The sequence below is a fragment of the Panthera uncia genome (genome assembly GCF_023721935.1).
Source record: "Panthera uncia isolate 11264 chromosome C1 unlocalized genomic scaffold, Puncia_PCG_1.0 HiC_scaffold_4, whole genome shotgun sequence".
NCBI lineage: Eukaryota > Metazoa > Chordata > Mammalia > Carnivora > Felidae > Panthera > Panthera uncia.
In genome coordinates, this window is record NW_026057585.1 from 88,409,003 (window position 1) to 88,542,791 (window position 133,789).

Sequence of the window (133,789 nt, forward strand, 5' to 3'; positions counted from 1 at the left end):
GCGCTCCCTCGCTCTCCCGCACACCCGGCGGCCGGGCGCACACCCCGGCGCACACGCCGGCACACAGCGCACACGCGGGCACCCGCGCCCGCCGCCGCCGCCGCCGCCGCCCCGGGCGGGGGCCGGCCCGTCACGGCGCCGAGCCAATCAGCACCGAGGCGGGGGTGGGGGTGGGGGACACGGAGCCGCACCGCGGACACCGGCCCGCGGACCCCGCCGCCGCACGTGCGCACGCTCGCACTCACCCGCCCGCGCCCCACGTCCGCACGTGGATCCGGAGCCACCGCCGCCGAGCCACGGTCAGGGCGCCCCCGCGACACCGGGACGTGCAGACCACCGGGGGAGTCCCCGTGTCGGACACGCACACCGAGGCGAGGCGTCTTCCCGCACACTCACGCTAACACGCTTTACTCTCAGACACGCGCGCCCAAAGTGCCTCGCGCGGTGACACACTGGGATGCACACTCACTAGTTCCCGGGCGGAGGCTCGGAAGCACTTTGGGGCAAAATCTCTCCCCTCCCCTCCCCTCCCCTCCGCTCCCCTCCCCTCCCCTCCCCAATGGCCGGGCATGAAGAAGACGCCCAGAGTTTTAGGGAGCGACGGAGTGCAGCGGTCGTGGGCGCAGGCTCAGACACCACACAAGACTTTCAATCCTGGCTGTGTGGCCTTGGGCAAGTTTCTGAACCTCTCTGAGATTCAGCTTCCATAACTATAAAACAGGGATAACAGCCTCTCCGTCCTAGGGTCGTTGTGTGACTCATATTCAAGGACTCGGGTAAAGGCCCAGCATACTGCCAGGCACACGGCCAGGCGCCCAGTAATGGCAGGTGTTCTTGGACGATGGGGATTATCATTGCCTGCTCTTCCCTCCAGTGACGTTCCCCATCTCCACTTCCATTCCCAGGAGTAGGGACCTCATCCTGGGAAGGCTACAGGCTGTGTGCAGAGGGCAGGGACGGTGGGGGCTCCCTCCTGCAGCCCTGCCTGCTCTCCTCAAAGCCCCTGAGCACCTGGAGGGCCGAGCGGTCCAGGAAGCAGATAAGAAACCTGTAGCTCCTGGGGGCTGGCCCTCAAGTGTGGGTGCCTGCTGGGACAAGTCTGGACTCTGCCTCTGACTTAGCCGGCACAGACCATTGCCCGGCTCTCTCCAGCTGCACTCCCAGCCCCTGAGCTCACCGGGAAAAGTTGGTGGGACCCATGGCTGGAGGGTATACGGAACGATCGAGGCCATTTGGGGAGTGCGTGCCAGACCCTGCTTTCGGCACTTTATAAACTTGCTCTACTTAAAGCCCCACACAGCCTGCAGGCGACGTGCAGCTAAGGAAACTGAAGCCAAGAAAGACCATCGTCTTTTGCCTTAGATCACACAGCTGGTTAAATGCTAGCGAGGAGCTCAGATCCAGATCCATTGGACTCTAAAACCTACTTCGTTTCCGTGCATCTTTCTTCGTTATAGAAAGGGGGAAGATAGCTCAAGTTAGGAGCCCTTTCCTAGCACCAAATGCCTCAGACCAACTGCTCAGACCACCTGCCTCAAAGATGTAGCAAGCCCTCTGTTACCAGGAGCATTCAAGCAGACGCTAGCTAAAAGCCGTGCAGGGATGCTACGAAGAGGGGGATGTTGGGGGGTAGAGGCAGCAGATTGGACTAGACTTGGAGAGGCGAACTCAAATGCTCACATGAGACGGGCAGGCAGCCCGATGAAACCAGCTAGGGGAGTCTTTCCAGCTTCAGCCACCATTGCCGCGGGGATGGGGGCCTGATTTTCTGTGTTTTCAAGAGAGGTCTTGTAACTGGAATTTTTATGTGGTTATCTCCCAATGTACAAATCTGGCAGTGAATGCAAACCTTTTAATAACAGCACAGTGTGGGCAAACCTGTAGGTGAAGTGGCCACAGCTACCAGGGCTCTAGATCTCCCTGCGGGGCACCCCAGATGGAGGAGCTCGTGGCTGGCAACTCGCTCCTGGAGCACGGTGGGGAGTGAGCAAGGCAGGACCGGAAACTGCAGACAGAGCGCAGGATGCAGTCACAAGCACTTGTGGGCATCTCCTACCCCGGACCAGGGCTCCCAGAAATATTTGTTGATGGGAGGAGGCTGGGGTTCTGCATTTCCAGGTCGAGGTGGAGCCAGCCAAACCTGGGTTTTGCCCATATTGCAGCCTTCTGGAACTGGGGGACCCTTGAAGGACCGGGTGAGCGTGAGGGGCCATTCTCTGTCAGGCAGGGGTGTGCTCATAGTCCGAATCCTCTCTAGCAAGATTAGAAATGTATCTCACCCGCGTTCCGTGGGGGGGAAGAGCGGCTTGTGTTCGGTGGTCTCCTCGCCCTCCGGAACTCCCAGGGTGTCCCAGCCCAGGTGTGCCCTTTCCCAGGGTCTCTCCCTCCCACGCCCTCCCCTTCCACCTGTCCTAGGTTTCCAAGTGGCAACTCGCCCACCCACCAATGGGAAGGAAGAAGCCACTAGACCCTTCTTCTAGAGAAGTGGGTGTTTCAGCAGAACCTTCGGGAAGAGGGGGCCTTCCTTCCTCTCCTGAGTGGTCAGGCAGGCAGGGCAGCTGGGGAAGGGCCCTGGGTGAAGGCAGGGGCAAGGCTCCCCAGTGTCATGATCGCTGTCACCGTCACCGTCAACGCTGTCATTCATCGTGCATCTCCCAGGCTCGACTCTGCATCCCTTCTCTCACGCACTCCCTGCTTTCTCCCCATGTTCAAGGCTAGGAGAGGAAGACTCGGGAGGCCCTAAGGATGGAGTGGGAAGCTCTGTGAAGTGCACCGGCAGGACTTGGGATGCTTGTGGCTGGTTTGTCTCCCCTCCCTGACTGGATTCTGAGCCTCTTGAGGGCAGCGGCCACGGAGGGTCCTGGCTGGGTGCTCTGGGAACGTTTGCTGAGTGAGTGAATGAGTGAGCAGCCGGTCAAGGGGCCCACACCCCGCTGGCCAAGTGCTTGAGGCCACGGTTGCTGAAGGCCATGCTGGGCTGCAGGACAGCTTGCTTTCTCGATCGCTGTGCAGGTGTGCTAGCCGGGCCTGCTAAGTGGGCTGGTCCTCGACTCTCCGAGAGGCGAATCTGAACAGCGCCCAGCTTTGTGCCAGCACGTGGGCCCCTTGGGACCTTGCTCTAAGGGACCTGTAAGGCGGGGGTGGGGCTCCGCCTCTGACTCCTTCCCCCACTTCACGGCTCCTCCCCCCCACCCTTGACTTTTCCATCTAGGAGCGGGAAGGGGAGTTGCAGGGAGCCTCACACAAGCCCCATTATATTCTCCATTTCCTGGGAGAAATGCCCTCTCAGAAGTACTTCTCACTTCACCTTTCTGAGCCTCAGTTTCCCTATCTGAGGATAATGAGGATGTGTACCAACTCGAAGGGTTGCTGTGAGACTCATGTGTAGTCACAGGTGCAAACACGCGTGGGAACCTGTAACGAGATCTGAGATGGGGCGCCTGGGTGGCTCAGTCAGTCGGGTGTCTGACTTTGGCTCAGGTCATGATCTCGCGGTTCGTGAGTTCGAGCCCCACATTGGGCTCACTGTTGTCAGCGCAGAACCCGCTTCAGATCCTCTCTTCCCCCCGCCCTGCTCCTCCCCCACTCATGCTGTCTCTCTCAAAAATGAATAAACAAAATTAATAATAATAAACGTTTTAAAAAGAGATCTGAGACAGGAAGGTGCTAACCGTGTTTTAGAGGATGGGGCTGGCGCGGGGCAGTCCTACACCCAAGGGGAGAACTCCACAGGGCACCCCTTCCGGCGTAGGTAGAAGGGATGCTCTAGCAGGAGGTGGGTGGGTGTGAGTGTTGGGGTAGGGGTAGTGGATAGTGGTTAAACCCCACCCTAACCCCCCCCCCCGCCCCGGATATCCTGTTGCCCCCAGGCCGTCTCCCTCAGACTCCTGAAGAGAAGCCCACCCCACGGCCCCTTCTCACTCTCCCTGGGTTTACTCTGTGAGGGGACTGGCTGGAGGGTGGGGCCTCTGAGATCTTAGGAAGAGCCGGATTCCTAGCATGAGGCCCCTGTTGCTTCCTCGCTTGGGGCCTCAGTGTTCCCATCTGTAACGTGCCCCCTCTACCATTTTCTTCTCATGGGCATTTCTAATGGGCATGAAGGGCTCTACTGTTTCTAATGGGCACGAGGGGAACGTGCTGGTGGCCCCCTGGAGATACGGCCCTGCCCAGGAAGTGCTCACAGGCTGGAGGGGAGACAGCCACCGGGACACGCGTGAGGAAGTTCCTTCCGTTACATAGGGAAGATTCACCCGGACCGCGGGGAACGTGTTGACGCCTCGTCCTCTGCCTCTAGAGCCAGGGCAGGAATGCCTAAGACAACCCCAGCAGAGGGAAAGGTCGTGTGTGCCACCTTTTTTCGCTTTTCTTTTCTTTTTTTTTTTTTTTTAAATGTTTATTTATTTTTGAGACAGAGAGACAGAGCATGAATGGGGGAGGGTCAGAGAGAGAGGGAGACACAGAATCGGAAGCAGGCTCCAGGCTCTGAGCTGTCAGCACAGAGCCCGACGCGGGGCTCGAACTCACAGACCGTGAGATCGTGACCTGAGCCGAAGTCGGACGTTTAACCGACTGAGCCACCCAGGCGCCCCCGCTTTTCTTTTCTAGTAGCCGTATGACCAAAGTGAGAAGAGAAAGAAAAGAAAGAAAGAAAGAAAAGAAATAGGCCAAGTTAAATGTGATAATGTTTGTTGAGTGAATGTTGCCTGGTATGCGATATTAATTTACTAATCCATTCGCTAATTCAACAACTCCGTCTCGAGCCCCTCCTGGGGCGCCGTGCGCGAGGTGCTGGGATTAAGACGGTGAACCACGCAGACGTGGCCCTCCTTCTCACAGAGCGTCAGCCTAACGGGGAGGCAGATAATTAAACAGGCGATTACAACATCCCTCTCCACATAAGGGAGCATTTCAGAAACTGTAGGCACCAAAACTTAAAATAAAATTTACAATATAAAAAATTGCAAAAAATATTTAAAAAAAAAAAGAGTCCTCTTTAAGCAGAAAATACTGAATGTAATTTAGCCCTTGCTCAGTGGCTCAGAATCGTCACTGTGAACAAAGGATCATTGCGTATTGATGTGGGAAAGGGACTTTGAGATGAGTTAGTTCAAGCCGCTGGTGGTGGGACAGCGTAAGACAGAGGTGCCTTCAGGACCACGGGTGGGGGACCTGCTGGCCCTGTTCACTACATGCCCCCGGGGCTTCTCTGCTAGAGGGTTCCATGTCTTTCCTGGCTCCCCAGATGCCAGCTTCTTTCCCTCTGCCGCAGGGGCTCCTGCCCCTGACGGTTCCCACCTGTCTCCTGAGTTGCTGCTTCTAGTGTGGACTGAGAAAAAATGAGCGCTTATTAGAATTGTGTGTAAAGTAAGACTCAGTGGGCTCTAAGTGAGGGACCTCCCTGTTAGTAAAGACTGAGTTTGGTGGCCACAGCTGTGGCTGCTCAGAGGTCCCTTCGGTGTATTTCTGGCTGTTCTCAGGATATTTGTTCTCAGGTTGGAGGGTAAATGAAGTGTTGTTATAAATACCTAAGAGGCTTATTAATGGCCGGGCATGCACAGACTAATTGCTTCCTCCTGTTTCCACATAATCAATCACTTCCACCGTTTGGAGCCACAGGCAGCAGCAGAACGCGGTGGAAGGAAGACGACACCGGGATGGGCCTCCGAGCTCTGGGCTGCTAACTCCTTGTGCACAAGTCCTTCCTGTCCCGGAAAATCAAACCATGCCATCCCCTTGTCCCTCATTCCCCTGACCTGGGCTATCTCCCTCTCTCCTCCCCCTCCCAGGAAACTTCATTTTTTTTTTTTTTAAGTTTAATTATTTGGAGAGAGAGACAGAGAGACAGAGAAAACATGAGTGAGGGAGGGGCAGAGAGAAAGAGAGGGAGAGGGAGAAAATCCCAAGCAGGTGCCTCACTGTCAGCGCAGAGCCCAATGCAGGGCTTGAACTCACAAACCTTGAGATCGTAACTTGAGCTGAAATCAGGAGTCGGATGCTTCACCAACTGAGCCAGCCAGATGCCCCGCCACCCCCCCCCCCAAACCCCGGTAAACTTCTTGAAGGGATTGTGTCTTCTGTGGACTCCACTGCTTTCTCTTTCAGTCTCTCCTCATCTCGTGTCACCGCCGCCACCCCTCAAACTCCACCTGCCCCAGACTCACGCACCACGGCTCTCTGCCACGTGCCTGGCCCTCGTCCAACATCATCGTCTACCCAGCTGTACAAGTCAGGCACCTGAAGTTGGTCTTGTACCTCCTTCTCCATCGGCCGAGTATCCAGGACGTCCCAAACCCTTGGGTTTTACCACCAAAACATACGTTGAATCCACCTGCCATGGCCACCAGCCTGTGAGCCTCTGAGCCCCCATCACCTCTCACCAGGGCGACTGGTCTCCGTGCCCCTTCCCTGGGTCCCTTCAGTCACACCCCCCCACTCCTTCCCCGCCGCTGATGAGAGCCTTTCTAGAGCCTTCCCCTCTTCTCTCTGGACAAAGACCCAAATCTTTATCACGCCCTACAAGGCCCAGTTCAGGTGGTCCGGACCCTGGCACCTTTCCAACACTTCCTCTTCCCTCTCGGTGCTTTCTTGAATGTGCCGCGCCCCTTCCCACACACAGACTTCATCCTCAGTTCCGTCTTCTGGAACATTCTCCTACCTCCATTACTCCCGTTTGTCCTCAGGGAGCCACACCCGACCCCTGGCCCAGGTCAGCTCCCAGAGAACCTTGCCTATCTCCTTCAGCACCCTTGGCTCAGTCTGGAATTCTGCCTGCACGTATGTGATTCCTTGATTCAAACCACCTTCTTATGAGAGCAGGGACTCCCTCTGCCCTTGCTGGGCACCAAGCCTTTGACACCTGGCACACGGGCAGCCCTCTAGAAGGACGTTTTGCCTCATCCCTGGCTCCCTTTGTGAGGCCTGGAACTGGAGCTAGAGTCTCTTTGCCACTAACTGCCTGTGTGACTTTAGGCAAATCTCACGACCTCTCTGGGGCGCTGCTCAGCCTGGGGGAAGGTCTCTAAGGGCTCCCAACATCTAGGATGATATGTCGCAATATTCACTCTGCTTGTTAAGCTAAACAACAGCCCTTTGAAGTAAGTTCTGTTATTATCTGTACTTTATATATGAGAATAATTGGGAGCGGGCGAGGTGACATATTTGTCCAAGGGGCCACAGCCACTAAGTGGCAGGCTCAGGATTCGAACCCAGATCTGTGTTTCCAGAGCCCACGCGCTTAGTCGTGAGGCAGTGGGAGGGTGCAGAGCGGTGGCTGTTCAGATGAAGGGAAAGTTCGGAACTTGGGGTCGGTCATAGGGAGGGAGCAGATACCATGGGGGCTACTGATCTGTGGGTCACCGGCTGGGTGTGCTGACCCTTCCCCCAGACTTCTGGGAGAAGGTAAAAGGAGCTCATGGCCCCGAGGAGAGGCCACCGCTAGGCCACCACAGGGATGGGACAGGGAGGTTCTGCCAGGTCTGGCGTCTGCAAGGCCTCGGCCCCTGTCAGAAGGCTGGATTACCCAGCCAGGCCCGGGGCCAGGGCCAAAATGGGCCTGACCTCTCAGCTGGACGATGGGGTGGAGCGGGGACCCTCCCTGTGGAGCCTCAGGATAATGGGGCTCCTGGCAGCAGTTGAGGGAAGGTCTCTAAATGTGTTGGGAGGCAGCAAAGAGCTTGAGCTCTGGAGTCAGACCGGCTGGAATCCCGGGCCTGACCCTTGCTGTGTGCTCTGTGGGCTTCGAGAAGCCACTCCCCCTCTTTGAGCTTCAGGCCCCGCCCTGTCCAATGGAGACGCCACCGCCCGCCCTTATATCGTGAACGTGAACGTTGAAAGGGTGCCTGGCACCCAGGGGGCCCTCCTGCATCTCAGCCTTTTGACACCCCTCCCAGCCTCCCTCCCCCACCTCAACTGCCCCCAACCCAAGACCTCCCTCAGGGAGCAGGAGGGATCAGGCCACGGCTCATTATCAGAAAGAGGAGTATTAATATCCCTGATATTAAAAAATAACCTTATCATCATTCTGCCTTGTCGGGAGGAGATGAGCCCACATCAGCATTCTGACAGATGGGGAGCAGCTCTCTGTGTTTTCGGGTATTTGCGGGAGAGAGGGAGAGGGAGGGAGGGAGCGTGCGAGCACACAGTGTGTGAGAGAGATCCTGGGTGACAGTGACTTGTGGATGGGGAGGCCGGGGTTTATGTGGGTGTGAGTGCAGGGGTGGGTGGGTGGGTGGTGATGGCACCTCTCCAGAGCAGAGTTTTAGGAGGGTGACTTGGTAATACCCGTTATTGAAGGTATTGAAATGCTAAGCAGCTCTAAAGATCTATGTCTGATTTTCATTAAAGCTGCTGAGGCAGAGGGTGTGCTGGGAGGGGCAGTGGCTGCCTGGGCAGGTCTGATGACAGGAGCCAGAGCCGGGGTCATGACCACGGCGAGGTCCCTGCCGCCTTTCCCGGCCCACCACTATTATCGTCACTAGTCACCGCAGCCCAGGGGAAACCCTGGCCCTACACGAGGCCTTCTTGGTCACTGAGCTGGCCCCTGCTAACCGATGGCTGCCCCCCCCCCCCGCCCCCGCACTCCATGTGGGCAAATCGCCCTCCCCCACCTCTGGGGCCCACGTGCTCCTCTGTCACATGGCCAAAGAACCCCTGTCCTGTCTCCATCTCGTTCCTTCCGTGCATGTTTTCTGAGGCCGGGCAGTGTTGGGGCAGGATCCGGGGCTGCTGGGAGCGGAGGACATGTCCACTGCTCTCCGGAAACTGCTAGTCTGATGGCACAGACAGATCCAGAATAGGCCATTTTCTGGCGGTGGGTAAGAACTCCTAGAAGCTAAGGGAGGAATGCTAAACAGCAGGGTGATGGTGTGCATGTGGGAGGGAGGAGGAGAATAGTCACAGGCCCAGAGAGGGCAGCTGACTTCCCCAATGTCACACAGCCAGCAGCAAATGTGGGATCAGAACCCAATTTCCGGGGTCCAAGCCCAGTGCCCTACATGAGACCACCTCGTGAGAGCAGCCAGAACATGGAGAAAGGGCCGGGCTATGGGTTTGTTCACGCCTTGGGGCGAGGCACCGTAGGGGAGCCTGTGTCCTGCTCCCCAGGAGGGCAGGAGGAAATAATCAGCCAGAAGGGGTCGTCACTTGTGAGGCGTCCACGGTGGGCTGGACGGTTTGTAGTTCCCCTCTCCAGTAACCCCACTCCAGGGCCTCTTACATTAGGTCCCCAAAAGACTCAGAGCCGGAGAGCAAGCTGTCCAAGGTCACCCAGCCAGGAGGCAGCCAAACTGAGATGTGAACCCAAAGGTATCTGACCCTCAAACCTGGGTATGTGTCCCGCTCTCGGCCAGACAACCCCCTGGGGGCAGGTTTCTTGGGAAGGAGACAGAGCGTAACTTGGAAGCTGGAGACACTCAGTGGCTTGGGGTCACCTAGAAAGGAGCTCCCAAGGGTCTAGTTTGATTTGGAACTGTCCCCAAAGCAGATTTATTCCCTGGGATACAAGTGGAAGAGGGGCTGAGAGCCCCGGGCTGCTGGGGGCCCAGGCTGTTTGAATTCTAGCCAAGCTGTTCCCGTTCTGGCCCAAGGTCATTTGTTCGGGGAAGAAAGCTTCTCCGTCCTGCGAGCCCCGCCCTCTCTGCTCTGAGCTGGGAGCTGGGGGAGGCTGAAGGACAATGTTCCCGGTGGAAGCAGATTACCCCGCGAGTGTGAGGGGCCGGCTGGGCGGGATGGCACTGTGGTGACAGGTCCATCAGGCGCCTCGCCTCTCCGAGGGGATGTTTCCTGGGGCTCCTGGTGACAGCCTCCCGGGCTGTGGAGGGAGTGCTGATGAGGTGGAGGCAGCCTGGCCCTGGGGCTGGAGACAGTGATCCAGCCCCTGGCCTCTGGGCAGGGCCTCCTCCTGAGAAGCCCCAGAAATCACCCAGCCACCAGCCTGGTCCCAGCTCCCACCAACCTTTCATTGCATCTGGCCCCTCTTCAACGCCACCCCCTCCCCCACTCCTGCCCACAGCCTCCCTGCCTCCAGGTGCCCCACCTCCAATCCTGCTCCCGCCCACTGCCAGGGTAATCTTTCTGGAACACCACATGCCCCTGCTCACCTGCCTGCAGCGGCCCTACTGCCCCAGCAGAAGGCTTAGCTCCTTGGCCTGCAACGCAAAGCCCTTGACGGACGGGGTCTGGCTTCTGCTTCTCTCTGGGGCTCCATCTCCTACTCTTCTCTCTCTGCTCCGGACCTTTGCACATGCTACTCCTTCACCCCCATGGGGCCTAAAGTCTACTTCTCCCTCAAGTCTCAGCTTGGACTCACCTCCTCCTTGAGGTCTTCCTTGACCTGAAACCCTGCAGCCCGGGTTGGGGGGGGGGGGGCAGGTCCTCGGCACTTATCCCTTGTCATCCTGGCCAGTCACTGTGTTCATCCTGACAGCTTGCTTCAGTAGACTCCCAGGCCTGCAGGGCAAGTGCTAAGTGCCCACATTGCCTCGCTCCCTCCGGCTCCGCCCAGAGCGTGGTAAATGCCTGTGTGTCCATCTCACCCACCAAACTGGGGTGCCTTATTTGTACCCCCTTTATAAAGAAAGAAACAAAGACTTGGAGGGGGAGTGATTGCTCGAAGGCACCAGCAGGGAAGGGAAGTGGCTGAAGTGAGTCAAGAGTTCAAGGATCCTGACTGTCCACACTCGATGCCGGATCCCACCCGCCCTCGGTATCTCAGCTTCTGGGGGCTGTTGCCCAGTTCTGGCTGGAGGTCAGCCCTGTTCAGCCGGACTTTGGCAGGGACCAGCCCCCCCACCCCCAACCCCAGCAGCCGTGGGCCTCTGGGCCCTGACAGTTGTGAGCAGCTTTCCATGGCGGCTGGAGGTGGGGGTCGGCGGGGGCAGGGAGGAGCTGAGGCTCCCAGGGCAGCCAGGAATCCATAGCCTCTAGTCTCTGGCCCTCCTGGCCCCTCAGCCCCTCAGCAGACTCCTGGAGCTCCAGACCCCACCCAGTCCTGACCTCTGGGCTCCTGGACCCTGCCTGCTGCATATGCAATAATTCTGTCCTTGTCCTCGCATTTCGACCGGCCCTCAGCCCCGCCCCCCACCCCTCTCCAGCTTGCGGGCCGGGCCGTGTGGTGGCTGGGGTTGGGGGTGGGGTGGGGAGAATAAGCATTTCTGACCCTGGATCCTGCCTGAAGCCCTGCCCCCGGCCCTCAGTCTGGGCTTGGGCTTGTTCCGTCAGCCTGTCCCCTCCCACCAGAGCTTTGAACCCCAACGCGGAGCTTAGCACTCTGGCCCCACCTCCTCTCCCTACCACTGCTGAGGGGCTGGGGGGCGGGTGGGGGCTGGGGATGATGAAGTCGTCTCGGAAGGAAGAAGCTAAAGATGTAAACGAGCCCGTGAAATCCCCGATGACAGCCGTGACCGCTGTGGCTCCCGCCATTAAACACGGAGCTTTAACGGCCCCTGAAATACACCTGGGGCACTTGTCAGCAGCTCCGGCACATGCGGGCCGTGCACACGCGTGCAAACGCGTGCGTGCACACACGGTCTCGGTGAGCACCGCAGAAAGGGAGGATAGGGGACCTCGGGAAATGGTTCCAGTAGTCCCCTTGGCCGAAGGATGGGGAGACCGGGGTCCGGGTGGAGGCCCAGGCCGGCTTCCCTCGAGGCCGCCTCCTCTTCCAGACGGCACTTTGTGTTTGCACCGCGCTCACCCACCCCCCGCATCCTTCCCGGAGGCTTCGATGTGGGTCAGCTGCTGTTTAATATCCATGCCTCCTCCGGCCCCACGGCACAGCCTCTGAATGTGCAGCGCGGGGCCGGGCACACAGCAGGCACGGGAGGGAGGTGCCGACGGGGTACGTTCGGCAGCACCAACCATCAAGGAGAATTCCCGAGACCTGGCAGCTTGGTCTGAGACCCCCCCGCGGTTGAGTTGAAAGCTCTGGCTGGGGGGCCTGGGCTCTGAGCTCTGGCCTTGCCACTAACTCTCTGCGTGACCTTGGTTGGCCTCCCCGTTTGGCATCAGTTTCCTTATCTGCAGAGTCCCCGTCCCGCCCCGGTCATTGGAGCATCGAACCCGTGGCTCCTGCAGCCTGGCTGGGAATGGCGGCCCCAGGCCCCTCGGGGCTGAGGAGGCTCCGTCGGGGCTGCTTCCTCTGTGGGCAATCATTCTTCACACAGAACTTAGCACAGGCACGTGGAACAGGAGGGACGGTTGGTCTGAATGTCGCCACCAAATCCCGAAAGGGTGAATTTTCAGGAAGCATCTGGGAACCTCTTCTGTGTCAGTTCCCCACCGCGAGAGTTCTGTTCCTGGCTCTCGCTTGCCTCTCCAGGCAAGGGTCTCGCCACCCCCACTTCCTCACTCAGAGAAACAACCGCTCGGAACTTGCAGTCTCCCCCCTCTGCCGCGGCCAGCATACTCCTCTGCCCTGCCCGTTTGCCTGGTGAGCTCAGCCTCGGCCTGCCCAAACTTCTGGTCTCCAGAAAGCCCTCCCTGGTTCCCCACGTCTGGCTTGGGTGCGTCTTCGGGAAGCTCGGCCTCCCGAACTTCGGCCGTCACAGAGCTGATCACAGCAGCGCGTCCTTGCTGGCTGGGCCGTGTCTCTCCAGGCGCCTGGGGGTGTGAGAAGGCGGGCGTGGGGTCGCCCCCATGGCTGGCCCCAGCACACGTGGGCATCGACACGGCTTTGCTGAATCAATGACCCAAGAGCGGCTCAGGCTGGCAGGTCTCTGGTTCCCACCTCGTGACTGTAAAGCCCACCTGGCTCTGTAGGCACCTGAGGGCCTGCCACACGTGGCCGTTTCTGGGGCCCAGATGCCTTCCTGGGCTGCCCGTTCCTGAGAGCCCAGGGCTGCAGTCAGTCTCGGCCGGGGACCGTCCTTAAGTGCCAGGCACAGGGCCGGTGCAAAAAAAAAGCCAGCCGCTCTCTCCCGGGCACCATTTCCTTCCAGGGCCAGCCCCTCTCTCCGGCTCGCCAGGGCCTCAGGGCCCAATCTGCCGTCTGTCTCACTTACTGTCGACCTTCCCAGGGGTCACTTGTTATAGATCACAGGAAGCAGGGTGCCAAGGACTTTTATTTGAAAGTTCTTGCACAGATTGCTGCCCATCCTTGCCTGATGGTAGCTTGTGACAAGACCTAACTGCAGAGTATTATCTGCGGTGGAAAACGTCAGGCAGGTGGGGGACAGGTCATGGTGGGAAAGCAGGCAGGCCGTGTTGGAAGGTGTGATGGCTCCGGGCCAGCGGAGGGAATGGCGACAGGCCCTCGTTCGGCAAAAGCCATGTCCGCCAGAAGGGCGGACACGGGGGCGGGCAGAGGGTTGCCAGGGGAAATGTAAGTGCAGGCAGTTGGCAAGGGGCAGGCTCAGGACAGAAGTCTGGACCCCGGGGTAGGGCACGCTGTAGAGTGTGTAGAGGGCGGGGGGGGGGGGGGGGGGGAGACAGGGGGGGGGGAGGGGCTGTGAGCAAGCCACTTAACCTCTCTGGCCCCCTGTCCTCATCTGTAAAATGGGGACAATAGCAGCTTCCCCACACGGGGTCCTGAGGATGAACCGAGTTAACCATAGACACAGCTTAGAACGATGCCGGACGCGGAAGTATTTGCCGTGCCCGTGATGACCACTGCCAGCACCCGTGCGGGCTGCCGTTACCGTCACAGAGACGGTGACCACTTACTGTGTGTGCAGGTGCCACACAAGTGACCGCTCACTTCACCCTCACACCCTGTGTGTACAAACTCTCATCTGGGCTTGCAGAGCGGGCCTAGGGTGGTGGTCGCCTTCCCTGGGTCACCCAGGGAGCAGCAGAGAGACAAGGACCCCAAAGCGGGGTCTGTGGGGAGCCCACCCTCAGCCCTCCGCCCAGGCCTCCTCCCTGACCCTTAGCTCCTGGTTCCCAGCAGCTTGGGGCTCACTGGCGCCCCGTGGGCAGAGGCTGGCGGCCTGGTGGGGCTGGTGGCTGACCCAGTGAGCGTACTCTGAGGGAGCCCCTGGGGGTGACCACTGGAGGCGGGGCGTGTGGGGAGCCCACTCCCAGTCCCTGGCGTGGTGGCCCCGTCCACACCCTCTGGCCACCATCTCATTTTAACAGCAATGGCCAGCTTGCTAGGGGACTTCAAAGAGAGTATTTGAGGAATTTTAGCAGCTTCAGCAAAACTCTAATTTGAATTTCAGGCGCGGGTGTGTGATTTCCTCGGTGACAGCTCCGAGGAATGCTTGGCTCGGCTGTCATCCAGTGGGGCCTCCGCTGGCTGCCGCAGCCGCCTGCCTTCCCGAGGAGGAGAGAGACAGCAGGCTGAGAGGAGCTGGGGCCCCACTGGAGCTCAGGGAGGGGAGGCACACGCGAGTGACAGGGAGAGGGCGGGCGAGGGAGGGGACCCGAGAGCAGAGACGGGAGCACAGAGAAGCAGGAGGCTTCAGAGGAGAGAAAGGGAGTCCAAAGTGGGGGAGGTTGGGGGGCCTGGGGGGGAGGAGGGCCTCGGAGAACAACAGAGGGGGGAGGCGGGGAGATGAAACCCAGAGGGGAAGAGGCAAGAGAAAGGGGGGAGGAAGACCAACTGATGGCCAACATCCGGACTGAAGGAGCAAGAGAGACCAGACCGACAGTGGAGGAGAGGTGGAGGAGCCCGAGCACGGAGGTGGAGATGGGGACACAGGAAGACAGCAGAGGGCAGGGAAAGACAGGGAAGGGAGGAGGGAGAGGGGCAAGCTGAGAAGGATGGGGGGTGGTGAGGAGACCCTGCGAAAGATGCCCTCGGCCAACCCCCATTTGCTAGGCGAGCTCAGTGCCAGGCCCACAGGGGTTGCAGGGGCATCTAGACAGGGTGGGGGGCAGTGAGTCTGTCCCCCAGCCCCCCCCAGAAGCCCCTCCCATCCTAGCTGGTGGGGCTGTTCCAGGGGTGAGGGGCGCTCCCACTGAGGCCGCTCAGAACTGCCTTCCACCTGCACCCGGGCCCTGCAACGTGGACCTTTGGGGCCCTATCCTAAGGCTGTGGGCCGGATGGGGCTCATTTCCCACGGAGCCCTCCCCGACACGTGTGCACCGCCCACACGGACACACGTGTGCACATACACACGTGGGCACACACTCACCACCGCCCCCAACACACACATACACACACACACACACACACACACACAGCACTGGGAAGGAGAGAGGAAAGGGAGGCACAGAATGAAAGAGGGATCTGGAAGCAAGGGAAAGGTCAGTCCATCTCTCTGAACTGCAGGTTCCTCCTCTGCGGAAACCCAGGAGAGAACAGCACACGTCCCGTGGGGTCCTTGGGTGGTGAGATCAGATAATCAAGCAAAGGGTTTAGTCCAGCGCTGGCTCAGATGATTCTCAGCCGAGGGGACACCCATCCAAGCACAGGGACCCTGGGTTCCGAGGTCTACTTTCCCCGTGACGTCGCTCCTCCTGGGGGAAGAGGAAGGCAGCGCCCCTCCACCTTCTCCTTCCAAGCTTCCAGGCAGCTGCACAGGTCTCCACCAGCCTTGGAGCCCCTGCGGCTGCAGTCCAGGGTGGGGACTACGAGGGAGAGGCAGCCCACAGTCCCCGAGGGCACCAGAGTGCTCCTGGGTGTCTAGGAGGGAAAGCTCGGGCGCAGGACCAGATGGGAATTCCAGCCCGGCACTGTCCAAACCACTGTGCTAAACAGCCTCTGGCCGCGTGTGGCTATTGAGCACTTAGAATGTAGGTGGCCTGAATTGAGATCACTTATTATGAAAAAAATATAAACTATCTCATGAGTATTTTTGTATCGGTTACATGTTAAAATGAAAATAGTTTGGATGCATTGGTTAAGTAAAATATATTAGTCTCAGCTGTTTCTCTAAAAAATTTTTTTAACATTTTAAACTTATTTTTGAGAGGCAGAGAGAGACAGAGCGCCAGTGGGGGAGGGGCAGAGAGAGAGCGAGGGAGACACAGAATCCGAAGCAGGCTCCAGGCTCCCCAGCTGTCAGCACAGAGCCCGACACGGGGCTCGAACTCACAAACCATGAGATCATGACCTGAGCTGAAGTGGGATGCTTAACTGACCACCCAGGCACCCCTAACCTGTTTCTCTCTTTTAATGTGGCTATTAGAAAATTTAAAAGTCTACGTGGCTCATATTATTATCTTTCTATGGGGCTGCACTGTTCTAGAACGTCTAGACATCCAAGACTCTGAATCTCCGTTTTATTAACGGGGAGACTGAGGCCCAGAAGGAAAAGGACTTGCTCCAGGTCACACAGCCGAAAAGGGGCATCTGGAAGATTCATGCTTAGGTCTCAGGGGCAGAGCTGGGGAGACAAACACTGGTCTCCTCTGGCATCGACAGACCATCAGTTCGTCGGCATAGTTCTTGACCATTCCAACACCGGCAAGGAGGGTGAGGAGCTTGGACAGGCGCCTGCTGGGCAGTCGCAGGGTCCCTACCTGGGGTCCGGGCCCTCCCCAAGGATGGAGGCCAGAGAAGCGACGATGCCACTTTCACCACTGAAGGAGGGTCCTCGCTTAAAAAGCGGGAAAAAGGAAAAGCTGACCTATAATTATGAAGGCTGTAGTCTTTACCTGCTTAATAAAAGGCAGCAGGGGCGCCCTGAAAACATGACCCGTCCCTCGACTAACACCCTCAGGGGACCCAGCAGAGGGCTGTGTGAAGAACAAAGCCAGTGTCCCAGACCGAAGCCGGCTGGGTGACCTCGGGCCACACCATTAGCCTCTCTGGGTGCCAGCTTTCTCGTTTGTGGCCTGGTGTCTAAGAGTGCAGGCTTTGGAATCGGACAAACCTGGCCACCGGCTCTGCCATTATCCATGACCCTGAGCCAGCCACTTAACCTCTCTGGGGCCCCAATTCTTCATCTGGAAAGTGTCTGACTCCTACCTCAAAGGATCGCTGGGAGGATGCTCAGCCCCTGCCGACACACGGGAACAATGGTGGGGCACCTGCATTGTCCGGGGCCCTGGGGATCCCACAGCGAACAAGGCAGGTCCCCGCCCCTGCGGTGCTTATGATGCAGGTGAGGAGAGAGGCCAGTGGGTACTTGATCAAAGTTTCGATCGTGGTAAGTGCTGTGAAACACCAAAGGCGGGTGGAAGGTGGATGGTGGCGTGGGGCTGATCTCGGCAGCGTGGACAGGGACGGCTCTCGGGAAGGAGGCCTCCGAGCTGTTGTTCCTATCAACACGATCCGAGAATCCCGGTGTTGGAGAGGTCTACAAAGGCCGCTGACCTCACAACCCCCCACCTCCCTGGCCCCCCGCGCCATCCCCCAGGAGGGCTCTCCCAGCACAGCCAAGAGGCTGTGACAGTCCCTGCCCCACCTCCCAGCAGCTGCGTGATTCTGGGCAAGTTCCTTTACTTCTCCAAGACCCGGTTTCTTCACCTGGATAATGGGGGACACCCGCAAGGCTGCACTGGCTCCTGGCGAGGGGCCCTGAGGCTCTCATTCCACCCACTGATGCCGAGCAGGCTGGGCGACAGCCGAGGGTCCCAGGAACAGGGAAAGGAGAAGGTTCAGCCGAACCACAGAGGACAGATGGGCATTCTGACCCGGGTTCGGGGAGCAGGGAGGGACTCCTCCTTCTTGCCCCAGAGGTGGGGCTGGGCAGAGTGGGTGGCAGGGGCCATTGGCAGTTTGATAACCAGAGAGTGACAAACGAGGGAACGGTGAGTGATGGAGGCTGGGGAGGCCAGCAGAGAGGGGAGGCCGGCAGAGGCCAGGTCTCCGAGGGCCCCGCCTGGCTGACTGAGCCTCCAGGACTTTCTCTCAGGTGCTGTTGCGGGTGGAGCCAGGGCACCGCGAAGTCGGATCCCTCTGACAGTTGAAAGGTCTGTGAAGACAGCTTTAGGGCCCCTTGGGCCTTCCCTTTTCTGGCTTGGGGTCTCCAGGGCCTCCTCCGGCTGCCCCCCATCCCACCTCCTCAGTGTGGCCTCCACTTGGAGGTGGCCCCAAGGACAGTTAGAGATTGTGGCTCTTGGATGGACAGCCAGGGCCACCCACGGGAAAGCTGAGCACAGAGGACCTGTTAGGGCCCATGCATCTGCTTTCCTAAACCCACCCCTACCTGTGTCTTCTCATCCCACCCATGCCTTTCAGCCGGTGGGTTTGAACCCACCCGGCTCTTCCACTTACCACCTGTGTGACCTTGGACAAGTGACTTTGTGCTTCAGTCCCTCACCTATAAAATGGGGAGATGGGGAGGAATCTTCGTGTGTGTGTGTGTGTGTTTGTGTGTGTGTGTGAGCTCACATATCTAGAAGCCATGACCCATGGCCTCTGTGTGCCTCCCGTTTGGTGAACACTGTGTGAAGAGGAAGGGGGAAGGGACTGTGCTATCTCCCATTTTAGAGACGGGGAAGCTGAGACTGGAGGGAGGTGGTGGCCTGCCCAAGGATACTCACTCAGCACATCAGGGGCACAGCTGGGACCAGGACTCAAGTCCTGTTTGGGCACATGGTCTAGAATTCTTTCCACCATGTCAGGTGTCATCCAAAGCAATATCTCGAGTTGAGGGATGAAGCTCTAATGGGGCTTCCAAGCATCAGCCAGTAGCACAGCGTTATTCTAAGCTGAGGACATGGCAGAAAGATCTTCTCAGTCTCCCCTAAACCCATTCCGCACCCCACCTACCCAAAGGAATCACTCTACGTAGGCGTCTGCATTCTCTGCCCCTAGACAGGATCTGATGGGCTGGCCTTGCCCAGAACTGTCTTATCCACCTGCTGAAGTCCCGTTTGGCCTAGTCTCTGGAACCTTCCTGATGCTAGGGCCCTACCTCCACCCCCTGCCCCTGGCATGGCCCTTGTCATCGGGTATGACGATTGCCTATTTTCTCTGTCTGCCCCTTACTAGATTGTGGGCTTAAGGGCAGTGTCCTTTTGCTTGGTCACCTCTGTCCCCAGCACCGAACTGAGCCCTCTATTATTGTGTGGTCAAATGAGTGTGTGCTCTAAGCCCCGACCCTCCCTCCCTCCCTTAACCTGGTGTTTCTTACTCTTCTATTCAGTATTGTTCCCCAAGGAGCCTTGTAAGACATTTTCTCCCCTAATCTCCACCCCTATGGAATCAAATACTACAGATACACTGCATGCCTGTGTGTACTCTACACGTGTCTGCACTGTCTACGTAGAGAGTATGATTTTGTCACCCTCCCACAGTCAACTGCCAGCCCTCTCAAGCATGCAAGCTTTAACTCAAGTCACCTGTGAGTCCTGTGGACGGTAAGCCACCCTGGCTAGGTTGACTGGATTGCTTCAACACTTAATCACTTCCGGGTGAAACATGAAGAGGGCAAAATGAATGTCAGGGTGCATTTGCTGTTCCGATGGGTGTTCCGGGAGCAGGGAGCTCCGCCTGAGCCGTGGGGGCCCAGCTCAGAGGAGGGCAAGGGCAAGCCGTCCTCGCTGGGGTACTGGGAGGTCTGAGTTGGTGAGTCTCTTGAAGGTTGTCCGGTCCAAGCTAATTTTACCGATGGAGAGACAGACGCCAAAGAAGGAATGTGGAGGCCTGGGGGTGAGAGTTTGTAACCAGCTTGTGAGTCTGTTGAGGGGACTCCTTCTTAGGTCATCAATGGGACCAAGATGTGCAGGGCATGGTGGGTGGATGAATGGATGGACAGACTGACGGACAAAGGAAGGTCAGACTGATGCCCAGTCTCCTCCCCTCACTGAGGAGGTGAGTCCCAGCTGCAGCCCAGGCCTCTGGAAAGCTCTGGTGATGTCAGGTGCCAGGTAGGCCTCCAGAAACAAAACAGGAATGCCGGACAGAGTGACCTCTAACTCCCCTGACTGCAGACTCTTGCTTCCCCTGCCTCCTTTCCATCTCTACTTGGGCATTTCACAGACACCTCAGACCGAGCATGCCTCAAAGTCAACCCGCCGTCTTCCCTCTGGGACCTGCCTTCTCGTGGTTCTCCCCATGGCAGCACACAGAAATCTCGTGAGTCACCCTTGGGGTCTCTCTTTTCCCCTGAGACCCCACGTCCGGTCCATCAGCAGATTCCACTGGCTCTGCTGTCAGCATCTGACCCCTCTCCACCACCACCCTGGTCAGGCTGCCGTATCTCCCCTTGCCTGGCTGACAAGCCGCTCAGAAACTTACTTAGGTCCTAGCCTCATTTTCATTTTCAAGTTTCGAGCAACTCTGCTGTGATGAGATATGGCAACAGCCCCAAAGCAATCTCCCAGCACTCACCCTTCTCCCCATACTTACTCTCTACCCACAACCGCAGCACCGCACCCAAAGCCACCACCAACCAGATCCTTGACATCACCCAGAACGTCCTACATACTCCAGACCCCAATTACTTTTCTAGCTTTATCTCCCACTACTCCTCTCCCGCCCTTGCCCACCCTGCTCTAGCCACATCGCCTCCTCCATACTCCTCAGACAGGCCACGTGTACTCCTGCCTCAGGGCCCTTGCACTGGCCCTGCTGGGGGGTGGGGTGTCTCCCCCAGACACACAGCCAATCCCTCAAAGCCATCAGATCTTTCCTGAAGACACTCGCTAAGTGAGGTGGCTTTTCCTGGCCTTCCTCTCTAAAACTACATTTGCCTGATGTTGCCAACACTCTCCTTGACGCTTAGCATTATTTAGCATACTATATACTTCAATTATTGTCTGTCTCCCATACTAAAATATGAGCTCCATGAGAGCAGGGGTTTCATTCTCTTTTGCTCACTGTGGTGTCTGTAGCACTTAGAACACTGTCTAGCCCTTAGTAAGTGCTCAATTGATGCCTGTTGAAGGAAGGACGGAAGGAAGGAAGGAAGGAAGGAAGGAAGGAAGGAAGGAAGGTAGGTATTCTGGCTTAGGGATGGGAGAGCAGCGTGGAGGGGCCATGCCTGTCTCAGGAAGCCTCTGGCATGGCATGATCTTTGTTCTTTGGCCTCTTTACCTGCTCTTTTTACTCGGTCACTCAATAGAGGCCCAGGGCTCTGTGGAGGGTTAAGACACGAACACAGACCGATACTGTACAATCCATTTCTGTGAGAAACAGACTAATTCATAGACAGGAGGCGCAGAGAGGTGTCCGGGGCCTGGGAGGAGGGGGGCTGGGAGTGAAGCTAGCAGACTTGGGGCTTCTTTGGGGGGTGCTGAAAATGTCTAGCGGGTAGTCTCAGTATAAAGTGCTGAGAATGTTCTGGAAATGGATGGTGGTGGCAGTTGCGCAACAACGTGAATGTACTCAATGCCGTGGGATTTTGCCCTGAAAAATGGCTAAAATGGTAAATTCTTTTGCTGTACTTTAGCACACACACAAAAGGCAATGAAAAAAATGAACAGAGATTACCACATGCTCAGAATCGTGGGCTGCAGAAGGTATCAGATGAGTCCGGAAGGCACCGTGGCTGGTGTGACCGGGGGCAACTTTGTGGAGTGGGGGATATTTGGGATGGGCCTTGAAGGACGGGGACATGGAGGGTGGGAAGATCTGGCAGAGGACGCGGGTGGGGGTGGGGAAGAGGGCGGCCAGGAGGTAAGTCTGGCCCTGTGTACGTGTGCTTGGCTGGGGGTACACGTGGCCCCACATGGGGGACCCTGAAGCCCCGTCACCTCCCCCTGCCCCCTGGCAGCCTGGACCTGAGCTCCTGGAAAGGCTCATGGGGAGGCTTCTGGCCAGGAAATAGGGGGCAGCCCACGGTACCCAGGGAATCCTAGCTCCTCGGGCCTGCTGAGTGGGGGGGTGAGGACGCCCCCACAAACGTAGGGTTCCGGGCTTCTTCACCTGGCCAGGCTGGCCTACCCTGCAAGACTCTGGGCCTTGGGCCCAGACTCCCCCTGTTAGTGCCGGGGCCACGACGTCTGCAAGGTCAGGGCCGAACGCCTCGCATGGACGCCCTCCTCGCCATTGCCCTGTGGGCACCAGAGTCCACACGACAAAGCAGAGTCTCCTGCAACCACTGCCCTTTCCAGGCTCAGGCCCAGGGGAGCTAATCACAGCCACCTACCGAGTCCCTTCTCTGCCGGCACCGCACGGGGGTCTTCATGGGTATTACTTCATAATCCCGAGGGACGGACAAGTACTGGTACCCTCCCCATTTCGCAGGCAAGGAAAATAGGGCTCAGAGAGGCTACATGGCCTGCCCAAAGCCAGAGCACTCGGGTTGGCATGTGACCGTCTGACTCTCAGTCCCTGAGCTCTGGGCTGGCTTCAGACCAGGGCTCGAGGGATGGCTTGGCCACTGTCCCTGTGTCCCACTCTCCTCCTGGGGCAGCGCCTCTCCCCAGCTCTGGAAAGCTTCCCTCTTCCTAGGCCTAGATGGTTTTGTTGCCCGTCCCTGCCAGCTCCTGGGGGGCACGGTCTCCAAGGCCCCAGCCCTCCCTGAGGTGAGGGGAGGCAGGGCTGCCCTGGACGGAAGCTGCCACAGGAGGCTCCCACTGGTGCCACTCTCAGCACCTGTGCCAGCATTTTGGCCCAAAGAGGACAGGTTTCCCCTCCCGTTGAGGACAGGAGTTCCTCCCACGTCTGTTCCCCACGAGTGGTTATGAGGTACTTCGCTGCGTGCTTGCCCCAGGCTGGGCTCGGTGCTCACAACACTGCAGGGGCAGCACCAGCACGGATGAGGAAACCGAGGCCCAGGGAGAAGTCGCACAGGTGCAGGTTGCAGAGCGATGCCCGGAACCCGGACTGCCCCCCTACCAGAGCTGTGCAAGGAACCACAGACTGCTAGACAGGGGCCCTTAGAGGCCGTCTGGTCCAGTCGCCGGGGTGGGGCCTGCGGCTCGTGGGTGACGATGCATCCAGTTTTCCTAGGACTTCTGTTCTACATACGTGCTGACACGTTGCCACAAATCTTGTTAGCTCCAAGATAAACAAAAGTCACGTGTAAGTTTATAGTATGCTTTAAAAAACCGTTTAATTGAGGGGCACCTGGGTGGCTCAGTCAGTTAAGCGTCCAACTTCAGCTCAGGTCATGATCTTGTGGTTTCTGAATTTGAGCCCCATGGGGGGTTCTGTGCTGCCAGCTCAGAGCCTGGAACCTGCTTCAGATTCTGTGAATCCCTCTCTCTGCCCCTTCCCCAACTCACACTCTGTCTCTCTCAAAAATAAACATCAAATAAAAAAATTTTTTTAAATGTTTGAGGCAAGTACCTTCTACTACGATAGCTGACACAATGCCACCGACACAGGAAGGTGAGCCTGGCCTCCGAGAGTGTGCCTGGCCCCCACAGCTCACTCTATGTGGACATCGGCTGGTGCCCGGGGCAGCACGCTCAGTGTGACCGTGTCCTCTCAAAGATGGGGTAGGCATGGGGCGCCTGGGTGGCGCAGTCGGTTGAGCGTCCGACTTCAGCCAGGTCACGATCTCGCGGTCCGTGAGTTCGAGCCCCGCGTCAGGCTCTGGGCTGATGGCTCGGAGCCTGGAGCCTGTTTCCGATTCTGTGTCTCCCTCTCTCTCTCTCTGCCCCTCCCCCGTTCATGCTCTGTCTCTCTCTGTCCCAAAAATAAATTAAAAATGTTGAAAAAAAAATTTTAAAAAAGATGGGGTAGGCAGAGGGTTTCCTGGCTGCCCCTGTGGCAACTTCTCATTTGTTTAGCTCTGGTCTGGACCTTGTGTTTACACCAGGGTGACCCTTCTGGCAAAAGCTGGCTGACCTCAAATTCCTCCACCCTGTTGAGCTCCAATGTACCCACCTGCAAAATGGGCTAAAAGTAATGTCACTAGAGAATCAGCATCCCCGACGGGGCAGGGAGAGCCCCTGGTATCGACACTGACTCGAATGACGGCGGAGGAGGGGACAGAACGGGGATGGTGCGAGCCTTAGGCGCATACGGCGAGGGACACCCTTAGTGAACAAAAGGAGGCACTCCTGACCTCGCTGACACTGTCCACCGCTCAAGTGCCTGTCCCTCCTGGCACTGGGCACCAGTGGAAATGTCACAGGCTTTGGGGACTGACAGACTTGGGCTTGAATTTGGGTTTAGCCGCTTCCTGAATGTCTCTCACTGAGCACGACAGCCACTAGCCACATACAACTATTTAAAATGTAGGGGCGCCAGGGTGGCTCAGTCAGTTAAGCGTCAGACTCCTGATTTCAGCTCAGATCGTGATCTCACCGTTTGTTGTGAGATCGAGCCCCCCCCCCCCCCCCCCCCCCCCCCCCCCTCGCCGCGCCGCTCCTCGCTTCTCCCCTTTTCCGGGGCCCCCCCCCCCCCCCCCCCCCCGCATGGAGCCTGCTTGGGATTCTCTCTCTGCCCCTCCCCTGCTCACAGGCACGTGCTCTTTCTCCCTCTCAAAATAAATAAATATTTTTAAGAAATAAAATAGAAAAATTCGGTTTCTCGATCACACTAGCCACATCTCAGGGGGTCAAAGCCACATCTGACCAATGACTCCCACACCAGGCAGTGCAGAACAGACCGTTTCCCTCATCACAGGGAATCCTACCGGGCAGGGCTCATCTGGTGACCCGAACAGGATGCGATGTCTGCGCTGGGGACGACGTGCACACGGCCCGGCCCAAGGCAGAGGGCAACGAATGGAAGTGCTCAGCCCGCCCCGGCCGCGAGGGCTGAGCAGTGCCTTTCCCTGCAAAGTGCATGTAATGCTGGGTCGGGCTGCTCGGATTGCCGTCCTGCTGCGGACTTACTGGGTGACCAGGTGAGGTCGCCTCCCGGAGCCTCAATTTCCTCATTTGCAAAATAACAATTCATGCTCTTTTAGCCCCAGAGCACTGCTGCCAGAGCCAAGCAAGCAAATGATTCAAAATGCTCTGAAGTATGGGGGCCACGGTGACAAAAGGGACAGCAGCCCAGTGGAGCGGGAAAAGCCCACGTCTGGTGCCAGACACCTGGACGGCAACTCCACCTCTGACCAGCCGAGGACGCCGGAGCCCAGAGAGGAGGCCGCGGCTGAGCTCCTTCGCTGCAAAAGGAGTAACCACGAAGAGACTTAACCTTCCGTGTTGCTGTGAGGCCGGATAACGACCCGAGGACGACAGAGCGCCACGAAGAGTAGGGCCTTATGGGCCTGCTGTTACCCGTGCAGGGAGGCCAAACACTAGGGAGGCCACGCCGGGCCGGGCGTTTGCCACCCGGTCTCCTCGCTGCGCTCCGCCTGCCCGAGTCCCGCTCCACCGGCCGGGAGCCCTCCCGCTGCTCCAAGCCGGCACGCCCGCAGGGGACAGACCTGGAGGCACCAAACGGACCGAGACACCCTGTTCTGCTGATGCCAGAACAAGAGGCCACAGGGCCAGGACCTCGGGGTGTGCTCCGAGCTGAGAAGTCGGCCTGCGGTTGGTGGCACACCCCTGGGCTGCAGGCTGTAGCTCCAGGCGGCTCAGCGGTGCAGCAGGAAGCAGCAGCAGGAGCGTGGCTCCCGGGCATCCAGACCCCAGCTCTGCTTCTGGTTTTGCTGCTCACCTAGTCACTCAGGTGTTTCCTGAGCCCCGGCCATGCACGACTCCAGGGGAATGGGGCAGAGAGAGGCGGCTGAGGAGGCCCTGCCTTCCGGACACTCTGTCCAGCTTGCCCTCTTTTCCCTCTTCCTCCCCCACCCAGAAGCCCACCTTGCCCGAGCTTCAGAAGTACCAGTGGGGTCTCTGCATCGGGGCAGGGACCACTCCAGAGCTCTGGGGCCCCTGTTAGCATGAGTGTCATTTTTTTTTTTTAAGTTTATTTATCTTTGAGAAAGAGAGAGAGAGAGAGAAAGAAGCAGGCAGAGAGAGAGGGAGAGAAAGAATCTCAAGTAGGCTCTGCGCTGATGTGGGGCTCGAATTCATGAACCATGAGATCACAACCTGAGCTGAAATCAAGAGTCGGATGGATGTTTAACTAAGCCACCTGGGCGCCCCACGAGTGGTATTTTTTTATTGAGCACTTTCTACATGCAATAACCTATACCAAAGCGTTATATGTGTTACCTTTAATCTCCACAATTACCCTAAGAGTTTTTATTACCTCCATTTACAGACAAAAAAAAAAAAAAAAAAAGAAAGAAAGAAGAATCAAGGTAAAGAGAAGCTAATACCCAGGGTCACACATCTAACAAGGGACACAGCAGGGTATTGAATTTAGATCTGAATAGCTCGGAAGGGTGGCTCTGAACCACATTTCATATAGTGTTCTAATGAAATACTTTCCAGTAACTTTGGCTGCTGTTCTGGAAAACATTTATCTTTTAGGAGCGCAGGATTAGGGGAGAGGTGGGGAAGTCAGAGAGGCCAACATGCTTCCCGGAGCTGTGTGGGTCCAGGAACCACCCTCGCATACCTGTGCCAGGCTGTGTAGGCCTCTGCTGCTCCTGTGGGGCTCAGGCTGGTCAGGTGACTGTCCTTCCACGCTCCAGGGACTGGAGTGAGCCTGGACTGAGGTGGCAAGTATTGACTGAGGGCTGGTGAAGCCGGGGTGGGCCCTTGGCCACAGACCAGCTAGTCCCAAAGCCAAGGCAAAGGGCATGACACCACATTTCTAGCGGATAAAAGCAGACGTTTAGGCCTGACTGGCCATCTCGGAAGGGACGGGGGAAAGGGAAGGGAAAGGAGACAGCAGGCAGGGAGCCTTGCTAGGCCCTCTGACAACAGTCCGGGTACGGCAGGCCGGGCTGTCAGGGACTGGTAGTATAGCTGACTAGATATTTTCTGGCCGACTAGGTATTAAGCAAGAAATGCTTGGCAATTTCCTTTTTTTTTAAAGGTTTTATTTTGAAGTAATCTCTACACCCAACGTGGGGCTCGAACTCACAACCCTGAGGATCAAGAGTCACACGCTCTGCCGACGGAGCCAGCCAGGCGTCCCAGGCGAGAGATGCTTGGATATAGCGTCCACGTAAGAAAAAGCTCTGGAGTCAGAGCGCCTGTGTTCGAACCCCTGCTCACCAGCTCTGTCACTCATTAAGTGACTTCTCTGGTGTTGGTTTCCTCACCTGTAACACGGGATAACAGCAGTGACGTCACAGTGCCAGGGAAGTAAAATTACACAAAGCTCTGTGTCCCAAGCGCTTACATACAGTAAGCACTTAACAGGGATTATTAGGAGAATATTTCAAAAAAATATTAACCACTCCTATGTAAAAGAAAACAGAGAGAGAGAGAGAGAGAGAGAGAGAGAGAGAGAGAGAGAGAGACAAACACAGCATTTATAGGTACTTTAGGTGTGGACCGGCATGGATGCTTTTGGTCCTCGTTTCTCATAATCTTTGTTTGGGCAACATGACTATCGGTCCCTAGCACGACCCGACCTCTACAGCATCTGGCGTGGGACGGAGGCCACAACAGGACCTCAGAGAGCCCAGAACTCCAGGGAGAACAGACCTTTTGCCATCAGACACCAGAGGTGCCTGGTTAACTGTGTGCACGTGTGCGTCTCTGTGTGTTAACAGAAACGATGATGTACGGTTCTTGCCCTTGAAGGGGTCACGTTTTAGTGAGGGAGGATCTTAAGTCACCCTGTGACAACCTGATAACCCCATACTCCCAAACCCACCCTCGCTCCTGCCTGACACGTCTCAGCCCATCGCGTGCGCGTGCACAGCCGCCCTGTTCCCCGTCTTACCTACACTCCCTGGGCTCACAGGCAGCTCCAGCCCCGGCCTCTCTGCAGGTGCTGGCTTTGGTCTGGACCCTGTGTCGAGCACAGAGGTTCCGACCTTAAAAGGAATGAAAAGCTGTTCGGTCGTGCGCCAGCCCCGTGGGCCCTCTTCCCACCCCCTGCCCGTTTTTATCAGACCCTCCTGATGGCAGGTCTATGAAATCTTCCCTGGAGGGGGCTACGGGTCCCTGGACTGACCTTGTCCTGATGTGTTTGATCAGCTGTTTCTGGCCTACGCTGGGGGAACCAGTGCGAGAAGAGTGGCAGGAGTGGTGTTTGATCAGAGCAGCTGGGGAGCTCTGGGCCTGGATAGCTGCTCTGAGCCTTCTGCTAATCTCTCCTCGGAGGACAAAGGAAGGAGGATGTTCTGACAGACCAGCCCTCAGGTGGCCTGGGGAACAGCCTCGCTGGCAGGGGGGAGATGTGGGAGGGGGTTTCTCCCTGAGGGGCACGAGGGCAAGCCAGACAAGCGGCATCTACCGAGCACTTGAGTGCACCGTCTGGTGCGATAAGTGTGCAAACAGATGCAGGTGTCTTAGTGGGCACGCACTGACTGACAGGGCAGAAGATGGCACCGGGGCACAAGAATAAAGCCTAAAGAACGTTCACAAGAAGAAATAAACCTCGTTGTGGGTTTTAAAAGGTTTTATTTTTAAGTAATCTCTACACCCAACATGGGGCTCGAACGCACAACCCTGAGGTTGAGAGTCGTGTGTTCTACCGACCAAGCCAGCCAGGCACCCCCGAACCTGGTTTCTATGCCCATGTCCTAGACCCTCTGTTCTAGGTGAAGCCTTGGGTACTGGAGTATTTCTCAGTGAAGGGTGAAGCCCTTTGGTCTAGGACAAGTTCACACAGAGGCAGCCAGAAGCTACATTTCTCTTTACACCCAAACACATCCCTGAGCGTAAGTGTGGAGGGTAAGAGAAACAATGAACAGGAGCACTCCAGAGGCAGGGTGGGAAGACCAGACATCATTACAGACTCCGTGTTCCAACTCCCTGGTTCTCACTGGGTGCTGCCCCCACCTGTGCTCAGACAAGACTCCTCAGCTGTGCTGCTGAGGGGCTCCGACAGTCCCTGCTCCACTTGGGATGTCCTGTCCCCCTCTAATCCCCATTCACTTGGGTCTGGGACAGAGGCCCTGGGATTACACGGTACGGCCCAGAGAGGGGAGTCTTACCTTGGTCTTGGGCACCCCGGCACTCTACTCCAGGCCCTCTACCTTAAGGATGTGTTGGACGTACTCCTTCTTGCCCTTCTCTGCCCTCTCCCCCCAGGCTCTTTAAACGTGTTGCAAACATCATTTCCAAAGCATCTATATGCTGGTAGAAGTTTAGGAAGGCCTTGCCCAAGGTCATTCGTCTAGTTAGTCCATGCCCCTCCCACTGTGCTGCTTAGTCTCCTACAGCAGCCCCCAGGCCCAGGGCGGAGATAACTGGATTGTCAAGGGATCACTCGGCCCATTTCCCACCTCTGCACACATTCACCTTCGTGGCTGGAGCCCAGGGGTGCGTTACCATTATCCAGAGCCACCCAGCACCCTGTAAGGATTATTGCTTACAACAGAGGGCTCCAGCCTCTCTCCAAAGACCGCTTAGGCAGGGGCACTCCTTCATAAAGGCCCTGTGGGCTCTGGACAGGGATCCATTCGAGCCACTCCAGGACTGTCCCGGGAGACGTGAGCACAGAGCCACCCTGCCCGCCCGCCTTTCCCCAGCCTCAGGCTGACCTGACCTTAGAGGACCTCTGGATAGAACGCGCCTCCCCTTGCCTTTCACGCTGATTCTTCCTGCAGAAACGAGGTACATCCTGCCCGTGTGCGGCCTCTCGGTTTCCTCGTTGGCTGCCAGCAACGTGACATTTTCAGCTATTTACCACAAAAGGTTTCTGCTTATTTTATACTCATCCGCTCAGCACTTTGTGCTTTGGGGCAGTTGAGATTCAAGAGATAAATGAAAAGTGGTGGGTGTTATAAGGTTCCCCGAGGGTTCAGAGAGAGAGAGAGAGAGAGAGAGAGAGAGAGAGGCGGGGGGAGGGAGGGAGAAGAGAAACATGAAGGTGCAGGAATGGACACCCGCCTCAGTGCCAGCCATCGCAGGGACCGGCTGACCTCCACGTGAAAGACTTCGCGAACAATTACAGTCTCAACGCTAAGCCCATTAAAGTCAGACCTGGAACCTCCCTACAGTTCTGTACGGCAATATCCCCCATTATAGATGGGAGTGGGGGGGGGGGGCTGAGAGGGTGTCTCCCCCAAGGTCACACAGTCAGAAAGTGGCACAGCTCGGACATACCCAGGTGGCGCACCTACGCCCATCTCTGAAACACTGTGGCACACTTGCTCCCTGGGAAGAGGGCTTCGGAAAGAGCCTCCACGTGACAGGACAGCATCCGTCCGCCCCCCCCCCCCCCCCCCCCACCGCAGGCCAGGCTGTGCTCGTGTGGCCTGAAGGCACAAGAGCCCCGAGGACACCAGGCCTATCAGGCCGGTGCCCATCTGACAGCTGGCCAGAACCAAAGAGGAAACAGGTCTGTAACATCACAGTCCATTTGAAACTCAGGCAGCACAAGATTTTCAAAGTACGTACTTTATTTATACAGAATAGTGCAAGTTAAATGAAAATAACGGTTTGTAATCTAATTTACACAGCACCAGGTGCTGGCTAGTTGTCCTGACCGTGGTGGGAGGTGTGGCTGGCCTTGGGAAGAGAAACGACGAACATTTCCACGGTTGGGACGCAGTGTGAATTAGCCCAGGAAATAATTTTTCTCAACATGATCCCCAGAACACAGGCGGCTTCCCTCGTCCTTAGAGGCACAGCTGTATGCACAGGAAGTTTCTGAGTTCTGGCTGTGCTTTGAGCCTTTGGCCCAAGTCCTACCAGCCCCAAGGTTTTCCATGACAACAAAACAATCATCATCAACTTGCTTCCGATACCCTCTTCGACCCACAAATCTTACTGTTAATCCCATTTCTTCCCTACAACTCAAGGGACCCTGGGATACACTGGACCAAGCGGAGCAGGGCTGAGGCTGCTGTTCTTTGTTTGGGAGGAATAATTAAAACATCCCAGCAATTTCTCTGTCACTGTCCAGCTTTCCAGTCCCGATTTAATAGAAATGCTGCTTGTCCCCTACAACCGTTCTATGCGAGGTTACCAGTTTCTTCCATCCCTTAGGCAATTCATAGATCTCAGGCACATTGAGATTTAAAGGCACAGCCCTCCCATCTCATTAATATGTCATCAGCCTGTGGAGACCTCGACATCACCTGCAGTGAGAAACTCTTAGGGCCCATCTCATCTTTCTCGATTCTGAGAGTACACCTGATTTATTGAAAACCATGAGCAGAGTAGGCCACCTCCCCCACCCCCCACCCCCCCAACCCATTCGCCCTGTCGGACTGGACCTCATTTTGTCCCTCAGCACCTGACCATCAGAGCTCTTCCCTGGGGCATGTGGCCAACACCCGTGGTTGGTGGGAGAGGAGGGTCAGTGTTTCCGCACAGAAGCCCTGGATGGATCACCAGGATTCATCACGGAACCCAGGATTCACAGCACAGACAAGACCCTGGCACTCGCTGGGCTCAAAGGCTTCTAAACATAAAGCTTCTGAGACAGAAGAGACAGGCTTTTTGCCTCAGCCCCTCTGCTGCCCTGCCGGCCCCAGGTGCTGCTCAGGTACTTGGGACAGTCCCATCTTCCTCGGGCAACCCTTGCTCTTGAATCTCCTATCTGTCGTCTCACTTACCTGGGATGGCAAATCCCGTTCCATAAATGATCCCCATTATTCCCACAGAAGCAGACTCCAGCTTGGAATCTGACTGCCTTTCCACTCCTCACCGGCTGCTCCACGAGCTCTGGGAGCAGAGAAAGTCCGCGGTCCCACTGAACGCAGCCGGGAAGCCCACAGGCTCCTCCACTCCACCGCAAACGCGCCAGGGTTCAGCCTGGAGGCCAGCGGGGCGCAGCCCTGGCAACGAGGCAGACAGACACCTCTGCCATAAGAAAGCAAGTGACGGGGACCGAGGAGAGCACAATGACAATGTCCTCTGTGGCAGACATTCAGAAGGTCTCTCGGGCAGCAGTGGGAGGAAAGAACCAAAACAGCAGAGCTAGAAAAAGTCTTCCTACAATTAAAATCCACACTTAGGCATCTTTGGGGAGGGACACTGTAAAATCACCGCCACGCAGCGCCCTGCAGAGGTCCACTCGGAGCAATGACTAAACTCAGGACGCACCTTTCCTCGCTGTCGACTAGAAGCGGCACAGGGTCCGTGCCTCCTGCCGAACGGGCCACGGGGCAGGCGCGCACCTAGCACACGTCCGACCCCTCTGTTTGCTCCCAGCACAGTGAGCTGCGGGTCTGGCGATTCTGGAGGAAATGTGTGCCGTGCCACAATGTGGGGCTCCACCGGAGACCTGAGAAAGGATTTCTCGGTACTTGAAAAGATCCGGAACTTGGTTTAAAAACTTCAGCTTTCCTTCACCAGGAGACTTTTTTAAAAAGAAAAATCACTTTTCCCTACGAGCCCTTAGCAATTAAGTTTCCATTTGTTTTTCGACTAGAAGGGATTCTGACGGCGCTGCAATCCCCAGCCGCCGCCGAGGCTCGTGAGGAGCGGCACTCTTATCCGCCGGGCTGGCCCCCGTGGCGCTGTAAGCACGGGCCACTCCATTCTCTTCCGGAGGGTTTCGTCTGGTCCCAAGGGGCGATTCGGTGCCACTCTGCCAGTTGCAGATCGAGAGCTCTCCCGGTCTGACGGCCCACGGGACCGAAAAACCTTCAGAAGAGACGGCCGTGGCAGGAGCGGTGAGGGCTTCACGCGGAGGCCACGTCTTAAGGGTTTGAGCACCATCTTCTGGTCAGGTTTTGGCTTTTGAGGACTTGCCTTTGAAAACTTCATTTACTCCACAATGGGAAGATCCCTGAGCCGACAAGCTCAAGTGACTTGCATATCGAAACGAGGACACGAGTGGAGGCAGGAGCAGTTAGCTGCCTGGTGTGCACAGGCCTGCGCTGGACCTCACCGCCCGCGCGCACGGCCAGATGGCCGCAGCGAACGCGCCGGTCAGCGGCAAGGCCCCGCCTTCCGCCCTTCCAGCGGGGCGCGGAGGCGGTGAAGTCCTTACCGGGTCCCAAATCGACCCCCTGCCCCTGCTCGGACGGGGTCACGCGAGATGTGCTCGGCAAGGAGGCGTGGGCTCGCGGGGGGCCGACGCAACTGGGCACTACCTCCGCGGGGGGTCAAGCCCCTCGCCGTGGCAGGGAGCCCTGGCTGCTGTGTAAACACTGCACTAGCAGACTGCGACCTCCTGGCATCGAGGAAAGAAGACAAATGCTAGCCGTTCCCTCCAAACGGCGGGAACCTACATCCATCTAATTGCACTTCATAACGGATTCCACAAACCATTAATTATCAGATTATATTTTAGGAACCGCACATAAAAAACTTGGTGAAATTCAGACTCCAAAGGCTCACGACCCTGCGGTAACAGCGGCGGCCTGGAGAGTCGGACGACAGGCCCCTCGCAAGGCAGGGGGAGCGGGGCCGGAGGAAGAGCCAGGGGCAACCACGGGCACCACCGCACCCGGCCCGGCACTGGTTCATTGGCCGTAACGCCAGCTCCAGAGTGAGGGAGCGAGGGTTGCGGGCCACGTGGACATTTCCCGCTCTGACTGGAAATAGGGGTGAGGGGAATGTGGGAAGGCTGCGGGAACCAGCCTTCAGGTACAGAACACCACGGAAAATATCCTGGAAAGGCAGGGACTGTCTTTGCAGCGGGACGGCCCCACACTGACTGCTTCCCGCAGAAACACGGCAAGGCCTCGTTTGGGGAAGGGCTGACGGTCCTGACGAGGTGGGACTCGGCATGGAAGCGAGGCCTTCCCGCGTTAACACGCCGCTCCCCATCCACCGGGAGTGGGCTGGGCCTCCCGAGCAGACGGGAGGATGACAGGGTGAGGAAGAGGCCAGTGTGCACCAGCCTGGGGGTCTCTGGATGGTCCGTTGTGCTTTGCTCTCATTTTTAGACGGCCAGAAGGCACCGGCAGCCCCGATCTGTGGGCCACTGTCCCCCACACCCCTGCCATTCTGCACAGGGAAGGCTGCCCCCGATATGTGACCGCCGTCCCACAGGCACCTGCCATTCTGCAGGGAAGGCTGCCGGCACACAGCCCCTCTCTGGTGCCCTGGCCACCAGCTCCCATCCCACTGCTCATCACAGAGGCCACTGCAGTAGGCCCGTCCCCTCTGAAGGGCAGCGGTGTCGGTGCCGACGACTCCAGCACTGTTGGTTCTATGAGACCGAAGTGAGAGTGTTCCGGTTGGTGGAGGCTAAGATGCCCACTACTCGGGCCAGCCGGGGGCGGAGGGCAAAGGGCAAAGCTGCGGAGCGTTCTCTCTGCGGCAAACGCAGGGCCCTCCCCTGGATGGGCAGCCACTCACTTGGCCTCGCCACAGATGAGGGTCACGGTACCATCTAGCAAATCCTCCACGGTCACCGCCACAAGCTCAGAGCTGGTCTGAGACGTCTGTGAATCCGGCAAGGTCACAAACACCTGTGATCCAGCAAGCTGGGTCTCCTCCAAGGTGATCACCTGCTCTGTCGGGGCCGCCGGCTCTGGGGTTTGGATCACCTGAAAGGGAAAGACCGCGAGACCGCTCTGGGCAGTGTCCACAGTGGGCTCCCCAGAATTTACGTGGTTTTCATCTCATGCTGTAATGATGATATTTATGTTTTCACCTGAGGAGAGCAATTACATGTGCCTAATGGGAAGAGGCAAGTCTAACACAGCAGCGATGCAAAAGAGAAGGCAGGCAAACAATTTAAATAACTCCATGTGCTAAATTGCTATAATTTAGCTCAGTACGCATCTCAGGGTGCCCGGACTCTGTGATTACCCACCGGTGAACACGGGCTCAGTTTCTTACACTGGGTTTTCCTGTCTCGAGGATCACGCTGCGGAGGGGAGCGCCACTGAAAGGAATGCTACTGAAGGTGGCCGGTCTCAGGCTTGACCACGGAAACGGAAAGACTTATCGGAAGCCTTGGCTTGCCCAAGGCGGTGTCTCTGGCCCTCAGTCAGGCAAAGAGCCTTCCTTGGAGGCTGTGTGGCTACAGAACTTGGGAGCGGGGACGAGTGGAGGAAATGTGACTTCTGTCAGCTCCCTCGTTTGCCTCCCCAGGCTGGCAGCCCCCCTCTAAGGCCACACGGACTTCTTCCAAATCCGGGTCACCTGTTCCAGACGGCCTTCCCATCCCAGGGAGAGCCAGTCTGTGGCGAAACACCCATTTCCTGCCCGGACCTCCACGCTGATGCTCGTGGCCTGTGGAGCTCGGGACAGCTTGGTGCCCCCTGATACTCTGAAACCAGAGAGCCCATAGTGGGCACAGCTGCCCTGGCTCTTGAGAATCAGCCCGGAGTGAGGAGCAGAGCGCTAGACCTGAGGGGGCAGAGCAGGGGAGGCCAAGCTCAGTCACCTGTCTGTGCTGTGGGGATGAGGGGACTAATTCTGAGGTCTAATAAAAAATCACCCAGGATAGCAGTTTTCAAACTGTTTCTCCTTATTCTTCAGCAACAGAAACCTTTTTCTTCCCCCTCCTCATAAGACATCATAACTTACCAAGAATCCTAGTATATAAAATCCTAGTATATAAAATCCTAGTATATAAAAAAGAGCAAAGCAGAGCCATCGTGGGTGATACAGCAGCAGGGACTTCCCTGGAGCCTGCCCACCTGCCTTGGTCTCTGCTCGCACAGAGGCCCGTAAGAACACGGCTCACAAAGGACTCATCTGTGGGGCTGGACAGCAGGACCGTTCAAGCAGTTAATGCTTCCGTTCCAGTCCACCCACAGACGATCGACAGAACTGGGTTTCTTTTCCTCCTCTACCCACCCTCGCTGGAGAAGACAGGAAGAGCAGGAAGAGGACCAGGGACACAGACAGGGGCTGGAGCAAGCTTAGTTTTGAAACATCAGAAGAGGCGAGCTTCCCCCTGGGAAAGGTGAATGGCCCTGACACACCCAATGTGTTTCGAAGGTGTCTCTGGCCCTGAAGGTGGTTGGTCTCAGGCTTCAACGGCAGGGGTCCCGACAGAGAGCTCACCCCCTCTTCTCTGAGGCCTCCCGCAGCTCCTGCCGTACCCCAGGGTGTTTTGCAGAAGATGGGGAGTGTGTGAATGAGGAGAAACCAAGCTTGTTGTGCTTGTGGAAATTCTCATTCCAGGATCCCTCTACCCAGGGGCCATCTGCATGTGTTCGCCAGGAGACTAGAATTTTCTGTCTTGTTTGGTTAAGAGGTCCAGAGAGACTCTTCTACAAGGCCCTCTTGGTCGTGAGTATAATTACTCATGGGACCCTCTGGGAGCCGGAGAGAAAGGCCGGGTGGCATGACAGAGCTGCCTCTAGAGAAGCCTTAGGAACCTCGTGTTAGCACCCTCATATCCGAAGGCCCCAGCATCACCTGCCCCACCTGTGAGGCTGCTGCTTGAGTCTCAGAGCCCGTCACCTTTGGGTGTTCAGATTCCAAGTGGCCATCAAGCTGGGCCTGCGAGGTGAAGAGCTCCCCGCAGAGCTCACAGGGGAAGGTGCTCTCTGACTGCTTGAAGTGCTCCGTGGTCACGTGGTGTTGCAGTGCTCCCGGGAAGCGGAAAGTAGCCGCACAGTACAAGCACCTGAACGGCTGCGACCCTGGAAGAGGGGGACACAAAGGACGGGCTGTGGGTGGAACGACTGAGAGAAGGAAGAGCAGGCACAGGGGAGAGGCCGCGCGGCCGGGATCAAGGTGCAGACGCAGATATAGGTTCTGAGGGGCCTGAACCTTGTAGCTTTGGGGGATCCTCTTTAGGAAAAGGAACGCAACGTGAAAGATACAGGAACGGGCCCCATGCAGGTGAGGGGCTCTGCAGCACAGCACCAGATTCAGGCTCCAAGTGCCTCTGCTGAAGCCCATTCTTCACTCAACTGCAGGTAAGGGTGCGGACGATACTACACTTCATCAGGTCCCAGAGGCACGTTTTAACATCCCTGACACGGAGCCAACGGCATCTCACGACTGCTGCGGGCCAGGCGGCGGGTGACGTACAATTACCAACGGCTGCACAGGGACGGACGTCTAAGGTGGCGGCACCAAGCCCTGCGGAGTGTGCGTCCAGGGCTTCGAAGGAAACCCCCGAGACGGGAGCAGCGCACGTTGCTAGCTCACAGGAACCAAATGGCTGAGGAGGGACGCGGTAAGCGGTGGACGCTCAGCTACATCCCCAGAGCAGGACAAAGGGGCTAGTTTTCCCTAACGCTCAGGGGACCAACACCGACGGCCTGCGTGTGTCCGTCCCCAGTGCTGCTGATGCGGAGTAGACATCACGCACGACGACACATGCCCTGGCGGTCAAACTGAGAGCTACTCTGAGAAGCGGCTGCTCACGGTAATTTCTGTCTACCTTCCTCCCGACGTGCACACACAGGAGTGCGTACAGCCTCCGTCACATTAAGTCCCAAACGGCACTGAGAATGGCCTGCAAATTCTAAGTGACAACTAAGTATAGTTTAATTGGCAGCAGTGTTTCTTTCTTAACGGCTCATTAAAAACTAGCATTTCAGGTCTGATGAGACACGGCCCTGACTACGATAACCACAGTGGCGCCTGAGGGATGCCCACCGGGGTCGCGCCTCCCGCGTTCCCTGGGTACGAACACATTCAGTTTGCAGTTACGCCGTGAGGAAGGAGGCACTACGATTGTCCCCGTTTGATAGATGAGGAAACTGAGGCACACGTTGATTAAGGGTCCTGGACCACACACCGCACAGCCGCGGACGGTGGAGAAGAGCATCCCCGGGGCGGCGGGGCCCAGGAACATCGTGGAAGGGGCACTGACCTGAATGCTGGCACTTGATATGAACCTGCAGCAAAGCCGGTGTGGGGAAGAGCTCCTTGCACTGGTCACACTCGTGGAACTTCGTATCTGCGGGGCACACAAGGAAACAGGTGCTGGGAACAAACAAGAGGACGGCCCTCTCGGGCCGGAGAGGCACAGGGCTGGGGGTGGCAGCGACGGCGAACACTTAGCCGGCGTCTCCCCGGGGAACCTCGTGCCTACAACCTGTCAGTGCGGTCTAGTGTAAAGAGCACCAGATCAGAACGGGCCGCCCGGAGGAAAGTAGGGCTGCCGTGAGAGGGGAAGGAGAAGGCACCCACCAGAGCTCAGCGTGCGCCTCACACACAGGAGATGCTTCAAGCCCGCAGTGATTACCCCGCAGACTGACCCGCGCGGTAGGTATTAAGAACTTTCTGAAGAGAAGGAATCTGGCTCAGAAGAGAGCGGTCACCGGCCGAGGTCATGCAGCCGATCGGTGCCGGAGTCAGAAGTCCACCCAAGCCCGTCCACCACTTCCCGGGTACCATGATGAGCCACTGTCGCTCAGGGGCCCATAGGAGCTTACGGTGCTCCACGCCTCTGGGTTTGAAAACCACAGCCACTCAAGCTGCTGCTTACCGTTACCGACGGGCCAGTGCGGTGGTGTGCTGGGACAGAACGAAGGCAGTTGCCACACCACACCACACCACAGCCCCGGAAGCTGGGGTTGTGGACAGAGCTCAGGATGCTGTCATCTAGCCACTCCGCCCGTCAGCTCCCACCCCGTCTACAGGCACCCGAACTTCACCTGCATGCTCTGCTTTGATGTGCTTCTTGTGTTCAACGGTGTTGGAAAAGGTCTTGTCACAGGAGCCGCACTGGAGCGACGAAAATTTGGAAGATCGATGATTCTGAGCGGCAAACACATCAGGGTGGTGGGTCCGGTTGTGGTACCACAAACCAGACAATTGCTGCAAGGAATACGGCAAACGTTAAGTCTTGGAACGTTCCAACAAGCTGGAGAGTTCACCAGGCCCTCGTGAGACAAATGAGCTTATGGGTCTAGACCCACACTCTTACCTGTCACACTGAGAGCCCATGCGAGAGGAAAGGCCGGGGAACAAGGCACCTGTGTATTTGCCAAGAGGCTACTATGGGGCAGGGCTCAGCCTGGCCCTTCAGAAACTCTCACCCCTCACAACAAGCCTATGAGAGAGAGGCCAGAACCTTTCTAGCGAGGTGGAAGCTGAGGCACAGAGGGGCTAAATGATTTGCCCAACGTCATATGATTTAGTATAGAGCAGGGCCAGAATTCAAACCCTGGCCTTCCACCTGGAGTGTGTGGGCTGTATCTCACTGCCTCCCAGAGGCCCAGGGAAGCAGCAGAGACCCTCCTGGAGCGGGAGCATTTGTTGTCCCTGCTCCACGAGCAACTGCTACTCCTTTCCGGGCTCCAGAAGAGCCCCGAGACACCGTGCCTACAGTTCCGCTTTCCTAGAGGCCAAGCCCAGGCCTTACTCAGCTCTGTAACCCTGACGTCACGGCACCAGATCGGCACAAAGTTAGTGCTCCATTTCTGTTGAGCTGTGCTTCTCTCCGTATACCCAAATCTTACAGCTGTCACAAGAACCACCGTTTTCTCTGTAGTTTTAGAGTTGAGTTTCTCGTATGTGGTTTCTTTTTAGTTCCATATGGGGTTTCCCCTTAATCATATACCAAATTCGAAGGTGAAAAAGCAGACCCCCTTCCCTGGGAGTTACACAACAACCACCACCCAGTAATTGTGCTAGATAAGGGAGTTCCAGGCAGTGTTACGCAGCCATCGTCACTCTCACATCCCTTGACACACAGGGTCAATGGGTTCCACAGAGTGTGAACGTCCGCAGGGAAAAAGCAGCATTCAGTTCGTGACAAGGCTGAGACCTGAGAGAAGAGGTGTAGGAATTCTCGGCAATTAAAGCTCCCAACAGCATTACTCTGACCAGATCACCCTCGAGAGTCTGAGTAATTACAAGCTGCATCCTTCACGGGAAGCGGCCACATCAGCGTCTCCAGGGCTCCCGGCAGATCGGAGGGAGGGCAGCCTGGGGACAGGGGGAGGCGCTCCTGGCAGAGCCTGAGGTCACCTGGTAGGCCTTGTTGCAGATCCCGCAGCTGAAGGGCTTCCCCCCGACGTGGGTCACCATGTGCCGCTCCAGCATGGAAGGGGCGCTGAAGATCTTCCCGCACGTGGGGCAGGGGTGGTACTCCTTGGAGTGGACCTCGTGGATGTGCTTGCGATGGTCCTGCAGGGTGGGGAAGCTCATCCGGCATTTCTTGCAGTCGTAGGGATCTTCTATGTCTGGTGCCACGGGGCATCGTGAGAAGAGACGGAGGGGAAAAGAAACGACAGGCAGCAGTCAGTGAGACGCGGGCCGTGTGCAGCTCCAGGTGCCGGACTCCGTTCGGACGTCAGGCACGGCCGCAGACTCTGAGGACCAGCTGCGAGTGCGGTGGTCACCTGACTGCCCCCTACCTTCGTCCCGGGAGGAGGGACTCCCCCGAGGCCTCTGTACTAACCACCTCCGCGGCATCAAGCGGTTCATCCCGATTCCTCACGTTACACCCTACAAGTTAAATTCCGCTTAAGTACTTTGCACGGAGCAGTGCCCTTGCTCTTTCCCTGCTCGCGGTGGGCATTTCTGAGTTTTCTCGTTTTCTACAGAGATTTCCAACAAACTCCCCGGAGCGTGCTATCTCCTTTATTGTCAGCACATGACTGACAGGAAGAAGGCTTCCTCGCTCCTCGCCTTAGACTCAAGAAAGAAAACATTTTCAATGTTTAATGAGTGCCATGCGACAGGCATGTTTTAAGTGCCTTACACATATTAACTCCCTTTATCCTTCCAATAATCCTACGAGTGGGATCTATTATCATCCTATTTTAGAGATTAGGAAAAGCAAGGCTTACAGACTGCCTGCGCAGTGACACCAGTGGGAATGGCTGAACTGGGTGACAGTCCCAGCTCTCATTCCCGTGGCCCTGCTCCGAGCCACCTGCTTAACTGGACATGCCAACTCTGCAGCGAGGCCTCACAAACAAGAACTAGCACCGATGCAGGAAACGTGTGCTGTCGCTTTGGCAGGAAACTTCAGTTTATTTTTTCTGAAAGCAACGGAAAGCAGAATGTTTTCATCCTTTGCCCACGAGCCAATCCTACACGTGCACCGAGTCAGATTAATTCAAGAATCTGGACGCGCAGCAGCACTCGGTGTCATCAACTAGTTGCCCTGTGGACATGAGCTCTTGAAATCTCAGTTTACGCTGCTGTCAGGGCGCTCTGAAGCGGTTCTCCGCAAGCCATGATGCGGGCCTGCGACACAGGTAAGGAACAGTTCAGGAGAGGGGCCTGGATGCTGGCCTGCCACCGGGGACGCTTCCTAAGACCCGGAAGTCTTTGGGGTCCTCTGCGTCCTGACAATTGACCGGTCCCGCCCTCACCCCTCTCCCCGGTAATGCTACCAGGAAAAGGAGACCAGAGGAGCATGGCATTCAAAAAGGCTGAAAGGACATAAAATGATGGCACTAGATCCAAGCCAGATCTCACTCATCTGGGAGCCTCACGAGCTGGACGTGGGGACCCAGGAACACCTTGGGGGAAGGGGGCAGCCCTGTGTATACCTCCTGCATCGTCCACAGTGTCCAGCCCCGGGCTGGGCACAGAGGAGCCCCAACAATGTCCTTTGCCAGCTGGCAGATAACAGATTTGCATGGGTTGACATTAAGTACATGTTTGTGAGGCCCTGTGTTTGCTAGAAACTGGTGCGTGGGAAACAGAGGCAGGGAGGGGAGAGGAGAGGGGAGAAGGGAAACAGAGGTGGGGAGGGGAGAAGGGAGAAGGGTATGCAGGGTGCATGACGTGCTAGAGAGACCGGCTTTGACGGTGACAAATGGCATCTGGGAGGGCTGCTTCCATCACCAGTAATAACATCTGGCATTTAGTGAGCATTTCTGTGTCACGCTTTACACGGGATACCTCACTAACTCTCACAGCGACCCAAGGTGGCGGCATCCCTTTCTCTCATGTACAGAAGGGGTACGGGAGGCTTAGAAAGGTAAAGAAATCTGCTTAAGGTCTCAAGGAAGAAAACGGCAGGGTCAAGATTCAAGTCCAGGCCCGTGTGATTTCAGAGCCCAGCTCCTCCTAACTCCCGGGGACACGGTGTCGATCACACGCCTGCTGCTGGAGAAGACGCAATGTGGCCAGCCAGACACCACACTGGCCGTCTCCCGAGGCTGGAATGAGGACGGAGTTTTCCGTACCCTCCTATGTGTGTGTCGAACAGTGGCACGTCTCTGTATCAGTGCCGGTAGAAGGGGACAAAAATGGGGGCAGACCCCACTGACCAAGTGGCCAGGGGAGCCCTGGAGAGAGAACGTGGGGCAGAAGGCTTTCAGGGCGGCGTGAGCAGGGACCACGTACAACGGTGTGCATGAGCTCAGACAGCGTCCGGCCGCTCCTATGGGGAAGGCGGGTAGGGCTATGAGATGAGTGGGGGCGGGAGGGGGCGTGGAAAGAGAAGCTCGGTGGACTAATGGGAATATTCCGGTGCTCTGCAGCCTGTTATCAAGGATCTCCTTCAAGCATAATTTGCCTTTGTCAGCCAAGCAGTACCAGGTGGGCTAAAAAGGAGACAAGGAAACAGCCTGGACGTTACACGATGACACGTTAAAACGGGATTTTTCTTGGAATAGGAACAAGGGACTCGGTTTTGCAGGAGAATAGGGGAGGAGGAGGCAGCAAACGGGGCTGGCTCTGGTGGAGTGTCACTTTCTGTCATGATTGCTACGAGCCCTCTCAGAGCCAGTGCCTGACATCCACTCCACAATCTCGGTACGTACTGTGAAAGGTGTGCAGGTGGATGGACAGGCCATTGGCTTGCCGGAAGCCCTTGCCACAGTCCCTGCAGACATATGGCTTGTCCCCGGTGTGGGTCCTCACGTGGCGGGACAGCTCAATGGACTGGGCGAACACAGCATCACAATACTGGCAGGCATACATTTTCCCTGGAAACATACATGAGTTTACCCATTAGAAACAGCACCAAACATTCACGGCATTCCTAAAACAGGATCACATTGCAAGGCACGTGGTGGGGAATATGATCTGGGAGAGGACATTAAACCACAAGCAACCTGCAACACACCGGGTGAGAGGTCTGAGCCCCTCTATCAGACGGCGGCACACACACAGCTGATGGCACAGTGTGGTCTCTCTCCCCTGAGGAATGAGGACAGAGTTCTCATCACACAGACTACCCATCTGCTAACCAGGCCACCCCAAGTACGGAAGAGCTCATTCCACTCCCAGGAAACAGATACGTCCTCATGCCCAGAAATTCTCGTGCCCAGGTACATTCTCACGCCCAGATACATTCTCATGCCCAGATACATCCTCATGCCCAGGGTCTGGATCCCTTGCCACAGCCACAGTGCAGAACTGCGACTTCACATAAAGGTGACAGACGGGGACTCAGAGAATGGAAGCCTTCTCCCGCTGACTTGCTATAAAGTTATTATAAATCATTTGGCTTCTCTATTTCCTCATGCACATTATGAGAATACAATGACCAGACTGCCAAAGACTGTTAGAAAATACAGGTACAGAGCAAGGCTCGGACGCCGGCATCTGTAAGCCACTCGACCAGCTGTGCCTCCAATGTCCATTATGGGCCAACAGAGGAGTGGAGAAATCAGTGAGGCAAGGGTCCAGGTCCCCCAAACCCTAGGGACTGCTTCAACGAGAGCAATCAATGCCATGTTCATCGTTCACATGTTGGGCTTTGAAATAAGATTCGTTAGGGAAAAAAGGGTTTCTTCAATCAAGAGTGGAATTATTAAGAAGCCCAGGACTCAGCCCTCGGCCTTCCTTATTCACACTTCGTAGAGAACCTCATCCCGGAGCTCAGATGCCATCTGTACCTTGACGACGGCCACATTTTTGTCTCCGGCTCCCATCTTTCCCCAGAACTGCGGACCTGCACATCCAACCGCCCATCACCCTCCTTCTCCGCCTGGAGGTCTAACCGATACTGCAGACACAGCTCCCAATTCCCTGTCCCCAGCAACCCCAGCAACCCCGGCACCCCCCACCCCCACGCACTCCAGGTTCCTCACCACAGTGAACGGCAGCACCATCTAGTACTCAGCTGCTCAAGCCAGAAACTCCAGGCCGCCCTGAACCCCCCCTCACATCGGCACCCAGCCCAGCGTGGGTCCTGTACTTCTGTGCCAACGACGCATTCTCAAACGTGAACGTCTTACAACCGCTCCCAGCACAGCTCCAGCTGAGCGCCTCATCACCTCCACACCAGATGACTGGCCCACCTCGCCTCCCCGGGCACACTCTTGCCCTATCACAGCTGACAGGCTGGAGTCGCCAGAATTAACTCCAAAACCCCTAAGTCAGATCCTAGGGATCTTCTGCTCACAACCGTCCTATGGCTTCCTGCTGTAGAATCGTGGCCCTCAAGGACGTCCGCGTCCTAGCCCCTGAAACTTGGGGATGTGTCCCCTCACGTGACAAAGGGGGCTTTGCAGATATGATTAAGTTAAGGATCTTCAGATGACAGGATTATCCTGGATTATACCAGCAGGCCCAACATAATCACCAGGGTCCTTGGAAGAGGGAGCAAGGAGGGTCAGAGGAGGAGGCGGGATGAGGGACACAGAGGTTGCAGCGCCACGGCCACGAGCTGGGGAAGGCAGACAACCTCTAGAAGCTGGGAAAACAAGGAACGAGTTCTGCCCCGAGCCTCCAGAAGGAACACACCTGCCAAATTTTGACTCTACGCTCGTTAAAACTTCTTTTGGCCCCCTTACCTCTAAAATGGCAAGATACTACGTCTGCATTGTTTTAAGCCACTGTGTGTGGTAATTTGTTACAGCAGCAATAGAAACTAGCACTTTCTGCATAACAACCGGTCCCAACCTTGACTTACAAGACCCTTACAGGCACCTGGGTGGCTCAGTTGATTAAGCGTCCGACCCTTGGTTTTAGCGCAGGTCGTGATCTTGCGGTTCGTGAGTTCGAGCCCCACATCAGGCTCTGTGTTGACAGTGCAGAGCCTGCCCGGGGGGGGTCTCCATTTTCCCTCTCTCTTGCCCCTCCCCTACTCGTGTGTGTGCACACACGTGCTCTCTCTCTCTCTCTCAGAATAAACAAATAAACTTAAAAACAACAACTTAGAAAAAACAAAACAAGACCCTTACGAGACCTGGCCTCTGGCAACGTCTCCAGCCTTACCTCTCACCCTCTTGTCTCGTTTAGGCTGCTTTGGCCCCTTCTAGTTTCCTGTGGTCTCTCAAACAGGCAAGGCTCCTCCCCACTTGGAGAGGGGGTTCTGCGCCTGTGAGGCTTTTCTAGATCTGTCACCGGTTCCGGCTCTCACTTCACTCGGGTTTCCACACAAACCTCATTTCATCGAGGCCTTCTCTGACGACACAGAGGGCGCCCCACCCCAGCCCTGCCGCCCTCCTGCCGTTCACCCTGCTTTACTTCTCGTCAGGGCAAGTACTACCATCTGACTGTGTATTACACCTTTGTTCACGGTCTCTCTTACCCAGTGGAATGTAAACTCCACGAGAGCAGGCTGTGTATAGTGACTCTGCCCCTGCTACCTGGAGTCGTGCTCAGGAAAGTCATTCAGTCAGTAAATGTTTACTGAGTGTCTATCCACTCTTGCTAAGTACTATTCTAAGTTCCAATAATACGCAGTGGTGGGGGGAAAGACTAACAGCCCTACCCTCAGGGAGCTGGCATTCTGACAGGAGGAGACTCACTAGAAACACAGTAAACTAATGAAGCAGAGAAGATGGCTGGTGACAAGTACTGTGGAGACGAGCCACGCAGGGGAACGGGGGGGGGGGGGGGGGGGGGGGGGGGGGCGGGGGCTGCGATTTCACATGGGGCAGTCAGGAAAGGACTCACGGGAAGAAGTGTGAATAAAGAGCCGAAGGAGGTGGGGAGGGATGAAAAGCATTCCGAGCAGCGGGAAGGACAAGAATGCAGGGCCCACGGCAGGTATAGCGGAGAGAACAGGGTGTGGGCAGGGGAGAGGGCCCAGGGGACCTGGTCACACGGAGCCTGGCAGGCTATATCGTAAGGCCTTCAGATTTTCCACCAAGCGAGGCGGACAGCCTTCGCAGCAGAGAAGGGAGAGGATATGGTTTAGTTTTGAAAGGATCCCTAGGGCTGTGGACCGAGAACACAGTCCAGGGAGAAGGGGAGAGCCAGGACGCCAGTTGGGTGGCTATTCCCGCAGTCCGGGTGAGAGGACGGTGGGACCGTCACTTCCACAGAAATGTGCCGAACGATGCAGAGAATCTCCGGAGGAGCCTTCTCTGACAACACGCCTCCCCTCCGACTGGACTAGAAACCCCTCCCTCATTCCTCCATCTCCCCGGTGTTACTCCCTGTTCCAACGGCACCTGTCTCTTTCCCAGACACACCCTAGACCGTCAGCTCTGTGAGCACAGGACGTCCAGCTTCATCACTCAGCCCCTGCCGCTGCGAGCGCCACAGCAGGTGCCAAACCAAGGTTCTTCTCACGCCTGAATTCCACCTCGAAGCCCAAGGAACCCCTGGCTTCATGTAGATTCCAACTATGAAGTCACCAGCCCAGGTGAGCCAGCCTCTCTTCACACACTCTCACCGGAGCGTCTTGCACACCTGTGCACCTATGTACTCCTGGTCATCCGTGTGCCCACAGGCTGCACGGTCGCTGTTTGTAAGCTACCTGAGATCTTTATCATGCCCAGATCCACGGGTTTTTAGGCAATTCATACAGTTAAAGTCGGCGGGGAAAATGAAGAAATTCTCCACGCCTTGCCTTCCGAGTGCTTCTTCTTGGTGTGGTAGGCCAGGGCAGAGGCCTGGGTAAAGGTCATGAGGCAGTGCTTGCACATGAACGGGCGGTCCCCAGTGTGAAGGCGAAGGTGGTTCTTCAGGGTAGAATTGGCCGCAAACTTTGCCCCACACTCTTCACAGGAGAAAGGCTTCTCATCAAAGTGCTCTGTCAGTTTGTGGTACTGCATGCCTAGGGACCAGAGGGACACCAGTAAGCAGCGTGACGAAGCCAGCAGGAGGACACGAGAGCGCTGTCTGAGACCAGGCCCCGAGAGGAAGCCCAGCACGAACCACAGGACAGCAGGCCACGCTCCCTCCGACCTCACACAGCCATGCTGCTCACCCACCCGCCGCCCAGCACTCCAGAGGTCACCTCGGTCCCACCTGTTTGGTTCAGGCACAAAGTGTTCTGGGTTTATCTTTCCCATCCCCTCTTTCTCTTAAATAGGGCCTGCCACAGAGGAACAAGAACTCACTTTACGTTTCATTAGGTTTCCCCGACATCTGGGACAAGGGTAAATAATTTTGGCTATACACCCCATGGTTTCTGTGACTTACTTATTATCGAGAAACAAGTAACAGCATGGAAACCTAAGAGTCGAGTGTTAAATAGCTGGCTGTTATTCTGAATAATAACGGCCACAGTTCACGAAGTCCTAACTCTGTCGTAGGCGCTGCACGTCAGGTGTGTAACTGTATTATCTTAAATCTTGACAACAATTCAAAAAAACGGGTGCTATCAGGGCGCCTACCTAACAGGTGGGGAAGTTAAGAGAGCTGACGCCAAAGCTCACGCTCTTCTCAACACATGACCCTGCGTCTGTAGGAACCCGCTCCGTTCCCCAGGCCAGTCCACGGCCCTCACTGCATACGAGACACAAGGCCTGGAATCCACACTGCGATGTCCAGAGTTATCACCCTCTTAAGTTACCTCGCCCGCCTCAAAGTACCTGAGGCGTGGGCAAATTCTCTCCCACAAAGGTCACATGTCACTGGAAGCCTCTTCTTCTTCTTCTTCGGGGCATCGGGCTCTCCTCCTCCACCGTGGGCCTCCAGCTGATGTTTTTCCAGCTCCTTCTTAGACTCCTTGGTCTCGCTGCACTCCTTACACTGCACCTGTTTGCTCTTGGCCACCCGGCAGCGCTTCATGTGCACCTTCAGACGGCAGTAGAAATGGAAGCTTTTGTCACAGGCCTTACAGACGAAGCTCTTCTTGGCAGGGTCGGGGGAGGCAGACGTGTTTTTCGCTTGTGGCTCTGGCAAGGAGCCGGTCTCTCCTTGACTGCCCTGCTTCCCAGACCGGCAGCCTTCCTCCGCTGGCTCGGCTACCTTCTCATCTGTTCTGTCGTTGGCTGCGCGGGGAAATTTACTGCTCACTTTCCACCTTTCCTTCTCTCCACCTTCCTGAGTAAGGAAGCCTGCATGTAAGAGAGATCACACGGCTCTGGAAATTCTCCTGCGTTTCTACTTTGCTTCCCAACTTTTCTTCTTAGGATACACTGGAGACTACTTGAGACCCTCCTCAGACTCTAAAGTGATACCCTTGTCATCCTGACTCGCCGATACACGTGAAGAGCATCACTTCACACGTAGCCTAGGACTCCTCCGGGTACCGAGAGCATACAGAAGGAGTAAGGCAGCAATGGATGAACTCTTGTGCAAACTACTGCCTCTTCTCTCTAACAGGGGAACCACCCGCGGGCCTGGCAGGACCCCCACCCCGCTCTGTTCCTTACCAGTGTATGCCAACTCATGCATGACAGGCTGCAGGCCTGGGAAAGATCTGTGGACACTGCACAGGAGGGAACATATTTCAACGGCCGCGACAGATTTTTCCGTGGCTCTGCTCAGCACTGCTTTCAGGGAAGCTTCAGGGCTGGCTGTCTCAGGGGAAATGCTCAGAATCTAAATGAATAGCAGGAGACAAAGGTTTGTGGTTAGTATCGGCAGTTTTCTCCATGGTTTTCAACTTAAGGGAAAAAAGCTGATTTCAGGAAGGCACTGCTCTCTCTGTGACAAGTTTACATTTCTTGTGATAAATGTGGAGAACCCTCTTTTCCCCAAGAACAGGGAAATGGGCAAAATTTAAAAAAAAAAAAAAAAAAAGAGACAGATGTCAAGACAAATGTGCAAATACAAAGAAGGCACAGGCAAGGAAGCATTAAGCATTTTCTATGAGAAATATCTTCTCAGAAACCAGGAGTCTCCAAAAGAACTTTTCTAGATCTTAATATTAAAAGCTTGGAAAGCTGTAGGATTTGGTAGCTGGTGGTTCTGTCTTGAAGATCAAGATCATTTTTCATAATACATAATTGTCTCAACGTCTGGAAGTGATTCTGCATGATCAGTGGCCTCACATTTTTAGACACTTAGATGTACCCTTTTAAACATTTTCTTTCATGAAAAAACTCAGCTTTTTAAAGAAGGTTCAAATAGGGGCTTTAAAGAGGCCAAGAATATGATTTCAAAGCCATCCTCTTTCAGAATGTTACAGCTATTAGCAGAAAGAGTCAGTACACTGAGAAAATAAAGCTAAAACCATCCACAGATGGCCAAATGGAATTTTCGTTTGGGAAGACATTTCATTTCTGCTCTTTTCAAGCCTATCTAAATAAACCTGATGTCCCTGGAGGCAGGCCTGAGACTCATTAGCGAGGCTCAAACTCATCAACTGCAGGAGCCCCATTCCTGAAGCACGAGGCGAGTTGGAGAGAGCCTAGTGGTACATCTTTCCTCGGAAGCCCCAAAGAAACACGCACCACCTTCGTCACATCTGAGAGTCAGGCCAAGGTGGGGCTGTCACCTGTGCGGACAGAGCTAGAAACCAGCCCTTCTGCACACCATCCACGCCTACTTGGATTAAAAAGCACTACAGGTGAACCTGTAGTTGAATTTCAGTCCCTTTAGAATTCTTCCCCCCTGGAGAAGCACACGATCCTGGGCTGGACAGCCATGAATCCCCCCCCCCCTAGTCCCCACCTGGTTTTTCTGGGATGCAGGCCACACCGAGAAGCCTTACAGAAAATGAGCTGGCGCTATTTGCTACCCCATATGGGCAAAAGCTTTGTTCTATGTTTATCTTGGCTCTTCCTAGACGCCAGAACAGAGTATGTAATAAGACCAATTTTACTTTCCTCCCTTTGAAAGCAGTTGCGTCTTAGAACGTGTTGAGGCATAGTCTCATGGTTCCCTTTGAGTTTACCTAAGTTTAGACAAATGAAATACAGCTAGGTTTGAGTCACATGAGCCTGGGTTCAAATCCTGGCTTTGACTCTGACCAGCCAGAGCATCCCAGACATGCCACGGAACCCTTTGGAGCCTGAGTTCCCTTACCTATAAAATGTGGATGACATCACCTGCCACACAGAGTTGGGAGAATAAAAAAACAAAGAGGTGCCGCGAAGGGTTGGCTCAGCAGGCAACAGGCACTCTGCGGAATTTGGTGTCTCTCTTAGGAACAAGAGCATCCCAGGCCTGGTAGAATTCTCTGGAAAAATGTTTGTCATTCCTCCCCCCCCCCCCCCCCCCCCGCCCCCTCGCACCTCCTTCACAGCCTCTGCCAGCTGCTCCTCCTCTGCGGTAAAGCACTTGAGTCCAGTCCCTTGTTGGATGGCCTCTAGAATCAGTCTGCGATGCCTTAGCATGGCTTCTAAGGCCGCACTTTCTGGGTTGGTCGCTGAAAGAAAGGAGGATTACAAACTCATGACTGGAACTATGAACACCATTTTTCCTTCACTCCTTCTCAGCTCCACTCTTCATAGTGAGAATACACTTCACTGATCTTCTTCCTGGGGCTGGGAGTGGGGAAAATGGCAAACATCACTGCAATTACAGTATAATTAATATCGGCTTAGATTTCTGCATATTTTCAAAGGTTCACAAACCCCCATGTCCTTGAACAAAATTTCCAGTCCTTACTTCCAATGGTGGGGATGTGGAGGATGACCATAGAGAGCTCTTTCTAGTTTCTGGCAAGGCTGACGATCATCTCTACCAGGGGCAAAGCTAGGACAGAGATCAGGTAGCCTACCTGCCCGGAAGAAAGCATCGGCACCAGGCTCCCTTCGTATTTCCTCCATGAGCAGGTTCAATGGGCAGGTCTTCGTCTCCTGAGCCACCAGCAGCAGTTGCCAAATGGCTGTTGCAGAGACAGTCTGCTTTTCTAGAACTGCTGACATCAGAGAACTGAAACCACCCGAGCCAGAGTCCTGTTTCACAAGCTTCTCCATGACCTTCAAAATGTGGCACAAAAATACAGTGAGGGACTTTCTAGCCACCAGACAAGTGGCAAAGCTGCAAGTCGGGGTCCTGGGTTACAGTGGACGTATTTCTGGGGAGGGGTTTTTCAACATCCTTCACCTCCCAACCTGAGAGACTTTTATACAAGACCAAGTTCTTCACACTTCCTTCTGAATGCCTTTCTTATTACTGCAGAAGTTACAACTTCCAACTTATTGCTGTGCCCTAGAAATTAAATCATCTTGTTTTCTTTCTCCTCTACTGACTCCTTAGCATTTCTCAATATGGCTGTGTGTATATTTATGTAATATAAATATATTTTTAAAGTATGCATATATGTTCATCTTTTTTCCTTCTCTCATTTTACCCACCCTCCCTCCCTCCCCCCTTCTTTTTCTCTTACCTCTCTCTCTCCAGGGGCTAAACCCTTCATGTGTGGGATCATTTTTAGTAATGTCTGGTTGTCTGTGAAAATCTCCAAAAGGTTTTCGTGATATCGTCTCAACAGCTCAGTCCCATAATCATCAGGGCTTGCTTGGACTGCAGGGATATTAGCAAAACAATAATGTTTGTGACAACGAAACACCCCTACAGGTTTCTCCTACACAAGGTTAGGGGAGCTGACAGAGGAAGAGAGCTGAAATGCCAGCACTCTGTCTCCTCTAGAAGGCAAATTTGGCTCCCAGCTTGGGGCCTCATACACACGTGTTCAGCTCTCCTTTGGTCTACCCTTAAGCACTTGGTGCTTCAGGGTCGCAAAACCACTAATGCTTTAAAAGTCAGCGCTCAGTGGCAGAAGCTAGCGATTGCTCAACAGGGAGGTAATTAGAAGGCGCACTTGTAAGAGAGATCCAGAGGTACAGATTTAAGGGGTGTTACTCCTCGAGCCTGAGGTTGAGGATCCGTGCGGCAATCCAAAACACTAGCAGGCATGACTCAAGACTCTGGTAGTGAAGCTATACTTAAGTTTTGTGTATATGCCCTTTGAGCCAATCTGAAACTCTCTCTTAAACGGTTATATTTAATTTAAAAGAAAACTAAAAACCATCAGGCATTTCCTTTAGCTTTACAAATATTCTCCTCTTTGGCCCAGTAACTCCACTTCTGGGAATCATGCCTTAAGAAGGGGGTGCCTGGCTGGCTCAGTCAGTAGAACACCAGACTCTAGATCTTGGGACTGTGAGTTCAAGCTAGAGGTTGGGTGCAGAGATTACTTAAAAATAAAATCTTAAAAAAAAAAAAAAATTTTCAAAACACTTTAAAAAAGGGAGGTGGGGAGGAGGCACCTGGGTGGCTCAGTGAGTTAAGCTTAGTGGGTTGACTCTCGATTTCAGCTCAGGTCATGATCCTAGGGTCACAGGATCGAGCCCCGCATCAGGCTCTGTGCTGAAATGTGGAGCCTGCTTAAGATTCTCTCTCTCCCTCTCCCTCCGCCCTTCCCCCCATTCATGCACGTATGCACTTTCTTTCTCTAAAAAACAAGAAAAAATAAAAATTAAAAAAAGAAATGCTCTGAAGGGAAAAAGTCTGTGTACAAAAGTATCTGCCACTATATAACTTGTGATGATGATGAACAGAACACTTAATATTTACTGAGTGTCTATGATGTGCTAATATCATAAAAATCACTCATTTACTGAGTGTCTATGATGTGCTAATAAACGTGCTAAATATTGTACATATATTATCTCACAGTGGCCACAAAAATTAATGTAATGAGGGGCGCCTGGGTGGCTCAGTCGGTTAAGCGTCCGACTTTGGCTCAGGTCACGATCTTGCGGTCCGTGAGTTCGAGCCCCGCGTCGGGCTCTGTGCTGACAGCTCAGAGCCCGGAGCCTGTTTCAGATTCTGTGTCTCCCTCTCTCTGACCCTCCCCCGTTCATGCTCTGTCTCTCCCTGTCTCAAAAATAAATAAAACGTTAAAAAAAAATTAAAAAAAAAAAATAATGTAATGGGTACCATTCTTACCCCCATCTGAGGGAGGAGAAAATGAGGTTCAGAGAAGTTAAATCGTTGGCTCAGGGTCACACAGCTACAAAGTAAGTCAGGATAACAAACTCAGGTAGTCTTCTTTTTTTTTTTTTTTTTAAAGTTTATTTATTTATTTTTTAAATTCATTTTGAGAGAAAGTGAGCATGGGCAGGGGAGAGGCAGACAGAGAATCCCGAGCAGGCTCTGTGCTGCCAGCGCAGAGCCCAACGTGGGGCTCGATCCCACGAACCGTGCAATCATGACCTGAGCCAAAATCAAGAGTCAGAAGCTTAATCAACAGAGCCACCCAGGTGCCCCACGAACCCAGGTAGTCTTGATAGCCCTAACCATTACGCGACACATACCCCTAACAGGGCATGAGTAATACGCGATATATACACCCTTATGATGGAAAACTACATAGCCTTCAAAAAATAGGGTTACAGGGAGTTTTCCGAAATGTGGGGGAGAATGCTTATGGTATACTGGAGGAAATGATAAAATTATAAAATATGATAGAATATCTCAACATTGTAAAAATAATGTGACAAAATAGGTCAATGTCTTAACACTAAAATAATCAAGTGGTAGGGTCCGAGGTTGTTTCCTTCTTTATTTTTTAAATTGTTCAAGTCTATAAGTATTCATTATTTCTATAAGCTAGAAAAAAGTTCTCTCGTTTTCCAACTACCCTTTCTCTGAAAGCCCTGTCAGTTTCAAGTGCTCTGGGACAGGGGAGAACTGGCTAGACTTGGCCCATTATCCTAAGGGCTGGGACACGGACTCACTTCCCCCAGACAGAAGGTACATGAGGGGCTTAAGGTTAATCCGGGGGACTGCCAGAGCCAAACAGCACTCAAACGGGAGTGGGAAAATCAAGATCTGAGTCTTTGCTGCTTGTATTTACGAACACAGCTTGTCAAAACCATGCGCTCTGTGAGCCCGTCTGCTCCTTAGGCATTCACGGGTGCCATGTGAGGCAACCCTGGAAAAACCACACCTTAACAAACCCCGAACCACAGGAACATCATGAGGGAAACGTGATGGAGAAGAGCAATTCTCAGATTCCAGATCTTCACTCCAGAACTATGGAGGATCACTGATCTCTGACAGCTAGTTTCTGTTTCACGAGGGCATCTCCTACCATTATCTCATCTCCCCAGCATGGAGCCAAAAGGGTGTTTAAGCTCTAATTTTCTGGGAGAGGTTCCAGTCCAGAGAGCCGACAATTAACTAATACCTGTGGTGCCTGGCGAAGTGGCTAATTTCTGCAAATTCTCCAGCAGAAGGCCCAAGTTTGGGGACGTCGGTTTCACAGCCTGAAGGAGTTTTACCAAACTCTCTGCAGTCAGAGTCTTGTCTTCAGACATTCTGTGCAGCAGCTTTTCTACGGTCTCCTTGGGGGTCCCGCCCTCGCAGCAATTCAGGATCACCTGCAGCGGCAAGCAATCGGGCAGACACTGGTTACTAGCGATTCGCGGTGCATCTAACACACTGCTGGCGAGCCCAGCAAAACGGAAGGACGAGGCGCCCGTCCCCGGTCCTCCTCTGCCGTCTCTAGTGCCACTGTTCCCATGGTCTCTTCTTTGTGTTGTGTCAGTACAAATCCCGAGCATTCTCCAAACAAACGGCTCTGTGAGAATCCTTCCTTCTCAAATGCAGGTCTGTGTACATTCTTTGTTCCCCAGTGGTTTGCATTTTGTGAGAAGATTCCTGCACGAGGCCTATGTGGCAGAGCAGGTAGCTGACCTCTCACGTTGTTCTTCAGATCTGATTTGTTCAGACACAGACACAGACACTGAGAAACAGACTGGAAATTAATGAGTACAGTTACAGTGGTTTTCAGCCTCTGTTCAGTACAGTACATGACCACGGTAAGAGGCTGCAATTTCAGAGCAATCCTATTATTTTACTTCCTTTTACTTTATTTGCATAGCAATTTGAATGTCCAGATAAGTTACACGTTAGTCTGTGGCCTCCGAAATGATGGATTTAAAGTGCACTTCTGGATGGTTTTTCTCGTGGATTCTGCATTCTCGATCTCTCTTATCAGCTCTGCACATACATCAGCTCCAGTCGTCAGCCCCCACCTCTGCCCCCTTTTCTTCCTCGGTGTGCTAGAGGATTTACTGAGTCAAAAGGACACAGGGTTCCAGCAAAAGGTTGAAAAGTAAAACAAATGACTGTTATTTTACAGCTATTTTCCTATTAAAATAGTCCTAATGGACTACGACTCACTATGTGGAACTAGGCTCTTCTGGAACTGATAGATAATGTGGGAGATTATTTCAACACATACAATCTACAGATTCCCAGTAACCAAATTTCCTTTGGGAAAATGCTAGCTTTCAGGAGAAACAGTGAAGCAGGTCAGTCACAGTTGCATGCCAGAGGATGCCATTGTCAAATTAACTCCCATTGAAAAGTAAATGTAGTTATAAAACCAAATTGGTTTTACGTATACGAAAGGAACACCTATATACATACGAAAGGAGTGCATACGTTATAAATTAAGCTGTCATGTTCCTCGTCAGTACAGAACACAGTCATTCTCTTTGTTTAATGTCTAATATGTACTAGATTTCTACTAAATGAATCATAATTTAAAGTGAAAGTGTCTCTATCTAAAACCCATACTGATTTCACTGCTATGTCTTAGTTCCTAAGTAATTCTCTGATACATAATGAGGCGGCCAGAAACTGTCAAGAGTGGGTACAGGCTTTAAAGCCAGACAGGCCTAGTAGGAACCCCAGTCGTAAAATGTATTGCCTGTGTGACCCTGGGTGAGTTATTTAATTCTTTGAACCTTATCTTCCTACCTGTGGAAGAAGAGAATAACAACAGCCCTTGCACAGCGGTTATTAGGAGTCTATAAAGTGAAGTCGCTATTTGTAGAGCCCGACATAACTTCTGGGACACATGTGATCTTTAAACGATAGTGGCTATTGGTATGATTAGGAAGCACTATGCCCAGCGGTTAAGAGAACTGTGCTTTGCTTAGACTTCCTGAGTTCCAGGACTGGCACCCAGCAGCTGTGTCTTGGGGTGAGCTGCCTAACCTTCTCGAGTGTCTGTTTCTTCACCTTTATTTTATTGTCTTTTTAAATGTTTATTTATCTTTGAGAAAGCGCAAGTGGGGGAGGGGCGGGGAGAGGGAAATAGAGGATCCGAAGCAGGCTCTGTGTGACAGCAGCGAGCCCAGTGCGGGTCTAGAACTCACGAACTGTGAGATCGTGACCTGAGCCGAAATCGGGTGCTCAACCGACTGAGCCACCCAGGTGGCTCCTGTTTGGTCATCTCTAAAATTAGAGTAACATCCATGACGGCACGGAATTGCCGCGAGGGCAGAACTGAGGAATGTTTCAAAGGTCCTCAGCACACAGTAAGCAGTAAGTTAAAGACAACTGTAAGGTTACCCTCCTTGTGACTGTTTCCAATCCTGAAGTAAAGACATTTCTATTCACCATTTCCTACAGAACCCAGGGTATGGGTAGATAAGGGCCACGGTGCCTTGATTAGCATCATCCCGTAACAGGGAAAAGTTCTAAAAGGGCTGAGTGAACGCCCCACACCATGTCAAAACACGGTGGCGATTCGAATCAACATGCACCTCTACACTCCTGCTTTATTATTTTGCTTCAATTTTCATGAGAAGAAGTAGCTTAATGAAGCTCTGGTAGAACCCCGATTCTAAGAAGTGTTTTTGCGATTTAGAACTAATTTAAGTTCTTCTCCTTCAGTCCTTTCTGTCAAGTAAACTGAAAGTGACAGAAGAAAATGATAGCGTGGTCTGTCTTGGTGCAGGGAATGCGGCTCCGTTTGGGCTCTTCCTATAAATGCTATTTCACCGAGATAATGAAACAGTTCAAAGGACACATTCAATCCAGCTAATAACGAAAAGGTTTGAATGAGTAATCGAATGAAATCCCTAAACACAGGGAATCAGGTACTTCTCGAGCTATCAGCAACTTACTTAAACTGAGTGCCTGAAATTACATTTAATTTTAAGTCTCAGGAGAAACCAGAGGTTTAACCTTATTTTGTATATTGTCTTTCTCTAAGAAATGTAAAGGAGTTATAATTTTGGAAACAGAATTTATAGAACATAATTTTGAGATTACAGATTGCTCCCATTTGGTATGAAAAAACTCCAGTTTCAGATCACTGAAAACAGAGAATCTAGGTAGGAGCCAGTCTTCACTACTAATCCAGTGCTCAGCCATTCTACCACTACTTTCTAAACATTTTCTCTCCCCAACATACAAGCCACTTCCCATAGTTTTAAGAACTGATGCCACAGAAGTGCTCTGTCCCTGTTCCTTCCTTCCAGATATGAAACTATTTTTAGCACAAAGTTGAAATCAATAACACCAACAAATACAGTTATCTAGTTGACTTGAGAAGTCATGCTAGCAGTTTTATGAGGATTTGAGTAGCTGGCTGGTGGGAGAGTAAATTGGCACAACCTTTCTGAAGGGCAATTTGGCAAAAGAGAGCAAACACCTGAACATTTTGACACTCTCTGTTCCAAAATCTTACTTCTTAGAAATTACTCGAAGGAAAGAATTTGAGAGGTATGCAAAGATGTGTATGCAAGGATGTTCTCTGCCACCTCATTTATTATGGCAAAAAAAATTGGAAACAGATCTGCCGCCACAAACAACTAATGGATTATGGTGTGTCCGTTAAACAGAATACAATGCAGCTACCAAAATCCAGCTTACGGGGACGAAGTGTAGTCGCAGTACAGTAAGTAGAAACACCAGGTTATCCTGGCTACTAAGCCTGTCTCTGGGTGATTCAAACGAGAATACGGAGGGGCACGTGCTCCAAAACGTCAGCAGTGGTCACCGTGGAGTGGCGAGACGGTGACAGATTTGAATTCTTTTGTTTTTGCTGGTTTCCCCACTTTTTCCTACCGATGAACAGTGTACCCTTTCTATAAAGAAGGAAAGTGTCATAATAATTACAAATGTGCCTGGATGTTTTAACCTTTGAGGCAACTTTTATATTAAAAACTCACCGAGTCGGAGCAGGACTGTGCACCCACCCACACATCTAAGCGTTTAATTGTACGCCATGACGTGCGAGGCCCTCAGCAAGCTGCTGCAGGGGGTACAAAGAGACGTGGATCAAGAACGTGAACCTCAGGGTGCTTTCTATGCAGCGGGCATAGAAACACTGCAAGGGAGAAAATGCTACGTGCCACAGAGAGGTTAAAAACTGTGCTACGCAGATTCAGGAGGGAGGAAGAAATGCTTGACACGGTTACCCTTCTCTCAGCGCCAGTTAGGAGTTCCTCCTTGGCTGTTTCCAGGAACTCCAGGATGGGTCTCAGCTGTGTGACACACTGGATCAGGTCCTCTTTGTGTTCCAGTAACAGAGCAGACAAGGTCTTCCCCTCCTCTGTGCTCCCTGGGGGAGAAAGAGACACACACCAGAGAAGCTAGTCAATTTGAAGAAAATGACAGCATGGTTTGTCAAGAGAGATCTAACAGAATAGGAAAGTGATTCTCAGCCTATTTTGAGCACCCGAATGCAGAATCTCTTTTTGGAGAGGAAAATACTTTATTATTCTGTTTAAACTCTATGAAAGGAAAAATGTTTCATTTATCTGTCGAAACACAAAGCTGCAGAGCCAGCCAGAGGTTAACTTCTGGTTGGCAAGGCCACTGCTTTGTACCTAACCCAAGCGAGAGAAACTTCAGCCGCAAGTGCTGCTGGCAAACCAGTTCACGTGACCTGGGCGGTCAGAACACTGACTGGGACGTGTGGCTTTTTTTTTTGTTTTGTTTTTTGTTTTTTGTTTTGCTTTTCTGAATTTATTTATTTTTTTTTAATTTTTTTTTTCAACGTTTTTTATTTATTTTTGGGACAGAGAGAGACAGAGCATGAACGGGGGAGGGGCAGAGAGAGAGGGAGACACAGAATCGGAAACAGGCTCCAGGCTCCGAGCCATCAGCCCGGAGCCTGACGCGGGGCTCGAACTCACGGACCGTGAGATCGTGACCTGGCTGAAGTCGGACGCTTAACCGACTGCGCCACCCAGGCGCCCCTGGGACGTGTGGCTTTTTGAAGGGCAGGAGAACACGGACCGTCTGCTCCAACTTCAAGGTGTCGGACTAGTTAACTAGGGGATAGAAATGGAGGCTCAAGTTTAGGTTGTATATATTTAACAGGCAGCTTCTGGAATTACGGGCAGAACTGATGTGGAAAATCACTTCGTGGCAACTAAGCCACTGGAGCAAACTTGACAGCATCTTCCCAGAATAAAACTCAAGCCACTTGGGTGGACAGGGTTTTCTCCTACCTTTTGGCTGCGCTGCTTGTACGTCTTCTGGCTTTCTGTGTAACAACGCTGCCTTTACTGCAGGATTGGAATCTTGGTATAGCCTCAACAGAGACACGACAGTCTGAACATCCAGGCTCTCATCTCTTACTTTATCCAGGATTCTCTGGAATGCTGAACGTCCTTCTTCACCCTCAAGACACCCCATTATAGTCTGTGAACACAAGTAACCAACAAGAGAGATCAGCCGGCCACAAGAACCCCATGCTCTTCGGATTTGGAGAGTGAGGCCCTAACCAATTTGATCCCTGCCTGTTTGGCCTTTCTGTGGTATATGGCATTTCTGTGTCCCTTGCATGAGACGACATTGAGTGGGGGAGACGGGGAGAGAGGAAGGGGGAGCAGAGAGGGGTGCGGGGAGAAAATTAATCTTAAGCAGGCTCCACGCTCAGCACAGAGCCCGACACGGGGCTTGATCCAATGGCTCTGGGATGGTGATCCGAACCCAAATCAAGAGTAGGATGCCACCCAGGGGCCCCGGGCTCCTCTGACTTTGTAACACTGAAGCATTTGGTGTGGATAAGCACCGGCCTTTCCGACCCCTCCTTCTCAGCCTTCCTCATTGGCTTTCCTTCCAAACTTCTACCTATCAGCAGTACCAAAAACTGGTCTCAACTCTGTCCTTTTTCTTCCATTATGCTCTCCCTTTGGAAAAGCTCTCACACATATACTTTTTATATCACCTCTAGGCAGATCCCCCTGAAAGCTAGCTCTCTAATCCGAAGCTTTCCGTTTAAGTCTAGAGCCGCACAATTTCCACCAGAAACGCCTTATCCTCCAGAGGTCTTGGCACCAAGTGCCACCATCTGGACTCTTCTAACCCTGGAGTACTAAAATATCAGCCACTCTGGTGGTGAAATAAAACAAAATCAGCGGGAGGAAGGCCAACTGGAAAGAAGGGTTAATATTTCTATTTTAGCAATCATGGGTTTACTTTTAAAAATAAGGAACCGAAAGTTAATTTCACGTGCATAGCCTTTGTATTTCTAGTTGGCAAAACTATAACCTACCTTTGATGATTTTTAGTGTCGATACTATAAAAGAAGAGTTTTTGCACAAGAAAGCAAAAAGTTATGGTTTTCTACACACACAGACAACATGAAAGGATCTCATGAAAATCTACACTTGCTAAATTCATCTAGATAGTTATCAATTCTGGTAGTAATTACAGGTTTAAAATTTTTGTTGAGAGAGATGTTTATCCTTTTCTCCTCCTCCCAAATAAACAGGAATTAGGAACGAGTTAGGCTTTGTGTTTCTTGGCTTTGCTTGAGCTTGCTTTCTGATCACAGAATGGCTGTAGAAAGCCAAGTTAAACTTGAAAGACAAGGTTCCTAGGATTTTTAGTCAGGTACAAAAGTAAATTCAGATAAAACCCAGTTTAGGAATCCATATTAAGTGAATTAAGTAACTTCCAAGAACCTGAAGTAACTCATCTTGTCTCTATTTTAATAACAAGAGACAAACGAGATACCAACTCAGTTGAATGCTTAATCCCCTTCAGTCACATTTATTCAGCCTTCTGTACCTTTGTTGGTCCACCTAAAACCTCTTCAGAGAATGCCTTTTCCCTGATGGCAGTAGGAGGTAGGCAGCCTCTAAAAGGATCGCAATATCCCCGGCACCAGGTATTCGTGCCCTCAGGCTGAGACTGATGACATGCTTCTAAGGAAAAGAATATGGCAGGGGTCACGGGATGGCACTTCTGAGGCGAAGTTTCTAGGACTTCCGTCTCGTCTATGTGGGTGTTGTCCGTCTTGGCTCTCGAGGCAGGCTGCCGTTTTGTGAGCTGCCCTACGGAGAGGCCCACGTGGCGGGAACTATGTCTCCGGCCAACACTCAGTGAGCGGGCTTGGAAGTCAGTCTTCAGAACCCTGCCAACAGTCACGTGGGTGTACTTAGAACGAGACACTCCCCACCCCTACTCCAACCCAGCCCAGGCAGGGGCTGTCTGCGGCCTTGGCTGATGCACCCTGACACAGACCTCCTAGGCACCTCGAGCCAGGGGCTCGGCCAGGTATGCCTAGATTCCTGACCAACAGAAACGGCGAGGTCATAAATGTGTGCTCTTTTAAACTGCTAAATGTTAATCTGTTACAGGGCAACAAATAACTAACACAGACCCACTCAGTGCTAATGCCCTTACTAACTAACGGGTTTCTCCCTCTTCATTTTCACTTTCCTTCCACTCTTTCTTCGATGCATCTTAACCGATACAGCATTTAGCCGTCCTCTTCTATCCGAAGCCGGCGTTCTTTCACCCGAAGCTCTCTGAATATCCCGAATCCACCTCTCTCCAGTATCCAATTTGTCGGGCATTATCACATGAGCCGGTGGGGAAGAAAAGCTTTCATCAATGGTGGCATCTGATGTGCTTCTCATTATCCTCTCTGCTGTCTCCTCCTCGGCAGAACTGCTCAGCAGTGAAATTAAAACATTTGTTAACTTCATTGCTCAGCAGTGACGCTAGGGTGTGACCATCTGGGAAGATGAGCAGGGGTGGGCTGATGAAAGGGCCAGGAGGGAGCAGTCAGTTGCCTGGACAGCCCTGCTCTTTGCTCTTTCTTCCAGAACCTACTGGGGACCTGGCACCAGAGCCAGCATTTTAACTGTTACTCCATCAGCCTCCGAAGCTGCCTGGGGCTCCGCCGTGCGGTGAGCCCTTTTCTGAAATAGCGTATCTGCCTGAACAGAGGGTGTCACATACTGCAGCAGACTGAGGTTCACTTATGGCTATCGTGTACCAGAACTCTGAGAGATGAACCCAAAACCGAGTTTTGCTCTTTAACCATACACTTGGAATTCCTTGGATTCTTAGAGTTAAACGTACTTCAATAAATTCATATCAATTTATGGTCACACATGTACTCACAGAGTACTTTGATTTATGAACGAATTACAGGTCAGTAGATTTAAAGATGGGAGTTTCCTTTTAAAAATTTAATCTTTGCCTTGTACGAAGGTCTTTTAATTGAATTTACTTATTTTTCCCAACTGTCTGCCTACTGCCTTTGGGTCTGTTTGAGCTACGCTGTATTCTTGTTCACTCACTCCTCCCTTGAATGCCGAGCCAGATGACGGCACTAATGATACAGACCACACGAGCTCAACACCATCCCAGACACTGTGCATATATGCCGTCTCCTTAACCCCTCACATCAGTCCTAGGGGGCATTACTTCTACAACTACCTAAATGAGTCAAAGAGGTGAGGTAACCTGCCCAAGGCTGCATGGCCAGGAAGTAGAGTTCCCTGGAGGAAACACTGAGCTGATTCCATTGACCAGGAACCCTTTTCATAGTTCCAACTCCCAGATTTTGAGTATAACCAAATCCATTTACACTGCATTGTACTGGACTTACTAGAATCACTTTGAACACTGGGTCATATCTTGACCATCCGTAGCATTCCTCCTGGTACCGATGATTTGTATATAGACTGGTACACAGTAGGTGCTTAATAAATACTTGTTTAACTGCATGAAATTCCCTTGCCATAAAACCAATAGCCCTTCTACCTATGGCTGCATATCTTAGACTTAATAATTTGCAGAGAGAAGCTTTGGAAAAACAACAACTTATTTTCATTTCTCATAGGCCTTTAAAATGAATCCTATTAACTTCTCAACAGGGTCACCCTACAATGTCAGTGAACACAGTCCACAAGACACAGACCTGCACTTCTTGACAAACCTCCAAAGTAGTGACATGTTTGAAAACATCACATTCACATGGGAGACCTGTTTGCCTTTGAAACAAAGTTGAAGGAGAAAAAAATGCTACTAGATCTTAAGCTTTGGGAGTCTTTCTAGAACTTTAGGAGAAAAGTGGATCAAACAGCAAGGAAATCAATAGTAGAAGTTATCTCCTCATTCTAGTCATAGATTCACTCTGCTATATACACAACTAATTAAAAGCAGGGACATGGCTAGGAATAAAGAAAAAAGACAATTAAAAGTTCCTGCATTACAGCTGAAAAAAAATATGAGCTTGCCTTTAAACAGAGGTTTTGCTCAGCTCAGCCAGAAAGCCTGTTAAGGTCAGGATCTGCTTTTTCTAATGGGCAGCAATATTACACTGAGATAAAGACGGGCAGAAGCCACTTTCCCATCCCAGCACCCAAGAGATTTCTCCTTAATCAGTTTTGGCTTCGGTTGCACACAACCCAAGCAGCCCGGCCTCCTCTCATGTTGCCGCAATCACCGCTCGGGGAATGGCTTTGCCACCTTTCATCATGTATCTCAGGAAAGAGAATAATCAGGACACTAGTTGATGGTGTCTTCCTGAAACCCAGTCCAGGCCGGTTGCACACCCTATATCTGTGTTTCAGAAAAGGAACAGGCTGGTCCATCTCAACAGAATGCTCACAAGCCTTAACAAGCCTCAAAATTACACATCCAAGCACAGATTATTTTTAATGTTAAGCTGTCTTCTTAATGTTATGCTGATTAACCAAATAACAACAACAAAAAGCATTCAAAGCTCCTTGGGAGCTAAAAATGTTTAAACAGAAAAATAACAAACAAACTCCCAACCTTTACTATTGTAGCTGAAATGCAGACTGATGTTTCAAGTGAACCGTCTGCAGATGCTTTCAATACTGAGGCCTTCTGGGGATTCCCATAGTTTGGGGACTTCCAAAAAAATAATTACACGTGTGGCAGGACTTCTTTGCTATAGGGATAGGGATCCAGTCTTATTTCCTTTTCTTTTCCTAGCAACCAGCTCAATGCCTGGCACTTACCAGCTGCTCAGTAAATATTTGCTGAATCAGGGGTAAGCAAAGAGTAACACTTGGGAACAATGTGTGCTTGGTGGGCCCTCAAATCACTGAGAGGCAGCAGCACACTGTGACATCTGCATCATACATGAAGAATTGTGTGAGCCATGAACTTCTCTGACAGTGCTTCCGAGAAATGTGGTCTACAGATACCAAAGCAGCAAAACGGGGAGCCTGTTAAAGACGTAGATTCCCCAAACTCTACCACAACCTAAGAATCAGACCCTCTGGAAATGAGGTTTGGAGGTGTAAGTTTTAACAAGTACACCGGATAATTTTTATATACACTGACATTGTCCTAGAGACCGATGGCTTTGTACAAGACGCTACGCCTGCAGTTCAGGAAGGTACTTCCAGGCGGATAATGGTACCTATTTGAAAGCATGACTTGCAAATTAAGCTTAAAGAAACAGCGATCCATCCCATGTGTCAGAGAAAACGACCATGGAACGAGGATATCATAAGGCATTAAGTAAAAAACGGGTTTCAAAGTCAACTAGGCCTAAAAATAGAGAGTTGATGTAAAAACAAACAACAGCAGTCACCACCAACTGAGCTCTTTCTATGTACCCGACATTTTAGTGTGAGTTTTACATCAATAGTCTTTATTAATTTGACAACGATCCTGTAATGTAGGTGATAACATTCCTGTTTTAAAAATTAAGAAATTAACGTTTATAGAGATTAAGTTGTTTGAGAGCACAACACTAGCAAACGGGAGAGCTGAATAAAATAATTGTATATCCACACTGGAACTCTGCTCGGGCATAAAAAAGGAATAAACATACAATGACATGGATAGACCCCAGAAGAATTATACTGAATGCAAGAAGCCAGACCAAAAAGAATATATATTGACTATATGACTCCATTTGTATATAATACTCTAGAAAATACAAATTCACTTACAGAGAGAAAGCAGGTCACTATCACCCAGGGATGGGTAAGTTGAAAGGGGGGACGGGGGGAGAAGGGAGAAGGGATGACCAAGGGCATAAGTAAACTTAAGGGTGATGGATATGTTCAATATCTTGCTTGTGGTGATGGTTTCAGGTTTTAAAACTTATCAAACTGCACACTTTAAATATATACATCTTGCTGTATGTCAATCATACCTTAATAAACCTGTCTAGAGGGAAGTTATAAGTGACAGATGGGGCACCTGGGTGGCTCAGTCGGTTAAGCGTCCGGCTTCGGCTCAGGTCACGATCTCTGGTTCGCGGGTTCGAGCCCCGTGTCGGGCTCTGTGCTGACAGCTCAGAGCCCGGAGCCTGCTTCGGATTCTGTGTCTCCCTCTCTCTCTGCCCCTCCCCCGCTCACACTCTCTATCTCTCAAAAATCAATAAACATTAAAAAAGTGAGACAGAAGTACAGGGCCTAAGTACAAAGCAGCACTTCACCAACTCTATATTTTAATTTAATCTGATGCTCTTTAGCCGTTTTTCTTTTTCTTTCTGTAACTGAAAGGTTTATTATGTACTATAACAGACTCAGTTTTAAATACAGCCACCAAGTGATTTGTAGAGCTCTTACTCTCATCTCTAAAACTGAGAAAAAATAACATAAGCCTATAATGATCCCCAACAGTGAATCAGTGTTCTTTCCAAGTATTATTAATGTTACTGCCATCAAAAGATTAGGACAAGAATCAGGAGGGGAAAAAATGTTGAATGAAACCACGTACAGCAAAAATTTCTTGAGCATTTGTTATTTCCCGCACATGTTAGGTACCAGTGTTAGAAAAAAATGCTTAGGGGCGCCTGGGTGGCGCAGTCGGTTAAAGCATCCGACTTCAGCCAGGTCACGATCTCACGGTCCGTGAGTTCGAGCCCCGCGTCGGGCTCTGGGCTGATGGCTCGGAGCCTGGAGCCTGTTTCCGATTCTGTGTCTCCCTCTCTCTCTGTCCCTCCCCCGTTCATGCTCTGTCTCTCTCTGTCCCAAAAATAAAATAAACGTTGAAAAAAAAAATTAAAAAAAAAAAAAAAAAAAAGAAAAAAATGCTTAACACACAGTTCAAGCAAGTCCGTCCACAGGCAACACTAAAAATTTGGGTGTTGCTGGTCTAAGGGATGCTCTTGCTCCTCCATAACCAAAATTAAATGGAGAGGAAGTCCTAAGAGAACAAATGAAGAGATGTGTCTATAAGCTATCAAGGTAACAAACTAGTGACAAAAATGATACACCGAACAGTTAAGAGAACATCCAAGTGCAAAAATATAAAATCATAATGTCCTTCAACATAATCGGTACAAAGAATACCAAGGATTTGTACCAAGATACCAATCTGTAACCTCCCTACCAGAGTCATCAGGGTTAACCCAGTCTTATAAAAAGCTTCTCTCTCAAGAAAATAATTTACAGCCAACTACTGATTAACCACGGTCAAAATAAATACTTGACCTTGAATTTTTTTTTCTTTTTTTTTTTAAAGTAACTTGCTATGAATCGGGGAAATACTTAAATAGTAGAAGACATTTACTGCTTGGATTATGGTAACTAACAGCAACATGGGAGGCCTCCCCCACCCCACTCCACCCCTCAGATGAGCCTGCAGGCACAGTGCCCGCTGGCTGTGCCAGCCCCTCTCAGCACGGGAGGCACGGCTGGGTGAAGAGAGAAGCACGAGGAGTTCTAAAGTGGCCGTGGAATCAATCCTGTAGGTTCAAGATCTGAGGAATCAGGTAGTGGGAAGCCCACAGGTGGGGATGCGTCTCACCAAGATACTGAAAAGGAGAAAAGGTCAGCTAAGAAAAAGAGCATGATAAGCCATTGGGCGGTTTTCTGCCGGGCAATTCTTAAACATTTATACATACATGACAAATGTGTATCATTTTTACCCTATTGGCAGTAAAACCCAGTGTGCAAAGGAACAGCTAGCTCTGAAGTCAAAGTGGTTTGGTCTGAATTACTGCTCAGTCCTACGAGCTCTGTGACCTTGGCCACGTTATGTTACCTCCTTGAGACTGTTTTCTCTTCCATAGAATGGGGCTAGAAAAGAGTAAAATCCACCCTGGTGATTTCTGTCAGAATTAAATGTGATAACATGTGTCCCAAGTGTAGCATATTAAGTACTCAATAAATGTTCACCATTACTGTTTTGTGTCTGAAAATGGCTACCGTATTCCTAAACACTGACTACAGTTTACCATGTAAGGTTTGTATTAAATCCTTGACGTGCCACGTTTTGAGTATTTCTTGTTGTTCTGCTTTGGTTTTTATCATTTGATCTTGATTTGGGGTTATCCATGACTACCCTCTGCTTCATTTTACCCTTGATTAATCAGGAGGAAATGGTATGATCAGTTAAGCATCCTGGATCAAAACTGGTTGAAAGCTGGGATTCAGGTTTTGAAAGCACATTGCCTAGTACTGTTGCAAGACGGCTCTTTAGAGACTAAATGCCAAAAAAATTTAAGTTTGAAAAAATTGAGACCCGAGGTATTTTGCATTTTCATTGTTCTGCCCCATATGGAAGGCTGATCTGGTGTCCAGAGAACACTGGACACCAGCAAACAAACAAAACTCGCAGGACCTACCTCCTCCTGTGCACCTTTAATTTCTGAACATTCTTCTAGTCTTTTTAAAACGTCCTGGGTAACCAAGAGTGCATCAGAGAAGATACTTTCATTTTCTAGAAGAAAATTCAGCTGATGGCGTTTCCTCTCATACTCTGAGCGCAAAACAAAACATAATAAAAAAAAAAAAAAATCAGTGATTCATCATTTGAAGTGATTTTTAAAAGTTTAAGCTGATGACCTTTAGGGCACATACTGCATCTATAACTGACACCTGACACATCAGTTATGGGTAACAAAGAACAGTGTCTCTTACAGCTTCTTCCTTTGTGCCAGCCTCATCCTGGTTAGAATAATGGGTAGACATCAAAACTGATACATCACTATTTCAGTATTGCTTTTCTGCTCTGTAGTTCATCTTCAGACTTCCAACACTCAAAAACACAAACACTTTTAAAAGAAGAATGCCCCAGGAGGAGTTTTGCTTCGGATTTTGTGTGGGACTGGATTGGATTTTGGTTGCCTATCTAGCAGTGGTCTTCAGTAAATTCATCACTGAAACAAAAGAACTCCTGGGGCGCCTGGGTGGCTCCGTGGGTTGAGCGTCCGGTTCTTGGTTTCACGCAGGTCACGATCTCACATTTCCTGAATTCGAGCCCCGGGGTCACTATGCACTGGCAGCCCGGAGCCTACCTGGGATTCTCTCCCTCTCCTTCTGCCCCTCCCCTTCACTCTCTCTCTCTCTCAAAAATAAATAAACAAACTTTAAAAAAAAAAGAAACAAAAACTCCACAAGAGTCACTGAACATAGTAACTGACAACAGAGGGACGGATCACAAAACAACTGTTACGCGAATGTTACCTGGTTCCGTGCTCGCCTCCTTCGCCGCACTACAGGCTTGTCCGGCAGGGGAGGGGGAACAAACTTCAGCTGTACGAGGAGTCTCCACCGGGGCGTCTGCATTCCCCGGAATCTCCTGGGCGGTGGAAGGACCCACGCTCATCTCCTGCGCGACCGTATGGACCGCCTCCTCGGTCTCGGCTTTCACAGGGCCCCCCGGAGGGGCAGAATCCTCCGGGGAGCAACGAGGCTCTGCAGCACCCTCGGGGGAAAGGGTTTCCACCTCGGGCTTCTCGGGCTCCTTCCTGAGTGACTCTGAGGACGGTGCGGAGACATCCCGCACCACCTGGCCCTGAACGGAGCAGCTTACGAGGTTGGTGAGAAGATTTTTGCAACTCACGGCCACGTCGAACATCTGCAGGCTGTCGGCTAGAGAGATGATTTTGGAGAAGTTGTGCTTGCCCACAGGCAGCCTGCCAGTGTACACCATCTCCAGCAAGAGGGCAAACTCCTCGGGGCTCACCACAGACGCGTCGATGGAGATGGTGTCGGTGTTGTCCAGCAGGGTTTTGAACAGGAGGCTGGCCGCGGCCAGGACGAGCTTGTGGGCCCGGAAGTAGATGGTGCCAACGGAAATGGTGCAGTCACAGAAGCGCTGCTCCTTGCACAGGGTGTAGAGCTGCTGCAGCAGCTGCCGGCCATAGCTGGGGAGCTCCATGGCAGCGGCCCCGCCCCGAGGACGTCTCGCCCTCTCGCCTCCGGAATCCGCTGTCTGCGGATCAGCGCTGCATCCCAGGGAAACCCAGAAAGCGCCACGTTAACACCTCACCGGCACAAAGGGGGACGCCACGAACGGAACAGTCAGACAAACGGGCAACCCACTGGCGCATCTGACAAACGCTTCTCAACAGGGAGGGGCGCTGCGCCAGGTACGCTAAGTTCATGACGGCAACCGTCACGCGCTTAATACACGGAAGCGACCACGCTTAGCGCTTCATCTGGAAGCTCTCGCGGGATCCTCACAGTGACTCAGTGGAAACCTTCCCCATTTTACAGATGAGACTGGAGCTCAGAGGTAGGGAGAGAACCAGCCTGAGGAAAACAGCTGTTCAACAGCATCTGCGTCCCACCCAAGTCAGAGCTGTACGCGCCCCTGCTTCCGGTGAGTTCTCAGCCAAACGAAGAAGGCTCATACAGTTACATAAACGGACCTTCAATACGCTGGCCTCATCTCATCTGGCCTATGTGCAACACAGGACACGGGTCATCACTCCCTCCCGCTGCAAACACCTGTTTCACTTGCTCTTGCTCTCTCTGGTTCTCCTGTGACCTCACCACCCAGCATCCTTTGCTGGGTCCCCTGGGTCACACTGGCCTCTACAGTTTGGAATATTCCAGGACTCAGTCATCTCTCCTGTCTTCTGTCCCATCTAATTCCACACTTTTGAAATATCAACAAATCCTGGGGCACCTGGCTGGCTCAGTCGGTTGAGCGGCCGACTTCCGCTCAGGTCACGATCTCGCGGTCTGTGAGTGAGTTCGAGCCCCGTGTTGGGCTCTGTGCTGACAGCTCGGAGCCTGGAGCCCGTTTCAGATTCTGTGTCTCCCTCTCTCTCCAGCCCTCCCCCGTTTGCGCTCCGTCTCTCTTTGTCTTTCAAAAATGAATAAATGTTAAAATAAATAAATAAATAAATAAATAAAAAGAAATATCAACAAATCCGGACTATGCAGTTTATCCTTATCCTGTCAGTTTGCAGGGTGACATCTCAAGCTCAGTCCTGTCCTCTGGAGTCCAGATGCACACCTCCAGCTACCTACTCAGCATCTCCAATCGGAGGCCTGATAGGTTGTTTCAACTTGTATCTAAAACTCTCCTGCCACCTTCCCATTTTATAGCAATTTTGTCTTTCTAGCTGTTCAGAACAAAACTCAAAAGTCAACCTTGATTCCCGTCTTTTCCTCCTACCCCGTATGGAATCCTTTATAAATCCTGTTGGCTCTACCTTCAACACATATCCAAAACCCAATCACTTCCTGCTGCCTCCCCTGGCTCTCTGTGATCAGTCCAAGCCCCCGTCCCCTATTATCTGGACTACGACAGCGATCCCTTCTAACCGTCTCCATGCCTCTGCCCCTTTCCAGCACTACCCCAGGAATCAGAGGGGTCTTCTTAGCACACAGCCACATCCTGTCCCTTCTTCGCACAAAGGCCTCCTGGGCTTCTGGTCTCAGAGTAAACGCCAAAAGCCAAAGTCCTCCTAATGGCCTACGTTCCTCCTCATAACCTGGTTGGCATTAACTCTCTGATGTCACCTTCCACCCGCTCTCCCTCACTCATTCCACCTTAAGCACACTGCCTTCCTCGCCGATCACGGAACACACTAAGCATGTTCATCTTGCAGGTGTCTCCACACGTGTGCATGGCTCACTCTCACTTCCATCAGGTCTCTGCTCTAAGGCCCCATCATCACTGAAGGCTTCCCTATGTCCTTTAAATAGGAGCCTCTTCTCCATTCCATTCCTCTTACTCTATTTATCATCATAGCATTATCACCTATGACATATATTTTTACTCATCATCGTGTATCTCCCTTCACTGGAATGTAAGCTCCTTTAGGGAAGGAACTTGTTAAAATCGTCTGCTATGTCCCAGAGCTTAAAATTCTGCCTCACACGATGTTGTTGATTAGATGGTGGCATGAATAAACGAATGGAAGGAAAGCTAATGGCAGAGATTTGCACCCAGAAACCCAGCTTCGGAACAGGGAGGTCAGGCAGTTAGAGGAGGAGCTGACCGGCCTGAATAAATGAGTAGGCACTGACGAGGGAAAGACAGTGAAAGACAACAGGCGCTCGAAGCAGGGAGCCTGCGTGAGGCACATGAACAAGAAAACATCCCCAGTGGTGGGGGGGAAGGGGGGGAGGGGGAGGTGTAAGGATGTCAGTGATACTGGACAGGGAGTATCAGGGGCTAAATCTGGCAGGGGGTGTGGCCACAGATACATGGGCCATGCTTAGGAGCTTGGATTTATCTGAAAGGGAATGAGGAACACTGAAGGGTTTCAAAGGCTTTAAGTAGGGAAGTTGCATGGTCAGAGAGGCATCTTAAATGTATCACCTAAGTGACATCTGCACAGAATTGAGGGAGATAATGCTGGAGACAGGCTCTATTATTGCATAGTTCAGAGATAAATCAATGAAGGCTTTGACCCGGAAAAGTGGCAAGAGAAGAGAGAGAAAGAGACAACCAAAAATACTCAGAAAATGTAACTGTCATGATTTAAGAGTATGAGCGGATGCGAGGGAAGAGAGAGACAGCTCCCAGGTCCTGGTATGGTACGTGAAGGTGGATGCTGAGATGATCCAGACAACATAAGAAAAGTTTAGGGAAGAGGACATCCAGTTCAGTTTTGGGTTTGATGATCTTATGATCATAGACAGCCAAACTGTATAATCTCACTCGGATAAGGAAAAGAAAATGCACTGACAAGGGGGTGGGGTGGGGGGGACAAATGTCAGAATAACACTGGTTGCCTTTGTTAGCAAGATTGTGGATGATCCCCTTCTAGTCCACCACCATTGCTTTAATTTCCCACATTTGAAGCTGACAGATAAAAATATAAATATTTCCAAGTTCTGGTTTCTGGTCTGGCATGGAAGGAGCTTAGGAAGTCACCATTCCATCCTGACAACAAGTAAAAAGCTGAAAAAAAATGGAAAGGTCAACAACTCTTTTTAGATCTGTCAGAGAACTGAGGTCACAGGGCAAAACTGCTATCCCCCAAAGTGGAGAGAAAGACAGGCAGATTCGGAGAACTGCAACTTCTCAGAACAGAAACCCACCAACAGACACATGGTGGGAACCACACCAGGAACAAAACAAAAAAATGCAATTGACAAACTGCCTCAGGCTCAGGGTGGACAAGTCTGAGTTAAAAACTCCAGAGGGACCAAGTCATAATTTTGTGAGTTCTACCTGCAGGAGCTCTAAGGGGTGAATATAGGAGAAAAACCTCCTCCTGCTTCAGGCAGAGGAAGGGAGGGAACTAACCATTTTTAAATATACCAGAGCACTCTGTTCTTAACAAGGCCTAGTTTCAGGAGAAGCTATTTTACCAGATTCATACCTAACTGGGGGAAGGAAAATACACTTCACCCCACTTTTAGCCATCCTGCCCCAAGATGTGTGTTGGCGGGGGAGGTTCTGAAAAACACTGGTGAAGTTCACAGACCAGGGGCACAGGCTCACCAAACCACTGAGACCTAATCATCAGTCTATAAAACACTTCCTCCCCTGTACCTTATCATCCCATCAACTATAGGCTTATTTACCACAATTTCTTTCTCTGTATGTATGTATGTATATATATGTGTGCATATATATATATATATATACACATATATACACACACACACGTGTATTTTTTATATTTATATAAATATAAATGCTCACTCATTATAGATTTATATATACACATACATATATACATGTGTGTATACATATATATATTTACTTATTTACTTATTTTTAACGTTTATTCATTTTCTGAGAGACAGAGTGTGAATGGAGGAAGGGCAGAGAGAGAGAGGGAGACACAGAATCGGAAGCAGGCTCCAGGCTCTGAGCTAACAGCACAGAGCCCAACACGGGGCTTGAACCCACGGACCGTGAGATCATGACCTAAACCAAAGTCGGACACTCAACCAACTGAGCCACCCAGGCGCCCCTACCACAATTCCTTTTACCCGGTACTTTATGTCTACCTTTCAAGAAAAACTTTCAAGGGGCGCCTGGGTGGCTCAGTCGGTTAATCGTCCGACTTCAGCTCAGGTCATGATCTCACAGTCCGTGAGTTAGAGCCCCGTGTCAGGCTGTGTGCTGACAGCCTGGAGCCTGCTTCAGATTCTGTGTCTCCCTCTCTCTCTGCCCCTCCCCTGCTCATGTTCTGTCTCTCTCTGTCTCAAAAATAAATAAAAACATTAAAAAAATTAAAAAAGAAAAAAGAAAAACTTTCAAGACATACTGAAAGGCAAAAATTACAGCTTTAAGGACTGAACAAGCATCAGAACTACACTCAAATATGTCAGGAGTTATCTGACCAAGAAGTGTTTGGTTGTTTGGTTTTTTTTTAAGTTTATTTATTTATTTTGAGAGTGGGTGGGGAGGGCAGAGAGGGGGAGAATCCCAAACAGGCTCCGTGCTGTCAGTGCAGAGCGCAACGAAGGGCTCAAACTCAAAAAAAATGTGAGATCGTGGCCTGAGCCAAAATCAAGAGTTTGATGCTTAACCAACTGAGCCACCTAGGCACCACTCTGACCAAAAATTTTTAAACACCACAATTAATATGCTAAGGGCATTAATGGAAAAAGTAGACAACACACAAGAAAGGATGAATAACAGAAGAAAGATGGAAATAAGAAAAAATGAAAAAAAAATGCTACAAGTCAAAAACATAACAGAAATTAGGAATGCCTCTGATATGTTCATTGGAAAACTGGAAAAAACTGAGGAAAGAATCTCTGAGTTTGGGGGTGCCTGGGTGGCTCAGTCAGTTGAGTGTCCGACTTCGGCTCAGGTCATGATCTCACGGTCTGTGAGTTCGAGCCCCACGTCGGGCTCTGTGCTGACAGCTCAGAGCCTGGAGCCCGCTTCGGATTCTGTGTCTCCCTCTCTCTCTGCTCCTCCCCCACCCACACTCTGTCTCTCTCTCAAAAATAAATAAAACATAAAAAAAAATTTTTTACAGAATTCTGAGTTTGAGGATTGATATAACAATAGAAACGTCCCAAACTGAAAAGCAAAGTGAAAAGATCAGGACAGAGTATCTAAGAACTGCAAGACAACTGCAAAAGGTAAAACATATGTTCAGTGGGGATATTCGATGGAACCGAACGTAAAAGGAACACAAGCAATATTTGAATAATAAGACTGAGCATTTCCCCAAATCAATGTCAGATACCACACCACAGGTTGAGGGTGCTCAGAGAACACCAAGCAGGGTAAGCAGCAAATGTTACATTTAGGCATATCATATTCAAACTACAGAAAATTAATACTTAAAAAAAAATCTCCAAATAAAGGGGGGGTGGGGAGGAAGACCACTCTAACTTCTAGAGGATCAAAGATAAGAATCACCTCTGATTCCTCCTCAGAAACCATGCAAACAGGAAGAAGGTAGAATAAAATATTTGAAGTGTAAGAGAAAAAAACCAACTTAGAATTCTGTACCCTGCAAAATTACCCTTCAAAAGTGGGGGGGGGGGTGGAATAAAGCCTTTCTCAGACAAGCAAAACTGAGAGACTCGGTTGCCATTAGACCTGCCTTGCAAGGAATGTTAAAGAAGTTCTTCAGAGAGAAGGAAAACGATAAAGTACAGAAATCTGAATCTACATAAAGAAAAGCATTGGAGAATGAATAGGTGAAGGTAAAATAAAACATTTATTTCTTAATTCTTAATTGATATAACTGATAACTGTTCAAAATAACAGCAATTTATTTGATTATGTATGTTTATGTCTTGATATACTTACATATATATAAATGAAATAAATGACAGCAATGATACAAGGGATGGGAGGGGAAAATTGGGATTATTTTATTGGTATATATGGTACTTGCACTACCTGTGAAATAGTATAGTGTCATTTGAAAGTGGACTTGAATTAGATATAAATGTATACTGCAAACTACAGAGCAACCACTAAAACAAGTCTGAAAAGGAGTATAACCGATATGTTAGGAAAGAAGTGAAAATGGACTCAGGTCAAATACTCAATTAAAAACCATGAAAGAATGAAAAAAACTTGGAAGACAAAAATAGGAACAAAGAACAAGGGCAACATATATACAACATTAACAAATATGGCAGATATAAATCAACTATATCAATAATCACTTCAAACATCAATGGTCTAAATACACCTATTAAAAGGCAGATATCAGAATAGACTGAAAAACAGGACCCAAACTCTATGTTATCTGTAAGAAACCCACCTCAAATATAAAGACATATAGATTTAAAGTAAATCCACAGAGAAAGATATATCATGCTAGTACTAATCAAAAGAAAGCAGGAGTAGCTATATTAATTTCAGACAGAACACACTTCAAAGTAAAAAAAAAAAAAAAACGATCAGGGATAAAGAGGGGCATTACAAAATAGAAAAGGGGTCAATACTTCCAAAAGACATAATCTTTTACATGCATATGCCTAACAACAGAGTATCAAAACAAGGCAAAGTGAAAGAACTGAAAAGGGAAATAGACAAATCTACTATTATAGTTGGAGACTTTAAATATCCCTCTATCAAAAATGGACAGGTCCTGCAGGCAGAACTTCAGTAAGGACACGGTTGCAGTCAACAGTACTACCAGTCAACGGGGTATAATGGGCATTGATAGACTTTCCATCTAACGACAGCAGATTAGACATTCTTCTCAAGATCACATGAACATTCACCCAACTAGACCAATTCTGGGCCATAAAACTCCCTTAACAAACTAAAAAGAATAGAAATACAATCTCTGCTCTCAGACCACAATAGAATTAAACTAGAAATCAATGACAAAGAGATAGCTGGAAAATCCCAAATACTTGGAGATTAAACAACACACATTTTTCTAAAATTTTTTAATCTTTATTTATTTTTGAGAGAGAGAGAGAGATAGAGCATGAGCAGGGGAGGAACAGAGAGAGAGGGAGACACAGAATCCGAAGCAGGCTCCAGGCTCTGAGCTGTCAGCACAGAGCCTGACGTGGGGCTTGAACTCATGAACCGTGAGATCATGACCTGAGCTGAAGTTGGGACCCTTAACCGACTGAGCCACCCAGGCACCCCAAACAACACACGTTTTTCTAAATAACACATCGGTCAAGAAAGAAATCGCAAGAGGAATTTAACTAGGGGGCACCTGGCTGGTTCAGTAGATGGAGCAGGTGACTCTTGACTTCAGGGTCATGAGTTTAAGCCCCATGTTGGATGTAGAAATTTAAAAATATATAGGTCCTAAACTAAATGAAAATGTAAATACAACTCATCAAAATTTGTAGAATGCAGCAAAAGCAGTGCTTAGAAGAACATCTATAGCACTGAATGTGCTTTCAGAAAAGAAGATCTAAAACCAATAATTTAAGCCTCCACCTTGGGATAGAACAAGAACAAAGTAAATCCAATTAAACAGTAGAAAAAAATTAGCAAAGAAATAAATGAAATTGAAAAGAGTAAATGCATAAAGAAAAATCAATGAAACCAAAAGCTCTTTCTTTGAAAAGATCAATAAAATAAGTATGTCTCTAACCAGACTAAGGAAAAAACAAAAAACAAAAAACAAAAAACACAAGTTACTCATACAGAAATGAAAAAAGGGACATTACTATAGGTTTCACATAAAATAAAAGGAAAATCAAAAAATATGAGCAACTTTATGCCCACAAATTTTATAACTCTGACAAAATGGATCAATTCTTTAAAAGATACAATCTGCCAAAACTCACACAAGAAGAAAGAGACAATCTGAATAAGCCTAAATCTATTAAAGATATTGAGTAATGAATACTGGAAACACCAGCCCCAGATGGGTTTACTGGTGAATTCTACCAGACATTTAAGGACAAAATTACACCAAATATCTACAATCTCTTCCAGAAGACAGAATCAGAGAGAATACTTCCTAACTCATTCTATGAAGCCAGCATTACAACTAACACTAAAACTAGACAAAGACATTAGAAGGAAACACACACACACACACACACACACACACACACACACACACACAGACTAACATCTCTCATGAACCAAGATACATAAATCCTCAACAAAGTATTAGCAAATCAACTCCAACAATATATACAAAGAATGATACACCATGATCAAGAGGGATTTATCCCAGGTATCCAAGGCTGGTTCAATATTTGAAAATCAGTAAATGTAATCCATCACATCAACAGGCTAAAGAAGAAAAATTACATTATCATATCACTTGACAAAATCTAAAATGCATTTATGATTAAAAACTCTCAGCAAGTTAGGAATAGAGAGAAACTTCTTCAATTTGATAAACAACATCTACAAAAACCAACAGCTAACATTATCGTTAATGGAGAGAAACTTGTTCTTGCTAAGATCAGGAACAAGGTAAGGGTGTCTCTTCTCGCCATTGCTTTTCAGCATTGTACCGGAAGCTCTAGCTAATTAATAAAACAAGAAAAGGACATAAAAAGTCTACAGATTGGGGAGAAAGGAATAAGACAGTCTTTGTTTACAGATGATGACTGTCTCTGTAGAAAATCCAGCAAAAAAATCAACAACAAAAAAAACCCTAATAAGCAATTATAGCAAGATTGCAGGATACAAGGTAAATATATGAACATTAATCACTTTCCTATATATCAGCAATAAACAAGTAGAACTTGAAGTTAAAACATTACCACTTAATTAGGACCTAAAAACAAAATTTTAAGAATGAAATATTTAACGGTAAGTCTAACAAAATATGTATAAGAGTTATATGAGGAAAACTATAAAACTTTGATGAGAGATCAAAGAAAAACTAAGTAAACGGTGAGATGTTCTATGTTCATGGATAGGAGGACTCAGTTTTGTCAAAATTTCAGTTTTTTCCCAACTTGATCTATAGACGCAACACATCCTAATCAAAATCGCAGCAAGTTATTTTGTGGATACTGACAAACTGTTTCTAAAGTTTATTTGGAGAGGCAGATTAGCCAACTCGGTATTGAAGGAGAGTAACAAAAACTGGAGGACTGACGCTACTCAATTTCAAGGCTTACTACAAAGACACAGTAACTGAGACAGTGCAGTATTGGTAAAAGAGCAGATAAATCATCCCACAAAAATACAGTCAATCGATCTTTGACAAAGGAGCAAAGACAAGACAAGGCAAGATAGTATTTTCAACAAATAGTGCTACAAAAACTGGACGTCCACATGTAAAAAAATGAATCTAGAGACAGACCTCACGGCCTTCGCAAATTTAACTCAAAATGGATCACAGATCTAAATGTGAAACATAGAACTAGGAAACTAAAAACAACACAGAAGGGGCACCTGGGTAGTTCAGTTGGTTAAGTGGACTCTTGGCTTCGGCTCACATGTTATAGTGGTGAGATCGAGCCCCTATGTCGGACTCCGCACTGACAGCACTGAGCCCGCTTGGGATTCTCTGCCTCCCTCTCTGTGCTCCTCCCCTGCTCGCTCTCTTTCTCAAAATAATAAGAAAAGAACATAGGAGAAAACCTAGATGAACTTGAGTACAGTGATGACTCTTCAGCAACAACACCAAAGGCATGATCCCTAAAAGAAATAACTGAGAAGCCAGATTTCAAATTATAAAAAAAACACTTTTGCTCTGTGAAAGGTAATGTCAAAAAAATGAGAAGACAAGCCACAGACTAGAATAAAATATCTGCAAAAGACACATCTATTAAAGGACTACTACCCAAAGAACTCTTAAAACTCAACAACAGGAAAACACACAACCTGACTAGAAAATGCCCCAAACCTTAACAGACCTCTCACCAAAGAGATACAGACAGCAAGTACAAGAAGCAAATATGAAAACAATGTTCAATATACGTCCTAAGAGAATTGCAAATTAAAGCGACCTATTACAACGGCCCAAATCCACAACACTGACCATACCAAATGCAGTCAGGATGTATAGTAACAAGAACTCCTATTTATTGCTAATGAGAACGTAAAATAGTACAGCTGCTTTGGAAGACAGCTTAGCAGTTTCTTAGAAAACGAAGCATACCCTTACCGTATGATCCAACAATTGTGCTCCCTGGTGTTTACCCAAATGAACTGCCCACACAGAAAGGTGCACGCAGATATTTATAGCAGCTCTATTAAGAACTGCCAAAACTTGGGAGCAATCAAAATGACTTTCAGTAGGTAAATGGATAAATAAACTGTGGCACATCCTGATAATAGAACATTATTCTACACTAAAAAGAAATGAGGAACGAGCCATAGAAAGACATGGAGGAAACTTAAATGCATATTGCTCAGTGAAAGAAGCCAATTTGAAAAGGCTATATACTGTATGAAGCCAACTATTGTATTCTAGAAAAAGGCAAAATTCTAGAAAAGGCAAAACTATTGAGGCAGTCAAAAGATCAGTGGTTGCCGGTGGCTGAAGGAAGGCAAGGATAAATAGGTGAAGAACAGAGGATTTTTAGGGCAGTGAAATTATTCTTTACGATACCACAATGGTAGATTCATGTATTCTACATCTGTCAAAATCCACTGAGTGGACGATGCCAAAAGAGTACCCTAATGAAACTACGGACTTTGGGTGATAATAAGTCCACGTAGGTTCACTGACTGTAACAAATGTATCACTGTGTTGTGAGATAGTGGGGAGCCTGCGGGGGGAGGCAGGGTTACATGGGAACTCTACTCTGTACTCTCAATCTTGCTGTAAACCTAAAACTTCTCTAAGAATTAAAGTTCATTTATTTAAAAACCTTCATAAAACGAATGTAAATCTTTCGGTTCTCATCACCCCAAACCTTACCTATATACCGTGGTATTGAACATTGTGGAACATTCATGAATTCATAGAATTTTTTTTAGCTTACTCACAGTATCTTTAAGAATATCTACCCGGGGCGCCTGGGTGGCTGGTCGGTTGAGCGTCCGACTTCGGCTCAGGTCATGATCTCACGGTCTGTGGGTTCGAGCCCCGCGTCGGGCTCTGTGCTGACAGCTCAGAGCCTGGAGCCTGTTTCAGATTCTGTGTCTCCCTCTCTCTGTGACCCTCCCTCGTTCATGCTCTGTCTCTCTCTGTCTCAAAAATAAATAAACGTTAAAAAAAAAAATTAAAAAAAAAAGAATATCTACCCCTACTGTTTGAATACAATTTGTCTTAATATCTGGATCACAAAAATGCATACTTTTTTTTAAAGAAATAAAGTGCAGACTGGGAGCTGACATGTGACACTAGTAGCCGCAGGGGCAGGACCGGAATCCGTATCTCCTGGTTTTCTAGTGGAAAACAAAACAAAACAAAACAGATGCTGTAAGATTTTAACGAGGCAAAAGTAGGAGCTATATTTTTGTTAAAAAGGAGATAGTTCTTAAAATTTGTAAATTAACTTGTTTTAATAACTGAGAATAAAATCAGAACAAGAATTCAGTGTGCAGACAGCACAAAGTATAAACTACTAACAGGCACTACAGTTTTTCTAAAAAATGAATTTTATCAACAGAATGTGCCTTTTTTCCCCTAAGAGCAAACATAGGCCTTGTGGATTCAGTAAATCAAAAGACTTATCTGGATGTACATTAGATCTTTTTAAACATTCTTATTAATATGAAGTAAGTGACTGAGATTTTATTTTCAGGAAAAACTAAAACATACTTAAAATGTCATTTTTGGGGGGCGCCTGGGTGGCTCAGTCAGTTGAGCTTCCGACTTCGGCTCAGGTCATGATCTCACGGTCTGTGAGTTCAAGCCTCGTGTCGGGCTCTGTGCTGACAGCTCAGAGCCTGGAGCCTGCTTCAGATTCTGGGTCTCCCTCTCTCTGACCCTCTCCTGTTCATGCTCTGTCTCTGTCTCAAAAATAAATAAACATTAAAAAAAAATTTTTTTTAAATGTCGGTTTTGGTAATTTTTTCTAGGGAAATTATCCACATCTTCCATCAGATTAAAAAACAAAAGATCTACCAATGACCAGAGGGAGGTATTTTAAGCATTAACTACAGAATCTTGTAGTCAGAGCTATTTCATATTTTTGTCAACAACTAGATTAGATGAGAAAATAATAGAGTCACTGTAGCAGAATAAGCAACTGAGCAAAGTTAAAAAAAAAATTGAACTGAACTATATGGTTTACCAATATACAGATACTAAAACATAGTTATCAACCTGCAATAAAGGGAGAATGGAGGTAGTTAAGGCAGAAAACATTCAAGGGTGATCAAGGGCTACTTAATATGTAAGCTGGCAATGTTGAAAGTTGAAAATTACTGAGATTAATAGGAATACTAATTAAAGAGCGGACTTTTGGCAAAATGGCACACTGAGCTGATGTAAATGGACCTTTTCTCCCACTTCATACACACAGAAATGCTGGATAAAACATTTTAAAAGTGCTTTTAAAATATATAGTCAAGCTTAAAAAAAAAAAAAAAAAAAAAAAAAAGGAAATCCCAAGCACCTAAAATGAAAGAGACATCAAAATCAAAGCTGGAACAGTAAGTGGATGTTGAGACCACGGTGACCCACAGGGGTTTCAAACTCCAATCCAGGCCCTGGGCTTGGAGGAGAAAGCATTAATCCTCACATGGAGACTAGAAATACAGCTTCAGGCAGGTAGAAGGTGGGTGAGTTGAAACTGAGACCCTTGTGTAAAGCCCAGAGACTCAAATATCTATCCTTCCTTGATACACTGTCTGAAAAAAATCTCTGCTCACTGACTCAGGGAAGCAGCAATAAAAGTTGTTAATTATCTATGCCTTAAAAGGAAAAGGCACCCACAAGAAATCTAAAATGTAGGCCTATGCCACACAGAGGCATGTGTAGGTATGCAAATCTGTATCATACAGGAATCCTGAGCTGAGAAATTAACATCCAAACTGGTCTTTGACGTGCCGCGGAAAAAACCCAGAATACTTTCACAACCCAAGGCACAGAGACACGGGGAAGAAGAAAAACACAGAACAGAACTCACTATTACAAACCATATGAGGAAGACCCAAACGTGAAAGGTAAATCTATAAAGGCTAACAGTAGAAAATGTCAGAGGGGGTCTTTGAAGCAGGGGTAGGGAAACTTCGTAATGCCCCAAATGCCAAAAAAAAAAAAAAAAAAAAAGGGGGGGGGGGTAATGATGAATTTCACTGCATTGATGGTAAAGATTTCTATCAAAAACATGATTAACAGACAATGGACAAATGGTAAATCAGGAGATGATATTTGCAGAGTTTAAAGTCAACAAGGAGTTAGTATGAGATTTAAGTAATTCCTGCAAATCTTAGGAAAAAAATTAAAATTCAAGTAGGGGTAAAAGGAGCAAATGATATAACCAGGCAATTAAGAGAAGGAAAAGCTTACTTTTGATTAACTGACAAGTAGTAATTGTAGTGGTTATAACAGCAGTAATAAGAGCTGGCATTTATTTGATGCTTATTATATTCAGGAAGAGTTTATTATATTCAGGAATATGCTTTACATATATTAATTCATTCTGTCCTCTCAACAACCTGATGAGGCAGATTCTGTAATTATCCCCTTTTACTGATGAAGAGCCTAAGGCCCAGAGAGGTTGAGTAATTTCTCTAAGGTCTCACAGTAACACATGGTAGAACTTGAATTTGAATCTAGGGTACCACTGGTGAGTATATAAATTGATACAGCTATTCTGGAAGAACATTCTGGTAATATTTAGTGAAATTTTCTCTGCATATATGCCTTGCAACCCAGTAATCATACTCCTGCATGCATATCCTAGAGGAGTTCTTACATGGGTCCATAAGGAAACATGGCCAGAAAGATTACTGGGGCATTGTTTGGGTAGCAGGGAGATGAGAGGCAATTTAGATGTCTATCACTAAAAGACAGTAAGGAAATGCCCTGGATGCATACTATGGAAAATAGTGCATTAGAAAGAAACAACTAGCTACTCAGACAGAACGTGGATAGATACCCAGTGTTGAGTGAAAAACTAACAGCCAGAACAAGATCTAGAGCATAATAAGCATTTATATGAACTAAAACACATAATCTAAATAGTACTATACGTTAGACAAAGCTACATATGTAGCTAAAGACATTTTATCCAATACATTAGAGGGGGTACCTGTAGCAGGGGAGGGCAATGACGGTAGGTGTTGAAGGTGAGAAAGAAAAATAAAATCAAACAAGAGGGGCCTTGCCCAGATAAGAGAAATGCTACAGTGTCACAGGAGGAGGCTCCCTACACCATCCCCACAAGGCAAAAATAAAACTAAAAAGTCACATGAGATGAATCATGAGAAGGAAAGACATTAACTGCAATAACCAGCAGCCCCAAGAACTGAAAATCATAAAAATAATAGAATACTGTGAAAAATGCTATAAATTGTGTTTCATTTTAATAAACAGGCAAAATGAAGAGAAGTCATAATCAAGGAACAAGATAACATGGCAAAAGGATAATCAGATATGAAAAAGAACCGAAAGAACTCCTAGGAATAAAAACTGAAATCACTGCATTCATCCATTGATAAAGTAAATAGACTAGATACAGTTAAAGATAAAATCAGTAATTAAGAAGAGAAGTCTGAGAAAATTACTCAGAAGATGGCAGAGTTTATAAAAACAGAAACATGAAAGGGAAGCTAAAGGATACAGAAGACAGAATGAGAAGGCAGCGCATGCCTCTCATAGGTGTTCCAGATGGGGCGCCTGGGTGGCTCTGTCGGTTGAGCCTCCAACTTTGGCTCAGGTCATGATCTCACAGTTCCTGAGTTCGAGCCCCAAACTGGGGTCACTGCTGTCACCACAGAGTCTGTGGTGACAGGCTCATTCTTTGCCCCTACCCAGAGCTTACGCTCTCTTTCAAAAATAAATAAATCTTAAAAATTTATAAGTGTTCCAGATGGAAACAATGGAGAATATGTAGAAGCAATCTGAAGATATTATTGCGGAGCTCTTTCTAGAATTAAAGACGAACATGAGTCTTCAGAATGGAAACTTCAAAATATTAACAACAATGAGAAAAAGAAGTTGTAAAACAACAACAACAACAACAACAACAACAACAACAGAAAAGACACTACTTACAAAAGACTGACAACTGGACAGATACAGACTTTTCATTTAATAACAGATGCCAGAGGAAAATGCAGTAACAATTTTTGAATATTAAGGGAAATAACAATCAAGCTTCAACATCCAGGTCACAATAAAATTATCTTCAAACAAACAGATACAGACGGTTACCGGAAGAATTACTTTAAGAAGGAAACTGAACCAAAAAAGGTGGGGTGGGGGGGGATAGAATGCAAGAAAAAATAGCAAGTGGCAAGCAAAGAAACAGCTAAACAAGTAAACCGGAAAAGTTAAAATCAGGAAGACTAATAACACCAATGTTGGAGATGCCAAGTGACCAAACTCTCATACGTTGTTGGTTGAAGCGTAAAATAGTACAACCACCTGGGAGTGTGGAGGTTTCTTACAATAAAGAATAAACTACTAATAAATGCAACAACATGGATAAACCTCACAACTATTATGTTAAGGAGCATCTGGGTGGCTCTGTTGGTTAAGCATCTGACTCTTGTCAGGTCATGATCTCAGAGTCGTGGGATTGAGCCCTATGTCAGGCTCCACACTAAGGACCCTGCTTAATAGTCTCTCTCTGCCCCTCCCCCATGTGTGTGCACTCTTTCTCTCAAAATAATTAAACATTTAAAACAAAACAAAATGAACTATTATGTGAAGTCAAAGAAGTCAGGCACAAAAGAGTACATACATAGGACTCAACTTATAGGAAATAGAATTACAGGTAAAACTAATTTACAGTGATAAAAATGAGGAGTGTGGAGGCTGTGGGGATGGTGTAGGGAAGGGAATGGAAAGAGACACAAAAGAACTTTCTGGGGAATGGAAATGTTCTACATCTTATCTTGGGTGGTGTTTAAAGAATAGCTGTTTGTCAAAACTCTTCAAATTTAATACCTAAGCTCAGTTGTTAATTATATTTCAATAAAAAAGAAATTAAGAAATGTGTTAGGATACCGAAAACACACTGACTGTTTAAAAATGGGTACTGGAAGGAGAGGTTAAAAACAAGGTAGAAAAATGACAACCGAAGTAGCTAGCATTTACTGAATGCTTACTATGTGCCAGGCATTGTTCGAAATACTGTGCATAAATTAACTCATTTAACTCTTTGAATAATTTATGAAGCAGGTACTCTTATCCACATTTTACAGATTTAAAAAAAAAAAAAAAAAAAAAAACAGCACAAAGAGGTTACATTACTTAACCAGGGTTTACACTAATGTGTGGCAGAGCTAAGGTCCAAACTCTGGTAGCCTGGCTCTCAGGTCCCGCATTCTTAGAAACCCACTGCCTCTCCGAAATTAAACAGTCAACAACAACACGGGAAGAGCAGAGAAGGAGAACAGAGTCAGGGCGTTCCAAGGGTCAAGAGGGTGACTGATTGACTTTAGCCTTTGGTCTAAGTGAAGTGTTAACAAGTAAGGATGTAGGGGAATAGAAGCAAGATTAATATTTGCAAACAAGGGATACAAAAGAGAGTAATGGATATGTGATTAATCAACAGCAAGTGAGAAAAGGGAGAAAGAAAGGCAAGAGAAAATCGTATTAAGTAGATAACAACTGAAGATGGCAGAAAGAAGTCCAAATGTATTAGTAATCACAACAGAAATGGACTGAACTTTCTTGTTAAAAGGCAGAGAGATTCTCTGATTGGGTTTTTAAAAAATCAGCTATGTGTTACTTGTAAGAGAATTAATGTGTGGGCATGTTTACACTTGAAATGGTGCCCAGCACATAGAAACTACTCCATTTGTTGGTGGTTATGACTATTAGAAAGAGACTGTGGGTCATCCTCATTAGTTTTCCAAGTAGCCATCTGACAGGACAGCTGAAATATCTATCTACAAATAAACAATTAAACTGTATCATCTCTGTAGACTACTTTCAGGTACAGAATACTGTTATTAAATAAATCTAATATATAATCATGAGGGATACACTGGTGATTTGGGGGCTACTGAGTACTACAGAGGCTAAACTATACTTTGCTGATCTCACAGCTAAAACATAAGAGCCTCTAACATATATTTTATTGTTTGCCCTAATTCCCTTTGTAAAGATGTGAAACTGAACAGAGAGAATATGGCACTAGATACGATGTTGTGAAAGTGTATCTTTCAGAGTTAGAACACTGCATGTTGGACTCTTAAGTGAAGTCCTGTAGATTCTTGTATAGAGGCAAACCTAATTTATGTTATTAAGCACTTACTGAAATTGCTGGGCTTGGGAAAATTGTCAAAGGTCCCAAGGGAAGAACATTTAAGCAACAAAAGAGCACCAGAAAGATGGCTGTTCCTCAAAGGAACAATATTAAAGCCTCAAGAAAAGACTATACTGATATAGAATAAAGATACTTAGAAAAAACTTAATTGGCTGAACCGAGTGCTACGTAATGACCCAAAACCCAAATGGGAATTCAACACAAAGTGGAAACTAGGCCAGCTTTCTAAAAGGAGCACAAGGAATATTTATTTACTTATTCATCCATCCATTCATTCATTCATTCACTTATATTTTTATTCTGTCTACTTCCAAAAAGGATTTAGGGGCACGTGGGTGGCTCAGCTGGTGAGTGTCTGACTTCAGCTCAGGTCATGATCTCATGGTTCGTGACTTCAAAGCCCCACATTGGCTTGCTGCTGTCAGTGCAGAGACCACTTCAGGTCCTCTGTCCCCTCTCTCTGCCCCTCCCCCACTTGCACATGTGCGCGCTCTCTCTCTCTCTCTCTCTCTCTCTCTCTCAAAAATAAGTAAACATTAAAAATAAAGGGATTCTTGGGGCACCTGGGTGGCTCAGTCGGTTGGGCACCTGACTTGGGCTCAGGTCATGATCTCACCGTTCGTGAGTTCAGGTCCCGTGTCAGGCTCTGTGCTGACAGCTTGGAGCATGGAGCCTGCTTCGGATTCTGTGTCTCCCCTCTTTCTCTGCCCCTCCCCCTCTCGTGCTCGCGTGCGCACTCTCTCTCTCTCAATAAATATTTGAAAAAAATTTTTTAAATAAAGGGATTCCTTCACTTAAAAGGAAATGAGAAAAACCAGAAAAAGCAAAGGTGAGAACTAAGTCATAGTTCATAGAAAACACAAAATCCCTTCAATGAACAAGGAAGAATACAACAACACTAAAGGCTTATTCTCGATAAGCACTGCTTACTTTAAATAGTGTAGATGTTCTGAAATCCACAATTGCTGGCAATGTCCTTATAGCAAAAAAGCACTCAAAGGCCTTTCTTTGCTGCTACTGCTAGAGAGCAGTCGGAGGCTCTTTTCTGTCTGTCAGGAACCGGACCTCCCCTTCCCCGATTTACTACACTCACTTCCCGTCCGTCTTCAGCCCGCCACACGCCCGTGTCATCCAGTTACTAACTGTGGGTCATCTGCCTTTTGTTTACTCAGCACCCTGCTAGGTGCTGTGTGGGAACCAAGTGAAATATAAAACAAGATCTTTGTCCACAGGGAGTTGGTAATAAAGCTGACCCCGTGCTGGAATGCTTAAAAACAGAACTCTTAAAAAGACTCAATCCATAACAGACAAGAAGAAGGAAAGGAAGAAGAGGAAACAAACAAAACAGACCGATCCCAGTGAGCGGCAAGGAAAAGGAAAGGAGCTAGAGCTGGTAAACGCCAAGTTAGGTGCGTGGCAGACACAATTTCAACAGGCCAGGGTGAAAGGAAAAGAACTCCAGACAGAGGAAGAACCACGATCAGTTCCGGAAGAGGCACGCTTAGCATGTATGCTAGAAACAGTGTATGTGTTCAGGCAACTGGCACTGCACTTGGCTTTGGAAAGACATCTAGTAACTAGCTGCCATCATTACTACGGACCCCGGGCTGGCTAGGGTGGGTCTCCAAAAGCACTGGTGGAAGAGAAGTATGGAGCACAAGGGTATGCAGGGTTAGAGAGCCCAGAAAATAAGCAGAGGAACTTATACCTGCTTTGAGGGAGGAGCTTCTGAAATAGGAATAACACAATTAAAGCAGAGCTTTACCAGTGACAGGAGAGATGGACTAATCAGGAAAATGTTTAGCAATGGAAAGAAAGAACAGGCTCCTATATTGTCTATATTGGCTGTCTACATAGGTTTGTTGCCTTAGACATCCTGTATCATAGAATTCCCTGGAGTAGAAGTTGGACCCACCTCTGCCTGGATTTGTGTTCCAATATCCAAGAGAGAAAAGCCACTCTGTGACTTAATCAAGGGTCCTCCATTCTGGTTCCCCTAACAATTCTGCACTCCCCTTTGGCATACCTATCTCATGGTCTGAGATCTCTCTCTTATGGTCTGGCTCAATGCAACCTTATCTGCTTAAAGTCCCCCCCCCCCCCACCCCTTCCCGTCACTGTTGATAACCCCTTTCTCCTGAATAAAATCTTTACCTCTACCTTGATGCCTATGCTCTGCTGGAACCAGAGAGCTGGAAGAGACCTTGGAGAGCCCTATTCATTGCTTTCAGCAAACAGAAGTTCATTACTTTATCTATCACGTACTCTTGTCGCACGACCAAATGACCTTAGTCCAATCTCTTCCCTTTTTAAGGGAGGAAACTGAGGTCCTGAGAGGCTGAGTTCCTCTTTGATCCAAGTCGGCTTCAACCCCATGGCTATTTAGTCTCACAAACAACCAGAGTCAGGTGAAATAACAGGCACTCTCAACATAATTAGAGCAAAGATCACACATTTAGAGACAAGAAATGGGGCATTTGCTTCACACAAAAAGATGATTTAAAATGTAAGGTATCTAAGGAATCAGCTAAGTTAAAAGAGAACCACTAGCAATTATTTCTGAGAATACAAGGTGGATGGGTGAGGTCAAAGAAGGGTGACTGCAGCTTTTCGCGGGCCCAGATTTCTCAAGTTCAAAAGCAGCTGTCATTTGGTCTTGTCTCTTACACAGAAGGCCTGAAAGGCAGTAATGTGTAGTGTGAGGGATGGAGGTTTCTGCATTTGGCACTCCTGGATTCATGGTAGTGTCTTCTTGTATGTATTGCCATTGTTGTTTCTAATGGATGATGGTATCACTACCATCATCATTCCATTCCAAATGCTAGTCTACCACAACTATTCCCGTCCTTGAGATTTATAGCAATACACGAATGGCCTGTGTGCTTTCCTGAGATACATTCTGGTCGCTGGGAACTCCAAGTAGCCTGAACAGCTCCGAAGAACGCCAGGAGTGAGCATTCCAAAGTGGCCGGCTGCGTCAGGCATAAAATTCACCTGCGGGGATTTGAATGCTGTCCAGTGAGCAACGTGGCAGACGCAAAGCAAGCATGATCTGGACATGCTATCTTGCTTGTGTACTGGGAGTTATACCAAACTCCATTTAATCTCGTTTACAGGTGAAGGCTAAGGCTCAGACATGTTAAATGCCTTGTTAAGGATCATGAGTTAACGAGGCAAAGAAGTGAGTGCAGGTCTCAATTCTCAAAATATGGTTCTGTCCTCTAAAATGTGAAGGCCTTGCTGGATGCCAAGACCTAGCTACCCCTTCTGCAGATAATTCTCCCTTCCAAGAGCTCAGAAGCCATTAAGAAGCACAGCTGTCAACTCTTGGTTACTTAACAAGTATACTTACAGTCTCACCCTGAGGGAACGGGTTAGTGAGGAACCACATCCACTGCCCCACCAGCTCAAGAGACCCTATTTTTCTCAATTATCAACTCATGTCTCATGACAGAGTTAGCCCTAATGATATCCTCCTGCTCGTTCTTTTCATAGTCTGTCAAACTGCGTAGGAGTATTATTTATCAAATAACCCCTAATAAGAGCTACTAATAATTAAGTACTTTACTTATGTTTCTGAGCACTTTTTATGTCACCTCCTTTAACACTAAGAATCCAGCAAGATAATTAAATCCAATTTACAATAAGTCCTGATAGTGGAAAGGTTAAGGAACCGGCCCAAGATCACACAGTAAATCAGTAAAGGAAATGAGATTTTAATCCAGTCTGCCTGACCTAAAGTTCTTGCCTTCTATCCACAGAAAGATTTCTTACCTGGGATCCTGTCAAAGAGAAGATTCTGATCCCGAATTTCTGGGATGGGGCCTGAATTCTGCATTTCTAATAAGCTCCAGGTGATATGGATACTGTTGGTTCAGGAACCCACTCTGAGGAACAAAGCACTATATATACGAGACTCCCTGTTCTCCAATCACTTTTTCCCTATCAAATTATTGTGTTTTAAGCAACTCTTCATCTTTTTTTTTTAATGTTTTTTTAACATTTATTTGTTTTTGAGACAGGGAGAGACAGACCATGAATAGGGGAGGGCCAGAGAGAGGGAGACACAGAATCTGAAACAGGCTCCAGGCTCTGAGCTGTCAGCACAAAGCCCAACATGGGGATCGAACTCACGGACCGCGAGATCATGACCTGAGCCGAAGTCGGGCGCTTAACCGACTGAGCCACCCAGGCGCCCCACAACTCTTCATCTTTAAAAAGTCTCAAGTCATCTTCCAATCCTTCCCTTTTGCACCTGCCTTTGGCTCCAATCAGAAAAACAGACACCATAATCGCTCTAGGAATACAACGTACCAAATATGGAGGACTCCAATTACAAGGCCTGAGGTGAATAGATCGATGGCCCCGGCACCAACTCCAGTTCCTACAGAACACATTCCAGTGATCTGGTCTACAAAGCTAGTGCGGCCTTCCTGGCTGCTGCCAAAGTAACTGGAGGTCAAACCGCCCCTGATCTAGAGTGGTCAACTGAACCTGGTTAAGCATTGGGAGGGCCTAGGACGGCACAGCCAATCGATGAATGTACGCTGAACCGAATACTATGAAGAGATCTCTGCTTAGGACACTCCATATGGGTTACTGTGATACTTCCTTTCTAGCCACTATGCCATTTATCTTTCCCCACAAAATCAGACAACTCTATTTATCTTCCATAGCCTTCTACCCAGATCCCCTGAAAACTGTAGTAAACAGCATTTCAAGGCCTGTGTTCTCTTCTGTGACACAGAGTCTAAAATCAAGACTCAATATTATGTGCTGTCTTGACATCTGGTAAAATCAGGAGAGCCTCAAATGGCCCAAGCACAAATTCTGCTACCCATTCTGCTCTGGTAGACAAGGTCCCTGAGCCAAACAATCCTCCTTATCAAAGAGACTAAGGTTCAGTTCCTGTTCATCTCTGAGTAGTGGGTTTCAGTTCCTTGTCAGCACCCCCCCCCCCCAGTTATTCCAGCAAGCCAATTACATCCTCTAGCAGAAACCAGGGGGCGCCCCACCCTCTTGATACCACAAAGCCTGCCTCCCACAGCCCCTGGTTGTTTACTCTGCTCCTGAGGGCAACCCCATATGGTCCTGAGTAGCAGACTATGTATGTCCTCCTCTGGGGCTGTGAGTACACGTGAGTAAAAATCCGTCAGTCTCATTTGCCAGAGTCCAGTGTTGTGCACTCCCCCATAACCCTGGGGCGGGGATCCTTCCCTCATCAACAGGATGAATAGGAGGTGATTAAAACATCTGTTTTGCTCAATCCACTGGTCTCGGCTCTTTTCATACGCTTGAATCTTTTGAACGCCTTTGGCAAGGTCATCCACTGCTGCAAGATGGCAATAATGTCCAGCATCGTGCTAAGCACTGTCCATACACTTTCCATTCAATTCCCCAACATCCTATGAGATAGATACATTATCCCTAATGTACAGATGAGGAAACTGACGTCTAACAGCCTATGCCCAAGACCATACAGCTAAGAAGTCTGGGTACAGTTCAAATGCAGATGTGCTGACTCTCTGTTCTTCATCACTACCTTAGCCTTGACAGCATCTCGGGGCTCAGCAGCAGCATTCCTCGGTGCCGCTCACAGATAGAGACGCGCTGCTAGCTGGCCCGACAGCAGCACCTGCATTTGAGGTGCCTTGTTTCTTTTGCTGGTCTCTACTGAAAGATGGATGGAGATGCGTATCCGGAAAGAATGCTATGGGAACAGGCCGGCTGGCTGGCTGCCAAGAGAATTCCCTTGATGGCTTGAACTTAATTTACCAAAAGGTCTAGTCTGGTTGTCAACCTTGCAGATACAAACCACCTATCCTATAAAAGTCTCATTGTTCATCGGACTTCGGAAGGCTGGATAACACAGTCCAAACTCATATAAGAGAAGTGATATAAATCAGAAAGTAAATTTATTAGTTCATTTGTTAGTGAAATAGGCCTACTCTTTACAGTTATCTGTGAAAAAGATTCAAGCAGCACGGTCAAGTATCATCAGAAGAGACTGTATGCTACCAGCATGTAATGAAAACAGGGTTCATCTGTCTTCGCCATGCAAGTAAGTGCCTGGCGCCACCCTGGGCAGGTAAGAGTCTGAGGGTCAAGGTACACTACACAGGCACCGCCAACTGACATTGTCTTGTCCCTTCTATCACCGAGTTCCTGGATGTTCTGTGGCTCCAGTTTCTCTTTTGATATAGCCGGACTCAGCTTTGTCTCTGAGGTAACCTCGAGCAGGTATTTAATAGCACTGACCACGGGCTAATTTTTCAGTCTCTCTCAGAACGCGAGCAGTGCACCCCTGGTGCTCCTGCCCACAGGTTTTTCATTCTGTGCTCCGAACATCTATCAGATCAGAACTGGCTCCTCCAACAAGCTTCACCCAATGAAGCTCTCAATTCACTTCAAACTTATCCACCTTCTAACTTCTATCTGGCTCAACCACCTGACATGGCCTATCCCTGATTCTGTCCTCACTCCTTCCCTTTCCGTCTGTCCCTCACCTACTCCCTACTCTGCACTTCTGTCACTCTGCCTTCCTCTAAGGCACCACACGTGTCACCACACGTCCCTAATTAAAACTTTTTTAAAAAAAGTATCTATCAATACCAAATGTACGTGAAATGACTCCCGATGAGAAGGATAATAAAAATCAAGAGAATTATCTAAGGATAATTTAGAGGGGTGCCTGGGTGGCTCAGTCAGTTAAGCTCAAAGGTCATGATCCCACGGTCAGTGGGTTTGAGCCCCACATCGGGCTCTGTCTTGACAGTTCACAGAGCCTGGAGCCTCCTTCAGATTCTGCGTCTCCCTTTCTCTCTCTCTGCCCCTCTCCTGCTTGTGCCTTCTCTCTCTCTCTCTCTCGCTCTCAAAAATAAACTAATTAACATTAAAAAATTTATCCTCAGAGACTATGTAATCCAGGCCTATCATTCTATAGATGAAAAGACTGACAGAAATTAAGGGACCTGCCAAGTCATGTACCCTGGTAATGGCAGGGCCAAACCCAGGACCCGAGTTCTGGGCTTTCAAGCCAACACTTGAGCCAAAATACCAAACTCCTAAATATACACATCAGGTGAGGGGTTCAGTGGGGAGGGCTTCCTAGGTATCTCACAGACTGGTGGTCACGAGCACTAGGTGTTGTTATACAGCACATTTACTATTTTTCTTTGAGTGTTAGGTACCAACCACTGATATCTCTTTCAATGAGAAAATAATTACCCTCAAGCCAGAAAACTGCCGCAAAGCGTCTCAGGGAATATATGACTGCAAATTCCCCAATCCGCGGTCACCAGTAGGACTGCAAGGTGGATCTGTGACTTAACAACAACAAAAAGAAAAACCACATTTCTAACATGACTATTTAAGATACTTAAAAGATAACATTTAATGAATATGTAATTGAGATCATGACGGAGAAGGACTTTTTATGCATAGAGGAAACAGAAGAAATTCACAAATAACCAACAGATGTGATTACATAAAAACATAAACTTCCAAAACCCAGCATCAATAAAACTAAAAGATAAATGATATGTTACATGAAATGAAAAACAGTTAATATTAGAATAGAAAGAGCACACAAATCAATAAAGAAAACTAACATTTAAAACTTTAAAGACGGACAAAGAAAAACAATTTACAAAAGAAATAAAAAGTTGATTTTAAAAGTTGATCCTTCTGAATAATTAAAGAAATGCACATTAAAACATCCATACTATTTTGGGGCAAATTAGAAAAGTTTTGCAATGATAATATTTAATTGAGAAGCAGTAGTTTTAGTTTTATTCATTTATTTTTAAAAGTTTATTTTTGAGAGAGAGAGAGAGAGAGATAGCAGCGAGCATACATGTGTGGGGGAGAGCAGGAGTGCGGGGGGACAGAAGATCCCAAGCAGGCTCTCTGCTGACAGCAGAGAGCCCGATGTGGGGCTCAAACTCACGAACCATGAGATCATGACCTGGGCAGAAGTTGGACACTTAACCAACTGAGCCACCCAGGTGCCCTAAGAAGTAGTTTTGGACCATGCGCTCTTGATTTGGTTCAAAGCCTAACTTAAACACTTACTCAGTGACTTTGGGCAAGTCACTTTAATCACTGTGAGCCTGAACATCTTTACAGTTTTGTCGTGAAGATGAAGTGAGACAACGCATCTGAGGTGTTTCAGCAAAGTTCCTGTCAACAGCAGAGGCTCAGTGTTAGCCGCTATTATCATATTACTTGCATTAATAACTCAAGGAAGGGAGCACTGAGACAGGTACCCACATGGTACGGATGGAAGTATAAGCTGGTAAAAATCCTTCAGGGAACTAATGCGACAAGTAATCTGCTCATCTAGAGCTATAAGAAATGTCTTTGCTCTGGAAAACAGTATGGAGGTTCCTCAGAAAATTAAGAAGAGAACTACCCTACGACCCAGCAATTGCACTACTAGGCATTGATCCACGGGATACGGGTGTGCTGTTTCGAAGGGACACATGCACCCCCATGTTTACAGCAGCGCTATCGACAATAGCCGAAGTATGGAAAGAGCCCAAATGTCTATTGATGGATGAATGGATAAAGAAGATGTGTGTGTGTATATACATATGTGTGTGTGTGTGTGTGTGTGTGTATACACACACACAATGGAGTATTACCCAGCAATCAAAAAGAATGAAATCTTGCCATTTGCAACTACGTGGATGGAACTAGAGGGTATTATGCTAAACGAAATTAGTCAGTCAAAGACAAATACCACATGACTTCATTCACGTGATCATTAAGATACAAAACAGATGAACATAAGGGAAGGGAGGCGAAAATAATATAAAGACAGGGAGGGGGACAAAACAGAAGAGACTCTTAAATACAGGGAACAAATTGAGGGTTGCAGGAAGGGTTGTGGGTGGGGGATGGGCTAAATGGGCAAGGGGCATTAAGGAGACACTTGTTGGGATGAACACTGGGTGTTATACATAGGGAATGAATCACTGGATTCTACTCCTAAAAATCATTATTGCACTATATGCTAACTAACCTGGATGTAAAGTTTTTAAAAAAGTGTCTTTGGAGAGAGACATGAGAATCTGGGTGCTAAGGGTGGTCATGTGCCCTGTCTGAATGGTTTTACCAGAAAGTTTACATGGCAGTTGTATAATTATAGATAAATAAAAAAGAACGAGAAGCCCATGACAGAAGACAAAAAGATTGTTTTAAATATGTATGCCTTTAGACCCACTTATAGGAATCTATCTATACACAAATAATCAGAGATATAATGAAATATTTATGTACACTGAACTCAGAACAATAGCATCCCTAGTAAAAAACTGAAAATGTAGATGTATGAGGAGTGTGTGTGTGTGTGTGTGTGTGTTGTTTTTTTGTTTCTTTGGAGAGAGGGCAGGGGGGAGGACAAGAGGGAGAGGGGGAGGGAGAGAGAGAATGAATCCCAAGCAGGTTCCATGCTCAGCACAGAGCCCAACACAGGGCTGGATCCCACGACCCTGGGATCATGACCTGAACCAAAATCAAGAGTTGGATGCTCAACCAACTGAGCCACCCAAGTGCCCCTACAATACAAAGCTTTTAAGTAAATAGGGTATACAGCCATATTATAAAATATTATGCAGCCATTAAAAATTAGGCTGTCTACAGAATACCTATAGCACAAGCAACCAAAAATAAATAAATAGGACTTGATCAAATTTAAAACTTTTGGGTATCAAAGGATACTATTATGGAAATGAAAAGATAACCCCAGAATGGGAACAAATACTCTCAAGTGACTTATCTGATAAGGGTCCAGTATCCAGAATATATAAACATAGCATATCAGAGTACAGCATCCAGAGCTCTTACAACTCACCAGTAAAAGGACAAATAAGCCAATTAAAATCAGCAAAGGATCTGAATAAACATCTCTCAAAAGAAGGTATACAAAATGGCCAATAAGCACGCGAAAAGATACTCAGCATCAGCTGTCATTAGGGAAATGAAGATGGAAACCACCGCAATACCACCCCGTACCCACTAGGATGCTGCAACAAGACAAGCACACACAGACCGAGAGTCCAAGTGCTGCTGAGGAGGCAGAGAAACTGGAACCCTCATACGTTGCTGGTGGGAACGTAAAACGGTGCAGCCACTGTGGAAAACAGTTTGCAAGTTCCTCAGAAAGTTAAACAGAGATACTACATGACCCAGCAATTCCAACCCCAGATCTAACCCGAGAAAAATGAAAACATACATCCACACAAAAACTTGTACACCAATGTTCACTGGCACATTATACGTAACAGCCCAAAACTGGAAACCCAAACGTCCACCGACTGATAAATGAACAAACAAAATGTTGTCTATCCACACAATGGAATATTACTCACCCATAAAAAGGAATGGAATACAGAATACTGTTACAGTAGGGGTGGACCTTGAAAAAATTATGTTCTGTGAAAGAAGCCAGGCACAAAAGGCCACACACTGTAGGATTCCATTTATAGGAACTGTCCAGATTAGACAGATTCGTAGAGACAGACAGTGGATTAGTGGATGCCAGCTGGGAGGAGGGGGAGTTGGGGAGAGAATGCTAATGGGTACGGAGTTTTGGGATTTTTTTTTTTTTTTTTTTGGAGGGATGAAACTCTTCTAGAATTAGAAAGTGGTGATGGTTACACAGACTTTTAAATTGTACACTTTAAAACAGTAAATTATACGGTATATGAATTATATCTAAATACATTTTTTTAAATTAGGCTCTTGAAGATTTTTAATAGCATGAGGAAATGCTCTCAACATACTAAAAGGAAAAAAAAAACCCAGCATGCAACTGTATGTATAATTCCAATTTGATTTAAAAATATATGTACATGCATATACACATTTGCATTTAAAAAGACAGAAAATATATCAAAATGCTAACAGTGGGTTCCTAGGTAGTGTCATTATGGGGGACTTATTTTCTTCTTCATACTTTTTTTAATGTTTGTTTATTTGAGAGATAGAGCAAAGGCAGGAGAGGTAGAGAGAGAGGGAGACAGAGCATTCCATGCAGGCTCCACCCTGTCAGCCCAGAGCCCAATGAGGGGATCGATCCCACGAACCCTGAGATCATGACCTGAGCCGAAATCAAGAGTTGGACGCTTAACCAACTGAGCCACCCAGGCGCCCCTCTTCTTCGTACATTTCAATTTTTTTTATAGTAAATACGTACTATTTTTCTAAGAAGGAAGTTGTAAAATAGAAACCCAGGTAGGTCAGCCTGGCTTCAAAGCTGGTGTCATTTCCAACACGCTGTTTGTTCATTAAACATGTATTTAGTGCCTACTCTGTTCCAAGCAAAGTTAAGGAAGATATAATCTCTGCCTGCAGGGCATTTACGTAAGTCCAGGGTGGGGTTTGAACCTGAGTCTGCCCACCGAGAAAGAGACCGTATCCTCCTTAAGTGACAGGCAGCGCTGCCCACCTGCACACCTTCTGGGCAGAGGGCCCACGGCTGCGAGCAGCAGTGTAGCTCAGTGGTTAAAGGATGGAGCGGGAGCCGGACTACCTGGTGCGAAGCTCGACGGTCCGATCACAAAGTGTGTGATCTCACGGGGCACCAGGGTGGTTCAGTCGATCAAGCGACCAACTAACTCTTGGTTTCGGCTCAGGTCACAATTTCGTGGTTCGTGGGTTTGAGCCCCACATCGGGCTGTGTACTGATGATGTGGAGGCTGCTTGTGATTCTCTCTCTCCTTCTGCTTCTCCCCTGCTTCTGTTCTCTCTCTCTCTCAAAATAAATAAATAAACTTCAAAAAAAAAAAAAGAAAAACAAAACCAAGGTGTGTGATCTTAGGAAAATTACCTAATCTGCCAGGGACACAGCCTCTAGGGGCACTAACGGTTCTCTCACTGGGCGGTTAGAAGATTAGAGTGAACATACCTGAAGCACCGGCATCATGCATGGAGGACACAGCAAGTGCTCAATAGATTCATTAGCGGCTGGTCACTAGCATCACCATCCCTGCCACCACCCCACCACCCGTCGCTCAAGGGGGCAGAAACAATGGATTAAAAACCACGAGAAAGCTTGTTTTCCACATCTCAAAACCACCATCATCTGATTCTTGATAAGCCTATAATAACCATTACATTAAACCAATTTCTTTTTCCACATTCTCTCAACGTCTAACGAAACTCTTCTTTCGAGGCATTCTACAAAATACAATGAGCTAGAACATCAAAATGTCCAGTGCTGACAAACTGCTTGTGTCCTCTTATCTTTGAACTCCTAAAAACAAGCGATTTTTTCAAGGCTATTATAACGGAAGGTGGCTCTGAGAGGCTTTTCTGTCTTTCCTCTGCCTTTCCGGCCACGCTGCTCTGAGTCAGGAGTTCCCCCAGGATGACTCTTCGCGGGCCAAATGCAACATCTCTGCAGCAATACGACCGCCTAACAAGTGACTGGGGACAGCGACTGCATTCCACCTACTGCGACTCTTCCAGCCGGCAGAGGAGAGTCTCAACAAGCAATCATCACTCCGATGCTTTCCTAGCCAATCTCTTAGATGTTTTAATAAAAAAAAAAAAAAAAAAGGGCCCTTGGCTTCGTCACTGGTACTGATAGCAGTTTGTAGTGACCCGAAGACGTGGATAAGTTCCGAGTTTTCACCAACTTGATTGTAGGAGTATCTTTTCTTCAGCAGGGAGTAAGAAATCTGGACACACAGTATAACACAGTACCAAGGCTCAGGTTCAAAGACACCCATTTAATGGAAAGACTAAAGAGCTCAGGCAACTACACGATACCAAGCCAGGCCTTGTGGCTCCAGAGGCCGTGTGCCTAACAGTAAGGGCTGGAGGCTCTAGGGCCGGCCCGCCCGCCCAGGGGGTGGGTCACAGCACTGCCACTCTCACCAACTGCGTGACTCTAGGCACGTGACTTAACTCTCTAGTCCTCCGTTTTCTCACAGGTAAAATGGAGGTTTTAGTGCTTTTCAGTGGCGGAGCTGTAAGTGCTAATAAGCCACTGCATGTATATGAGTCAATACACGTACAGGACATTCCCTAGAATATGGGAAACATTCATTAAATGTCAGAAGGAAGCATAAAAACCCACCTACCAAAATATTTAGTTTTCTAGTTCTTAGGTTGGATAATCAGTTCACAGATGTACTTTTTTTTTCAAAGTTTATTTATTTTTGAGGGGCGGAGGGTAGACAGAGGATCCCAAGCGGGTTCCGCGCCGACAGAAGAGAGTCTGATGCAGGGCTCGAACTCACACACTGCGAGATCAAGACCTGAGCCGAAGTAGGACACTTAACCGACTTGAGCCACCCCGGTGCCCCCACAGATGTACTTTTTGGAACTCACTCTGCTTCATTACTTATATAAGTTACAAATCTACCTTCTATATGTCAAATATTGCGTAATTCTTTTTTTTTTTTAAATAATGGACTTTATAGACAGCCATGCAGCTGCTGGTTTCAAACAGCCTGTCTAGGATGGGAGGCAGCTAGGAAAGCAAGATAAAATGGGGTGGGTTAGGCCTCTCATACCAAAGAGTGTTGGGCTATAATCTGAGAGAATTCAAAGTCTTAAACTCACTGAAAGTTAGCAGGAGATACAGGAATTTTTGAAATCACCTGGTCCAACTCCACATTTTGTAGATGAGGAAACGGAGACGTTGACAAGTGTTTTAAGATCTTCCAGTTCACTAACGACAGAAATGAGACTCTTCCTGTTACCTGTGTTTTAGGTACATACTCTAAATGGAAAGCGATGAGAAAAACATTTTGGAAAGGGAAAAAGACACAGTTTGGAAGGGTTAAGGTAGCGATCTAACAACAGGAGGTGACACTGCGAAGGTTTATCATATCCCAGGCACTGTGCCAATCACTTCGCATGGTAGCCTTACATAAATTTTGCACAACCTGTGAGGTAGCCACTATTATTAACTAACTCCGCTTTCCAGAAAGTAGAGGCCTATCGAAAGTAAACGGCATGCCCCACGTCACAAAGCCGCTGAGCGTAGAGTCTGTAAATGAACCCACACTGTCTGACTCCAGAGCCAGAACCTCCACCCCTGGATATTGCCCACGCGTGGGAATTGACAAAGCAGTGGAACTCTTCATGCCTCAGTCCTTCTCCTACTTCTTGGGCAACTTCCCTGTTCAGACGCAGTGCAGCTGCACAGTAAATTAAGTGGGGTTTTTGTAGTTGCGTGATTGTTTTTAATTCCAGGATAGTTAACGTATTGTTATCGGAGTACAACACAGAGATTTAACAATTCTATATATTACTCAGTGCTTATCATAAGTGTACATAAATAAGCTGCTTTTAAACTAAGAGGAGATAACAGTAATTTAGAGCCTACTTGTTCTGTGCTATGCGAGGCACCACACACAGACTCAAGTGCCCCAACCTGTCCAAGGCCACAAAGCCGGTGACAGTGCTGCTGGGGGAGGTGGAGCCCACGCAGCCCTAGCGGGGCTCCAAGGCCCCATTTCCCAGCCTATTCAGCGGACAGTGTGCGCCTGTCCACCCAGCAGCTCTTTACTGAGCTCAGCCAAATGCCCTTAACTAAGGCTTGTCCTTACATAGAGAAGAAATTCAGCAAAACCCTGCTCTCACAGAATGCACAGCAGCGGTAAGAGAACGGACCGCTTTCAGCCCGGAACCCTACTTTCCTTGTACCTCAGCAGTCGAGTGGCAGAAGCAGCAAGGACTCTGGAGCCCCCGCCTCCCCCATCACTGTCCTAGGACACCACACACATCGCCCAGCCTTCGCTGCACCTCTGTGCACACTTCACAGATGAACTCCATTCTCCTCTCCTCCTAATGCTGGAAGCTTTTTGTCTTCAAAGTGGGAACTATGTTCATCTCTAGCTTTCTCTCGTTTACCACCAGGTAGTATGACAAAAGGGTTAACTTGAGGAGCTAACAACAACAAAAATGCAGAAGAGGGTAACTCCTCTACTGCCTCTACCTTGGGGAAAGGGCCTATGGGATTCCACGGTATGTGCTCAAAAATGTCCAAAGAAGACATGGAAGATTCTATCCTCGACACTTCGCTGCCTGAGAAAAAAACTCCAGAACCCTAGGGGCCAATTATTCTGCTGCCTTGGACTCTGACCTTAGGAAGTCTCCTTCTGGTCTGAACCTGACTGGAACTGAGGGCAGCTGACAGCAGAATGGCAGCTATGTGCGCAGCCGGTAGGAGGGGGGGTCAAAGCCAATGACAGCCAGCTTCAGAGCACCATTAACGAGCTACCACACCAAACCCATGGGATAGATGAAGAGTGGCAAGTCTTACTGTGATTTAAATTCGTAAGTTCCTGCTCCGTTCCCAGTATCATGCCGGGAGCTGGGGACTCAAAACACCGGCAGGCTTTTAAAAATCAAGTAACACTGGGGGCGCCTGGGGGGCGTAGTCAGTTAAGCGTCCGACTCTGGTTCTCGGTTCAGGTCATGATCTCACAGTTCATGAGTCTGAGCTCCGCATCAGGCTCTGCACGGATGGCGTGGAGCCTGCTTGGGATTCTGCCTCTCTGCCGCTCCCTGACTTGTGTGCACGTGCGCTCTCTCAAAATAAAAGAAAATTTAAATTAGAATTAAAATCAAGTAAAACCGAATTGCACTAATAAAACTAGACCAAGAGAAGGCAAGGAAGAGCAGAGCATGAAGAGAAGTAGGAGGGAGAGGGAGATAAGAGGACTTACTGTTTGCAAACAGAAGTGAGGGAAATCTTTGTGACACGAATTAGACGGGAAGACTCATGTAAAACTACCAGCTGGAGTTTAGAATGGACTGGCTCTTGACTGTCTCCCCTGCTTCTGCTTTTCCCTGGCCAGCTGGGAGTTTAAAATTTGAAAAACAATCTTAATAGGGAGCTAAAAAGAGCTGGGTTCTAAACCTGATTTTAAACTTTGTAACCTTGAGTCACCTTAATCTTTCTTTCAAAACCTGTTTCCTCAACTGTAAGAGGGAGGTAACACCTATACGGGAGCTCATAAAGCTATTCACACTTTTGTATGTTTGAAACTTCCATATTTTAATGGAGATACTAATACCTATTGCTTAGTTGCTATGAGGATTACAAGAAGTAATTACAGAAAATACGTAGCCAGTGCCGGGGACTTTGTAGTATTCAATGGTAACTATCATTATCAACATGGTGTTTTTTAAAGTTCTGTGATGAGGGTACGGAGAACAAAACACTATGAACCAGTGAATTCACTGCTGTGGAGTGTAGACTAGGAATGTCTGGATGTCTATACAAGGACAATCTTCCCATATATCGGTCTTACAGGCTCACTCTGCCACCCACTTTCGTCTTCCCCTTCCTTTATTCATTCACTCAACAAATATGCACTGACTGCCTGCTGTATGTAGGACACAGAGCTGCATACTGAGAATGGGAACCGGAGGAAGAAAGGAGGAGACAGTAACAGGACAGGATGACGGGGACACCTACGAACCATTTGAAATGATAAAACGTTTTGAGTATGTCAGTGTGTGCACTCCTCTGAGAAGTTCTGGAGAGGTTCTAAAAGGAATTTTTTTTTTTTTAAGTTAAGAAAATCTAATAAACTTAACGGAAAACATACAAAACGTACACAGGGAAAAACATAACACACTCGTGAAAAATCACAAAAGTAGCGTTGAGCAAATGGAAAGACAGGCCATGATCTTGGATAAGAAGACTCAATATCATAAAGATGTCAGTTCTCTCTAAGCTAAATTTAACATAATCTCAACAGAAACACCATCTAGTTGTTGCTGCCTGAAACTAGACAAACTGATTATAAAGTTTATATGGCAGAAAAAGCAAGCAAAAGCAGCCAGGAAAACATTAAAAAAGAGCAATATGAAAACACTGGCCCTTCTAGATGTTAAAACAAATTATAAAGCCTCTAAAATTAAGATGGTTTTGTAGCGGCATATGAATTGACGATGAAACCAACGGAACGTAACAGAAAATCCAGTAAGAAACCCAAATGTATACAAGAACTTAGTATCCAGTAAAAACAAGATCTCAAACCAATGGAGAAAAGATAGAACTTTTCATAAGTAGTGATGGAATACCTGGCTGGCTAATGGGGAAAAGATAAAATTGGATCCTTCCTCAAACCAAACGAAATGTCAAGATAAATTCCAAATGGACAGGAGCCTTAGATGTCTTTAAAAAAAAGGGGGGGGAGGGGGTGAAACCATACATACACTGGAAGAAAACATTAACAAATACTCCATAAATTAAAAGCAGGGCAAACTTCCTGGGACTCAAATTCTAAAGCAATACACTGTTAAGACCCATAAATATAACCATGTAAAGATGAAAAACCTTTGTACAGCAATAAAACAACATATGCAAAGTTAGGCATACGACAAATTGAAAAAAATATTTTTGCAACTTATAGCACAGACTTTGGGCAGATACCCTGTATCTCATTAAAGGAGAAAACAAATTTAAACTATAGTGAAACATTTCTTACCTAACAGATGGGCAAAACTCCCCCAGAACTTTGGTAGCAAGACTCCAGAGAAACAGAGGAGAGGGATCAGGCATCAAATAAAAACTTCTGTGAGGGGCGCCTGGGTGGCTCAGTCGGTTGGGCGTCTGACTTCGGCTCAGATCATGATCTCGCGGTCCGTGGGTTCAAGCCCCGCGATGGACTCTGTGCTGACAGCCTGGAGCCTGTTTCCAATCTTGTGTCTCCCTCTCTCTCTGCCCCTCCCCCACTCTCACTTTGTCTCACTCTGTCTCTCAAAAATAAATAAATATATATAAAAAATTTTTATTAAAAACAAAAACTGTGAATGAACATAGTTTTGATTTTGAAACCACATAAATGGTTTACACAGTTAAAAAACAAAATTAGATTTTTAAAAGTAATTCCTAAAGTTTAAACCAAATGAGTCTGTCGATAAAGCTTATCAAATTGGTGGCATAAGCACACAGAGAAATAAACACATCAACTGGCCTCAGGGCAGAATCTGACAACACATTTGAAGTAGCAGATAGTCTAAGGACAAGGGAACCAACAGAAAATTCACACAACATTCAGTGATCTAATGATCAGTGCAGTTAGTGGCATTGCTACTGGGCTGGTTAGTAACATGGCCAGGAAAATCCAGCAGCCTTCAAAGCCCCAGAGTGTGACCCACTTGTCCAGGAAACAATAAAGTTCTGTGGCCCATTTGAGTGTTACTGGCTAGTGCCCAAGTAGAAGAGTGAGAGGGAAGGGAAGAGAGTAAAGTGAGATTTGAACACACCCAACCAGAGCTTGAGGGCAGCACAGGCCAAGCCACTAACTGCATTTACCCTGAGGGCAAGCAAGCCACTTGACTTTTAAGGAAGGGGGTAACAGAGTAACATGTGATCTGTGCTTCGTAAAGATCACTGGCATCAGTATACAAAATGGATTAGAGAGGAACAAAGGAAGAAGCCAGCTGGACAGCTAGGAGGCTGCTGTCGTAATCCCGGACAAGAGATTACAGTAGCTTTAAACCAAAAGAGAAAGGGGACATCAGTAGACTTGTAGCCTAAATAGATACGTGCTAACTGCAGGTAGGGAGTGGAAGGAGGGTGGGAGGCTGACAGAAGGGGAAGAATATGCGGGACTCCCAGGTTTCTGCCTTTTGCAACTTTGTGGTGCCATCCGAAGAGACTTGCAACTGAAGGTAAGTACCACGTGGAAGAAAAATGGCAAGTTCACTGCTGCCAGAGCCCCTGACATCACCCTTCAGAGCTGGTGGGGACAAGGAGTTAAGAAGGAAGATCCAATAACCAGGCTGCACTGTTAGAAAACTGAGAAACAGATGAAACAAGCAGGTCAGATAACCTCTTGCAGTATTTTCTCAAAATCAGAAATAGAACCACATACTGTTCACTTTGTTTTTTCTTTTAATGTTTACTTTTGAGGGAGAGAGAGAGACTGCATGGGGGGGCGGGGGGGCAGGGAATAGGGAGACACAGAATCTGAACCAGGCTCCAGGCTCTGAGGTGTCAGCACAGAGCCTGACGCGGGGCTAGAACTCCTGGACCGCGAGATCGTGACCTGAGCCGAAGTCGGCCGCTTAACCGACTGAGCCACCCAGGCGCCCCTCGCTTTGTTTTTATATTTTAAAAAAATGTCACGTAACCAATATCTGGAGGCTTAAAAGCTAGTGATCCTTTGTTTCTAATCTCCTCTTCCTTCTTGGGCCCTTTCCTTCATAAAAACTGACTTCGTAAAACGTCTAGAGTCCCAGAATCAGACTCTCAGGCGGATAATAGAGGTCACTCACACAAATACCTCCAGGGACCGGAAAGACATAAAGTCTCTTTAAATGTAAGCAACTCACTGTTAAACACCATATGGGCCAAACAAACTGGCCCACGGCAGTTTTCTACTGAGGTCCCATGTTTACAGAATGTCCTAAGAAAATGACTTAAAACAGTTCCTTCCTTTTCTTTCCATTTGAGTACTAATAAATAAAACCAGAAACTACACCAACGAATTACTTTTTCAGAGGTCTTAGTTTAGATAAGAAAGAGAAGTTTGGCTTCAAAAAGAGCTCTTTCTTTCCCTCCATAGATACACAGGGCTGCCAGGACAGATACAGGGGCAGCCTCCCTCCGCCTTTGCTCCTCGGTCTCTGCCTCCGGGAATCCCTCTCCTCTTCCTCTCTCTCCTAACCTTACTTTCCTGTGGTCCTGAGGAACCGCGTCCATTAGCAAGAAGTTGGTTCCTAGAGCCAGAGTATTAGGCTCCTACCACTCTTCCTTTCACGGGTCAGAAGAAACCAGCAGGGCAACGGCTACCAAGGTTGCCAAGACAACGCACTGCCATTTCAACAGTCTCCTATAAAATAATGACGATGATCTCTGAGGCATTTCCAAGTACCTCACTGGGTAAATATCCCTATGAGACAGGAACACCCAACTCTGCTTGGCCACTTTAGAGAAGAAACAAGGCCTGGAAAGATACTTTCAAAACTGAAGTCAAGACCGCACGGCAGTAAGAAGTAACTGGTTTCAGGCGGGATTCATCACCACTTTGGTTCACTGGTTTTTATTACATGTGACGTTTCATTGTTGGCTCTGCACCTTTAGAGGGTCAAGGAACCCTCTGAGACCTGATTAAAGAATGGGCTCACTCCCCACAGACAGACAAATCTGTAGGCAAATTCAAAGGATTCGTGAATCCCCCGCAGCTCAACCACTGACCCCAGTTTAACAATCTGGGATCAGCTAGAATGTATTTACTTCATCTAAGGACATGAAGAACTTGGGTGTCATGAATTTGAGGATTTGGAGTTAAATAACAACATCAGGGAAATACAAGGAAAGCCGGCGTTCTTTCCTTACTCTTCTCTCCCTTGAGGGCTGCAGACGTCTCAAAACTGCAAAGGTCTCTGCAAACGACACACCACACCCTCTGCAGGACTTCAAGACAGTGACAATCTCATCTCCGAATTTAAATGCCCTTAATATTTAATTCTTTCCTCTACATGGTTACAGCTTGCCTTCTTCACATTATCGGGATGATGGCTTTCGGAGGCAGCCTATTGGAGATCCAGAAAACCATAAATTCCAATTCAATTTCCTTGTGAAAATCAAAGAGCTCACTCGCTTGAAGAGTTGAAAGCGTCTGAGGGGTCACTGCCTTCCTCCAGGGTGCTGGTACAGGCAGTGTTCCAGAAGGGTAATGTAAACACTCAGTATGAGGCAACAGGGCATACCAATTTGTTTTTCAATCTATTTTATTTCAGTTCAGAGCTTCTTTGCAGACAGATAGTCCACAAAAACAACCACACTTTGGTTGTACTCAGTCTTCTTCAATCTCCAAAAGCAGTTGAGTATTGCCAAAGTGTGGCTCGTTTCCCTGCGCTGCCTGTCTGCAATGAGGCTTTGAACTGAAATAAAATAGATTGAAAAACAAATTGGTATGCCCTCGCTCTTCCTGCAGTTTTATATTATCCTTCAAAACTAGTGTTACCACCTTCTCTTTACTGGAACCCAACAGACCCAAATAACAGAGTAAAACTGCAACACTTTAAATGTGCAGGTCCCACCCAAACCCAAAATAGCAATTTAATGCTGGGCTTATTGTTTAACATTGCATTAACATGCCACTCTCCGTCCTGTTCCTTGCTCCATTTGCCGGGCTGGATTACACCTTCTAAGGACACGTGCAATCGGGTTACTAGACGCAGTTTAAAGCAAAACCTGACACTGCCGATCCTCTTACACGGTCTGCTTGATTTCTCACTGCCTCTGCAATTTTTCACGTTCATGACCCCAAATACCTTCCTATTTTTACCAATTCAAAAAGTCTGTTACTTGCTTTAAAGCATCCAATGCCCTGCTTAAAGTATGCAACATTATTTTGAAAACTTTCAGAGGAAACCAAAAATCATTTGCAAACAAACTTTGAAATGACCACCAACTAGAAGAAACCTGTAATTTTCTTACACTGCCTTAAGAAAATGCACATGCCTTCAATGGAGGAACACACTAAAATAATGAAAAGTACTCTGAATAGATAGTTGTATAATTTGGTTGAAAAAAATTTAAAACTCGTTTGGAGGAGTTCCTCTCTCAACAAGCACAATGAGAAAAAATAAGAGCTGTTCCTGTCTCCGCCAAAGATAGAAGCATACACACACACCCTCAGTTTTGTTGGTAACATAATCCTAGACTTTTGTTATTATTTAGCACTTTAAATACATTTCCATTTGGGGCCCAATTTGGTTTTCTCTGATTGGAATTCAGCAACATGTTTAACAACAACAAAAAGGAAACAGCAAACCTGTTATTACACTTTTTCTTATTTAATCCACACAACAACCCTTTTCAGGAGGTACCACTATCCGCATTTCACATACTAGACCATCTGTAACTGGCCCACGGCACGCAGCTCTCCCAGCAGTAAAGCTGGCTTGAGGGCCAGCGACTCAGAGCACGGGACTGAATCACGGCACCACTACTCACTTCTTTCAATCCTTCCAACACCCCAAATTCTTGCCACCTCACAATCTCTGATCCTACTAAAAAGTTCTTCCTTCCCAGTTCTCTCCCTTCTCCCTTCTTGCCTGGACTGGATTCTCGTCACTCAAACAGGTTCGGTTTAAACTACCTTTCTCAAGTGCCTTGCTGGGCCAGGCCGGTAAGAGGGGTCCTCTGGGTCAGCACTGTCTTATCACCTTTATCACAGTTGCCACTATTTGCCTTAGACACGAGGTGTTAGGTCCATCTTGCTCACGGTAATCATAAGGCCCAGCACAGTGGGGTCTGGTACATAGCAGGCACTCAAATATTTGATCAACAAATGGCCTGAATTGTTTATTTAATACTTACCAGACTACAGGCTGTGGGCACTGGCTAGCAGCTGATACAAAAATAGGTAAGGTGTGGTCCTGCCCTGGAGAGCCTCCCAAGAAAAGGTAATTAACAGACGGAATAATACAGACTGGTGCGATCAGTTGAGGTTCAGAACCCAGCTCCCTGGTACATTAACTATGTAACCTTGGACATTGCTCTGAATCTCAATTTTCTCAACTTTACAACAGGAATATTAATACTACCTTCGTCACAGTGTTGGTGAGAGAGTCGAATGATATTCCATGTAAATAGAGCACACAGTGCTTTGCAGATATCATTTAATAAATATGAACTGGTGACTTTATTATGATGCTATGACAGCTGTATTTGAAATTAGCTTTGTTTACAGGTATACCATCTGTCCAAGACCCTGCTGAATTTAAATCCTGTGCAAGGGCAAAGAGCTTGTTGATCTTGTCCACCACTTTTCTTCCAGGGATTTGAATCATCCTTAGTACACAGTAGGTGCTAAAAAAATACTGAAAGATTCATGAATGCATACGCGCAGGCAAGGGGTGTTCTGAAATCGTTTGTTAGTTCAACTCGGGATGAACAGCTAAGTTTGGGAACTACTGCCATGAAAGAAATGCATCTAAATTAGAAAGCAGGGTGTGGTATAAATTTGATGATTTAGCTAAGAAAAACTTCACTTTGAGGTTGTAATTAGATCTCCATAAGCCATACAAAGATTTGGAATACGATTTCAGGGAAGAACCAAAGAGCCCCAGGTTGAGACTTCAAAGAAGTTCCAGCAGTATGAGGCGGGTCACAAAGCAGAGGGCTCCCTGGAATGAGCTCCATCTGCCAGACCTATAATCTAGTACACCCTTAGGAAGCTTAACCTCAGAATCTGGTATTCCTGTCTTAAGCGGAAACATGGATACTTACTTAGGAAATGTTGTTAGCAAAAAACCGAAGGGTATGAATAGAAACGAAGCACCTTATTGTAGGCGCTGGGTGGATGGCACTGTTACTAAAAACAGTGGGAAACAATTCCCACATTGATTAACAGATCGGATCAATAAGCCCAGAGCTTTAGGTGCACGGGGTAGTTTTAACTCGAGTTTCCCTTTCCGTGAGAAATGATCAGAAGAATCGCCGGATAACGCTGACCAGTCTACTTGTGTCTAGGGCAGGGGCTGGCACACTTCTGGGAAGGGCCGGACCTTAGGTATTTTTGGCCTTGTGGGCCATGCCCTTAAAGCCATGCCATGTCTGTCGCAACTCAACGTAGCCCTCGTAGCAAGAAACGAGCCACAGATGCTATAAAACAATGAACATGGCTATGTTCCAACAAAATTTCACTTGGGGACACTGAAATCTGATTTCATATACATTTCGTAAATTACAAGGAAGTCTTCTTTTTTCCCTCCCAAGCATTTAAAAATGTAAAAACCACTGTTAGTTCCCCACAGACCAAAACGGGGTGGGGTGGGGGACCGGGGATTTGGCCCCAGGCCGGAGTTTGCCGAAGCCTGGCGCAGACTTGGCAGGAGGGGGGAGAGACTCGAGAAGCAGCAGCGAGGAGGCCTCGGATCGCGCCGAGGAGCAGGCGGTGACGAGCGAGGGCAGGCCCCAGGCGGGGGCCAAGCCGGGTGCACCCCGACAGGGCCCCGCGGCCTCTCCCCACCGGAGACTTACAGCCGAGCCTGCGCTCGGGGTGGGAGCCTCCCCAGGGGGTCCGCGTCCGGGGCAAGAGGAGGCGGCTGCGACTTGGCAGAGCCCCACGGAGTTCGCCACGCCGAAGGGTCTCAGCGCGCCCCTCATTTGGGGCGCCTCTCGGGCCTCAACAGCTAAAGGGGTCTCCACGCTGAGTCCCAGCCCCGTTTCTATGGTTACCTGTTCAGCACCGATTCAAACTGCCGTTCTTTATTGACAGCGCCATAGAGGACACGAACACTCCTGCCCGAAGGGAACAATAAAGCTTTCTCCATTCAACAGCGGCAGAGACGCCAGGAGGCGGCCATTTTGAGGCCGGCGCATAAGGAGTAGAGCTGCGAGGGGCCGGCCCGGCCTGCCCCGCGCGCCGTGGTCACGTGTCGGGGGGGGGGGGGGGGGCCTCGGGGGGCGGGGCCTGCGTCGAGCGCGCCCTCCACCAATGCTAGGGCGCGGGGGCTAACGGGTTGTTAGCCTGTTCTCTGACCTATGACCTTAGCCACTCCCTCCCCTCCCCACACTCTCTTATGAAAGTTTTGATGGGGTTCCACGGACTCTCGCTTGGGCAGTACTAGAGTGGGGATCTTGTTTCAAGAATGACACAGAAGTAGACACAAAAAGGTTTCTCTACATTTTTCCAAAATATGTTCGCGTGCAAGGCAGAGACGTGACCTGAGCCGCGTCCCCAGACGCATCCTCATAGGTGGAGAGTCTTGGCACCGCTCGGACGTGATAGGCTACCAGGGTCGTATCAGCCAATCGAGGTGCCCGGAAGGCGTTTTGATCCCGCCTTTCCCTCCTCCCGCTCAGGAATTTAGGGTGTGTGTTGGGGGGGGGGGTCATAGCTTTTCTTTTGCTCAGTTTCTTTCACATGCTTTGTTGCACAGTGAGCGTTCCACGCTGGAGCTCCTGTTGCCACCCTCATACAGCCAAAGAGATTAAGTCAGATCCAGACAGTATCAGACAAATTAAGTCACATCAGTGCTGGCCCACTGAACCTCACACTGTCACTCCGTCACTGACGCGCAGCCAATTTTTCTGTCACTTCCAGTCATGCCACCCAAATCCAGCAGTCTCAGTACAATGCCGATTTCCCTCTGTGGTTACAGCTGTTACATCCACAGTGTCAATATTCGGTCGTTCTGAGAGCTGTCACTGTCAGGCTGACTCCCACTCCATCACAGTTTTTAATCACAAATTCAATCTGCTGGGCAGAACTGTCACTTGCATTGTTGCTGTCGTTGGGTTCATTATTGTTTACTGTCACTGTCCGACCACAGGCGACCACTGTCAAGGACCACAAACTTCAAACAGTTCTGTACAGTATAGCAATTGGACTCTGTGCCCAGCCGTCACTCTTTCGGTTGTTTTCACTGTCATTGTCACTCAGCTACTTTCACTGCCCCATAGTCAATCCAATATTCAGCAGGCCCCTACTGGGTACACAGCTGTCCTTGTTACTGCCCGATTAGTCACTTTCACTATTATACTCTCATGTCACTGTCACGTTCAGGGTCAGATTTACTATAGCTGACATCCAGTCACTCTTGTAGTCACTAGAGCCGCACCACAGCTGTTGTGCCCCCTAATCACTCATTTCCACCACCTCTGCATTGTCCCTTAATGGGAGCCCCCAATACACAGGGTTGCCACATTTAGCAAACAAACCACGACTACCTAGAATGGTACTTGGCACGTAGTGGGTGCTCAAAATATATTTCCCAAATTAATGGATTTTTTATTTTTTTTAACGTTATTTTTGAGACAGAGAGAGACAGAGCATGAACGGGGGAGGGTCAGAGAGAGAGGGAGACACAGAATCGGAAGCAGGTTCCAGGCTCTGAGCTGTCAGCACGGAGCCCGACGAGGGGCGCGAACTCACGGACCGCGAGATCATGACCTGAGCTGAAGACGGACGCTTAACCAACTGAGCGACTCAGGCGCCCCAAATTAATGGATTTTTTTAAAAATGTTTATTTATTTATTTTGAGAGAGAGAGAGAGCAGAGGAGGGACAGAGAGAGAGACCCAGAATCCGAAGCAGGCTCCAGGCTCTGAGCTGTCAGCACAGAGCTCAGTGGGGGCCTTGAACCCACAAACCGCAATATCATGACCTGACCCGAAGTTGGACGCTCAACCAACTGAGCCACTCAGGCACCCCAAAATGGATTTCTTTTAATAAAAAAAAAACACAAAAACAATATTATTGGCAATGTACTGTTTGTAAATGTGAATGGCTTGAGGTTCAAACATCTCAAACAGTAGGAATAAGTCTGCAGCCACAGCTGTCCTCACTGTTCCACTTAACAACACTCTGCATCCTACAGGCACTAGGAGAAAACATGAGAAATGTGGCTACCGGGTACATGAATCCTGGGACCATGGTTACAAAGAATATGATTCCTTAACTTTGGATTTCTTAGTTTAAAAGGAATGCATGTTGGGGTGCCAGGGTGGCTAAGTTGGTTAAGTGTCCAACTCTTGATCTCATCGCAGTTTGTGGTCTCACGGTTCATGAGATCAAGCCCTGTGTCGGGCTCTGCACTGAGTGTAGAGACTGCTTGAGATTCTCTCTCTCTCTCTCTCTCTCTCTCTCCCTGTCTCTCTCTCTGCCCTTCCCCCACCCTCTCTCTCTCTCAAAATAAATGGACATTTTTAAAAAAATGAAAGGAATGCATGTTTATTGTAGAGTATTTATAAAATATGGGAAGGACTCTTTTGCCTCTGAAGGATTGTTTTAGGATGTCAAAGAATACCCTCCCCCAGCACCCTCACACACAGTCATGGCTACAGTTTTCTCCGTAATTGTTCACTTGAGGTTTTGCATTATTGGAAATTTTCAGGGGAATTTCTTGCCTATAGCTGGCCCAGCACATGGGAGAATAAGAAAACAATGACGGGAACCTCTAAGGACCTCATCTCTCCAGAGAGCCTCAAGGATTTGGAAGAAATAACTTGTGCTTCCCAGTTGCCAGAAGGACTGATCCTTGAACCTAAAGGAGGAAGGTACTTGAAAACTTTTCCCCCCTTTCTTCTACCTTGACGGAGAATGTTCCCAGGCTCTGCCTGAGGTGGCTCCAGCTAAACTACCGGCTGTTTCTGGAATGGCTACCACATGCCAAGGACATTGAGGTCAATGGAACACGGTCACTGCCATAAGAAATAGTACAGCCTTCACCACTTCTACTGCTAATAGCCTCACTCTCATTCTCTGCCAGGTACAATGCCAAGCTCTACCTAGATATCTCATTTAATTCTCCCAACCCCTGGCAGAGGTAAGTGATATTATTACCTTTATTATTATTATTATTATTATTCAAGAGAAAACAGATTCAGGTGTGCCTGGGTGGCTGGGCTGGTTGAGCGTCCGACTCTTAACTTCGGCTCAGGTCATGATCTCAGGGTCGTGGGAAGGAGCCTTGTGTTGGGCTCTGCACTGAGAGTGGAGCCTGCTGAAGATTGTCTCTCTCCCTCTGCCCCTCTTCATCTCTCCCCCCTCATGCTCTCTTTCTCTCTTAAATAAATAAATTAATTAATTAATTAAAATAAAATAAAAACCGATTCAGTGACGGTGACGCAGCTCCTAGGCAATGGAGTTGGGGTTTAAACCTAGGAAGTCTGACTCTAGAATCTTCACTTTTTCCCCTCAGAATGACTTGAGGGTTTTATGAAATATATGTGTCTGTTATAAAGAGTTCAAGGATTACGGGGGGAAAAAAATGGAGAAGAGATTTAAAGGCAGAATCACTCTAAATCCTAGCACTTAACAATAACGTATCATTATAGCTGAGCATTTCTCCATCTCTGGCATATATATGTAGGTGGGTAGATGGAGGGGTGATAATGATAATGATGAGCTTCCCTCCAGTATGCACTATGCACTGGACACTGTTCCAAACACTTTCCATGAATTAACACATTTAATTTACTCAGAGAGAGAGGTGGAGAGACATAATTTTATTAAAATGAACTCATTTAACATACTCAGGGTTCACAGCAGCAGCCAACCACCCGGTGATGTTTTTCCCCAAATCTGGTTCTTTTCCTCAGTCTTTGCTCTCTTCTCTCCGCCTCCTAATCAAATCCTAAACCCAGAGTCCTTGGGCTGCAAAAGCTGAGTCTTTAAATAGCACCCTCTGCACAGCTGCTGCCCGGTCAAATGTCTCTGCTGTTCCCTAAGGCGGTGGCGGTATTTGTAGACGTGAAATTTGCTAGATGCTCGGCATACGCTTTTTATTTGTTAGGGTAGGTATCTGGGCTTTGGCTTTCTTTTTCCCTGGCTTTTTAAGTGTTCAAATTCACTCCCCTGTTCTCAAATCCAAATGAAGCTTGGTCTTCAGATCTTGCCCAGTGGAGACCAGCTAGTCTCAGATGAGAAAGCTGTTGGAATTTGCCGAATGACTCAGAAAGGTCAGCCGCCTGCTCATCCATCCGACATGACAGAAGACATGGAGGAGGGAGACTTTCTCGCTGCAAAGGGGCTGCCCCGGCCAATGGAATCTGGGGCCCTTCTGTGGGTCTGGCCCTACCAACATCTGACACTGTGAATGAATCCCTTGCCTTGGTTTCCCCCCAAACAAAAGGCACTCTTGCATTCAGAATGACGAAATGAAATTGACATCTCCATGGAGATGGGCCATCCACAGAAGCTATGATTTTCCAGCCAAATCTGCTTCTCCTCTTCAGCTCCTTAGCTCAGAGAGGACAACCCACCCACCATTCTCTGCCCAATTGCGGGTCAGACACATGGAGGTTGTCCCTGACACTTCTGTTGCTCACGCTCAATCAGTCCCCTAGTCTTATTGATTTTACCTCTAAATATATACTCTCCATTTCCACGGACAAAATCCAGTCAACCTTTACCTCTCACCTATTGTGATGTCCTCATCCTCCAGCCTTTATTTATTTTTGAGACAGAGAGAGACAGAGCACGAACGGGGGAGGGTCAGAGAGAGAGGGAGACACAGAATCTGAAACAGGCTCCAGGCTCTGAGCAGTCAGCACAGAGCCCGACGCGGGGCTCGAACTCACATACCGCGAGATCGTGACCTGAGCCGAAGCCGGACGCTTAACCGACTGAGCCACCCAGGCGCCCTGCCAGCCTAGTTTTTCATGTCAACTTTATTAAGAACATTTTACATAAAAGAAAATGTACTCAGTTAAAGCGGAGTTTGGGCAAATATATACACCTGTGTAACCACCACTATATCAAGATATAGGACATTTTTTATTTTTTTAGGGCAGTTTTAGATTCATAGCAAAAATGAGAGGTAAGTACACAGATGTCCAATATTCCCCCTGCCTATACACAGTGCACAGCCTCCTCTCTACCACCAGCATCCCCACCAGAGTGATACATTTGTTACAGTTGATGGACCGACATTGACACAGCATTATCACCTGAAGTCCACAGTTTATGTGACCGTTCACTCGTGGTGTTGTGGATTCTGTGGGTTTGGCCAAATGTAGAAGGGCATGTATCCATCATTATCATATCATACAGGAGAATTTCACTGCTCTAAAGATCCTCTGTACTCCACATATTCATCCTCCCCCATCTGACCACTGGCCATTAGCTTTTGGACTATCTCCATAGTTTTGTCTTTTCCAGGATGTCATATAATGGGAATCATACAGTATGTGGCCTTTTCAGATTGGCTTCTTTCACTTGGTAATATGCATTGAAGTTTTCACCATGTCTTTTCATGGCTTGATAGCTCATTTCTTTTTAGCACTGAATAATATTCCATCGTTAGTTGAGTAGTGTCAGTCCTCCAGCTTTGTTTTCCTCCTTCACAATTGGGTTGTCTAATCTGGGTCTTTTGCCTTTCCATATAAACTCTGGAATCAGTTTGATCCCTTAGATATCAGTGGTATGGGACATCTAGAGTGGGTTGGAGTGGGGTATTTCCTTTCCCCCTGACAAAAGCACCAAGGGATTTTTCTCTCATATTCACTAGTAGAGCTCCAGGAGGTAAAGTAACAAAAACGAATATGACTAACCTCCCCCCATGACCGGTCCCTCTGGAGTTTTTAACTCTTAATTAGACTCGTCCACACTGAGCCTCTGGCTTTTTGTCAACTCTACTTCAGGTTTCTCTGTCCCTACGCTGGTTCCCGCCAAGGTTTCTGTTCCTGGGTTTCTGCTCGGGTAGGTTGGGATTCTCTGTGTCCACCCGTCTGTCTCTCAACTTGGGGGGCAGCAGTTTTCCCTGTGACCTCACTTCTCTGATGAATCTAAAAAGAATTGTGGATTTTTCAACTTATTCCGCTTTTTATTTGTTAGGACAGAGTGGCTACTTCCAAGTTTCTTTCATGCCAGACTAGAAACCAGAGTCTTAAGACACTTCCATCACCTGAAAAAGTGCACTGCTCCTTTGTGCCCCTTCCCTGTTCAGCTGCCCTGCCGCAGCCCCCCAGCAACCACCCATCTAACTCGCTGTCAGTATAGGTGACTCTTGTCTGTTCTAGAATTTCAAATAATCAGATTACATAGTATGTAGTATCTTGTGCCTCCCTTCTTTCACTCAGCATAACTTAGGTGAGCTTCATCCATGTTGCTAAGTTTATCAATACTTTATTCCTTTTCATTGCTGGGCCCTTTGGTTTTGATAGGCCACCATGTGTAGAGTCATTCACCTATTAACTTGGGCGTTTCCAGCTTTAGGGTATTATGAATAATGCTGCTGTGAATATTTGTCTACAAGTCTCTGTGTAGGTGTGTGTTTTTGTTTGTCCTAGGCAAACACCCAGGAATGGAATGGCCAGATTATATAGTAAATGTTTATTTATCTTTATAAGAAGGAACCAAAGAGTTCCCCAAAGTGGCTATAACTTCTGTGTTCCCAGCATCAATGCTGAGAGTTCCAATTAATCCACCTCCTCGTCATCTATTGTCAGTTATTTTAAATGTAGTCATTGTAATGCCTGTGAAGTGGGTATCTGCTTTTGGTTTTCATTTTCATTTCCTTTTGCATATTGTTTTTTTTAATTATTATTGAGTTATAGAAATTCTCTATATATTTTGGATACAAGGATATAAGTTCTTTATCAGATATAGATATTGGGAATATTTCAGTCCTGGCTTCCCTTTTCATTTTTTTTTTTTTTTTTTTTTTTTGATGGTGTTATTCAAGGAACAAAAGCTTTGGATTTTGACGAAATCCAATTTATCAATTTTTCTTCTTAAAAGGAAAACCGTTAACACAGTGCGACTACTTAAAGGGGGGAACCCTGGGGCATTCTGCTAAAAGTTAGGAACAACAAGGATGACTACCATCACCATTATTATTATTTTTTTAAGATTACTTTGGATGTATTACTCAACACAATTGGATAAGAGAAAAGAGAGATAATAGGATTATATATCCGGAAACCCCCAAAGAATCACCTGAATAACCTATTCTAAGAAAAAGAATGAGAGAAGGGAGGGAAAGCTAGAGAGGATGGGGGAAGGGAGAGGGAGGAGAAGGTGGTAAAGTAAGTAAGCTGATGATGTGTGAAACAAACATGCAGAAACCAACTAGAAGACAAAGGCCCTCTGCCTTGGACTGGGAATTCTACCATCGGCTTCAGTTCTCAGGCCTTTGGCCGTGGACTGAACTACACCACTAGACTTCCTGGTTCCTCACTTTGCAGATGGTATATCATGGCATATCTCAGCCTCTGTAATTGTGAGAGCCAATTCCCAAAATAAATCTCCTCTTATATATTCCTATCCCTATCTTGATCTCTATGCTACTGGTTCTTTTTCTCTGGAGAACCATGACGGATGCATTAATGTGTAAACTCTACACAGAACCCAGTTACGAGAGGTAATGGAAGAAAAGAGTGTATTTACAATAGCAACAAAAGATAAAAATACCAATGTATAAACTTAAAATATTAGTGAAGGACACAACAGAAAACTTGAGCAGAAAGACAGACCATTTCCTAAATAGCAAGAAGACTAAATATGGTAAAAATGTTGATTCCCAGCAAAACACACCAACAGGGCTTTGGGTTGTTTTTTGGTTGTTTGTTTTTTTCCTGCCAAGAAGCTGATTATAACATTTAAGTGGAAAAATAGACAACAAAGAATATGGAGAACCAGCCCTACCAGATATTAAACTACATTCTAAAGTTTCAGCAATTGGGGCGCCTGAGTGGCTCATTTAGTTAAGCGGCCGACTTCAGCTCAGGTCACGATCTCGTGGTACGTGAGTTCGAGCCCTGCGTCGGGCTCTGGGCTGACAGCTCGGAGCCTGGAGCCTGCTTCAGATTCTGCGTCTCCCTCTGTCTGCCCCTCTGCTGCTTGCACTCTGTCTCTTGCATTGTCTCAAAAATCAATAAACATTTTTTAAAAATTAAAAAAAAAAGTGTTGGCAATTAAAATAGTGGGCACACAAATAGACAAACAAAACCAATAGGACAAATTAACAAGTCCAGGAATAGACCAAAATCACATAGAGGAATTTAGCATATGCTAAAAGTGTAAGAGGAAAGGTAAATTTTATAATTAATGGTGTGGGGATAATTGGGTAATCATTTGAAAAAGATGTTTTATCTATATCTCACATCTTATGCTAGGGTAACCAAAAATAGATCAAAGATTTGAAGCTAAAAAATTGTACACAGGAAAGTCCTAGAAAAAAGACAAATTTCTTTAAAACTGTGAGGTGGTAAAATTCTTTTTAATTGACTCAAAATCCAAAAACCAAATAAGAAAAGACTGATCAACTTAACCACATTTAAAAATCACGAACAAAGACTGATCGATTAACCACATTTAAAGATCACGAACAAAGTCTAAATATAAATGACATCCTGGGAAGGGCATCTGGGTGGCTCAGTTGGTCAAGCGTCCGACTTTGGCTTAGGTCATGATCTCGTGGTTTGTAAGTTTGAGCCCCACTTTGGGCATACTGCTGTCAACATGGAGCCCAGTGCAGATCTTCTCTGCCTCTCCCTTGTTCATGTTCTCCCCCACCCTCTCTTTTTCGTTCAAAATAAATAAATGAACTTAAAAAAAAGATGACATCCTGGGAAAATATATTTGCAACTCATATTACAAAGGATTAATTTCCCTAATACATGAAGAGCTTCTAGAAATTCATAAGAACAAGAACAAAACTCTCTCCAAAATCTTAGAAAAATGGGCAAAGATGTGAAAAGACATATCACACACACACAAGAAGACACACAGACAGCCTATAAATACACAAAAAGATGCTCAACCCATTCATAATATGAGCAGTACAAATTAAAACTCCCTTGGAGTATCTTTTTTTAATACATAAAATTGGAAAAAATTCTGGAAATGTGACCATGTGATAGTAAACACTCTCATACACTGCAGGTTGGAATATAAATTAGTACAGTTCCTATGTAGATTAACAATACTTATTGCAATTTTAAAATGCATTTTCCCTTTGACCCAATAATTTCACTTCTTGATATTCATTTTATATATGCACCTGCCTGTGTACAAAATGGCACATATACAAGGTTACTTACTGAAATAGTTCATGAAATAGGAAGAAAATGGAATTTAAGCCAAAAACAAAATGGCTTAAGTATATTGTGATGCATTTATTCAATGGAATACTATGCAGCTTAAAAAAAAAAAAGTGAGGAAGCTCTAGAATTCTTGTAAGGAAAGAACTCCAAATATATTGCTAAAATGAAAAAGCAAGATACAGAACAGCAATCAACAAGCGTTTTTTTGTAAAGGGCCAGATGGAAGTGTTTTCGGCTTTTCGGGCCATGTAATCTGTGTTGCATCTATTCAACTCGCTAACCTGTCATTGTAGCAGGAAAGCGTTCAGACATATATAACTAAACAGGTGTGGCCAGATTTGGCTGGATTTGGCCTGCTGCAGTGGTTTGTCAGACCTCTGCCCTGGATGTATGGCTTGTTATTTTTGTGTAAATGAGTGTGTGTGTGTGTGTAGATGAGAATCTATATTTGTATTTGTTTATATTTGCATAGAAACATTGAAAAGATACATATGAAAAATGGAGTGTGTATCAGGGGTCAGTAGGGAGACAGAAACCAGGGAAATCTGAACAGAGAAACTTTAATATAAAGAATTATTAGCTAGTCATGGAACTCATATAATATTAACTAATATGATGTAAAGAATTATTAACTGATAAAGGAGATTAAGTCCTCAAAGGGATAGAGAGACCTCTGAAGCCGTGAGTCCAACAGCATGGTCTGAAATACTGGGTGGGTTCTGTCTGTGCTGCCCAGTGTAGTAGTCATTAGCCACACGTGGCTATTAAACACTTGAAATGTAGCTACTGTGATTGAGGAACGGGGTTTTTAATTCGATTTTATTTTAATTAATGTCAAAAATTTGTTTTCATGTTGATTTTTTTTTTGAGAAAGAGAGAGCGTATGAGCAGGGGAGGGGCAGAGAGAGAGGGAGATGCAGAATCTGAGGCAGGCTCCGGGCTCTGAGCTGTCAGGACAGAGCCTGACACGGGGCTCAGACCCAAGAACTGCGAGATCATGACCTGAGCCAAAGTTGGACGCTTAACCGACTGAGCCACCCAGGCGCCCCTAATTAATTTGTGTTTAAATCTAAGTAGCCACCCTGGACTAGTGGCTGCCACATGAGCAGAGGTGTGGGGAGTTGCTGCCAGCTCTCAGCTGAGGAATGTACTCAGGGAGAAACAAACTTGGAAGAGCCCCTCACCCCCCCCCAAAAACTGAGATTTGCACCTCATTGGAGAGGGTATAGCTGTAGCCCACGGGATACTGGTATGTACTTGCCACTGGGTTTCCGGCATACCTTTGACAGAGAAGTGCCTGCTAATAAGGAAGCCGCCACACGATAGAAGCCAGAAAGGAAAGCACCAGAACTGGAAGAACAGTACCTTCATCAAGACATCAAAGCCAAGCTTCTTTTCATCCTACTTTTCCATCCTCAGTGCAGCAGACTCATCCACAGACCAGCTCCCCTCCTAGACACAAGACAGCTCATCAGCTCCAGGCTTCCCATTTCTCGGAGAAAGATATCTTTCCCCAAAGCCCCTCATCCTCTGCATATCCAGTTAACCCTTGGACAAGGCGGGTGTTAGGGATGCCAGCCCTGTGCAGTTAGAAATCTGTGTATAACTTTGAACCCCCCAGATTATAACTACTAATAGCCCACAGTTGATGGGAAGCCTTGCTGATAACATAAACAGTCAATTAGCACATATTTTGTATATTTATGAATTATACAAAAAAGTAAGCGGTAGAAAAGAAAGTATCATTAGGAAAATCCTAAGGAAGAGTACATTTACAGTACTGTATTGCAAAGACTCCTTGTATAAGTGGACCCGTGCGGTTCAGACCCGTGTTGGTCAAGGGTGAACTGTACTTTTCTGCCTCACTGCATCATATACTCACATCTGAGCTAATCGCTGACAAGGAACAGGGAACCACTGTGTTTGGCATCGGCCAGATCTGGGTCACTGTCCAAATGGCTCTCTAAGGCCGCAGGAGGCTACGCTCTCTTGAAATATGTGACCAAGTGGAGAAAAATGGGGGTATAAGGGAGATGACGGCTGGCGAGGCTGTCAACATGTCTGCTCTTGCTATGAAAAACTTGATGCCAAAAAATTTGGAAAGCTTAAGCAAAATGCGTAAGGGCTTGGAAAAATATGAAATGCCCAAAATAGCACAACAAGAAAAATACAGTGTATATTTGTATAAAATATCCATTCACCCATTCATTCAATAAATACTTATTATTTGTTAAGTGCTAGGCACTCTTGATAAGTGTGATTAGTAAGCACTACCACTCCCCTTCTGCCACGCCTCCTGACTCTCCCACACCTCCCCTCCCTACCCCCCTCACCCCTCCAAGGAAAAAAAAATCACCAGACCAGAATCATTTTGCAGGTAAATTCTACCAAACTTTTAGAGGACAGCTAGTTCCTACATCATTCAAGTTTTCGCAGAGAAGCAGGGGGAGGCTGGAGAGGGGGTGTCATGCAACCAATTTATGAATCTAGTTAAACCTTGATATTATAGAAGATAGGAATGGTAATTTTAAGCTGTTTTTACTTATAGTTACAGATGCAAAATTCCTAACTCAAAAAAAACCCAAGTGGGATTTAGTTTAGAAATGTAAGGATGACTTAACAGCAGATAAATCTATCAAGGTGTTTCAGGTTAAAGAAGAAAATACAGTATTTCAATAGATACAAGAAAGAGATCTATTTGTGATTAAAGTAGCTTTCTTAACAAGGTGTTTCAGGTTAAAGAAGAAAATACAGTATTTCAATAGATACAAGAAAGAGATCTATTTGTGACTAAAGTAGCTTTCTTAACCTCCTAAACATTCTCTATTAGAAACTTACAACACACAACATATTTGATGAAAAGCAATGTCGATTTCTAGGTAACATGGAAACCAGAGAAGCATACGTCCCACTAACACTACTGTCTAATGTAGTATTGGGAGCTGATATATGAGAGACATGGCATCACAACCCAGCAAGGAAAGAACGAATTATTTTAATATGTGGTAGTGGGAGAATTGATTCAAAATGTAAAGAAAGTGAACTTGGACTCCTATCATACACTATTTAAAAAAAAAAAAGTCAAAATACTTCCAGATGGATTAAAGACCGAATGTGAGAAAGCAAAGCTATAGAAGAAAAAGGTAGGCAAATGTCATTGTGACTTTGGAATTGGTAAGAATTTTTTAAAGAGGAAAACAAAAGGATTAGACTATTTCAAAATGAGAGACTTTTGCTCCTATCATTTAGATTTAAGGTTCAGCTCTGAGAGAAGTAAGCAGTCCAGAAATAAGTGGTCCATGCCAGGCCTCAGGGACCCAGTCTTTCTATTGTAGTGTCCCTATCCTTAGCACAGGGCTCCCTACTCATGACCCAACATGCCAACCAGTGAGGAAAAAAGAGGAAAGAAGGGAGTGGTTTCTCCATAAGACTATCTCCTGCAAATTTCCCATAATACCTTTTCTTACATCCTATTGGCCAGAAATTAGTCACATGGTCACACCTTGCAAGGTATGCTGGGAAATATAGTGTTTATGCCAGAAAGCCTTGTATCCAGTTAAAAAACAGTTTGTCTTTAAAAAAAAATTTTTTTTTTAATGTTTATTTTTGAGAGAGAGAGAGCATGTGAGCAGGGGAGGGGCAGAGAGAGAGAGAGGGAGACACAGAGTCCAAACCAGGCTCCAGGCTCCTAGCTATCAGCACAGAGCCCCACGTGGGGCTTGAACTCATGAACTGTGAGATCATGACCTGAGCTCAAGTCAGATGCTTAACTGACTGAGCCACCCAGGCACCCCCAGTTTGTCTATTTTAATAAACAAAGAAAAGGAGTTATTGACGATAGCTAATACCTATACAAAACAAAACAAAATAAAACGAAAATGAAAAAACACCACAGAGTTAACCAGCAATTGAAAAACTTGGGTGCCTGGGTGGCTCAGTTGGTTAAGCATACAACTTTGGCTCAGGTCATGATCTCATGGTTTGTGGGTCCGAGCCCTGCATAGGGCTCTGTGCTGACAGCTCAGAGCCTGGATCCTGCTTCAGATTCTGTATCTCTCTCTCTCTCTGCCCCTCCCTGCTCATGTTCGGTCTCTCTCTCTCTCTCTCTCAAAAATAAATAAACATTAAAAAAATTTTTTTAAAAACCCTGGGTGAATATATATTCAATACATATGACTGTCAGTGCCTGAAACCACCAAATCAGAAAAAAAAAAAATTCTATATAAAAATGTGGAAATAAAAGCAAGCAATTCACTGAAGGGGAACTCAGAAATCTAAGTGGCTAATGAACAGATAAAGAGATGTTTAACCTTAATAATCATAGAAATACAAAATAAAGTGAGAAATAGATACTGCTTTGCCTTCAAAGATAAAATATGTGATACTATCAAACTGTCAAAGATGTGGGGAAGACGCTGCTTGTAGGCACTACCAGAGGGAAAATTGGTACAATCATTTTGAAGGGCAATTTGGAGGTATTTGGTGATATGGACAAAATGCACATCACTTTACACTGGAGATCCTGGCTCGTGTATAAACCCCAGAGAAATTCTTGCCTAAGCCCACAAAGGGATATGTTCAAGGATGTTTATTAGTTTATATAGCATTAATTTATAATAACAGAGTTGGAGCTAGCTTCAATGTTCTTCAATAAGGAAATACTAACGAAATATAATAAGAGTAAATGATGGAATACGACGCAACAGTCAAAAGCAAAGGACGAGGTCTACGTTAATCGGCATGAACAGATCTCAAAGAAGCAGAATGAGATAAATAGCAACATATCCCTCGTGTACATGAAATATGCACACATAATAATACCGTATGTTGTATTACGTAAATAGATATATATGTATCTAAAATGTGAATGCATTTAAAAGTGTAAATAAAATGGACAGAGAACCTGAGAACAGTGCCTATGGGGAAGGGGGAATGGAAGATGAACAGAAAAACATTAAATTGAAGGAGAAAATAATAATAGATAAAAATAAATAATAAATATGTGCCAACGTGGGGCAAGATTAAAGCTCCTTAAGTGTAGATCTGGGCTCAATTCATCTTTCAAGCCACAAAACACCCAGTTTTACAAATAACCGAGTGCTCCACAATGTTTCTTGAATGAATGGATGACTATTCCCCAAGCATAAAATCGCTGTGTCTGATGTGCTACAACATGGGATTTGTGCAATGATTCATAGGAATATTTTCCTCTTTGGGGCTTGCATCATTTGCCTCCAACTGTTTAATCTCATCAAGCAGCGCGCCCACAATTTCCAGTTATTTCTTGTGAGGCCATTATCATTGCTGGGTTTTTTTGTTTTTCATTTGGAATTGTGTTTCGAAAGTATCTCTTTCCCTGCAGGTTTCAAGCCATCTGCGATAAAGAAGGTACTTAAGATTTCAATAACAACAAAAACAGATTAACTAAAGGTTTGCCTTTCATGTTGAGTGTGTTTCTGTTCAACTTTCAGGCGAGGCACTACAAAGAGTCTTTATTTTGTTTCAGTCGATTGAAAATGAGGCCTATGTCCTGGATGAAATGCATTTGCTCTCTTTTCAACTGTTTCCAAGTGTGGCAATCTCTTCCCTCAGATATTCACATGGCTTCACTCACATATCTGCTCAAATGTCATTTTTTTAGGGGAGGCTTTCCCTGTTTATCACAGCATCTCCGTTACTCCCTGGTTTTTTACTCTTGTTTTATGTTTCTTCAGGGCTCTTATTATTATATTGTACTATATGTTCATTCATTTATTATATGTCCTCTCCCAAGAATGTGAGCTCCATGAGAACAGAGACCTTCTCTCCTTTGTTCACTGCTCTGTCCCCCCCATTGGGAAAAGTGCCTGGAACAGAGAAAGCGCTCGCTAAATGTGCAGGGATGGCATGAATGAGGAATTTTCTGAAGGGTTTTGTAAAAATGTCTCCCTTATACTCCAGTTCAGTATATTTTTTTATAATTAACCCAAAAAGCATTTCTCCCTTTTTAAAAAAAAAAATTGAATGTTTATTTATTATTGGGAGACTGAGTGTGAGCAGGGGAGAGAGAGGGAGACACAGAATCTGAAGCAGGTTCCAGGCTCTCAGCTGTCAGCACAGAGCCCGACGTGGGGCTTGAACTCACAAACTGGGAGATCGTGACCTGAGCCTAAGTCGGACGCTTAACCCACTGAGCCACCCAGGCACCCCCACATTTCTTCCCTTTGCTGTTAATCTTTCAGCTCTGTCTTTATGATTCACCTAAGATTGATTGAGCTCCTACCATGTGCCAGGTCCTGTGCTCAGTGCTGGGGGTCCTGCGGACCCTGCCTCATAATTTTTGTTTCTGCTTTCACAAATGGCACTGACCTCACCTTTCTAAAATTGGTATACGGGTATTAAAAGTTTACTCCGTGCTAAGCACAGACTGAATCTCGTTAACATCCATTATCTTTTTCAAACCTCCCAACAATGCTATGAAGTTGATATTATTAGAGTGTTCCAAAATTTCTTTCCTGGAAGCATGCAGTTTGTGAGCAATAAATAAAACAACAGAATTATCTTGTCAAAGCCAGATGGAGGCTTCCAGAGAGCGGCATCCAGGGCACAACTACGTGGAACAGGTGCAGAGCCCCTGCAGAGCCTCCCCGCTCTCCCCCCACCTCTTCCCCAGGGGCTCTTGACGCTCTTTTCCCATCAAGCACACCTTTGCCTTCAACTTCACAGGTTTATTTAGCAACTGTCTTATCACTCAAGGCTTTTATACAGAAGGAACACAGACATGCAGGGTCACAAGGGCTTTAAGACATATTTGAAAGTGATGCCAAACTGTTTACACGCAGTCGCCTTTTCCATTCTGTGCTCAACACTGCCCCTTCACGAGAAAGGACTTTTGATACACCTTAGTAATTTCGACATCATTTTAGAGACAAGGAAATTGATGGCCAGAGAGGTTAAGAAACTTACTCAAGGTGAATAAGTGGCTGATTCAAGATTTATACCCAGGCCTGTCTCCCAGACCTCTGTTCTCATCCACCAAGCTGTGCCCACTCCAATGGGACCATTTTTGCCCATTGAGGCCTCTGCCAAGTCCCTTTTTATATTTCTGTCTGAGGGCAGGGCTGCTAACCCGGGAGACCAGAGATTTGGACTCTAGTCCTGACTCTGTCTATAATTTACTGTGACCCTGGGCTGTGTGTCTTCCCCTCTCTGACCTTCAGTTGCCTCATCTGCAAAATAAGAGGGGGGCACGCCTGGGTGGCTCAGTCAGTTAAGCGACCGACTCTGGCTCAGGTCATGATCTCAAGTTTCATGGGTTTGAGCCCCGGGTCAGGGCTGTGCTGACAGCTCAGAGCTTGGAACCTGCCTCAGATTCTGTGTCTCCCTCTCTCTCTGCCCCTCCCCCACTCGTTCTCTGTCTCTTTCTGTCTCTCAGAAATAAATAAACATTCAAAGAATTTTAAACGATGAGAAGGGAAAGATGGGCATTTTTCATATTTTTTAAAAAAGCCTTTCTTTAAATGAAATCACATATAGAAATACAATGCCCAGATATGTCAGGCAGGTGAACGTGCAGCTTCTCTCATTGAACCTGGAGCTGGAAGTTTCCAAGCTCTGTCCATGTGGCCCTCCCCCACCACCGAGGACTGGTCTCAGGGACTCTATGAACCTCTGAAATTGTGTGCTGAGTTGTGCGTGTACATGTGCACATTTTTCGTCGGTCTCAGAGGGGTCCGTGATCCCCATTAAAAGGTGTGGACGATGATCCCAATCACGGCTGACATGTACCAGCAGCCATGCTGAAGCACTTTGTATGCATTAGCTAATTTCGTCCTTACGACAACCCGATGAATAGATACGGATGATAGAATTTCCATTTTACAGATGAGAAAACAGAGAAACAGAGTGGCTAAGTCACTGGCTCCAGGCTGTACAGCTAATAAGCGTTTTTCTAAACAGCTAGCTTTTTGTAAAGATGACCAATCTCTCTTTTGCGAAGTTTTATATACTCACAAAACTTTATACTGTTTCCTTTGGGATATCGTTTTTCATCAACTATGATATTTTGCACTCAAATTGTTGCACTTTTTACCTAGACTTTGCCTAGAACCCATCTTGGACAGCTCTTATTTTTCCTGGGCTCTTCGGCTTGCTCTCTGCCTGAGTGCTCCAGGACAGTGCTTTTCCAAATTTAGTCTGGAAACCTCGCCCTGGAATCACCTGGAAAGATATAGATCAGCTCTGATCTGAACCAGGGTCTTTGGTGTGTGTTGTGTGTGTGTGTGTGTGTGTGTGTGTGCATTTTTTTTTTTTTAAACAAAAAAGGGTGTATGCAGGTTGGAAGATGCTGGTAATGAAATCCCACCACCTGACTTCCCTGCCCCGGGGATGCCTTTGAGGAGAGGGTGTGCCTATGAACAGAGGAGTAGGAGTTACAGGATGGGAGGGAGGTCATATTATCCAGTTCCACGTCAAGCTTTGTCTTTTTTTTTTTTTAACCGTTTATTTATTTTTGAGACAGAGAGAGACAGAGCATGAACGGGGGAGGGTCAGAGAGAGAGGGAGAAGAGGGAGACACAGAATCCGAAGCAGGCTCCAGGCTCCTAGCTGTCAGCACAGAGCCTGATGCGGGGCTTGAACTCACGGACCGTGAGACCATGACCTGAGCCGAAGTCGGACGCTCAACCGACTGAGCCACCCAGGCGCCCCTCAAGCTTTGTCTTAAGCACAGTGTTTGCCATTTTTAAAGCTTGACAATAACCAGAGGTGGGTAATATTGCCCCCATCTTATAGAGGAGGAAACCAAGGCTCAGGGAAGTGATGGACTGTCCCCAGGTTCACACAATTGGTCAGCAGAGGGGGTACAGCTTGATTTTTTCCTACCATTAAGTCATGAGAATAAATATTCCTATATTATCTTCTGTAATTTTTATTCTTTTGTCTTTCACATTAAGATCTATAACCCACTTGGATTTAGGTTGGGGAAGAGGGAATGAAAGGAGATAAATTTTTTTCTGTATAGGTATTCAATTTTCCCCAAGCCATTCATCAAAAAAGACCATCATCCACCCTTTTGTTATAAATCCAATCTCCAGGCAGGTGAGGGTGTGTTTCTGGGTTCTCTATTCTATTCTACGTTTCTCTTTGTCTTTGTACCCACACTCCACTCTCTCAGTTTTTAGCACTTTATAACACGTTTTGATGTACAGTAGGGCAAGTATTTTCACATGTTCTCCAAGATTCCACGTCTCTGCCTGGCCAGATACTTCATTCAGGTATCTACTCAAATGGTCCTCAGAGGGCCCTTCCCCCACCGCCCATAGAAAATGGCCGTCCTCTCCATCATTCCCTATCTCCTCTGCTTTATTGTTCTTCCTATCACATGTTGAGTTGTGTATTTCCTGACACTCGTGCACTAGAAGGCAAATGCTATGAGGGCTGTGAAGGCAGGGGCTTTGTTTTGATGTACTCCTAATGGCATAATCAGTAATGTTTGGCACACGGTAGGCCAAACACTAGTTATTGAAGAAGTGACTGACTGACTGACTGACTGACTGACTGACTGAATTAATGAATGACTGGGAGGGTCTTAAACAGGGAGACCACATTCTAATTAAAAAATTTTTTTAACGTTTTTCATTCATTTTTTGATAGAGAAACAGAGCGTGAGTGGGGGAGCGACAGAGAGTGAGGGAGACACAGAATCTGAAGCAAGCTCCAGGCTCCGAGCCGTCAGCCCAGAGCCCGGCGCGGGGCTCGAACTCAGACTGCGAGATCATGACCTGAGCTGAAGTCGGGCGCTCAACCGACTGAGCCACCCAGGCACCCCGACCACATTCTAATTTTAGGACAATCCCTCTAGTTGTAGAATTGCAAAGAGATCACACAGGGTACAATTGGAGGCTGTTGGACAGGCTGCTAGGTTGGCTAACGCAGTGCCCAGACTTGAGGTGATTGTGGCTTTGACCAGGGTGGTAGTGAGGGGTGGTGGAGAAAGTGGACAGAGAGGCTTGGTAGGGGCATAGCTCTAGGACCTGAAGCCCAGGGGGGCTGAAGGACAGACAGAAGGCGGAGATGGTCTCCGTAGCTTTGACTTGACCAACTGGCTGGTTATGGTGCCATTTACAGCCTCAAGTCCATGAGAATGGTGTTGGGGTGGCTCTGGTGGCTAAACACTTATGTCCCCCTTAAATCCACCTCCATCTTCTTCTAGGGAGTAGAGGTGGGGGGTGGGGAATAACTCCCAGGAGAAGAGGGCAGAGCACCTGCAGTGGAGGGAGTAGCTGGGCAGGGATGACATCGACAATTTCGGCCATGCGGGCATTTCAGACTTCCTGCCATTCGCACAACTGAGGCTCCCTTAGGATGCTGGAAGAAATGTCATCCAATAACCAGCAAATACCCCTGGCCTCCCAGAGATGCAGTGCTGCCAATGACCTTGGTAGTAATGACCTTCAGAGGAAGATCCAAGGGAGCACAAAGCCAGTGGGGGAAGCTCTCCAGTCGAGGGCTGGAGTCGCCCTGACTTCAGAGTGCGTGGCCGCTGACCTCTTTGGCCTGGTAATGACTAGAACTCATCTTCTGCATTGAGGACACCAAGATGAAACATGGAGATTTGCTGAAGATCCGCCTTGAGCCAGACCCCCCAGCCTTTATTCTGGGGACTCTGGGGATGCAGTGACACCTGGCCTCCTTTCCAGCCTCAGTTACCTAGTGGTGGATGAATTCATATTCACAGGGGCACAAAGGCCAAATTGCTTTATCCCGTGTGCCTGCCACAGCACCTGACACAAGGCAGGCCCCCAGTAAGTGTGGAGGGAAAGGAGAAATAAATTTACAATATTGCATTGGTGCAAAAGAACTGGGAGATCTTAGTTCCGGTTTGAAGTAGGAGTCCTTTGTACCACCCGGCATGGGAGATGCCAGGACGGGAGGATGAGGAACCGAGCCTCTGTCTGCCACAGAGGCTGATTCCTCTCTCTTTTTCTTTTGAGGCTGGTACCACAAACTTCCCTTCAGAGACCTGGGATCCAGACTCTGCTCAGACACTCATTTGCTGTGTGGCCTCGAGCAAAGGCAGTTCCCTCTCTGGGCTTCCGTGTTGCCCTTTGAGAAGCAAAGTGGTTGGACCGCATACACAGAGCTAATATACATAATTTTGGGCTCTTACCTGGGCACCTGGCTGGCTCAGTCAGTAGAGCGCGAGGACCCTTGACCTCTGGGTTGTGAGTTCAAGCCCCACATCGGGCATGGAGCCTACTTAAAAAAAATCTGGTCTCTTACAAGCACCAGGCACTGTTCTGAGTGCTGTGCATGTATTACTCCATTAAAAAAAAAAAAAATGTTTTTAAATGTTTATTTATTTTTGAGAGACAGAGAGAGGGAGAGAGACAGAGCATGAGGAGGGGAGGGACAGAGAAAGAGGGAGACACAGAATCGGAAGCCGGCTCCAGGCTCTGAGCTGTCAGCACAGAGCCCGATGGGGAGCTCAAACCCCCGAACTGTGAGATCATGACCTGAGTCAAAGTCGGACACTCAATCGACTGAGCCACACAGGTGTCCCTGTATCACCCCATTTAACCTTTACAATAACCCTGCAACATGGGTAGTATTTCCTTCATATTCTTAATGGGGAAACCAAGGCACAGAAAGGTTAAATAACGTGCCCAAAGTCTCACAGCTAGTAACAAATGGAGCTGGGGCTTTTATCCAACAACCGGCTTCCAGAGACCACCTCTTAAAACCCCAAAGCTGAGCTCCTTCTCAGCTGCATGATTTTATTTATAAGACCCATTCCTGCTTTACAGTGGAAACTCTATTATTCCTTTTTTTTAAAAAATTTTTTTAACATTTATTTATTTTTGAGACAGAGAGAGACAGAGCATGAGCAGGGGAGGGTCAGAGAGAGAGGGAGACACAGAATCCAAAACAGGCTCCAGGCTCCGAGCTGTCAGCCCAGAGCCCGATGCGGGGCTCGAACTCATGGACCGCAAGATCATGACCTGAGCCGAAGTCAGACACCCAACCGACTGAGCCACCCAGGCGCCCCGGAAACTCTATTATTCTCATGATGAGGATATTTACATTTGATGCCTTCAAAGTCCAGGTTTTTTTTTTAAAGTTTGTTTGTTTATTTATTTATTTATTTATTTATTTATTTATTTTGAGAGATAGAGCAGGGAAGGGGCAGAGAGAGATGGAGAGAGAGAATTCTAAGCAGGCTCCATGCTGTCCACGTGTAGCCAGAAGCAGGGCTCAACCTCACGAACCGTGAGATCACCACCTGAGTCGAGATCAAGAGTCAGTCGCTTAACCGACTGAGCCACTCAGGGGCCCCCAGAGTCCAGTCTGAACTGGCCATTTGCTGAGAGAACAGAGGCCTTCAGCCTCTTAGCCCCTCGTGATGGTTAGAGAGGAGGCTGGCGAGGGTGTGGATTCAGGAGGAGGGCAGACCCGGACCCGACTTGGGGCCCCGTCCGCTCACCTGCTGTGAACATCGGCTGGTTCCTGCACCTCTTGGAGCCTCGGTTATAAGACCTGTTGAAGCAGAAGTGAGTTTCAAAATCTTCTTTGGTGGCTGTAACGATGATGTAATACAAGAAAGTTTGCCAGATTTAGCAAGTAGAAATACAGGATGTTGAGTTCAATTTGATTTCCAGATAAGCAAGAAATAATTTTTTAGTATAGGTATGTCTCATACGATATTTGGGACATACTCATTCTAATAAATTATTCCTTGTTCATCTGGAATCCCAAGTTAACTGGGTGTCCTGTGTTCTATCTGACAAGCTCACATGCAGAGGAATCACTTAGCATAGTGCCTGTCCCATTGGAAGGGCTCGGTAAACTTTTGAAAGATCTCTGCCTAACCCCCCCACTTTGCCTTTCCCCGGGACATCCTTTGGAGGCCTGGACTGTGGTTAAAATCTGCATTCGCCCATGTTCGGTTGCCCTGACGGGTACTGTGAACCTTTGATTAACTATGTGGCTTGGTTGTCTGTGGATTTGAGTAGACAGACCTAGGATTGCAGAAGAGGACGCTTGACAGGGCCCTTCTGAAACCCCAGCGGATGGACCCAGATGCCCCTTCTCATCAGAGGCGGGGTGGGAACCACAGGCCCGCCTCCTCAGCCGCCCTGATGGGCTCACTGCAGCTGGTTCTCTAGCCAAGGGCGCCATCTTGTGCCAGCATCTAGGTTGCCGGCCTGGCGCGCAGTTCCAAGCAGAAGCTGGGTCCTGGGGAGAACCCCAGAGAGGCCTGTCTTGCCTCGTCTTGTTCCCTGTCCCGACAGAACCTCCCTTCCTAGTTCCCTAATGATCCCGCTTCCTCTTTTCCCATCCATCTCTCTCTCTCCAACACTCACATCAGGCTACTGAGCGACCCCTGTACTACATACACCTCGAGGTTCTTGGGGAAGCTGCAGGTGCCCGAGAAACAGCACAGGTCAGGAGTCAGAGGAGCCTAGATCAGAACCCAGGGAAACCACTTAGTAGCTATAGGACCTTGGGAAGATTCACGTAACTCCTCTGAAGCTATTTGCTTTGTGGGGTTGTGAGAAAGATCTCTGCCTTGCATATCTCGAGGGACTGTGGTGAGGAGAAATGAATCATGCATGCAAAAGTGCTCTGAAAATTGTAAAGTGCCCTGACAACGTAAGTGATTTTATGGTATCTTCTTAGGTAGCATCCGTAATAATAGAGTTTGTTATTAGTAGCAGTAATAACAGCGACATTTTCTGGGCACCCTAATACCGAGCCCTGAACGTCTGGAGACATCTCTACCTCCTTGCCTCTGTTTGCCTCTGGCTTTCAGGTCCTGGTTCTCCCCACCAGGTTCCTCTGTCTGTGCTGAATCAGGTCCCACCAGCATCCAGGAGGCAGAATGGCTCATGTGGCAGTAAAAAGCCCCCTATCTGTTAGCAGCTACTTGTTCCCTATGCCTGTTGCCTCATCTGTATAATGGGGGTGAGTGATAGCAGCCTCCCTTCTTGTGAGAATTAACTGTAAGTGTGAAACACCTGACATCTTTAGCAAACTCCAAATAAATGCTAGTTATTACTTCCTCCAGATGCTGGCTGTTATCCCAACTGCCCCCTTTGAAGGAGGTAGGGTGGAGGAGAGACGGAAATTGCGTGGGGTTTGTGGCCAGAGACAAATGACTTTGAGTATCAGCTTTGTCCCCAACATCATCCCTCCGGGACTCTGGCAGGTGTCTTCACCTCTCTGAGCCAGATTCCTCCCCCTTGAAATGGGGACAGAAATAGATTCTATCTCCACGGTGACATGAAGATTAAATGGCATCACTTTGTAAAGTGCTCTGTGTGTTGCTGCCTAATTACGAGATGTGGCTG

General features: G+C 48.1%; 1 protein-coding gene across 3 annotated transcripts; it reads right to left on the reverse strand.

Moving 5' to 3' along the window:
* Window positions 1-30,054: 30,054 nt before the first annotated feature.
* On the reverse strand, window positions 30,055-110,409 carry ZBTB40 (zinc finger and BTB domain containing 40). 3 transcript variants are annotated; one of them, XM_049617858.1, is made up of 19 exons: window positions 110,146-110,409; window positions 67,971-68,734; window positions 67,130-67,263; window positions 58,776-58,968; window positions 57,738-57,880; window positions 53,705-53,897; window positions 50,897-51,033; window positions 50,285-50,486; window positions 49,797-49,930; window positions 47,991-48,159; window positions 47,205-47,672; window positions 46,238-46,444; window positions 42,249-42,413; window positions 39,493-39,707; window positions 38,175-38,337; window positions 37,388-37,474; window positions 36,022-36,203; window positions 33,958-34,148; window positions 30,055-31,368 (listed from the first exon to the last, which is right to left on the reverse strand). In XM_049617858.1, the coding sequence occupies exons 1-19, from the start codon at window positions 110,238-110,240 to the stop codon at window positions 31,296-31,298; spliced, it is 3,915 nt and encodes a 1,304-aa protein (XP_049473815.1). In that variant the 5' UTR covers window positions 110,241-110,409; the 3' UTR covers window positions 30,055-31,295. The 3 variants fall into 3 exon arrangements, with proteins under 3 accessions (XP_049473815.1, XP_049473814.1, XP_049473816.1); XM_049617857.1 differs by having other exon boundaries at window positions 35,986-36,203; XM_049617859.1 differs by lacking the exon at window positions 30,055-31,368 and having other exon boundaries at window positions 32,922-34,148; window positions 35,986-36,203.
* Window positions 110,410-133,789: the final 23,380 nt, after the last annotated feature.

What these genes read in the sequence shown, in the direction of transcription:
- ZBTB40 (XM_049617857.1), bottom strand. Translation starts at nt 110,240, where the DNA reads ATGGAGAAAGCTTTATTGTTCCCTTCGGGCAGGAGTGTTCGTGTCCTC. An exon ending in TTTGAATCGGTGCTGAACAG is followed by an intron (nt 68,735 to 110,145) that starts GTAACCATAGAA and finishes CCTGGGATGCAG; the next exon opens with CGCTGATCCGCAGACAGCGG. An exon ending in CCACCTGCACACCTTTCACA is followed by an intron (nt 39,708 to 42,248) that starts GTACGTACCGAG and finishes CCGTGGCACCAG; the next exon opens with ACATAGAAGATCCCTACGAC.